Source organism: Somniosus microcephalus, unplaced genomic scaffold, assembly GCF_052327205.1.
Source record: "Somniosus microcephalus isolate GS21.2 unplaced genomic scaffold, FLI_Smic_1.0 unresolved_chr1, whole genome shotgun sequence".
NCBI lineage: Eukaryota > Metazoa > Chordata > Chondrichthyes > Squaliformes > Somniosidae > Somniosus > Somniosus microcephalus.
The window spans coordinates 106934524-107077371 of NW_028225179.1; the positions used below are offsets into that span (position 1 = coordinate 106934524).

At 52.6% G+C, this 142848-nt stretch overlaps 1 protein-coding gene across 1 annotated transcript; it reads right to left on the reverse strand.

The window, feature by feature from the left end:
• Positions 1-30145: 30145 nt before the first annotated feature.
• LOC147095693 (IgGFc-binding protein-like) lies at positions 30146-107675 on the reverse strand. The gene is made up of 6 exons (XM_085973693.1): positions 107498-107675; positions 48362-49591; positions 42733-42926; positions 38828-39195; positions 35262-35515; positions 30146-31303 (listed from the first exon to the last, which is right to left on the reverse strand). Exons 1-6 carry the CDS (start codon positions 107592-107594, stop codon positions 31137-31139), a joined length of 2310 nt encoding a protein of 769 aa, XP_085829819.1. The 5' UTR covers positions 107595-107675; the 3' UTR covers positions 30146-31136.
• Between the last annotated feature and the right edge of the window lie 35173 nt (positions 107676-142848).

Below are 142848 nucleotides of genomic sequence, written 5' to 3' on the forward strand. Positions count from 1 at the left end.
CTCGCAGACAGGCTGTCTTGGCTGACAAGTTAGGAATGAACTTTCCAATGAAGTTTATCATCCCCATGATGCGTAGCACTCCTTTTTTGTCAGTGGGTCGGGGCATTTTGAGTATGGCGTTTACTTTTTCCATATCTGGCTCTATTCCTTTACCAGATAGATTATCTCCTAGGAAAGTGACTTCCTGGACGCCAAACTGACACTTGGCTTTGTTGAGCTTCAGTCCATTCTGACATATGCTCTGTAGCACTTTAGTCAGTCTCTCATTGTGTTCTTTCAGTGTGGAGCCCCAGATGATGATGTCATCAACATAGACCCGAACTCCTTCCAGACCTTCAATTATGTGTTCCATCGCTCTATGAAAGATTTCAGATGCAGATATTATCCCGAAAGGCATTCTGAGGAAACAATACCTGCCAAATGGTGTGTTGAAGGTACAGTATTTGGTGCTCTCTTCATCCAGTTTTAGTTGCCAAAATCCTTGAGGCATCGAGCTTTGTAAAGTATCTGGCACCTGACATTTCACTGGTGATTTCTTCTCGCTTGGGAATCTGGTAGTGTTCACGTTTTATGTTTGCATTTAAGTCCTTTGGATCCATGCATATTCTTAGATCATTGTTCTTTTTCTTTACACATACCATGGAGTTAACCCAGTCTGTTGGCTCTTTGACTTTCCTGATGACTCCTAGTGTGGTCATTCTGTCCAGTTCATTCTTGAGCCGGTCACGCAGGGGTGCTGGAACTCTTCGTGGAGCATGTACCACTGGCTGAGCATCATCCTTTAGCTGGATCTTGTAAGTGAATGGTAGAACTCCAAATCCTTTGAACACATCCTGGAAATCATTCACTACAGAATCCACCGAGTCATCTGGTCTGCTTATGGCACAGTTTATACGGTAGACTCTCTTGACCAGCTCTAATTCCTCACAAGCTTTGTCACCCAGTAGTGAATCAAGTCCTTCAGCCACAACAGAAAACATGAGATGATGCACTTTGTCTTTGACTGTCACTTTAAGTCTGCATACACCTAATTTATCTATTTTCTGTCCATTATAGTCCTTCAGTAGTACTGACTTTTTCTGTATTTTGGGCTTTTCTTTCATTTTGTTAATGTCACTCATACTGATTAAGTTTGCTTTTGCCCCAATGTCTAGTTTCAAGGTAACTAATGCTCCATTTCCCTGCAGTGGGATCATCCATTTGTCCACTTTTACTGCATTAACTTTATGTTCAGCATTGTCCATTTCTGAGGAATGCACATTTTCTGTATCCTTTTTGATATCGTCACATGACACCATTCGTACAAAAATTGTCTCACTTAAATCAGTGTCCTCAATTACATTAACTCGTTGCCCTTTTAGTTTTTACTTTTGAAAAGCATTGTTTGGCAAAGTGAATCTTTCCATTACACTTTGTGCACATTTTTCCAAACGCTGGGCATTGCCTAAACTGGTGTTTGTAACCGCAGCGTTTACAATTAAAAATGTCATCCTCCGATTGCTTTTCATTTCTGTTCTGCCCACATTTCTTCCCCTTGTAGGACACAGCACCGACAGCAGCATTATCACTCATTACAATCGCATCATTATTGATTTCACTGAAAGTCTTCGCGTGCTTTCGAGCTAGCTCGCTGGCTTGGCATATTTTCACCGCATTTTCCAAATTTAGTTCGGTTTCTCTCAAGACGTTCCCTGACTTTATCATGAATACCAAACACAATCTGGTCACAAATCATGGATGCTTTCAGCTCAGAGAAATTACATGTCTGTGCTTTCATTTTCAGATCAGTTATAAAGCTATCAAAAGTCTCATTTTGCTGCTGTGTCTGAGAACGGAAGATGTATCTTTCATAGGTCTCATTCTTTTTGGGAGAGCAATGTGCATCAATTTTTTTAGCACATCTTCTAATTTTTCTCTGTTCTCCTCTGGATTAAATACAAATGTATTGAATACCTCTATCGCCTGTGGGCCTGCAACTGTAAGCAGCAACGCTATCTTCCTTGCGTCTGGCTTCGTACCGAATCCGATGGCTGCAATGTAGAGTTCGAATTGTTGTTTAAGAGTCTGCCAATTGTAGTCGAGATTTCCTGTGAGTTTCAAACGCTCTGGTGGCTTCAAATTCTCCATGTCGCTTTTCACAATTTTTAGCAGATCTTCACCATCCTGGTACCATCTTATGTTCATTAATAAATAGGTATTCTTATTATGAACACAGCTAGCTTTTGCTAGACACTTTTATTGAGCAAATGTGGACTAGTTACAGTATCTGTAGAGGCTTCCATCTTAACTGCTGCCTTGTGGGTAGCCTAGTGCCTCATGGGTAATGTAGTCTTAATATACATACAGCTGGGTAGTGTAGTCTTATACATAGCTATATACAGCTCTACACAGCTCTATGGCTCCACCTAGTGTGCACTATAGAATGACATGTTATTGATCATTACAATAGCCTTCTTGAATGTTTGAACGAACATCTCAGCCAATCCATTGGTGGCTGGATGATATGGGGCGGATGTGTAATGCTTAACACCATTGTTCTTTAAGAACCTCCGGAACTCTTCAGACACAAACTGTGGTCCATTGTCGGAGCAAATCTGTTCAGGCAGCCCATTTCTAGCGAATATGGTTCATAAGACTGTGATAGTTTTTTCTGTGGTGGTTGAGGACATTTTTATTACCTCTGGCCACTTTGAATGTGCATCCACCGTAATTAAAAACATCGAGTCCATAAATGGACCAGCAAAATCAATGTGCACCCTTTGCCATGGAGATGAGGGCCACTCCCATGGATGTAGAGGGGCTTGTGGTGGGGCGTTTTGGACCTTCTGGCATCCTGTACAGCTCTTGGTCATCTCTTTGATTTCTCTATCGATTCCCGGCCACCACACAAACGCTCTGGCTAAGTTCTTCATTTTTACCCCTCCCAGATGACCCTCATGAAGCTCATTGAGCACTCTATCCTTCAATTTGGTTGGAATTACTACTCTGGATCCACACATCAAGGTTCCTCTGCACACTGACAGCTGTTCTCTTCTCGGCGAGAATGCTGGCAGCAGTGGTTCGCCATGTGCTGGCCATCCCTTCACCGTTAAATCATAGACCCTGGAGTGTGTCGGGTCATTTCGTGTTTCCTTTTCTATGTTTGCATTCGTCACAGGTAGACATTCGACTATGGTCGAGTGGAATATCTCCACAGGATCCACTGCAGGTGCTTCTTCCACCGTTGGCAATGGTAGGCGTGACAATCCATCAGCAGTCCCATGCTTTTTAGTTCCTTTGTACTCGATGTCATATTGGTGTGCCCCTAGGAAAAGGGACCACCTCTGTAGCTGTTGTGCTGTCATTATCGGGACGCCCTTCTGAGGGTTGAAAATGGAGACAAGAGGTTGATGATCAGTTAGTAGAGTAAATTTCTGACCGTGCAGGTAGTGATTGAACTTCTTCACCCCCCACACCAGGCTGAGGGCCTCTCTGTCAATCTGGGCGTAGTTACGCTCGGCTGAAGTTAACGAGCATGACGCAAAAGCTATCGGCCTCTCTGAACCATCAAGGAGTTTGTGACAGTACCGCTCCAATGCCGTAGGGAGACGCATCACACGCCAGTGTTATCGGTAGTGATGGGTTGTAGTGAGCCAATACTTCTCTTGAAGCGATTAGGTCTTTACTCTTCTGAAAGGCCCGCTTACATTCATCGCTCCATTTCCAAGCTACTCCAGTTTGTAGTAGGGCGTTTAGTGGGTGCAGAATTGTGGACAAATTCGGCAAAAACTTATGGTAGTAATTCACCAATTCTAGGAATGACCTCAGTTGCGACACATTTTCAGGCGCTGGAGCCTTAACTACTGCTTCAATTTTGTCAGGGAACTTATGTAACCCATCTTCGTCAATCACGTGGCCACAATACGATATCTGTTTCTTAAAAAACTCGCACTTGGGGTGATTGGCTCGTAGCCCGTGTTCTCTTAGTCTAGTGAGCACCTGCTCTAGGTTGGCAAGGTGTTCACTGTCATTTTCACCTGTCACTAGGATGTCGTCCAAGTAACACTGAGTCCCCGGAATCCCTTGCAGGACTTGTTCCATCGCTCTTTGCCATATCGCCGGAGCTGATGCTACTCCGAATACCAGTCGATTATACTGGTAAAGACCTTTGTGAGTGTTTATCGTGAGATACTTCCTAGAGGATTCTTCAACCTCCATCTGCAAATATGCTTGTGCTAGGTCAATTTTTGTAAAACGCTTCCCTCCAGATAGTGAGGCGAAAATATCTTCTATCCTCGGAAGAGGATACTGTACTGTGTGAAGGAGTGGGTTCACTGTCACCTTGAAGTCCCCACAAATGCAAACCTTCCTTGGCTCCTCAGACTTATTGTTTAACGTTTTTTTCATGACAGGAACGATGGGTGTCGCCCACTCGCTCCAGTCTACCTTAGATAACACGCCTGCATTCTCCAGATTCTCCAGCTCTGCCTCGACAGCTGGGCGAATTGCATACGGTACCGGTCTTGCTTTGAAATACTTGGGGATTGCATTCTCTTCTATTTCTAGCGAGGCAGTTACGCCTTTAAGAGTTCCCAGTTCTTGATGAAATACCTCTTTAGCGTTAGCTAAGATTTCTGACAACCATCCAGGTGTGACGTCATCATCCTTTTTACCAGCCAGAGTCAGTGCCTGAATGGAGTGCCAGTCTAAACTTATCTTTCTGATCCATTCACATCCCCATAACGGTGGTCCACCATCTTGCAGTATGTACAGATACAATTTCTGTATTTCTTTGCCGTTGTATTCGACAGGCACCCTTATTTTCCCTCTGGGGTATACTTTCTGCCCCGTATACGTCTTCAAGCCAATGGATGTCTCTTTCAAGGGTATGTGTGAGAATAGCCGCTCTTAGTCTCATCGATTCATGATGGTCAGGGCTGATCCTGTATCCAATTCCATTTTGACTTGGGACCCTGCTATCATGAGGGTGACCCAAATGGTTCGATGATCCTCTTTCGCGATTACGTTGTGAAGTTTGAGACAGCTTAGTCTCTTGTTCCTGGATTCACTATCGCTCTTCTGGTCTTCGGAACTACTGTCCGTCATCTTTTGTACTTTCCTGTACTGTTCCTTAGTAGCCTTTTTGTTGTCGTTAGTCTTCTTTCCAGACCTGCAAACTCATGCAATGTGTCCCATCTTTCCGCATTGCCTGCATATTTTGTCCTTCGACCAGCAGTCCTTCTGGTCATGGGTTGTTCTGCCGCAGCGATAACATTTTTCAAATCCCCGTGTCATTTCATGGGTGCCGTATTCCTGTGGCTTTTGCTGTATTTCCGCAGCTCCCCTTGCTGCTGCTTCGTACGATACTGCCAAGCTGAAAGCCTTATCCAGCGTCAGCTCTTTCTCCGAGAGTAACCTATTCTGGGTTCCTTCACTCAGGAGTCCACAGACAAATTTGTCCCGTAGAGTGTCCGTCAGTCCTGCTCCGAACTGGCAGTGCTTTGATAGCTTGCGTATTTCCGTAAGGTAATCAGCATTGCTCTCATCTTTATGCTGATTTCTCCTGTGGAATTTAAATCTTTCTGCTATCAGCAGCGGTGTAGGATTTAGTTGTTCCTGTAGGATATCAACAATTTCGTTAAAACTCTTCGCCATCGGTTTGGCTGGAGTGATCAGGTTCCGCAATAGGCCGTACGTTCTTGCGCCCATTAAGTTTAGTAGTACCGATGCCTTTTTCTCATTGGCTACTTCGTTTGCCTTGCAATATACCTCGACTCTTTCCACATACGTGGTCCAGTCTTCTATTGCATTATCGAAGGCAGTGATATTGCCAGTCTTCGGCATCTTGGAAATCTAAGATGGCGCCTCCCGCGCTTTGCCTTCTTCCCCGATTTAACAAAATGGCACCTCCCACGCTTTGCCTTCTTCCCCGCTGGATTAAGATGGCGCCTCCCGCGCTTTCTGTCTTCCCCGCTACTGCTAGCGCTGTTGCTGGCATTTTTATGCCTTGATCGCGACGCCCTATGGTCTTCACGCACTTCCCCCCGCGCTGCTGCTAACGCCACTCTCCGCGGTCCCCGTGGCAAACTGCAGCTCCTCGCAGCTTTCTATGCTTCTAATTTCTTTTATTTTCCCGTCGTCAGAGCAAACCCTATAGGACACTTTCCTCCCTCTTCTCGGGTCTGTACGCTGCCCGGCTTCGTAGCACCGGCCGCGCCCTGTGTGCTCCACGCTCTCTCTCTCTCTCTCCTCTTGCCGACAACGCTGCTCGGCCCCGTTGAAAAGCCACCCGATCAAGCTCTAGCCCACCGCAGCCGAGGAAGGATCAGTGTACTACCTGTCACCAGCCCGATTAGCTGGAACACCATAGACAGGATAACCAAGCCCCGCTCTCGACAGCCTCTCCTGCAATCTTCAAATCCGATGAATCAGAGGCGGTTGCCCATGGTCGACGCTCGTTTCTTCTGTTTGTTTTTTTTTCTTTCTTTCGTTCCTTCTTCCTTCTGGCCTCGACCTCTGACAACTTCGCTTCAGGGATGGATCCCCATGAGGCGGTGCAGACTGTAGGTAAGTTCGGATCTGCTCGTCGCTAGTATTATGTCCGTGTGTAATTGAGACACGGACTGCAGGAGCTGGTTACAACAGGTGTTTACTGAGTGGAGACAAAACTGGAACTAGTATGCAAAGTTACTACACAGGCTTATATACAGGGGTGGTCACTACTGGTACTGCAGTATACAGGGGCTGCAGAATATAGTTCCTTCTGCAAAGTACATTCACTACAGCTGCAGTGCATCTTGTAGATGGTACACACTGCAGCCACGGTACGCCGGTGGTGGAGGGAGTGAATGTTTAAGATGGTGGATGGGGTGCCAATCAAGTGGGCTGCTTTGTCCTGGATGGTGTCGAGCTTCTTGAGTGTTGTTGGAGCTGCACTCATCCAGGCAAGTGGAGAGTGACATGAATCAGTCATTCATGAAAGAAAGACTTATGAAATAATACTGAGCAGCCTGCGGGTGGCGCTGTCTAGGGAGAGTATAAATACTCAGGCACGGGCCCAGATTGCGTAGGACATTCTTAACAGGAACTAGTGAAGGGCATAACTAGACCTCCATGTTGTAAAACAGTTGATTAAAGCTTTGTTTAATGATTAGACCAGGTGCCTAGTAGTTTTCTTACGTCAGAGTATTCCATCACACTCCTTACTTATGCCTTGTAGATGGTAGAAAGGCTTTGGGGAGTCAGGAGGTGAGACACTCGCCGCAGAATACCCAGCCTCTTAGACTACCTCGTTTCAGACCATAACCTCTGCCCCCTTTTTATCGGGCATAGAAACATAGAAGATAGGAGCAGGAGTAGGCCATTTGGCCCCTCGAGCCTGCTCCACCATTCAATGAGATCATGGCTGATCATCCAAATTCAGTACCCTGTCCCTGCTTTCTCCCCATATCCCTTGATCCCTTTAGCCTTAAGAAATATATCTAACTCCATCTTGAATATATTTAATGAATTGGCCTCCACTGCCCTGTGTGGTAGAGAATTCCACAGGTTCACCACTCTCTGGGTGAAGAAATTCCTCCTCATCTCTGTCCTAAATGGCTTACCCCTTATCCTTAGACTGTGACTCCTGGTTCTGGACTCCCCCGCCATCGGGAACATCCTTCCTGCATCTAGTCTGTCTAGTCCCGTTAGAATTTTATAAGTTTCAATGAGATCCCCTCATTCTTCTAAACTCCAGCGAATATATGCCCAATCGACCCAATCTCTCCTCCAGCCAGGTGCTGATTCTGCTATTCCCATTTACACCTCCTCTAGACCCATCTTTTTTTCTTAACTTGTCCCATTGCCATCTCCTTTTGCCTCGCACCATCATCCCTTTTGTCTCTTAATCGCTCCTCCCTTCCATCCTATCACAGACCTTCCCTTTTGTTCTTTCCTCCCCTCCCCCTTCCCCTGCCCCTGCATTTGCTTAAAAACCAGTTCCATCTCGAACATGTTCCAGTTCTGATGAAGGGTCACAGACCAGAAACGTTGACTCGGTTTCTCTCTCCGCAGATGCTGCCTGACCTGCTGAGTATTTCTGGGCAAAAAATATATCACTTTGCAACGGTGACTGTAGCGATTCTTTGCTTCAGAAATTCTCCGTGTTTATTACGGTTTCAGAGGTAAATATAAATGTGGAAGCAGGGCAAACGTGGTCAGTTTTATTATGGAATGAAAGGATTTTATGACGTGCAGGATCCGTTCCTCCCCACCAACAGTAAACATTGGACAATGAAATATAAAAACCCAGAACTACACAGCCCACAAAAAGAGCTGGGCAATAAAGGGTTAATTCAGACATTGCAGCCGAATTGCTATACGAAGGTTTTCAGTCTAGGGAAGATCCAAGAACATTCATATATTCATTTACCTTAAGGGGTTACATTGTTAAAGAAGCACACCTTGGACCATGGCTCCAGAAAAGCTGGTATCAGTGCAGGCCTAGACAATGGGCCAGGCCCTGAGCCATACGAATGCTAACAAAAACCAACAATTAGCATATGCAGTCACCTTGGGAAGGTTGCATTGTCATAAAGGACCTCAATACAGACAGTCGGTGCCCAAGTAATCAATGGACAATACGAGGGACAATTAGCCACCAAGAACTCTCTGCTAGAGACATTCACACATTTTGATATGGCCATCGTGTGCGCCGGAGGGGACAGGAAATGTGTTTCAGGATATTGCAAGTTGGTTTGGTTTTAAAGGAAAGGCACTTCGAAGAGGGACGGCGTCGGAAGCTAACACAAGAACAGCGAGCAGAAGGATTCGAGCCTACAATCAACTCCAGGAGACAGCCGATCAGGAGTGGTGATTGTACGCTTCAGTCAAATCATAGAGGGGGCTTTTGTGATTGAGTCTGAGCAAGTTGTAAGTTTCCGTCAGATCACAATAAGGGTTGTGTGATTGAGTCTGGGTAACTTTATATGGAACAGTCAAATCGCGGACGGATTTAACTGTGTCATATTGTGTCGGTGCAAATGACCCTTGCATAGGGGTTTGTATTTTGGGGTTGTTAGTCTAATATAAATCGTAGGGATTTATACTGGGGAGGTAATTGTGTGTGTGTTCAATAAACAAAGGAATCAAAGGTTGAGCCAAAACCCTGTGCCATGTGTATTTTGTTCTTATAAATCCTGAAGCCCAAGAAGTGTGTGTAACGGGGGACCAGTATTGGAGAAAACCCCTTACAGGAGTGAATTGAACTTTGTAAAGAAAAGGAGATATTTTTTTTTTTTTTAAACAGGCTGTCACATGATTGTTTATTTTCATAGATGTGAAATTTGAGCCTTTTCCAACCATCCGCTTCCTGTAGACAAGTGGACATGGGTCAGAGGGGAAAGTTCAAAGGATAGATATTGTTGCATTCGTTTTTTTCAAGGAACGGGAGCAAGCTTAAGTGTTTAATACAGTCTCTTCTGGTGATGCATTTCTGCTGTTTTATATGAATAATGAATAAGGAGAAGCGACACTTACCTGTAGTGAACTTTCTGTTGCCCATAGAGTATCCGTATGACTTATTAAGTTGAATCCCATAGATGTAGATTCCAAATTGAGCTAAATTATGGGAAATAACATGGCGGCCTCCAGTGTCTCCCAGGTAGATTCTTCTTGCAGTAAAGTCAGAGAAGGTCGAGTTTTCTGATGGGTACGCGGCCAAAGGTTCTCCGTCTAAAATAATCCCAGCAGCGCTTGCTCCCGATGAAACGACCAGGATATAATTGTAAAAATCGTCCATCGTCACAAAAGCAAAGTCATTGCTGAAATAGGCAGGTGGTATGACATTCACCAGGAAGGGGTCATAGGGTGAAACCAGAGACCAGTTGTCCCCTGTGTAATGTATGTACCTTTAAGGGGGAAACTACTTTCTACAGCTCATGTATACTGTAGTACCGGCAGTGACCATACCTGTATATAACGCTGAGTAGTAATCTGTTGTTTCAGTTGCAGTTTGAACCACGTTGAGTAAACACCTGTTGTACCATTCTCTGCAGTCCTTTTCTTATTATTACACGGACGGAGGTAAGGCCTCAGACCGCGGGTGTCGGCGGGAGGCGTGAGCAGGAAGCTTGAAAAGGCTTCAGAGACCCAGGTAAGGCCTCAGACCGCGGGTGTCGGCAGGAGGCGCGAGCGGGAAGCTTGAAAAAGCTTCAGAGACCCAGGTAAGGCCTCAGACCACGGGTGTCGGCGGGAGGCGCGAGCGGGAAGCTTGAAAAAGCTTCAGAGGCGCAGGTAAGGCCTCAGACCGTGGGTGTCGGCGGGAGGCGTGAGCGGGAAGCTTGAAAAAGCTTCAGAGACCCAGGTAAGGCTTCAGACTGCGGGTGTCGGCGGGAGGCGTGAGCGGGAAGCTTGAAAAAGCTTCAGAGACCCAGGTAAGGCTTCAGACCGCGGGTGTCGGCAGGAGGCGCGAGCGGGAAGCTTGAAAAAGCTTCAGAGACCCAGGTAAGGCTTCAGACTGCGGGTGTCGGCGGGAGGCGTGAGCGGGAAGCTTAAAAAAGCTTCAGAGACCCAGGTAAGGCCTCAGACAGCGGGTGTCGGCGGGAGGCGCGAGCGGGAAGCTTGAAAAAGCTTCAGAGACCCAGGTAGGTTTACCAATCTCCAGTCTCGGACCTCAGGGGGAAGGAGAGAGGTAAAAAGTAATCCAAGTGTGACGTCACTAGAAAGCGGGTAAGTGATTGGTTGGTGAGTATTTCGCTCTTTTGAAGCTTAAACTCTGGTTTACAGTTTCTAAGGTGCGATATTCATCATCTAGAATCGGGGCAGAGGGTATTTAAGAATAATATTAATAAATGTAATTAATTACATAGAATGGGAGATCAGGTGATGTGTTGCTGCTGCAATATGTGGGAGCTGGTGGACACCATTGATGCTCACAGTGATCACATTTGCAGTAAGTGTTGGCTGCTCGAGGAATTCCGGCTCCGTGTTGAAGAGCTGGAGTCCGAGCTTCAAATACTGAGACACATCAGGGAGGGGGAGAGTTACCTGGACTCTGTGTATCAGGAGGTAGTCACACCAATTAGATTAATTAATTCAGATGTAGTCCGTGGCCAGGGTCAGGATGGTGTGACTAGAAGTGAGGCAGGTACGGGGATCCAGGAGGTAGTGTTGGAGGAGCCGCAGCCCTTGCTCTTGTCCAACAGGTTTGAGGTTCTTACTCCCTGTGAGGATGGGAGCGGGGACTGCAGGGAGGATGAGCAACCCAGCCACAGCACTGTGGAGCGGGGGGCCATTCAAGTGGGGGGAGATAAAAGAAATGTTGTAGTGGTAGGGGATAGTATTGTTAGGGGGATAGATAGAGTTCTTTGCAGCCGAGAGCGAGAGTCCCGAAGGCTGTGTTGCCTGTCCGGTGCCAGGGTTAAGGACATCTCCTCTGGGCTGGAGAGAAACTTGGAGTGGGAGGGGGAGGATCCAGTTGTCGTGGTCCATGTTGGTACCAACGACATAGATAGGACAAGGAAGGAGGTTCTGCTGAGGGAGTTTGAGCAGCTAGGGGCCAAATTAAAAAGCAGAACCACAAGGGTAGTAATCTCTGGATTACTACCTGAGCTATGTGCAAATTTGACTAGGACAAATAAAATTAGAGTTAAATGCATGGCTCAAAGCCTGGTGTGGGAGAAATGGGTTTTGCTTCCTGGGACACTGGCATCAGTACTGGGACAGGAGAGAGCTGTTCCGTTGGGACGGACTTCACTTGGCCAGTGCTGGGACTAGAGTTCTGGCGAATCGAATAACTAGGGCTGTAGAGAGGGTTTAAACTAATTAGTGGGGGGGAGGTTTTAAGAGAGCCAAAAATAAAAATGACAGCAGAGAAGGCAATAGAGCAAGGTAGCAATGGGGGAAATTAAAAACCAGAGCGTGTCAGGAAGGGACAGAATGTATATAATGATAAAGGTAAAGTAGTAAAAGGGGTAAAAGCAGGAATAAATTGTCAGAAAACATATTTGAAAGTTCTTTATCTGAATGCACGCAGCATTCGTAACAAAATTGACGAGTTGACGGTACAAATAACTACACATGGGTATGATCTGGTGGCCATTGCGGAAACATGGCTGCAAGATAATCATGACTGGGAACTAAACATACAAGGGTATTTGACAATTAGGAAGGACAGACAGGAAGGAAAGGGAGGTGGGGTTGCTATGTTAATCAAGGATGGAATCACTGCAATAGTCAGAAATGATATTGGGTCAAAGGATCAGGATAGTGAAATAGTTTGGGTGGAGATAAGAAATAATAAGGGGAAAATGTCACTAGTGGGCGTAGTCTATAGGCCTCCTAACAGTTGCAACTCTGTTGGTCGGAGTATAAATCAGGAAATAGTTGGGGCTTGTAATAAGGGAACAGCTATAATCATGGGGGATTTTAACTTTCATATTGACTGGACTAATCAAATTGGGCATGGCAGCCTTGAGGAAGAGTTCATAGAGTGTATTAGGGACGGGTTCCTTGAGCAGTATGTAACTGAACCAACCAGGGGGCAGGCAATCTTAGACCTGGTCCTGTGTAATGAACCAGGATTAATAAAAAATGTCCTAGTAAAGGATCCCCTTTGAATGAGTGACCATAATATGGTTGAATTCCAAATTCAGTTTGAATGTGAGAGAGTTGGATCTCAAACCAGCATACTGAGCTTAAATAAAAGGAGACTATGAAGGTATGAGAGTAGAATTGACTAAAGTGGACTGGGAAAACAGATTAAAGTGTAAGACGGTACAAGAGCAGTGGTCTATATTCAAGGAGATATTTCACATCTTTCAAGATAAATATATTCCACTGAGGAAAAAGGGGAGTAAAAGAAAAGACAGCCATCCGTGGCTTAGTAAAGTAATAAAAGATAGTATCCGACTGAAAACAAGGGCATATAAATTAGCCAAATCTAGTGGGAGGATAGAAGATTGGGAAGCATTTAAAAGCCAGCAAACAATAACTAAAAGATTAATTAAGAAAGGGAAGATAGATTATGAAAGTAAAATAGCAAAAAATATAAAAACAGATAGCAAGAGTTTCTACAGCTATATAAAAAGAAAAAGGGTGGCTAAAGTGAACGTTGGTCCCTTAGATGATGGGACTGGGAAACTAATGGTGGGGAACATGGAGATGGCAAAGACGCTGAACAAATATTTTGTATCAGTCTTTACAGTAGAAGACACTAACAATATCCCAACACTGGACAAACAGGGGGCAATGGGGGGGGGGGGGGGAGGAGCTAAAGACGATTAAAATCACTAAGGAGATGGTACTCAGTAAAATAATGGGACTTAAGGTGAATAAGTCCCCCGGACCTGATGGCCTACATCCTAGGGTCTTGAGAGAAGTGGCGGTAGGGATTGTGGATGCATTGGTGATTATTTTCCAGAACTCCCTGGACTCAGGAAAGGTCCTGGCAGATTGGAAAACTGCTAATGTAACACCCTTATTTAAGAAGGGAAGTAGACAAAAAGCTGGAAACTATAGACCAGTTAGCCTAACATCTGTGGTTGGCAAAATGTTGGAGTCCATTATTAAGGAAACAGTAACAGAGCATTTGGATAAACATAATTTAATAGGACAGTGTCAGCATGGTTTTATGAAGGGGAAGTCATGTTTGACAAATTTGCTCGAATTCTTTGAGGATGTAACATACACGGTGGATAAAGGGGAACCAGTGGATGTAGTGTATTTGGACTTCCAAAAGGCATTTGACAAGGTTCCACACAAATGATTACTGATCAAGATAAGAAATCACTGGATTGGGGGTAATATACTGGCATGGGTGGAAGATTGGCTATCTAACAGAAAACAAAGAGTTGGGATAAATGGTTCATTCTCGGGCTGGCAATCAGTTACTAGTGGTGTTCCGCAGGGGTCAGTGCTGGGACTCCAACTCTTTACAATCTATATTAACGATTTGGAGGAAGGGACCGAGTGCAACATATCCAAGTTTGCCGACGATACAAAGATGGGAGGGAAAGCAATGAGTGAGGATGACATAAAAAACCTGCAAAAGGACATAGACAGGCTAAGTGAGTGGGCAGAGATTTGGCAGATGCAATATAATGTTGGAAAGTGTGAGGTGTAATGTATGTACCTTTAAGGGGAGAACTACTTTTTACAGCTCCTGTATACTGTAGTACCGGCAGTGACCACACCTGTATATAAACCCTGAGTAGTGATCTGTACAGTTAGTTCTAGAGTAACCCTCATTCAGTAAACATCTGTTGAATCGTTCCCTGCAGTCTTGTTGTCTAATTATTGAAGGACACAACATCAAGATACACGGATCTAACATTGGCGACGAGCAGATTCGAACTTACCTGCAACTCTGCATCACCTCCCAGGGATTCGCTCCTGGAGAACAGTGGAAGGAGGTCGAGTCCAGAAGCACGGGCATCGACCACGGGCAACCGCCCAGTCATCCAGCGGAGATTGGAGCATCGCAGGGGAGGCTGTCGAGGGCCAGGCTTGGCTTTCCAGTCACGGTGGTCCAGCGAAACCGGCTGGCAAAAGGTACTGCGCAGACCCTTCCCGGACAGCGGCGGCTAGAGCCGACCGAGCGGCACAGGAAAAGGCCGAGCAGCGTCGACGGGGGAGAGAGAGAGAGGGTAGAGCGCACAGGGCGCAGCTGGTGTTCAGGACCGAGCGGCGTCAACAGGGTAGAGGGGCGAGAGAGAGCAGAGCACAGCCGGTGTTCAAGGGCCGAGCAGCGTCAATGGGGGGAAGAGAGGCTCGCAGGAAAACGCGAGGCGCTGCCATTGCCACGAGGACCGCAGAGAGCGGCATTGGCAGCAGCGCAGGAGCAGCGCACGAAACCCACAGGGCGTCACCATTTGCCACGAGGACCGCCGAGAGCGGTGTTGGCAGCAGCATGGGAGACGCCATTTTAAGCCGCAGCGGGGAAGAAAGGAAAGCGCGGGAGACGCCATTTTAAGCTGCAGTGGGGAAGAAAGGAAAGTGTGGGAGACGCCATTTTAAGCCAGTCTAACCAGACCCAAAAATGCCGAAGAGTGGCAGTATCACAGCGTTCGACAATGAAGTCGAAGATTGGACGACATATGTCGAACGCATAGAAGTATAATGCAAGGCGAATGAAGTGCCAGATGACAAGAAAGCGCTGGTATTGTTGAATTCATTGGGTGCAAAAACGTATGACTTACTATAAAACCTAGTAACCCCAGAGAAGCCAGTAGAAAAGGATTTGGAAAACATAGTGTCAATCCTACAGGACCACGTAAACCCCACACCGCTGCTGATAGCAGAAAGATTTAAGTTTCACAAAAGGAACCAGCATAAAGATGAAGTAATGCTGAGTATTTAACGGAACTGCGCAAGCTATCGAAACACTGCCAGTTTGGAACGGGACTAGCAGATACTTTAAGGGACAAGTTTGTGTGTGGGCTTCAAAGTGAAGGAACCCAGAAACGGCTTCTATCAGAAAAGGATCTTACGCTGGACAAGGCTTTCAGCATTGCAGTATCACACAAAGCAGCAGCACGGGGCGCGGCAGAGATACAATGGAGACCGCAAGAATATGGCACAAATGAAATGTCATACGGAACAGTGAAGTGCTATCGCTGCGGCAGAACAACACATGATGATTGCTGGTTCAAGGACAAAGTGTGCAGACAGTGTGGAAAAGTAGGACACATAGCAAGAGTCTGCAGGTCGGGAAAGAAAACCAGCAGCAAGAAATCTCCACAGGAGAAGTACAAAAAGGTACATAAGGTGATGGAGAGTAGTTCAGACGAACAGAAAAGTGATACAGACTCCGGAAGCAAGGAGCTGGGTTGTCTGAAACTACATAATGTAATCAAAACAGAAGATCACCAAACTATCTGGGTCACGCTCAAGATAGCAGGAGTCCAAGTGAAAATGGAATTGGACACAGGATCAGCCCTAACAGTCATAAACCGAAGGGACTACAAGCGGCTATTCTCACATATACCCTTGAGAGATACAAAGATTGTCTTGAAGACGTACACGGGGCAAAAAGTCTACCCCAAAGGAAAAATAAGGGTGAACGTTATATATAACGTTAAGGAAACACCAAAAATGGACCTATATGTATTGCCAGATGGAGGACCACCACTACTAGGACGTGAATGGATCCGGAAGATACAGCTAGATTGGCATTCCATACAAGCACTGACTGTAGATGCCAAAAAGGATGACGACGTCACACCTGGACGACTGTCAAAAATGCTAACTGACACACAAGAAGTGTTCCAGCAGGGACTCGGAACACTTAAAGGCATAACAGCGATGATCAAAATAGAGGAAAATGCAAGCCCAAAGTTTTTAAGGCCAGACCGGTACCTTATGCGATCCGCCCAGCCTTCAAAGCAGAGCTGGAAGGTTTGGAACGTTCAGGAGTACTGTCCAAAGTGGACTGGAGCGAGTGGGCTACACCCATCATTCCTGTAATGAAGAGGTCGTTGAGTAATACGCCTGGGGAACCAAAGAACGTTCGCATCTGTGGGGACTTTAAGGTGACAGTGAACCCAGTCCTTCACACTGTACAATATCCGCTTCTGCAGATTGAAGATATTTTCGCCTCGCTATCGGGAGGGAAACGCTTCACTAAGATTGATCTGGCCCAGGCGTACCTGCAAATGGAGGGAGAAGAAGCCTCAAAACAATACCTCACGATCAACACTCAAAGGTCTCTACCAATACAACCGGCTGGTGTTCGGGGTAGCATCAGCTCCGGCTATTTGGCAAAGGGCAATGGAACAAGTCCTGCAAGGGATTCCAGGGACCCAGTGTTATTTGGATGACATCCTGGTCACGGGCGAAAATGACAGTGATCACGTCGCCAACCTGGAGCAGGTGCTCACTAGATAGAAGGAATATGGGCTCTGAGCTAATCGCCACAAATGCGAGTTTTTCCAGAAGCAGATCTTGTATTGTAGCCATGTTATTGATAAAGAGGGGTTACATAAGTCCCCTGAAAAGATTGAGGCAGTAGTCAAGGCTCCAGCACTGGAAAATGTGTCACAATTGAGGTCGTTCCTCGGGCTGGTGAACAACTACCATAAGTTCTTGCCGAATTTGTCTACCGTACTACACCCACTGAACACCCTACTGCAAACGGGGGTACCATGGAAGTGGAGTGACGAATGTAAACGAGCTTTCCAGAAGAGCAAAGCATTGATCACATCAAGAGGTGTTGGCTCATTTCAACCCAGCACTACCAATTCAGTTGGCGTGTGATGCATCACCCTATGGCATTGGAGCGGTGCTGTCGCATAAATTCCCAGACGGCTCGGAGAGGCCAGTAGCCTTTGCGTCTCGGTCACTAACCTCAGCCGAGCGTAACTACGCCCAGATTGAGGGGGAGGCCCGCAGCCTAATGTGTGGAGTGAAAAAGTTCCATCACTATCTGCACGGGCAGAAGTTCACCTTGCTGACTGACCACCAACCACTTCTCTCCATCTTTAATCCAAAGAAGGGCGTTCCGGTGATGACTGCGCAACGGCTACAAAGATGGTCCCTTTTTCTAGGGGCGCACCAATATGAAATCGAGTATAAGGGCACGAAACAGCATGGAAATGCTGATGGGCTATCACGCCTGCCACTGCCTACTGCAGAGGAAGCACCAGCAGTGGATCCTGTCGAAATATTTCATTCGATTATAATTGAATGCTTGCCAGTAACTAACGCTGGTATAGAGAAGGAGACCCGAAATGACCCGACACTGTCTCGGGTATATAATTTGACGGTGAAGGGATGGCCAGCACATGGCGACTCACTGTTGCCAGCATTCTCATCCAGAAGAGAACAGCTGTCAGTATGCCAGGGGACCTTGATGTGTGGATCCCGAGTGGTAATTCCACCCAAGTTAAGGGAGAGAGTGCTCAATGAGCTTCACGAAGGTCATCTGGGAGGGGTGAAAATGAAAAGCCTTGTGAGGGCTTGTGTGGTGGCCGGGGATCAATCAGCAAATCGAGGACCTGACAAAGAGCTGCTCAGGATGCCAGAAGGTCCAAAATGCTCCACCACATGCCCCTCTACACCCATGGGAGTGGCCCTCATCTCCATGGCAATGGGTGCATATTGATTTTGCTGGTCCATTCATGGACTCAATGTTTTTAATAGCCGTGGATGCGCACTTGAAAGGGCTGAGGTGATCAAAATGTCTTCCACCACTACGGAGAAAACTATTGCAGTCCTACGGATCATTTTTGCCAGGAACGGCTGGCCAGAGCAGATTTGCTCTGATAACGGACCACAGTTTGTGTCCGAAGAGTTTCGAAGATTTATGAAAAGGAATGTGGTAAGGCATTACACATCCGCCCCGTATCATCCAGCCACAAATGGATTGGCTGAGAGGTTTGTACAAACCTTTAAAAAAGCAGTAAAGGCCATGTGCGATGACGACATTCCACTGCAGCATAAGGTGGACAATTTCCTGTCAGCCTACAGAAATGTGACACATGCAGTCACCAACCAGGCCCTGGCCATGATGTTCTTTAACCGAAGGTTGAGATCTCGTCTGGATTTGCTCAGACCAAATGTACGAAGAGATGTTGAGTGTAAGCAATTCCAGCACATCAATGAGAAGCCGACAAGGAGCTTCAATGTAGGGCAACTGTCTTGGCCCGCGACTACCGAACAGAGAAATGGCAACCAGGAACGATACGCACACAGCAGGGGCCATTACTGTACACAGTGGACATTGGGGAGAGCATCGTGAGACGCCATGCTGACCAGATCCTAGAGTCACAGGAACGAGTCAACCCCATGCCTCGCCCATACGTACCTGGTGATGAACCCGACATACAGGTAGCATCTACCCCAGAAACAGTAGCATCGGAAGCTGATGAACCAACCGACGACAGGGGGCCAGAATCGCCTCCGCACCAAGAGCAAGACACTCGGGAAAGGCGCTATCCAGAAAGGATCAGGAAGCCTCCCCAAAGACTGAATTTATAAATAGACTATTTTCAGCTAATGTTGCATGTTAAAAGTGTTAATTGTAATTAGTTTGATATTTAATTGTTAAATGAGTGTTATGGTACTGTTAATCTTAAAGGGGAGGAATTGTAATGTATGTACCTTTAAGGGGGGAAACTACTTTCTACAGCTCACGTATACTGTAGTACCGGCAGTGACCACACCTGTATATAACGCTGAGTAGTAATCTGTTGTTTCAGTTGCAGTTTGAATCACGTTGCGTAAACACCTGTTGTACCGTTCTCTGCAGTCCTTTTCTTATTATTACACGGACGTAACACCCTGTAGACAGGTAGGTCACCATGACTGGTTTGGACGATTTCATGATCATCCCACCGTCCACAGTAAAGTTGATGTGAGATCCTTCCTGCAGCGTCTCACGTCTGCTCCCTTCATCTGTGTAAATATTCACGGTCGTGTCATTCTCAGCAGACACAATGGTGATGACGTCTCTCCCCTCTTTGTACATTAAGGAGAAAAGAGCAAACGAATTGGACCATTTATCCACCGGGTATAACTGTTCAGCGATATGGCCACACTCGCTGTGAGGAAAAGTAATGCATTGGGTTCCACTGAAGACAGCCACAGGGTTTGTGGATACAATCTTTGTTCCCGTCAAGTCCTTGTAACTCTGAAATTGAGCAGCCTCACTCAGCCCCAGCGTAAAAGAGAATGTCTCTGTCAGGGTACTGTAATGATATCAGCAAATAGTGATGTTATTTGCCTGTTTGATTATCATGTCTTACCAGCATAGTTGCCTGATTGATTACTTATGCCTGACCAGCAGAGGTCATGTGACAGAGACAAGCAAGGCAGTGGAGTTTAGTTTCGGTTTCGTTCTAAATGCATCACAGCATAATGTCTCCTGTAAAAGCTGTATAAAAGGTTTGAACATACTTTAGATAAAAACTCATTCTCTTTCATAAATGTCTCGTCATTGAACCCACAAAGAAATCAATACATGGTGTCAGAAGTGGCTGAAAGAGATGAAGAGAAAAACTCTGAAGTTAAATCAGCTCTCCACAGATTAGCAAGCCAAAAGAGAACATCGTTGCTTACCATTGGAGAATAGCTAACGAAGTGAAAGAATGGAAGGTTTACACCCACCGGCGACGCGTCAATTGACAGGTAATGTGGCTGAAAATTGGAGGAGATTCAAACAACGTGTGGGGTTGTATTTATCAGTAATCGGAGCTGACGAGAAAAGTAATAAACAGAAATCGTCACTGTTCTTACATGTCGTGGGTAATGAAGCGCTGGAGGTGTATAATAACTTCACATTCGCTGCTAATGGAGACAAAATGAAGCTAGATAAAATAATGGAACAATTTGAGGCCTACTGCATACCTAAACATAACATGACGTTTGAGAGGCACAGATTTTTCACATGTGTACAGAAAATGGGTGATACTATTGATCAGTATGTGACTGAACTGAGAAACAGAAGCAAATCATGTGAATTTGGGGGACTGACAGACTCGCTGATAAAAGACAGACTGGTGTGTGGTATTCCAGATAATGGTCTAAGGGAAAGACTGCTAAGAGAGCAAGATCTAGACCTGGGAAAAGCCATAGCACTGTGTAGGGCTACAGAGACTGTGAAGTTGCAGGCAAAGGAGCTGTTCAGTGACAATAGCTGCAACGTGGATGCAGTGAGTAAGAACGGACACAAACCGTTTAACAAAAAGAGCGCCAATGTGAAAGAGGCGTGGCCAGCGAACGAAAATGAAAGAGACAATCGAAAGTCATGTAGTCGATGCGGTACACAGCATACACCAAGAAAGTGTCCAGCATATGGTAAAACATGCAATAGATGCAACAAAAACAACCATTATGCCCGTTGCTGTAAGAACCAAGCGCAACAAAGCAAGGTCCATACAGTAGATCAAAGCGAGATAGAGGAGTTCAATGTAGATGTTGGGCTAGAAATTCAGTGGGCTTTGCCCCCAGTTACCACCCAAATAGGGTTTCTGCGCCAGTGTAAGAGGGTGCGCTGACATTCAGCGCTGCGGTAATGGCGGCGGTAGCCGTTAGCGCTGCGCCGACACCGATGATGTCATCGGTGTGCGCAGTGCCCCGCTTCCGCCCCGCTTCCGGCCCAAACCCCATATTTAGTTGCGGCCGCCTCTTCTGCAGCAGCCGCAAACAGCGATTGAAAAACGGGGCTGTACTGCTGCGCTACTGGGGCGCTTTAAGGTGGAGGTGCGGCCGGCCACTTTTTCGGCGGCTGCCTGCCCGCACCTCCTTCCCCGGCCTCCTCCACCACCCCCCCCGCAGCATTGCCGGCTGCTTTCCGCGAGCCCGGCACTTTTCCGTGGTGCCGGGCTCATTTGCCGGCACAATCCAGCGGTGATCTCCCCATTGCAGGCACCTCCACCTTAAGAGAAGGAGGAGGCCTGCAGTACCGCAGCCTGCCGCACCGCATCGGGTGGCGCAGCGGCACTTAGAGCGCTGATATTCAGTTTCAGCGCCCCAAGCGGTGGCGGGCACACCCTGGAATAGCACCCGGTTCCAACTTGGGGCGCGAAAAGTGAATATTTGACGGTCGCACATGGCTCCGCACCCAGCGCTAACTTTTGGCCGTTAGCCAGCTGGCGGGGCCATCGTGAATTTCTAGGCCGTTGTGTCTGAAAACAAAGAAAAAGAATGAGACTGGATGTTGACACTAAAAGTGAATGACATACACATTCCATTTAAATTGGATACTGGAGCACAAGTTAATGTGATATCAGAGACTGATTTTAAGAAAATTAGACCCAGACCAAAGATACATGGAATCAAAGTAAAAGTGACAGGATATTCAGGTACTGAAATACCAGTGAAAGGAAGATGCATTGTCAAAGTGACACACAAGGACAGAGAGCACACGTTAGCATTAATCGTGGTGCCAAAGGATGTGCAAGCCATACTAGGTTTAAAAGCCTGTGAGAGACTGAACCTGGTAAAGAGAGTCCTCGTTGTGGAAAGCGAAAGAGAGACAGTCTATGATGAACTGAATGTTGCGTACACACCGGGTAAGCTGATGTATACAGCAGACACGTTGTCCAGAGCTGTTGACCCAGGAGAGCCCACAAACACAGTGAAAAGGCTGAAGTACAAGGCAAAAGGCAGTGGAACTGACTTCTACCAGAGCATGATTGTATACCGCACAACGCCGCTCGAGTGTGGTATGTCACCAGCCCAACTCCTTATGGGACGTCGGCTAAGGTCAAACCTACCCATCCCGGAGAACCTCCTGAAAACAAAAGAGGGGGAGAAAGTGAGGAAGTTCAAAGAACAACAGAAAGAAAAGCAAAAGTACTACTATGACAGAGGAACACAAAACCTACCTGAACTCCACACTGGTGACCAAGTAAGGTTGAAAGACAAAACAAACATGGACTCAGAAGGGAACTGTCCTGGGTGAAGTTCAACCAAGATCATACACCATTCAGACAGATGAGGGTGCTGTTCTGAGAAGCAATCATCGAGATCTTCTCATGGGACCAGCCACAGCAGGTCAAGAGACTGATACTGTTGAACAACCTGATCACACAGCTGAGAACACATCATCTGAGGCAACAACTCAGAATCAAGGACAATCAATCAGAAAATCCTCAAGACACGTGAAGCCTCCTGAGAGACTCATTGAGCAAATTTAAGGACTATTGTTATAGAAGGAAGTAATGTTATCTTATTCTTTCTTCAAGTTCTAGTGCAGTTACATATTTCATGTGAACACACAAAGCAAGGTTAAAAAACCATGATAATGATAATGTAAGTTCATTAAGTGTTACAGTTAAAATGCAGATTAATACAAAGAAAACATGTTTAGTTAAAAGTAAAATACTTTTGTTTTAAGAAAAGGAGATGTAATGATATCAGCAAATAGAGATGGTATTTGCCTGTTCGATTATGATGCCTTAATAGCATGATTGCATGTATTGATTGCTTGTGCCTGACCAGCAGAGGGCATGTGACCGAGAGAAGCAAGGCAGTTAGTTTAGTTTCAGTTTCGTTCTAGATGCATCACTAGCATAATGGTGTCTCCTGAATGCTGTATAAAGAGTTGAACAGATTTTAGATTAAAACTCATTCTCTTTCATAAATGTCTCATCATTGAACCCACAAAGAAATCAATACAGACTGGACAGACTATATGCAGGGAGGATGGTTGGGGAATCCAGAACAAGGGGTCACAGTCTAAGGATAAGGGGTAAGCCTTTTAGGACAGAAATGGAGGAATTTCTTCACCCAGAGAGTGGTGAACCTGTGGAATTCTCTACCACAGAAGGCAGTAGAGGCCAATTCATTAAATATATTCAAGAAGGAGTTGGATATATTTCTTAAGCCTAAAGGGATCAAGGGATATGGGGAGAAAGCAGCGACTGCATAATGAACTTGGATGATCAGCCATGATCGCATTGAATGGCGGAGCAGGCTAGAGGGGCCAAATGGTCTACTCCTGCTCGTATCTTCTATGTTTCTATATCGTATCTGTTTACATCTATTTGCGCTGTTAATTCATCTAGCTTATTATGAATGCTTTGTGCATTCAGATACAATGCCTTTAGATTTGTCTTTAACATTTTTAGACATCTTAATATTTTTTCATACTATGGTCCTATTTGTCTTATTACCCGGACCCTATTTGTTAGTGCACTCCTTTGTTTGTATGCTCTGTCCCTTCCTGACACAATCTGGTTATCCTTACCCCAATTACTTTCCTGCACTGCTTCCTTGTCTTTTCTCTTTTGCATTCTAGATTTCTCTCCACTGGGACCCTCCCCCCTCCCATTTAGTTTAAAGCCCTATCTACCTCCCTAGCTATTCGATTCACTAGAACACTGGTCCCAGTGTAGTCTGTCCCAACGGAACAGCTCTATCTTTCCCCAGTACTGGTGCCAGTGCCCCACGAATCGAAACCCACTTCTCCCACACCAATCTTTGAGCCACACATTCATCTCACTGATCCTATTGACCCTATGCCAATTTGCTCGTGGCTCTGGTAATAATCCAGAGATTATGACCTTTGTGTTTCTGCTTTTTAGTTTAGTCCCTAGCTGCTCAAACTCTCTCAGCAGAACCTCTTTGCCCTACCTATGTCACTGGTATCCACATGGACAACGACAACTGGATCCTCCCCCTCCCACTCCAAGATCTTCTGCAGCCCGGAGGAGATGTCCTTTACCCTGGCACCGAGTAGGCAACATAGCCTTTGGGACTCACGCTCCTGGCTGCAGAGAACAGTGTCTATCCCCCTAACTATACTGTCACCTTCTACAACCACTTTCCTTTTTACTCCCCCCACTTGAATGGCTTCCTGTACCACGGTGCCGCAGTCAGTTTGCTCGTCCTCCCCGCAGTCCCCGCACTGGTCCACAAGGGTTGCAAGAACCTTGAATCTATCGGACAAGTGCAGGGACTGAGGCTCCTGCAATACTACCTCCTGGATCCCAGTACCTGCCTCACTGGCAGTCACACCCTCCTGTCCCTGAGCACATGTCAATTCTAAAGTATTTAATCTAAGGGGTGTTGCTGCCTCCTGGAGCAAAAGGTCCAGGTAACTTTCTCCCTCCCTGATGTCTCGCAATGTCTGCAGCTCGGACTCCAGCTCCTCAAATTGGAGTCGAAGTTCCTCGATCCGCAGACACTTACCGCAGATGTAGTCACCCTGGACAAAAATATCCACAAGCTCCCACATATTGCAGCAGCGACAAATCTCCTGTTCTCCCATTATTTTATTTGTTTATTTAATTAGTTTAGTATTAATCAAATTATTTACCTCACTTAGTTTATTAAATTAATTAAATTAAGTTTAGTTTTAAAAAATTAGTTATATGTTATATGTTAACTTAAAACTTAGCCCACAGTCACTATCTTAAAACTTAGCCCACCATCACTACCAATCACTTACCTGCCTTACCTGTAATGTCACACTGACGTTTTCTCTTGTTGATGCAGGTCTGTTGCTGCTTATCCCCGCTCTCGGGCCTCGGTCCGCCGCTGCTCTGCGGTAGAAGTTAAGAAAAGTAAGCACCTCCTTCCCCCACTTCACCAAACTCCCACACTTACCAAACTCGCAGTTGTTCACTCTGTACTACTTCACTCAGTGCTGGCTGCATACACAGGCCCCTGTATTTATACTGTTTGTGACTCAGATGAGTCACCACTGCTCTGCTACTGTTTCAGGAACCAGGTTAATCCTGTTAGCTAATTAACTAACTACAGCAGCTCTCCAGCTTGCTTGCCTCTGATTAAGCCTGAAGAAACGTAAAAATTTTAAAGTTTAAATTTTAACTTAAATAGTTGATCTTACTTAAGAGCTACTAGCAATCAATACTAAATTTTAAAAGAGATTAACCCTTAAAACTCCCACACTTACCAAACTTGCAATTGTTCACTCTGTGCAGCTGAAGATGGTTGGGCCTAGGACACTGCCATGGGGAACTCCTGGGGCTGTGATGATTGACCTTCAACCAACTGTCAGAGGAAACAGTTTCTACCTACTTGCTGTATCAAAACCCCTCATCATTTTGAATACCTCTATTAGGTTCCCTTAACCTTCTCTGCTCTAAGGAGAACAATCCCAACTTTTCCAACCTCTCCACTTCCTGCTCTTTGTTCAGCAAAAACTCAGTGGCCCGGAATTTGCGGTGGGTAATAACGATGAACTAACAGTGTTCGCCGTTATTACCCCATTGAAACTGACCGCAACTTCAGGATATAGCTTGTGCGCGCATCTAGATGTGGAAATCCTGAAGTTGCGGTCAGTCATTCACTGCTCCGACACAGGCTGTGCTGTGCGCCCTCCCCGCCCCCTCCCCCCACCAACCCCCCAGAGCCGGCAATCAGTCTAATCAGTGAAATCAATGAAACTGACGAAAACTTGGGCTTTTCTGCGGTAATATCGCCGTTAAATACTCCATTAAAAGTTAGACCTTGTTGGATTAGGTGGAACTGGGGTTTTTACAGCCTATTGACTGTTAAACAAACGTTATTGCCCTAAAAAACTAATTTTAATTTTGTGAAGTGTCAAATTTCTCCATTTCGGGTAACTCGCAGTCCGGATGGGAGGAGGGGAGCCGGGCATGGTGGCCAGAGCGGGAGAAGCAGGCCACCACACGTGGAGCCGGCGACAGTGAGGAGGAGGCCGCGGTGAAGAGGTGGACGGAGCAGCTGAGGGACATCGTGCTCCCACTGCCACGGGAAGCCATTGTATTGACTCTGAACGCGGCGCTGTATGTATAGCTGACGCGTCCCTACGGGGAACAAGCATTCCATTGTACTTGTTACATATGGCAAATAAATCTAATCTGAATCTGAATCTGAATCTGAAGTACAATTTTTAAGAAACTTAAGAAAATTTATCTTTTTTAAAAAGTGTGTTCCTATTTATTTCAGGTTTACCTTTCCCCCCCACGAGAGAGCCCCAATCTTTATTATGCTCTCTGTACCATAAAAAAAAAATCAGAATAAAAGCAACTTGTTTACTTCCTGTTTCCTGGTTTGTGAGAATTCGGCATTGTGATTGGCTGCTTAGGCAGCTTGTTGTCGTCACTGCAGCTCTCGGCTCGGATTTCCCCACAGCGCTGCACCGATCTCACGTACGCGTTGAAAAAGACAACATTCTCGCCACAGAGATCGAGAGATCATTCTGGGCAGCTTTCTTCCAGGCCAGCGGCAGTCACCGTCGCATCGCCGCTGACCGCAAATTCTGGGCCATCATGGCACTAGTTTGAAGGATTAGCCGCAACCTCATCCCCCAAAGGCAGATCAAACATCCAAGTCATGTCAACAAACTAAGGTGTATGGCCAATCAACAACAGAGCTCTGGACGACTCAAACCTGCCTCGCTGACGTACTGGATAAGTGATGGTAACAAAGAATGGCATTGGCTCGAATGTCTGATTATTTTTTTATTGTTTCATGGGATGTGGGCATCGCTGGGAAGGCCAGCATTTATTGCCCATGCCGAATTGCCCTGGAAAAGGTGCTGGTGAGCCGCCTTCTTGAAACGCTGCAGTCTGTGTGGTGAAGGTACGCCCACAGTGCTGTTAGGGAGGGAGTTCCAGGATTTTGACCCAGCGACGATGAAGGAATGGCGATATATTTCCTAGTCTGATGGTGTGTGGCTTGAAGGGGAACTTGGAGGAGGTGGTGTTCCCATGCGCCTGCTGTCCTTGTCTTTCTAGGTGGTAAAGGTCGCGGGTTTGGGAGGTGCTGCTGAAGAAACCTTGGCGAGTTGCTGCAGTGCATCTTGTTGATGGTACACACTGCAGACACGGTGTGCCAATGGTGGAGGAAGTGAATGTTTAAGGTGGTGGATGGGGTGCCAATCAAGCGGGATGCTTTGTTCTGGATGGTGTCGAGTTTCTTGAATGTTGTTGGAGCTGCACTCTTCCAGGCAAGTGGAGAGTCTCCCATCACACTCCTGACTTGTACATTGTAGATGGTGGAAAGGCTTTCGGGAGTCAGGAGGTGATACACTCGCCATAGAATACCTAGCCTCTGACCTACTTGATGTGCCTCAATAAATCCGAGACTCGATGTTAGCGGAACAAAACAAGGCTTTTATTGACTTAGAAGGTAACACACAGAGGAGAATGTATCTTCCATCCAGAGGTCTGCCGTACTGGATGTGCTGCAGGCTGGGCCAGCTTACATAGGAGCCAGGTATGGGCGGAGCCCTACACACAGTACAATACAATGGAAATGAAACTGAAACCAACCACAGTCACAGGCAGAGAAATACTGATGAGTGATGAATGGAATATTTCATCACACTACTCATGTACCAACAGTATTTATGTGGCTGCTCCAGTTAAGTTTCTGGTCAATGCTGATGCCCAGGATGTTGCTGGTGGAAGATTTGATGATGGTAATGCCGTTGAAGGTCAAGGGGAGGGGGTTAGACTCTCGCTTGTTGGAGATAGTCATTGCCTGGCAATTGTATGGTATGACTGTTACATTCCCCTTACCAGCTCAAGCCTGCTCAGGTCTTGGTGCATGCAGGCACGGACTGCTTCATTATCTGAGGAGTTGGGAATGGTTACAGGAATGTAGCAGGAACTCTTGGCAATGGAGACATGAAACTCCATAAAATGTGAGAGTGAATTACCGCCAACCATTTGAACACGAGATAGGCACACACTGTATTTCATCAAATGAGGCTTCCATTTTTGGAGGGGCAGAGCTTCAGAAACGATCTCTTGTCTTTTTGCAAATGAATCAAGGTAGACAATGAACCCTTGAGGTATCAGCTCGTCACCCCTCCCTCCCCCACCATACCAACTTTCAAGTAATGTTTCCAACATTGTTTGTTCGAAGCTCAACATTTCTTCATCAATTATATGACGAGTATGTGCCTTTTGTTTGGCGGAGCAGGCTCGAGGGGCCGATTGGCCTACTCCTGCTCCTATTTCTTATGTTCTCTTATGTTCTTATGTGTGGTCGAGAAATGTAATTAGAATGGTTTTCTACATGTCAGCCTCCTTAATACCCTTGACACCAATTTCAATACCATGCACCGGGCTAACTGGTCATGAAATGCTCAGTCAAGGGGATTAGTCAAAGAAAGGTATCCGCCCTCAATCTAACTCCACGTCCAGACTGTTAAGCGACAGGTTCCTGTCAGCCAGAGCATTCATACCCTCCCTGGAACTATTCCTCCTTCAGCCATGAGTCCTGCTCACATCCAACATTTGAACATAAGCTAGCTCTTCCATTTCCAGATAGGACCTAAAATTTGGGGAGAACTCTGCGTGCGGGCCTCCGATAAACAAAAAAGGCTTAAGCTGGACTGAAACTTTGCTGTCTTTGAAGCTAGCAGCGAACGAACAGAGTGCCCTTCACCTCGTCTCACTACGGACCTGAGAGTTCGCGTGCAGACTAAAGCTAACATCCACCTGAACCCTCCCCTGCAAATCTGGAAAAATAACTTGGACAGAATGTCATTGTATTGTAGGAATTGACGAATTCCTAACTAATAAAGGAGATCGACTCGAGAGCCATTAAACAGGTTTTTAATGCAGGAATCAACGAATTCCAACAACTAAGGAGATTGACACAAGAGAGCCATGAAACAGGTCTTTACTCAATGGAGGTGCCACGAGGACTGCCTGGGCAGCCCTGTGGATTGCGACGTGACGTCATCATGTGACGTGACGTCATCGTGTTTGCCCGCGTTTTCCCGCGCTCTTAAAGGGGCCACGCCCCGTACATGCAAACTCTATATACAAAATCCAGTAATGCCTAACACAATAGTACAGGTTTAGGCTGGCGTTAGAACATTGTTAAAGGGAATTATATACAATTAGACAGTCATTCAGTGGTTCTGCCACAGTATCCCATTTTTAAAAATTCATACACGGGATGTGGGCGTCGTTGGCAAGGCCTGCATTTATTGCCCATCCCTAATTTTCCCTCGAGACGGCAGTGCTGAGCCGCCTTCTTGAATAAGGGGCATGTCAGAGGGCAGAGTTAAGAGTCAATCACATTGCTGTGGGTCTGGAGTCACATAGAGGCCAGACCAGGTAAGGACGGCAGATTTCCATCCCTAAAGGACATTAATGAACCGGATGGGTTTTTACAACAATCCGATAGTTTCATGGTCACCATTACTGATACTAGCATTTCATTCCAGATTTATTTAATTGATTTTAAATTCCCCCAGCTGCCTATGATGGGATTTGAACACATGCCTCTGGATCATTAGTCCAGGCCACTGGATTACTAATATAAAATAAAAACAGAAAATGCTGCAGCTACTCAGCAGGTCAAGCAGCATCTGTGAAGAGACAAACAGAGTTAATGTTGCAGGTCAATAACCTTTCGTCAGAACTGGAAAAAAGCAGGAAATGGAACAGATTTTTAAGCAAGTGTAGGAGCTGGGAAAGGGGGGAGGGGATGAAAGAACAAAAGGGAAGGTCAGTGATAGGATAGAAAGCAGGAGAGGGTAAGAGACATTGAGAGACATTAAGAGATATTCAAGGCAAAAGGAGATGGTAATAGAACAGGTTAAGAAACAAAGGATGGCTCTAGATGAAGTGTAAATTGCGCTGGCAGAATGAAAGACAGCTGCCATGTGGGAGAGAAGAAAAGAAAACACAAACAAAAAAAAAAGCGTGGAAAAATATATATATGATAGGGGCCGAGGTTATGGTCTGAAATTGTTGAACTCTATGTTGAGTCCGGGAGGCTGTAAAGTGCCTAATCAAAAGATGAGGTGCTGTTCCTTGAGCTTACGTTGAGCTTCAGTGGAACAGTGTAACAGGCCGAGGACGGTGAGGTCTGAGTGCGAGTGGAGCGGAGAATTAAAGTGACAGGCGACAGGAAGCTCGGGGTCCCCCTTACGGACTGAACGGAGGTGTTCCGCAAAGTGGTCACCCAATCTGCGTTTGGTCTCCCCTCTGGATTACTAGTCCAGTTACATTACTGCTAATTATCACATTGCAGACCCCCCATCATGACCCACACAGGGCCACAATACAACAACAACTTGCATCCATATAGCGCCTTTAACATAGCGGCAAACGTCCCAAGGCGCTGCACAGGAGGGTAAATCGGCCAATAATTGACATTCAGCCACATAGAGCGCATTTAAGTATCCCCACCGCTGTACCTCACTGGTTAGCCTATTGCCCAAGATACCGAATAGATCGCACTCTACCCCCACCCAGGTGATTCCGCCAACAATACAATATCATCTACAAAAATGATCGCACGTTTTTCTGCAAATGGACAGGCCCAGCACGATCCTGACACTTTCTTAATGAATCAACCTCATGTGTTCATTTCCAGATGATTTGGATGGGAGAATCCATTCAATACAATTCTAATCCAGCCAGTGCGCAGGAATTCGCACAAAGGCTTTGGAACCCACAGAAGGAGACCAAGCGCTGGGTTGACATCAACATTTTATTTCAGTTCAGGAGAGCACTGGCAAGGGGAGGGTTGCAGAACAATAAAATAAAGACTACGGATATTTTGGTAATCATCGATTTCCTGATTTTCCACAAATCAAGCTGTTTCATTAGGAAAGCCAATTTATAAGATTTATACAATATCCACAGAATTTTATCAGCGTCAAAATAAAGGAAACTTTTGAACAGAAGCTGATTTATTATATTGGACTGTTGTGATTTTAATCAGAACTAAAAGAGGTGAAGCAACAGACAGCGCTCATCATCAGCTAGTCTTCAGCTGCTTGGAAGGAGCGGGAATCCCTCAGCTTCTCGTATGTAGTATTTTCTCTGGAGTATCAAGGCAAGGAGGGAAATCAGGCATCCTCCTGAAAGTACACCGAGAATAGGGACGTTATAGTCGCTTTCTCGCCTCTCCAAATTCCCCCGCAGACGAAGAAGACCTGGTTAGAATAAACAGATATTAAATACAACATAAGATCATTGACACTATATTCATATGGTCCTAAGATTCTTCCGTAAAAGATGAAACATGTTCTTCATTTAATTTTGGAGAACATTTTTCTTTTTGTTCGCGGGATGTGGGCGCCGCTGGCAAGGCCAGTATTTATTGCCCATCCCTAATTGTCCTTGAGAAGGTGGTGGTGAGCCACCTTCTTGAACCGCTGCAGTCCGTGTGGTGAAGGTACTCCCACAGTGCTGTTAGGGAGGGAGTTCCAAGATTTTGGCCCAGCGACGATGAAGGAACGCCGATACACTTCCAAGTCAGGATGGTGTGTGACTTGGAGGGGAACTTGGAGGTGGTGGTGTTCCCATGCGCCTGTTGCCCTTGTCCTTCTAGGTGGAAGAGGTCGCGAGTTTGGAAGGTGCTGCCGAAGGAGCCTTGGTGAGTTGCTGCAGTGTATCTTGTAGATGGTACACACTGCAGCCACGGTGCACCGGTGGTGGAGGGAGTGAATGTTTAAGGTGGTGGATCAGGTGCCAATCAAGTGGGCTGCTTTGTCCTGGATGGTGTCGAGCTTCTTGAGTGTTATTGAAGCTGCACTCATCCAGGCAAGTGGAGAGTATTCCATGAGTGCAGCTGCAACAATACTCAAGAAGCTCGACACCATCCAAGACAAAGCAGCCCGCTTGATTGGCACCCCATCCACCACCTTAAACGTTCACTCCCTCCACCACCAGCGTACCATGGCTGCAGTGTGTACCATCTACAAGATGCACTGTAGTAACTCGCCAAGGCTCCTTCGGCAGCACCTCCCAAACCCACGACCTCTTCCACCTAGAAGGACAAGGGCAGCAGACGTATGGGTACACCACCACCTCCAAGTTCCCCTCCAAGTCACACACCATCCTGACGTGGAAGTTTATCGCTGTTTCTTCATCGTCGCTGGGTCAAAATCCTGGAACTCCCTCCCTAACAGCACTGTGGGAGTACCTTCACCACACGGACTGCAGCGGTTCAAGAAGGCGGCTCACCACCACCTTCTCAAGGGCAACTAGGGATGGGCAATAAATGCCGGCCTTGCCAGCGACGCCCACATCCCAGGAACTAATAAAAAAAAACGTTCTCCAAAATTAAATGAAACAGTCGGAAATGGCTTATTGATGAAGACACTGAGCCGAAAATGGAATGAGCTAATGTACGCGTTGTGTCTTTCCTGTTATTCACTGGTGTATTCATCAGTAATAGAGAATTAGTTAGAATCGGACAGAAATTCATCTTGCACAGTCGTGCAATACCGGCTGTATCTCGTGGGCTGCTCGTTATAAGTCTTCTCTGATATTGAATTCCATTTACTGCAATGTAACCGGATATTGGGCGGAGTGTATAAGAGGTGGCCAGTGCGATGCTGTCCATTTTGTGTTACCACCCAAATTTTGACCTCTAGAATCATACAGCACAGAACATTCGGCCCATTGTGCCTGTGCCGGCTCTTTGAAAGAGTTATCCAATTAGGCCCACTACCCAGCTCTCTCACAATGTCTTGAAAATTATTCCTTTTCATATATTTATCCAATTCCATTTTTGAATGCAACTATTGAATCTGCCTTCCCTTTCTCTATCAGGCAATGCATAGCAGACCATGTGTCAGCCGTGGCTCAGTGGGTAGCACCCTTGCCGCTGAGAAACGAACGTGGTAGATTCAAGTCTCACTTCAGAGACTTGAGCACAAAAATCTAGGCTGACACTCCAGTGCAGTACTGAGGGAGAGCTGCACTGTCTGGGGGGCAGTACTGAGGGAGCGCTGCACTGTCTGGGGGGCAGTACTGAGAGAGAGCTGCACTGTCAGAGGGCAGTACTGAGAGAGAGCTGCACTGTCGGAGGGGCTGTACTGAGAGAGAGCTGCACTGTCGGAGGGCAGTACTGAGGGAGCGCTGCACTGTCGGAGGGGCAGTAGTGAGGGAGCGCTACACTGTCGGAGGGGCAGTACTGAGACAGAGCTGCACTGTCGGAGGGGCAGTACTGAGGGAGAGCTGCACTGTCAGGGGGCAGTACTGAGGGAGTGCTACACTGTCGGAGAGGCAGTACTGAGAGAGAGCTGCAGTGTCGGGGGGCAGTACTGAGAGAGCACTGCACTGTCGGAGGGGCAGTACTGAGGGAGAGCTGCACTGTCGGGGGGCAGTACTGAGAGAGCACTGCACTGTCGGAGGGGCAGTACTGAGAGAGAGCTGCAGTGTCGGGGGGCAGTACTGAGAGAGCACTGCACTGTCGGAGGGGCAGTACTGAGGGAGCGCTGCACTGTCGGAGGGGCAGTACTGAGGGAGAGCTGCACTGTCGGGGGGCAGTACTGAGAGAGCACTGCACTGTCAGAGGGGCAGTACTGAGGGAGCGCTGCACTGTCGGAGGGGCAGTACTGAGAGAGCACTGCACTGTCGGAGAGGCAGTACTGAGAGAGAGCTGCACTGTTGGAGGGGCAGTACTGAGGGAGCGCTGCATTGTCGGAGGGGCAGTACTGAGAGAGCACTGCACTGTCAGAGGGGCAGTACTGAGGGAGAGCTGCACTGTCGGAGGGGCAGTACTGAGGGAGAGCTGCACTGTCGGAGGGGCAGTACTGAGAGAGAGCTGCACTGTTGGAGGGGCAGTACTGAGGGAGCGCTGCACTGTCGGATGGGCAGTACTGAGGAAGCGCTGCACTGTCGGAGGGGTAGTACTGAGGAAGCGCTGCACTGTCGGAGGGGCAGTACTGAGAGAGAGCTGCACTGTCGGAGGGGCAGTACTGAGAGAGAGCTGCACTGTCGGAGGGGCAGTACTGAGAGAGAGCTGCACTGTCGGAGGGGCAGTACTGAGGGAGCGCTGCACTGTCGGAGAGGCAGTACAGAGGGAGAGCTGCACTGTCGGAGGGGCAGTACTGAGAGAGAGCTGCACTGTCGGAGGAGCAGTACTGAGGGAGCGCTGCACTGTCGGAGGGGCAGTACTGAGAGAGAGCTGCACTGTTGGAGGGGCAGTACTGAGGGAGCGCTGCACTGTCGGTGGGGCAGTACTGAGGGAGCACTGCACTGTCGGAGAGGCAGTACTGAGAGAGCACTGCACTGTCGGAGAGGCAGTACTGAGGGAGCGCTGCACTGTCGGAGGGGCAGTACTGACAGAGCACTGCACTGTCGGAGGGGCAGTACAGAGGGAGAGCTGCACTGTCGGAGGGGCAGTACTGACAGAGCACTGCACTGTCGGAGGGGCAGTACAGAGGGGGAGCTGCACTGTCGGAGGGGCAGTACTGAGGGAGTGCTGCACTGTTGGAGGGGCAGTACTGAAGGAGTGCTGCACTATCGGAGGAGCAGTACTGAGGGAGTGCTGCACTGTCGGAGGGGCAGTACTGAGGGAGTGCTGCACTGTCAGAGGGGCAGTACTGAGGGAGTGCTGCACTGTCGGAGGGGCAGTACTGAGGAAGCGCTGCACTGTTGGAGGTGCGATCTTTCAGCTGACACATTAAACCTGAGGCCCCGTCTGCTCCCTCAGGTGGATGTAGAAGATCCCACGACACTATTTCAAAGAAGAGCAGGGGAGTTATCCTGGCCAATATTTTTCCCTCAATCAACAAACAGTTTATCTGGTCATCACATTGCTGCTTGTGGGAGCTTGCTGTGTGCAAATTGGCTGCCGCATTTCCTACATTACAACAGTGACAACACTTCATAAAGCGCTTTGGGATGTCTGGTGGTCGAAATAGACGCTATATAAATGCAAGTCTTTCTACAAGGCGCTGCTTGAAAAAAAAGTTCACCTCTTCTCCCTGGTTCTTTTGCTGAAAATATGAGCCTTTATTATATTTCTACATGTACCAAATGCCACAGTAAATGATGTGGAGAATTGCACTGGGGGCATATTGTACGCTATACCTAACCAGATGTAATACACAGCTTGAAACTTCGAACTCCAATCTGACCCTCACAAATAAGACCCACCCTCTAAATCGTTGGGAAACACGATGGGTCCCTGTGAGAGACGAGCTGACTTGTCTTTACTGAGGTCACGCTTGTGTCTGGACCGGAGGCAGCCCTGAGAGCATCGGTTGGGAGTTGAGTCCATGCGGCAAATCACAACCTCACAGACTACATAGACTTCCTGGTAATTCTCAAACATAAACACGTGGATACTGAAGCGTTGTTTCTTCGGGTCGTTCGATTCAAAATCTTTAAACGTAGAATCTTTGGGACAACTGTAAGAAACGAGGAAATAAAAGAGTTATATCAGGTCTCACAGCAATCAATCTGTGTGGTCTGATTGTAATATAATCACTGGTGAAACTCACCAATGCAGAATTGTAAAGGTTTTGTTCGGTGTTAATTCCTGTATTTACTTGAGAATCAATGACACTGTTAGGGGCTCATTAACTGGACAGTCTCCAACTTCCTCATTACTCAGGCTCAGAGAGTGTCCAAAGGCTTTCCTCTCGGCCTGGAGTTCCCTCTGCCTTTGTGGCCAGATGCACAGGTAATCTGGGCGCAAACCGATTCGCTGTTTTTTAAAATCACGGAATTTTAGACATAAGTGAGTTGCCCGCATAACTATAATAAGCCTAAAAATCTAAACTGATAATTCAGTGCAGTGCTGAGGGAGTGCTGCACTTTTGGAGGTGCCGTCTTTCAGATGAGACATTAAACCGAGGCGCCGTCTGCTCTCTCAGGTGGATGTAAAAGATCCCACGGCCACTATTTCAAAGAAGAGCAGGGGAGATCTCCCCGGTGTCCCGGCCAATATATATCCCTCATTCAACATCATTAAAAACAGATTATCCAGTTATTATCACATTGCTGTTTGTGGGAGCTTGCTGTGCGCAAATTGGTTGCCGTGTTTCCCACATTACAACAGTGACTACACTCCAAAAGTATTTCATTGGCTGTAAAGCGCTTTGGGATGTCCTGAGGTCATGAAAGGTGCCACATAAATACAAGTCTTTCTTTCTTTCAAGTCCGCTCGATCTTTTGTCTCTGTCCATCAAACGTTCCCTCTGAACGAATCTCCACCCACAAGACGGGCAATGCCACCCCTCCACTCTCAACTGTAAGTATCCTTCCACTGCGACCAGCTATTCAGATACAGCAAGAAACAGAATCAGTTTCCTGGCCTTCTAAGTGCATTTTTTTGGAGTTTGTATTCAAAAAATTACTGAGGCCTGCCCTGTACTACCTTGGAGTGCATTTTTATTTCAAAGTATCATTCACATTAATTTCAAATCCCTCCATGGCCTTGCTCCTTCCTATCTAAAATATGAAAAATAATAAAGAGAGAAAAGATGAATTATGAGAGTAAACTGGCAAGAAATATTAAAACAGATAGTAAGAGCTTCTACAGGTATATAAAAAGGAAGAGCATAGCTAAAGTAAATGTTGGTCCCTTAGAGGTTGAGACTGGACAATTAATAATGGGGAATGGGGAAATGGCAGAGACTCTGAACAAATATTTTGTGTCTGTCTTCACGGTAGAAGACGCTAACAACATCCCAATAATGGATAATCAAGGGGCCACAGGGAGGGGGGAACTAAAGACAATCACTATCACTAAGGAAAAAGTACTTGGTAAAATAATGGGACTAAAAGACGACAAGTCCTCTGGACCAGATGGCTTGCATCCCAGGGTCTTAAAAGAAGTGGCTGCAGAGATAGTGGATCCATTGGTTGCAATATACCAAAATTCCTTGGACTCTGGAGAGGTCCCAGCGGATTGGAAAACCGCAAATGTAACACCCCTATTTAAGAAAGGAGGGAGACAGAAAGTAGGAAACTATAGACCAGTTAGCCTGACATCTGTCATTGGGAAAATGCTGGAGTCCTTCATTAAGGAAGCAGTAGCAGGGCATTTGGAAAATCATAATGCAGTCAAGCAGAGTCAGCATAGAAGGAAAATCAACAAATTTCCTGGAGTCCTTTGAGGATGTAATGAGCAGGGTGGATAAAGGTGAGCCAGTGGATGTGGTGTATTTGGATTTCCAGAAGGTATTCGATAAGGTGCCACATAAAAGGTTACTGCATAAGATAAGAGCTCACGGATTTGGGGGTAATATATTAGCATGGATAGAGAATTGGCTAACTAACAGAAAGCAGAGAGTCGGGTTAAATGGGTCATTTTCCAGTTGGCAAACGGTAACTAGTGGTGTGCCACAGGGATCGGTGCTGGGGCCTCAACTATTTACAATCTACATTAATGACTTGGATGAAGGGACCGAGTGTAATGTAGCCAAGTTTGTGGATGATACAAAGATGGGTGGGAAAGCAAGTTGTGCAGAGGACTCAAAGACTCTGCAAAGGGATATAGACAGGCTAAGTGAGTGGGCAAACATTTGGCAGATGGGAAAGTGCGAGGTTATCCACTTTGGCAGAAAAATAAAAAAGCAAATTATTACTTAAATGGAGAGAGATTGCAAAATGCTGAGATACTGAGGGGGCTCGACAAGGCAGATGCAGAGAGGATGTTTCCCCTCGTGGGGAAATCTAGAACTCGGGGCATAGTTTCAGAATAAAAGGTCACCCTTTTAGAACTGAGATGATGAGGAATTTCTTCTCTCAGAGGGTCGGAAATCTGTGGAATTCTCTGCTCCAGAGAGCCGTGGAGGCTGGGTCATTAAATACATTTAAGGTGGAGATAAACAGATTTTTGCAAGATAAGGGAGCGAAGGGTTATGGGGAGCGGGCAGTGAAGTGGCCTTGAGCCCAAGATCAGCCATGATCTTATTGAATGGCGGAGCAGGCTCGAGGGGCCAAGTGGCCTATTCCTGCTCGTATTTCTTATGTTCTTATGTTCTTATCTCTGTAATCTCCTTCAGCCCCACAACCCCCCGAGATATCGGCGCTCCTCTAATTCTGCCCTCTTGAGCATCCTTGATTATAATCGCTCAACCTTTGGTGGCCGTGCCTTCTGTTGCCTGGGCCCTAAGCTCTGGAATTCCCTCCGTCTCGCTACCTCTTTCCTCCTTTAAGACGCTCCTTAAAACCTACCTCTTTGGCCAAGCTTTTGGTCACCTGCCCTAATTTATCCTTATGTGGATTGGTGTCAAATTTGTTGTCTTAAAATACCCCTGTGCAGCGCCTTGGGACGTTTTACTACATTAAAGGCACTATATAAATACAAGTTGTTGTTGTTGTTAATTGAAACGCCTCCTGGAATACAGGTTTTTAAACTGTGGCCGCAGTGCTGTGCCTGATGGTGAAATGAACGACAGTGATATCAATTGAAACTTTTAACTTTCAAACCCGAAGAGGAAATATACTGGTGTGGGTTTGGCCTTTTCTTGGAGCCCGATTGTTTATGATGATTTGTGCCAATTTAGGCCGGTTTAAGTTCGGGCGTAATGAGGTTCAGAGGATACTTGGGCGTGACTTGACATTGGCAAAAATGGGCGCAACTTTGGACTCAAATTCGGGTGGAAACTCCGAGTGGGGACCCCCCCCCAAGGAGGAAACTCCAGGGTAACAAGCTCTCGATACCGGACAAGGAATGCCCACCCCTAAACAAGAATAGGTGCGGCGATTACCCATTTTCAATGATGCTGTACCCCAATTTGTATGAATTCAGCGACGGTGAAGACATACAGCTCTCAGTAAATATCTCCACTCCGCTGTCAGTGGTCTTTGCCTCCATCTCAATGTACAGAGTCCCGTTCAGTTCGGTTTCGTAAGGGAATTCCAAGACTGGGTCATCGAAGGCTGAGGAGTGATACATTGTAAAGGATATGTTATAGTGTCCCAAGCGGGATACCGAATGGGCGTGGGGCACAAACGCCATGGTGATGTTCTCGATTGTCGACATCTCGCAATTTAATTTGACCTTGAGACGGTGAATTGAGGTGTTTGGGGGCGTTCCGTAAACTGTATTTGAATAAACTATCTTCCCAGTCTCATTCTGTAACAAAATCAGAATGAATGAAACATTTAGCTTTCGTGATAGATATAGAGTGAATTTATGTTCAAAAGCATCTTGAGGTTTTGTCATAACAACAGAAAATGCTGGAAACACTCAGCAGGTCAGGCAGCATCCGTGGAGAGAGAAACAGAGTTAACATTTCAGGTCTGTGACCCTTCGTCAGAACTGGAAAAAGTTAGGGATGTAACAGGGTTTAAGCAGGTGCAGAGGCAGGGAAAGGGGAGGGGAGAGGGATGGAAGGAATAAAAGGGACGGTCTGTGTTAGGTTGGAAAGCAGGAGAGATTAAATGTTGCAAATGGGGATGGCAGAATCATGCTGGCTGGCCTGCTGAGTGTTTCCAGCATTTTCTGTTGTTATTTCAGATTTCCAGCATCCGCAGTATTTTGCTATTGGATTGAGCGGATTCAGTATGAAACTGTGTCACAGATAAAAGACACTTCAATAGCTAGAGGCTGAAGAAACATACTTGGAATCATCGATATATCATTGAAACCATCAAACGCAAGTTTCTAATATCTGGGGAGAAGTGGAGTGCTTGTTATTTTGTTATTACTTTGATGTTAATCGCTCCTCCCAGCCACACAGCTTCATTCATTTCTCTGTTCATTACTTATGTTATCAATAAGTGAGCTCAGATTTCAAACACAGAAATGGGCTGCCCTCCACCACATTCCAGATTGAAGCTTCTATTAAACCCTGTTGGTAGCACCGAGTTAAAATGCCTGATCTCCCTGTCCGACCATGTCTGTGTACAATATTGGGGACTTCCTGATGAAAAAGGTCTCTTTTTACCAATCTACTCGAGAAATCGCACAACCCATATTTTGCTCGTTTGGCGGCTCCTGCTTATTACACTCCTATAATGGCACAAAAGAGTGACAAATCCCCAGGACCAGATGGTTTCCATCCCAGGGTTTTAAAGGAAGTAGGTGAGAACATTGCAGATGCCCTAACTACGATCTTCTAAAGTTCTCTCGATTCGGGAACCGTTCCTTTAGATTGGAAATTGTGCATGTCACTCCACTATTTAAGAATGGTGAGGGAGGGAATCCAGGGAATTATAGACCAGTTAACCTAACATCTGTTGTTGGGAAATTACTGGAGTTTATAATTAAGGATAGGGTGACTGAACACCTTGAAAATTTTCAGTTGATCAGAGAGAGCCAGCATGGATTTGTGAAAGGTGAGTCATGCCTGATGAACCTGATTGAATTTTTTGAAGAGGTGTCTAAAGTATTGGACAGGGGAATGTCTATGGATGTTGATGTAAGAAAACTACTAGGCACTTGGTCTGAGTATTAAACAAGGCTTTAATCAACTGTTTTTCAACATGGAGATCTAGTTGTGTCCTTCACTGGTTCCTGTTAAAGAATGTCCTGAGCAAGCTGGGCCCATGCCCGAGTATTTATACTCTCCCTGGACAGCGCCACCAGCAAGCTGCCCAGTATCATTTCATAAGTCATTTCCACATGAATGACAAGATTCGTGTCAGATGTTACTTATATGGACTTCCAGGAGGCATTTGATAAAGTCCCTCATAAGAGACAGTTAGCTAAAGTTGAAGCCCATGGATTTGAAGGCAAATTATTGACCTGGTTAGGAAACGGGCTGAGCGGCAGTAGAGAGTAGGAATAATGAACAGGCACTCTAATTGGCAGGATGAGACTGGGATGATGGCATAGAAAGCCATATATCCAAATTTGATGATGACACAAAGATAGGCAACATTGTAAACAGTGTAGATGGGAGCATAAAATTACAAAAAGATATTAATAGATTAAGTGAATTGGCAATGTAAGCAGATGTGAGGTCATCCACTTTTGACCTATAAAGGATAGATCAGAGTACTTTCTAAATGGTGAAAGCTAGAAACAATGGAGGGCTAAAGAGACTTGGGCGTCCAGATACATAGATCATTAAAATGTCATGGACAGCTACAGAATATAATCAAAAAAGCAAATGGAATGCTGACCTTTATATCTAGAGGGGGTTGAAGTTATACTGCAGCTATATAAAAACCCTGGTTAGACCACACCTGGGGTACTGTGAGCAGTTCTGGGCACCGCACTTAAGAAGGATATACCTTGGAGGGAGTGCCGTGTAGGTTTACCAGAATGAAACCTGGACTTCAAGGGTTAAGTTACAAGGAGCAGTTACACAAATTAGGGTTGTATTCCCTGGAATTTAGAAGGTGAAGGGGTGATTTGATTGAATATTTCAAGATATTAAGGGGAACTGAAAGGCTAGATAGAGAGAAACTATTTCCACGGTTGGGGGAGTCTAGGATTAGGGGGCATTGTCTAAACATTAGAGCCTTTCGGGAGTGAAGTTAGGAAACATTTCTACACTCAAAGGGTGGTCGAAGTTTGGAGCTCTCTTCCACAATCGGTAATTGATGCTAGCTCAATTGTTGATTTTAAATCTGAGATTGATAGATTTTTGTTAACTAAAGGTATTAAAGGATATGGGCCAAAGGCGGGTCTATGGAGTTAGGTCACAGATCAGCCATGATCTCATTGAATGGTGGAACAGGCTCGAGGGGCTGAATGGCCTACTCCTGTTCCTATCTGTGTCGACAGCAACCTGTCAGGTAATCTGAAGAACAAAGGAACAGGAGGAGGCCATTCAGCCCCTCGAGCCTGTTCCGTCATTCAATGAGATCATGGCTGATCTGCGACCTAACTCCATAGACCCGCCTTGGTTCCATATCCCATGATACAATTGCCTAACAAAAAACGATCAATTTCAGTTTTAAAATTTTGAATGGACGTGCCCCCCTCCCAGCCTCAACAGCTTTTTGGGGGAAAGGGTTCCTGATTTCCACTACCCTTTGTGTGAAGAAGTGCTTCCTGACATCACCCCTGAATGGCCGAGTTCTCATTTTAAGGTTATGCCTTAACCTGGGCTTCCCCACCAGAGGAAATAGTTTCTCTCTATCTACCCAATCAACTCCTGTAATCACCTTAAGTACCTCAATTAGATCACCCCTTAATCCTCTATGCTCAAGGGAATACCAACCTAGTCTACAAGCCTAATCTTCCTTACTTTCCTCTACAGTGTTTACACAGGATTACATAGGATTTACAGCACAGAAACAGGCCATTGGGCCCAACCAGTCCAATGCCGGCATTTATGCGCCACTCGAGCCTCCTCCTGTCTTTCCTAATCTAACTGGATCAGCGTAACCCTCTATTCCCTACTCCCTCATATGCTTATCTCACCTCCACTAAAATGCATCTATGCTATTGGCTTCAACCACTCCCTGTGGTAGTGAGTTCCACATTCTCAAGAGGTTGCGTTGTTTTGAGTCACTATTAGTCACCTTGCTAGATTTATTACTGACACTCCAGATCAGAATCCAATAATTCCCCTTATTTGGACGTTTTGATTTAAGACCATTTCCGCCACTTCAGGCCCGTTTTCGCACCCACCCGACCCCCACTGAAGACTGATTTGCCAGAATGAGCCGAACCACCCAGTTCCCAGTCAATGCGAGAATATAAATACGCACGTACAACGCATTTAGTGCCACAGGAATTAAACGGAGCTCTGATAACGACCCAGTTCTCGTCTTGCTGATCAGCGTGGCAGCTGGGGTCAATGAGGTGAACATCAACAATCGATAACCCCGCACTGGCGAGTGCACTGGATGGTAAGGTGTACACAGCAGTCTGCGGCAGACAGGTCAATGAGCCCCATCTCCCTTCCTCTAAAAACAGGATTAAAATGATAGCGTTACGTTTATTGAAGAGGGAAAAAAAGACTGTTTTTACTTAAATGTTTTCCATCCAAGGAGGAATCAAATACAACCCTGATTGGTTGGGGTAAATACCTGAGGAGAGGGGGTTCTCTCACTCCTCTGCCTTGACTTAGTCTTGGATCGTTCATAATCCCCATTCTTTGATAAGAACATAAGAAATAGGAGCAGGAGTCGGCCATTTGACCCTTCGAGCCTGCTCTGCCATTCAATCAGATCATGGCTGATCTTCTACCTCAACTCCACTTTCCTGTACTATCCCCATATCCCTTGATTCCCTTAATATCCAAAAATCCATTGATCTCTGTCTTGAATATACTCAATGACTGAGCCTCCACAGCCCTCTGGGGTAGAGAATTCCAAAGGTTCACCACCCTCTGAGTGAAGAAATTTCTCTTCATCTCAGTCCTAAATGGCAGTCCCCTTATTCTGAGACTGTGATCCCTGGTTCTAGACTCCCCAGCCAGGTGAAACATCCTCCCTGCATCTACCCTGTCAAGCCCTGTAAGAATTATGTATGTTTCAATGAGATCACCTCTCATTTTTCCAAATTCTAGAGAATATAGGCCTAGTCTACTCAATCTCTCCTCACAGGACAATCCCCCATCCCAGGAATCAGTCTAGTGAATGTTCATTGCACTCCCTCTTAAGTAAGGAGCCCCAAACTGTACACAATACTCCAGGTGTGGTCTCACCAAGGCCCTTGATGTGGGTGATACCTGATTATATAACACAGTCAAATAATACTGTTCTATTCATTTTGTGTGTCAGGTGGGCCTCTAAGGGTTGGCTGAAGCCTCACCGTCCATTTTGCACTACCGTGCAAGCTGAAGTTCCAGCCCCTTGTTTTCGTTTTCTCTCAAAATGTATACTTCGCGCTTACGTCTGCCACCTGATTTCCCATTTGGCTAACCTGCCTTTCTCTTTCGCACTGCTGGTCAAGCCCCAAACCTTTTGGCATCGGGAAGTTTCGGCTGGCTGATGGGCGACGTCATTTTAACACCCGGGCGGCATGTTGAAGATTTACTCTTGTGTCCCTTATCCCTAAATCAGTGTCAGCTGTGATTCAGTGGGCAGCACTCTCGCCTCTGAGTCAGAAGGTTGTAAGTTCGAGTCTGGCTCCAGAGACTTGAGCACAAAATCCAGGCTGACACTCCCAGTGTAGTGCTGAGGGAGTGCTGCACTGCCAGAGGTGCCGACTTTCGGATGACATTAAACTGTCCGCTCTCTCAGGTGGATGTAAAAGATCCCGCGGCACTATTTCGAATGAAAGCAGTGGGGCTATGCTCGGTGCCCAATATTTATCCCTCAATTAACATTGTTAAAACAGATTATCTGGTTATTATCTCATTGCTATTTGTGGGAGTTTGCTGTGCGCAAATTGGCTGCTATGTTACAACAGTGACTACGCTTCAAAAATGTACTTCATTGGCTGTAAAGCGCTTTGGTACGTCCGGTGGTCGTGAAGGCGCTGTATAAATGTAAGGCCTAGAAATTCAGTCGCATTTGCGCCCACTTATTGGCTATAGAGTGGTTTGCGCCGGAAGTTTTTTAGCGCCCGAAATTCAGTTGGTCCCTAACATCAGCGTTAGCCGGTAGCGCTGCGCCGGCACCGATGACGTCATCGGTGTGCGCAGCGCCCCGGTTCCAATGCTATTCCGTGCCGATGGCCAAATTCAGTTGCGGCCGCCTCGCCCGTAGCGGCCGCATACAGCGTTTGAAAAACGGTGCCTTGCAGCTCCGAGAGGCCGGCGCATAAAGGTGGAGGGGCGGCGGCCGCCTGGCCACACCTCCCTCCCCGGACTCCTGCACCACCCCCCCGCGGCATTGGTGTCTGACTCCCGCGAGCCCGGCACTTCTCCGTGGTGCCGGGCTCATTTGCCGGGGGAATCCAGTGGCGATCTCACGGCTGCAGGCAGCTCCTCCTTAAGAGAAGGAGGAGGCCTGCAGTACCCCAGCCTGCCGCACCGCATCGGGTGCCGCAGCGGCAGCTGGACGCCTGAAACTGACTTTCATCGCCCCAAACGAGGCGGCCAAACCCTGCAATAGCGCCCGCCTCCGTCTTGGGGCGGCGCAACTGAATTTCAGGCGGGCGTTACGGGAATCCGGGCGAGCGCAAAATTTCGGGCACTAAAGACCTGGCGCGGCGATACCGAATTTTTAGCCTTAATTCTTTCTTTAAATCCAAAGCATCTATATATAACTGCACGTAAAAGTGTTTCCTGGCCTGACAATACTAATCAGAACAGCACTCAGTGGGGGCAATTTAAACTTTTAACTTAGCCATGCATTAGACGCCACGTCCAATGTTCCCTTCTATTGACTTCAATGGAAAGATAATCGGGCATGGTGTATAATGAGCAGTTAATTGGATATTCTACACCATCATACTAAGTTAACATGACCCCACCACTTACCTTAACTCTGTTTATCAACTAGCTCTCTGCACATGCTGTTACTTTCTCCTTATTCTCTAAGCCTGAACCAGACTGGTTCTTGTGATGGGGGGATTGTCCTATGAGGAGAGATTGAGTAGACTAGGCCTGTATTCTCTAGAGTTTAAAAGAATAAGAGGTGATCTCATTAAAACATACAAAATTCTTACAGGCCTTGACAGGGTAGAAGCAGGGAGGATGTTTCCCTTGGCTGAGGGGTCTAGAACCAGGGGTCACAGTCTCAGGATAAGGGGTCGGCCATTTAGGACTGAGATGAGGAGAAATTTCTTCACTCAGAGGGTGGTGAAACTTTGGAATTCTCTACCCCAGTGGGCTGTGGAGGCTCAGTCGTTGAGTATATTCAAGACAGAGATCGATAGATTTTTGGATATTAAGGGAATCAAGGGATATGGGGATAGTTCAGGAAAATGGAGATGAGGTAGAAGATCAGCCATGATCTTATTGAATGGCAGAGCAGGCTCGAGGGGCCGAATGGCCTACTCCTGCTCCTATTTCTTGTGTTCTTATGAATGTTTCTAGCAAGACTCCTCTGAGATACCTTACCAAAGGCCTCATGAAAATCCATATGCACTAGAATTGCCGCAAGCTCCTTATCTACACAGCACAGTTATAGGGATATGTGATATGGGAAACATCATTTTCTTTGTAGACTTTAGGGTTGGGGGTATCTTAAACTCTTTCTGCCTAGATTATTTGGGCTCTCTTATTTCAGGCCATTGCCACCAATGAATCCCTCTCCCTTTAGATACATAAACCCTTTAGGTTTGGTTATCCTTGCCTTGAAACCAGGGAAAAGTTTCAGTACTGGTTAATGACAAACAAACAATATATGGTAAGTGCTAGTCGAAAGTGAACTATCATTTGCCCTCAAAAAATTTCTCTTCAGCCTTCAAAAGCGAGAGCGTCATATATTTAAAACTACTTAAAATATAATTAGCAAACTATCGATGAATGTGAATAGACTAAACGCGATATATAGTGGAATCCTTTTCTTTAAGTCCTCCAAAATGATCAAATAACAATCAGATTACAGATCTAAATAACTTGCTGTTCATAAGTTTCTTCTTCTGAAATCTCTCACACTAACTGCCAAACCTGAGAGAAGGTCCTTTTCTGTCACTTTAACTGCTCTGAAGAGAACCCTGCTTTGTACCTGGAGCCGGAGATATTGGAGGGGACATCCCACGCCTTCTATGGATGACTTCTCAAATGCAAAGAGAGACCGTCAGTCAAATATAATCTGAACTAATCTGCAAATCTCCATTTGGTTTCAGGAATTGAGTTACACTGTCTGAACCCTGCAGCCACTGTGATCACAGCAACACACCTAGTTCCATTGTATCCAAAGGCTGGGGCAGTTAAAATCTCTGGGGGTAAGTTTGATTTTGTGCGATCGTGTAAAACAGGCGATAGTGAATCGACAGCCCATTTTACATTTCTCCTGAATGTTTTTGTTGTTCGTTCATGGGATGTGGGCGTCGCTGGCAAGGCCAGCATTTATTGCCCATCCCTAGTTGCCCTTGAGAAGGTGGTGGTGAGCCGCCTTCTTGAACTGCTGCAGTCCGTGTGGTGAAGGTACCCCCACGGTGCTGTTAGGGAGGGATTTCCAGGATTTTGACCCAGCAACGATGAAGGAATGGTGAAATACTTCCAAGTCAAGATGGTGTGTGACATGGAAGGGAAGTTGGAGGTGGTGGTGTTCCCATGCGCCTTCTGCCCTTGTCCTTCTAGGTGGAAGAGGTCGCGGGTTTGGGAGGTGCTGCCGAAGAAGCCTTGGCGAGTTGCTGCAGTGCGTCTTGTAGATGGTACACACTGCAGCCACGGTACGCCGGTGGTGGAGGGAGTGAATGTTTAAGGCAGTGGATGGGGTGCCAATCAAGCGGGCTGCTTTATCCTGGATGGTGTTGAGCTTCTTGAGTGTTGTTGGAGCTGCACTCATCCAGGCAAGTGGAGAGTATTCTATGAGTGCAGCTCCAACAACACTCCTTGCCTTGAAACCAGGGAAAAGTTTCAATACTGTGAATGTTTAAGGTGGTGGATGGGGTGCCGACCTGGAGCGGTGTGAAACTGGTTGCTAATTCACCATTTTACACTATCGCAAAAAGTCAAAATCACGTGCATTCCCACAGGGTCATTTTATCTCTGGGCCATGGTACAAAGTAGACGATATCGAATTACCCGCCTGTCATACACCACGCTTGAATTTTCTTTGCATTGAAGTCAATGGAAGGGGAAAATCGGCTGGGATGGATAATGGGAAGCTAATTTGTTAGCGCCCACATTACACTATCTCCCAATGTCATAAGTAACCGCACTGATTTTCAAAGTGACAACTAGCATAACATGGGACGAAAATATATCATGTGCTAACAGTAACTGCGTGTTTCTTCTTTCGCAATTGTTTAGTTTTCCCTGCTTATTATGTCACAATTATTCAGCGGTGTAAGGAGGATTGATGAGCAACCGACATGGCTAGTCAAAGCATGTTGTTTAACATTTTAAGAAATGGCCATTTTTAACAGATAGTCATTTCCTTACATGATTGATTATTTTCATGGTTCTGAAACAAAATTAGACATGGGAAGGGATGCACAACAGGCGGTATCGTACCGATCGCCCATTGTGCACCCCGCCCGATATCCAGTACCATTGACTTCAGTCGAAAATGAATGTCGGGCGGTGTGCAAAACGGGCAGCCACACAGATTTTGCCTGTTTTGTGTCACCGGCCAAGTCCAATTTCACCCCCATGATCCTTTCGGTAGGATCCGCTAGCTGCAAGCAGGTGAACGTGGGTCGGATGGAAAACTCCGAACTATTACTATTTGTGGAGAATGGGTGCATGTTTTTTTTGATCGCTTGACACCGTCTCGTCTAATTATTCACTTCTGCTGTTTTATATGAATAATGAATGAGAAGAAGCGGCACTTACTGGTGGTGAAGACGTTGTTGCCCATCGGGTACCCGTATGACTCAGCTCGTCCAATCCCATAGATGTAGATTGCAAAGCGAGTTGAATCATGGGAAATAACATGGCGGCCTCCAGTGTCTCCCAGGTAGATTCTTCTTGCCGTAAAGTCAGAGAAGGTCGAGTTTTCTGATGGGTACGCGGCCAAAGGTTTTCCGTCTAAAATAATCCCAGCAGCGCTTGCTCCTGATGAAATGACCACGACATAATTGTATAAATTTTCCATCGTCACAAAAACAAAGTAATTGCTGAAATATGCAGATGACACTACAGTCACCAGGAAGGGGTCAAAGGTCGAAACCTTTGGTGTGCTGCCCCCTGTAAACAGGTAGATCACCATGACTGGTTTGGATGAGTTCACGATCGTCCCGCCTTCCACAGTAAAGTTGATGTGAGATCCTTCCTGCAGCGTCTCACGTCTGCTCCCTTCTTCTGTGTCAATGTTCACGGTCGTGTCATTCTCAGCAGACACAATGGTGATGATGTCCTTCTTCTGTTTCACCATTAAGGGGAAAATGATAAATGAATTGGACCATTTATCCACGGGGTATAACTGTTCAGCGATATGGTCACAATTACTGGGGGGAACAGAAATGCATTGGTCTCCACTAAAGACAGCCACAGGGTTTGTGGATACAATCTTTGTTCCTGTCAAATCCTTGTCACTCTGAAATTGAACAGCCTCACTCGGCCCCAGCGCAAAAGAGAATGTCTCTTTGTCAGGGTACTGGGTACCATTGAATGTCAGCGAACCAGACACGGTTATGGTGACCTGGGCAGGTTGGTTACTGTTAGCAATAGCGAATTGCTTAATGTTGTACAGACTGTCTACACAATAGGTGATAATATAGTACTTCGTACCCAAATTCACGAAGGGTAAATTTAAAAATGAATCATAGGTCTTGGATCTCCCATTTAACATAATGAGAGAAATGTCTTCACTTGATGTAACCGTTATCACTTTTTTTGAAATTTCGTTACCGAACAACATGTAGGAGGAATCTAGGGTCAGGACAGCGATGCTGTTTGCATTAACGTGTATGGAACGATAGTAAGCTGGGACAGAAACAGAAACACTCACAGTAGTTGGTCTGTCATAAGAGACAATATGCAAGCTGAGAATGGCAGAACTATCGTAATTTTGTACAAAAACGGAGATGAATCTTTTTCCTGAAGTAAATGAATGAGAGGAACCTGCTAAATAATGTTAAAACTGGTTAGAAAATGAATGATGACAATCAATTTGAAACTGTTTTGCAAAATACATTTGTATTTCTTTTAACTGAGAAATTGTAGCACACACAGCAACGTCGATACAGTAGGAGGAAAGAACAAGGCACTCAGCATGCAGTAACTGATGTAGCAAAGTGATTTGATATGGGCAGTGGTGAGGTATGGGCAGTGGTGAGGTAAGGTCAGTGGTGTGGTATGGGCAGTGGTGAGGTATGGGCAGTGGTGTGGTATGGGCAGTGGTGAGGTAAGGTCAGTGGTGTGGTATGGGCAGTGGTGAGGTAAGGTCAGTGGTGAGGTAAGGTCAGTGGTGAGGTATGGGCAGTGGTGAGGTATGGGCAGTGGTGAGGTAAGGTCAGTGGTGAGGTATGGGCAGTGGTGAGGTAAGGTCAGTGGTGAGGTATGGGCAGTGGTGAGGTATGGGCAGTGGTGTGGTATGGGCAGTGGTGAGGTAAGGTCAGTGGTGTGGTATGGGCAGTGGTGAGGTAAGGTCAGTGGTGAGGTAAGGTCAGTGGTGAGGTAAGGTCAGTGGTGAGGTATGGGCAGTGGTGAGGTAAGGGCAGTGGTGAGGTAAGGGCAGTGGTGAGGTAAGGTCAGTGGTGAGGTAAGGTCAGTGGTGAGGTATGGGCAGTGGTGAGGTATGGGCAGTGGTGAGGTAAGGTCAGTGGTGAGGTATGGGCAGTGGTGAGGTAAGGTCAGTGGTGAGGTATGGGCAGTGGTGAGGTAGGGTCAGTGGTGAGGCAGGGTCAGTGGTGAGGTATGGACAGTGGTGAGGTAAGGTCAGTGGTGAGGTAAGGTCAGTGGTGAGGTAAGGTCAGTGGTGAGGTAAGGTCAGTGGTGAGGTAGGGTCAGTGGTGAGGTAGGGTCAGTGGTGAGGTATGGGCAGTGGTGTGGTAAGGTCAGTGGTGAGGTATGGGCAGTAGTGAGGTAAGGGCAGTGGTGAGGTAAGGGCAGTGGTGAGGTAAGGTCAGTGGTGAGGTAAGGTCAGTGGTGAGGTATGGGCAGTGGTGAGGTATGGGCAGTGGTGAGGTATGGGCAGTGGTGAGGTAAGGTCAGTGGTGAGGTATGGGCAGTGGTGAGGTAAGGTCAGTGGTGTGGTATGGGCAGTGGTGAGGTATGGACAGTGGTGAGGTAAGGTCAGTGGTGAGGTAAGGTCAGTGGTGAGGTAAGGTCAGTGGTGAGGTAGGGTCAGTGGTGAGGTAGGGTCAGTGGTGAGGTAAGGGCAGTGGTGAGGTATGGGCAGTGGTGAGGTATGGGCAGTGGTGAGGTAAGGTCAGTGGTGAGGTAAGGTCAGTGGTGAGGTAAGGTCAGTGGTGAGGTAAGGTCAGTGGTGAGGTAAGGTCAGTGGTGAGGTAGGGTCAGTGGTGAGGTAAGGTCAGTGGTGAGGTATGGGCAGTGGTGAGGTATGGGCAGTGGTGAGGTAAGGTCAGTGGTGTGGTAAGGTCAGTGGTGAGGTAAGGTCAGTGGTGAGGTAGGGTCAGTGGTGAGGTAGGGTCAGTGGTGAGGTAAGGGCAGTGGTGAGGTATGGGCAGTGGTGAGGTATGGGCAGTGGTGAGGTAAGGTCAGTGGTGTGGTAAGGTCAGTGGTGAGGTAAGGTCAGTGGTGAGGTAAGGTCAGTGGTGAGGTAAGGTCAGTGGTGAGGTATGGGCAGTGGTGAGGTAAGGTCAGTGGTGAGGTAAGGTCAGTGGTGAGGTAAGGTCAGTGGTGAGGTAAGGTCAGTGGTGAGGTAAGGTCAGTGGTGAGGTAAGGTCAGTGGTGAGGTATGGTCAGTGGTGAGGTAAGGTCAGTGGTGAGGTAAGGTCAGTGGTGAGGTAAGGTCAGTGGTGAGGTAAGGTCAGTGGTGAGGTAAGGTCAGTGGTGAGGTATGGGCAGTGGTGAGGTAAGGTCAGTGGTGAGGTAAGGTCAGTGGTGAGGTAAGGTCAGTGGTGAGATATGGGCAGTGGTGAGGTATGGTCAGTGGTGAGGTAAGGTCAGTGGTGAGGTAAGGTCAGTGGTGAGGTAAGGTCAGTGGTGAGGTAAGGTCAGTGGTGAGGTATGGGCAGTGGTGAGGTAAGGTCAGTGGTGAGGTAAGGTCAGTGGTGAGATATGGGCAGTGGTGAGGTATGGGCAGTGGTGAGGTAAGGTCAGTGGTGAGGTAAGGTCAGTGGTGAGGTAAGGTCAGTGGTGAGGTAAGGTCAGTGGTGTGGTAAGGTCAGTGGTGAGGTAAGGTCAGTGGTGAGGTATGGGCAGTGGTGAGGTATGGGCAGTGGTGAGGTATGGACAGTGGTGAGGTATGGACAGTGGTGAGGTATGGTCAGTGGTGAGGTAAGGTCAGTGGTGAGGTATGGACAGTGGTGAGGTATGGGCAGTGGTGAGGTAAGGTCAGTGGTGAGGTATGGACAGTGGTGAGGTATGGACAGTGGTGAGGTATGGGCAGTGGTGAGGTAAGGTCAGTGGTGAGGTATGGACAGTGGTGAGGTATGGACAGTGGTGAGGTAAGGTCAGTGGTGAGGTAAGGGCAGTGGTGAGGTATGGGCAGTGGTGAGGTATGGGCAGTGGTGAGGTATGGGCAGTGGTGAGGTATGGGCAGTGGTGAGGTATGGACAGTGGTGAGGTATGGACAGTGGTGACGTATGGACAGTGGTGAGGTATGGGCAGTGGTGAGGTATGGACAGTGGTGAGGTATGGACAGTGGTGAGGTATGGGCAGTGGTGAGGTATGGGCAGTGGTGAGGTATGGGCAGTGGTGAGGTATGGACAGTGGTGAGGTATGGACAGTGGTGAGGTATGGACAGTGGTGAGGTATGGACAGTGGTGAGGTATGGACAGTGGTGAGGTATGGGCAGTGGTGAGGTATGGGCAGTGGTGAGGTAAGGACAGTGGTGAGGTCAGGTCAGTGGTGAGGTAAGGTCAGTGGTGAGGTAAGGACAGTGGTGAGGTATGGACAGTGGTGAGGTAAGGTCAGTGGTGAGGTAAGGTAAGTGGTGAGGTATGGGCAGTGGTGAGGTATGGGCAGTGGTGAGGTATGGGCAGTGGTGAGGTAAGGTCAGTGGTGAGCTAAGGTCAGTGGTGAGGTAAGGTCAGTGGTGAGGTAAGGTCAGTGGTGAGGTAAGGTCAGTGGTGAGGTATGGTCAGTGGTGAGGTAAGGTCAGTGGTGAGGTAAGGTCAGTGGTGAGGTATGGGCAGTGGTGAGGTAAGGTCAGTGGTGAGGTAAGGTCAGTGGTGAGGTAAGGTCAGTGGTGAGGTAAGGTCAGTGGTGAGGTAAGGTCAGTGGTGAGGTAAGGTCAGTGGTGAGGTAAGGTCAGTGGTGAGGTAAGGACAGTGGTGAGGTAAGGTCAGTGGTGAGGTAAGGTCAGTGGTGAGGTAAGGTCAGTGGTGAGGTAAGGTCAGTGGTGAGGTATGGGCAGTGGTGAGGTAAGGTCAGTGGTGAGGTATGGGCAGTGGTGAGGTAAGGTCAGTGGTGAGGTAAGGTCAGTGGTGAGGTAAGGACAGTGGTGAGGTATGGGCAGTGGTGAGGTAAGGTCAGCGGTGAGCTAAGGTCAGTGGTGTGGTATGGACAGTGGTGAGGTAAGGTCAGTGGTGAGGTAAGGTCAGTGGTGAGGTAAGGTCAGTGGTGAGGTATGGGCAGTGGTGAGGTAAGGTCAGTGGTGAGGTATGGGCAGTGGTGAGGTAAGGTCAGTTTTGAAGTGTCGGGAGTGCTGAGATAAGGGCAACAGTAATACTGTGGAGGGTGAGTTCATGGAATATATTCGAGACAGTTTTCTAGATCATTATGCTGAGGAACCAACTAGGGAATAGGTTATTTCAGATCTAGTATTGTGCAATGAGTAAGGGTTAATTAATAACCTCATAGTAAAGGAGCCTCTGGGGAAGAGTGATCATAATATGAAACAATTTTATATTGAGTTTGAGACTGATTTATTTAAGCACGAAACTAGGGTCTTAAATCTGAACAAAGCAAACTATGAAGGTATGAGGGGTGAGTTGGCTAAGGTAGATTGGGAAACTAGATTAAATGATATGACAGAAGACAAGCAACGGCAAGCATTTAAAGAATTAATTCATAATTTGCAATGGATATACGTTCCCTTGAGGAATAAAAACTCCACGTGATTAGTAGTCAAATCTTGTTTAACAAGAGAAGTTAAAAATAGTACTAGATTAAAGGAAGATGCTTAAAATGTTGCCAAAAAGAGTAATAAGCCTGCAGATTGGGAGGATTTTAGAATTAAGTAAAGGATAACCAAGAAATTGATAAAGAGAAAAGAGAATATGAGAGTAAACTAGCAAGAGACATAAAAATAGATTGTAAAAGCTTCTATAGGTATGTAAAAAGGAAGAGATTAGCAAAAGTAAACGTGGGTTCCTTAGTCACCCCACTAGTCACCGCCTGCCACCCCAAAATAGACCCATTTATTCCTACTATTTCCTGTCTGTTAACCAATTTTCAATCCATGCCAGTATATTACCCCCACTCCCATGTGCTTTAATTTTGCACACTAACCTCTTATGTGGGACTTTTTCAACGGCCTTCTGAAAATCCAAATACACCACATCCACTGGTTCTCCCTTATCTATTCTACCAGTTACATCCTCAAAAAACTCCAGTAGGTTTGTCAAACATGATTTCCCTTTCATAAATCCATGTTGACTTTGTCTAATCCCATTGATATTTTCTAAGTGTCCTGTTATCACATCCTTTATAATAGACTAGCATTTTCCCTACTACTGATGTTAGGCTAACCGGTCTGTAGTTCCCTATTTTCTCTCTCCCTCCTTTTTTAAATAGTGGGGTTACATTTGCCACCCTCCAATCTGCAGGAACTGTTCCATAATCTATAGAATTTTGGAAGATGACACCCAATGCATCCACTATTTCCATGGCTACCTCTTTAAGTACTCTGGGATGCAGATTATCAGGCCCTGGGGATTTATCGGCTTTCAGTCCCATTAATTTCTCCAGCACCATTTTTTTACTAATACTAATTTCCTTTAATTCCTCCTTCTCACTAGACCCTTGGTCCCCCAGCATTTCTGGGAAGTTATTTGTGTCCCCTTCCGTAAAGACAGAACCAAAATATTTGTTTAATTGCTCTGCCATTTCCTTGTTCCACATTATAAATTCTCCCGTTTCTGACTGTAAGGGACCTATATTTGTCGTCACTAATCTTTTTCTTTTTACATACTTGTCGAAGCTTTTACAGTCTGCTTTTATGTTCCTTGCAAGTTTACTCTCATACTCTATTTTACCCTTCTTAATCAATCTCTTGGTCCTTTTTTGCTGAATTCTAAACTGCACCCAATCCTCAGGTTTGCTACTTTTTCTGGCAACTTTATATGACTCCTCTTTGGATCTAATACTACCCTTAATTTCTTTTGTTAGCCATGGTTGGGCAGCTTTTCCTTTTGTGATTTTGTGCCAGAAAGGAATGTATGACTATTGCAATTCATGCATTCATTCCTTAAATGTTAGCCATTGCCTATCCACTGTCATGCCTTTTAATAAAGCTCCCCAATCTATCATAGCCAACTCACTCCTCATACCTTCGTAGTTTCCTTTGTTTAGATTTAGGACCCTAGTTTCGGATTGGACTTCTTCATTTTCCATCTTAATGATGAATTCGATCATATTATGGTCATGCTTCCCTAAAGGACCCCGCACAACAAGATTATTAATTAACCCCTTCTCATTGCACAATACCCAAGCTAGGATAACCTGTTCCCTAGTTGGCTCCTCAACGAAATGGTCTAAAAATCCATCTCGTACACACTCCAGGAATTCATCCTCCACAGTATTATTGCTAATTTGGTTTGGTCAGTCTATATGTAGATTAAAGTCACCCATGATTACTGTAGTACCTGTTATGTTCATTAATGAATAGACATTCTTATTATAAACACAGCTAGCTTTTGCTAGTTACTTTATTGGCACATGTGGACTGGTACAGTATCTGTAGAGGCTTCCATCTTGACTGTTGCCTTGTGGGTCGCCTAGTGCCTCATGGGTAATGTAGTCTTAATATATATACAGCTATATACAGCTCTATGGCTCCACCTAGTGTCCACTATAGAATGACATGTTATTGATTGTTACATCCCCCTTTCTTTGAGGTTTAACAAAATCAATATCAATCAACTTTCAAGAAAACAATAAAGATAATATCAGTAACTCTTTTGTTAGTGCTCTATAAACATAAACATTTTCAAAACAGTCAACACATTTTCAAAGCTTTACATTGTACTCAAAGATTAAGTCTATCAGGCTCTTTTACTTCATGTGTGGATCTTCTCAACACGAGTAAGTCTGATGTGTCTTCATGAGATTGTTCTGGCGGTGAATGACAAGATGCAGTTGCGGCATTGTCATCAATCTGCTCTTGTATAGATCGAGGTCACCTTGCGATCTTTGCTTGGAGAGGGTTTCAGTGTTTCCTTCACTCTTCATGCCATAACTCTCAATGTAGTCAATGCACTCTCGAAAAACTGCTGGCAGCTGGATCCCATCACACAGCATAGTCCTCTCAGCAGCCTTGGCTAATGGAACACCAAAGATTGGCCTGAGGGAAGAAGGAGTATCCACCGGAACTGCTTCCTGCTCTGGTGCAGGCTTCTTCTTTTTCTTTTTCTCTTTCCACTGCTTAACAACATCTGCTGCGGTTATATCTTTGGACTTTTTCTCCTTGTGTTTTTCCTCTTTGTGCTTTTCTTCCTTTGGCTTCTCTTTGACCTTAAAGTCTTTTTCTTTCTTCTTGGAGAAACTAGGCTTTTTGAAGACATGGATACCCTTTGGCCTTTTCATCCTTGATGGGCTCTCTGCTTCATCACCTGAGTCATCTGGTCTGCTTATGGCACAGTTTATACGGTAGACTCTTTTGACCAGTTCTAAGTCCTCACAAGCTTTGTCACCTAGTATCGAATCAAGTCTTTCAGCCACAACAGAAAACATGAGATGATGCACTTTGTCTTTGACTGTCACTTTAAGTCTGCATACACCTAAGCTATCTATTTTCTGTCCATTATAGTCTTTCAGTAGTACTGACTTTTTCTGTATTTTGGGCTTTTCTTTCATATTGTTAATGTCACTCATACTGATTAAGTTTGCTTTTGCCCCAGTGTCTAGTTTCAAGGTAACTAATGCTCCATTTACCTGAAGTGGGATCATCCATTTGTCCTCTTTTACTGCATTAACTTTATGTTCAGCATTGTCCATTTCTGAGGGCTGCACATTTTCTGTATCCTTTTTGATATTGTCACATGACACCATTCCTACAAAAAATGTCTCACTTAAATCAGTGTCCTCAATCACATTAACTTGTTGCCCTTTCGTTGTTTTTACTTTTGAAAAGCATTGTTTGGCAAAGTGATTCTTTCCATTACACTTTGTGCACATTTTTCCAAACGCTGGGCATTGTCTTAACTGGTGTTTGTAACCACAGCGTTTACAATTAAAAATTTCATTTTCCGATTGCTTTTCATTTCTGTTCTGCCCACGTTTCTTCCCCTTGTAGGACACAGAACCGACAGCAGCATTTTCACTCATTACAATCGCATCATTATTGATTTCACTGAAAGTCTTCGCATGCTTTCGAGCTAGCTCGCTGGCTTGGCATATTTTCACCGCATTTTCCAAATTTAGTTCGGTTTCTCTCAACAGACGTTCCCTGACTTTTTTATCATGAATACCAAACACAATCTGGTCACGAATCATGGATGATTTCAGCTCAGAGAAATTACATGTCTGTGCTTTCAGTTTCAGATCGGTTATAAAGCTATCAAAAGTTTCATTTTGTTGCTGTGTCCGAGAACGGAAGATGTATCTTTCATACATCTCATTCTTTTTGGGAGAGCAATGTGCATCAAATTTTTTTAGCACATCTTCTAATTTTTCTCTGTTCTCCACTGGATTAAATACAAATGTATTAAATACCTCTATCACCTGTGGGCCTGCAACCGTAAGCAGCAACGCTATCTTCCTTGCGTCTGGCTTTGTACCGAATCCGATGGCTGCAATGTAGAGTTCGAATTGCTGTTTAAAAGTCTGCCAATTGTAGTCGATTTTTTCTGTGAGATTCAAATGCTCTGGTAGCTTCAAATTCTCCATGTCGCTTTTCACAATTTTCAGCAGATCTCCACCACCCTGGTACCATGTTATGTTCATTAATAAATAGACATTCTTATTATGAACACAGCTAGCTTTTGCTAGTTACTTTATTGAGCACATGTGGACTGGCACAGTATCTGTAGAGGCTTCCATCTTGACTGTTGCCTTGTGGGTAGCCTAGTGCCTCATGGGTAATGTAGTCTTAATATATATACAGCTGGGTAGTGTAGTCTTATACATACAGCTATATACAGCTCTATGGCTCCACCTAGTGTCCACTATAGAATGACATGTTATTGATTGTTACAGTACCCTTGTTACATGCATCTCTAATTTCCTGTTTGATGCCATCCCCTACATTACCACTAATGTTTGGAGGCCTATAGACAACTCCCACCAATGTTTTCTGCCCCTTGGTGATTCTTAGCTCCACCCAGACTGATTCTACCTCTTGATTTTCTGAGCCAATATCCTTTCTCACTATTGCTCTGATTTCATCCTTTACTAACAAAGGGGCAGTGTCGGATCAGCCTCCCGTTATACGCAGCATCTGATATTCAGTTCTGTTGCAGTCAATGCAACTGAATATCAGATGCTGCGTGTACTGGGCAGCCGATCCGATACTGACGAATTTAATTGTACTGGTGAAATGAATGGAACTTAAAGTCAACAAATCCGCTGGACCTGATGGCCTACAACCTCGGGTTTAACAAAAAGGTGGCTGCAGAGCCAGTGGATGCATTGGTTTTAATCTTACAGAATTCCCTAGATTCTAGAATGGATCCTGCAGATTGGAAGGTAGAAAATGTAACCCCGCTATTCAAGAAAGGAGGGAGAGAGAAAACTGGGAACTACAGGCCAGTTAGCCCGACATCAGAAGTAGGGAAAATGCTAGAATTTATTATAATGGATGTGGTTGCAGGGCACTTAGAAAATCATATGATTGGGCAGAGTCAACACGGATTTGTGAAAGGGAAATCGTGTCTGACAAATCTGTTAGAGTTTTTTGAGGTTGTAACTAGCAGGGTAGATAAGGGAAGCAGTGGATGTAGTGGACTAGGCCTATATTATCTGGAGTTTAGAAGAACGAGAGGTGATCTCACTGCAACATATAAAATTCTTAAAGGTTTGACAGGCTAGATGTTGGGAGCATGTTTCCTCTGGCTGGGGAGTCTAGAACTAGAGGTCACAGTCTCAGAATAAAGGGTCGGCCATTTAGGACTGAGATGAGGAGAAATTTCTTTACTCAAATCATCGTGAATCTTTGGAATTCTATACCCCAGAGGGCTGTGAATGCTCACTCATTGAGTATATTCAAGACAAGGATCAATCGAATTTTGGATACTAAGGGAATCAAGGGATAAGGGGATAATGCGGGAAGGTGGAGCAGAGATAGAAGATCAACCATGGTCTTATTGAATGGGGGAGCAGACTTGAAGGGCCAAGTGGCCTACTCCTGCTTCTTTTTTCTTATGTTCCTATGTTCTTATGAGCAGTGGTGAGATATGGGCCGTGGCAGGTTATGGGCAGTGGTGAGGTATGGGCAGTGGAGAGTTATGGGTAGTGGTGAGATATGGACTGTGGTGAGGTACGGACTGTGGTGAGGTATGGACTGTGGTGAGGTATGGGCCGTGATCAGGTATGGGCAGCGTGAGGTATGGGCAGTGGTGAGGTAGGGGCAGTGGTGAGGTAGATGCAGTGGTGAGGTATGGGCAGTGGTGAGGTATGCGCAGTGGTGAGTTAGGGGTAGTGGTGAGATATGGACTGTGGTGAGGTATGGACTGTGGTGAGGTATGGACTGTGGTGAGATATGGACTGTGGTGAGATATGGGCAGTGATCAGGTATGGGCAGCGTGAGGTATGGGCAGTGGTGAGGTATGGGCAGTGGTGAGGTATGGGCAGTGGTGAGATATGGGCAGTGGTCAAGTATGGGCAGTGGTGAGTTACGGGCAGTGGTGAGGTATGGGCGGCAGTGAGGGATGGGCAGTGCTGAGGTATCGAGAATGGTGAGGTATGAACAGTGGTGAGGTATGCAGAGTGGAGAGTTAAGGGCGGCGGTGAGGAATGGGCAGTGGTGAGGCATGGGCATTGGTGAGGCATGGGCAGTGCTGAGGTATGGACAGTGGAGAGTTGAGGGCGGCAGTGAGGAAGTGAGGAATGGGCAGTGGTGAGGTATGGGCAGTGGTGAGGAATGGACAGTGGTGAGATATGGACAGTGGAGAGGTATGGACAGTGCAGAGGTATGGACTGTGGAGAGGTATAGACAGTGGTGAGGTATGGCCAGTGGAGAGGTATGGACAGTGGAGAGGTATGGACTGTGGAGAGGTATAGACAGTGGTGAGGTATGGTCAGTGGAGAGGTATGGACAGTGGAGAGATATGGACAATGGAGAATTAAAGGCGGTGGTGAGGGATGGACAGTGGTGAGGGATGGACAGTGGAGAGTTAAGGGCGGTGGTGAGGAATCGGCAGTGGTGCAGATGGACAGTGAAGAGGTATGTTCAACGGAAAGGTATGGGCAGTGGTGCGGTATGGACAGTGGTGAGATATGGACAGTGGAGAGGTAGCGACAATTGTGAGGTATGGACTGTGGTGAGGTATGGACAGTGGTGAGGTATGGGCAGTAGTGAGGTATGGGCAGTGGTGAGGTATGGACAGTAGTGAGGTATCGACATCTGTGAGGTATGGGCAGTGGAGAGGTATGGACAGTGGAGAGTTATGGGCAATGGAAAGGTATGGGCAGTGGTGCGGTATGGACAGTGGTGGGGTATGGGCAGTAGTGAGGTATGGACAGTGGTGAGGTATGGGCAGTGATGAGGTATGGGCAGTGCTGAGGTAAGGACAGTGGTGAGGTATGGACAGTGGTGAGGGATGGACAGTGTCGAGGTATGGGCAGTGGTGAGGTATGGACTGTGGAGAGGTATGGGCAGTGGTGAGGGATGGACAGTGGTGAGGTATGGACAGTGGAGAGGTATGGTCAGTGGAGAGGTAAGGGCGGTCGTGAGGTATGGACAGTGGTGAGGGATGGACAGTGGAGAGTTAAGGGCAGTGGTGAGGAATCGGTAGTGGTGCAGATGGACAGTGAAGAGGTATGTTCAACGGAAAGGTATGGGCAGTGGTGCGGTATGGACAGTGGTGAGATATGGACAGTGGAGAGGTAGCGACAATTGTGAGGTATGGACTGTGGTGAGGTATGGACAGTGGTGAGGTATGGGCAGTAGTGAGGTATGGGCAGTGGTGAGGTATGGACAGTAGTGAGGTATCGACATCTGTGAGGTATGGGCAGTGGTGCGGTATGGACAGTGGTGAGATATGGACAGTGGAGAGGTAGCGACAATTGTGAGGAATGGACAGTGGTGAGGTATGGGCAGTGGTGAGGAATGGACAGTGGTGAGATATGGACAGTGGAGAGGTATGGACAGTGCAGAGGTATGGACTGTGGAGAGGTATGGACAGTGGAGAGGTATGGACTGTGGAGAGGTATAGACAGTGGTGAGGTATGGTCAGTGGAGAGGTATGGACAGTGGAGAGATATGGAGAATTAAAGGCGGTGGTGAGGGATGGACAGTGGTGAGGGATGGACAGTGGAGAGTTAAGGGCAGTGGTGAGGAATCGGTAGTGGTGCAGATGGACAGTGAAGAGGTATGTTCAACGGAAAGGTATGGGCAGTGGTGCGGTATGGACAGTGGTGAGATATGGACAGTGGAGAGGTAGCGACAATTGTGAGGTATGGACTGTGGTGAGGTATGGACAGTGGTGAGGTATGGGCAGTAGTGAGGTATGGGCAGTGGTGAGGTATGGACAGTAGTGAGGTATCGACATCTGTGAGGTATGGGCAGTGGAGAGGTATGGACAGTGGAGAGTTATGGGCAATGGAAAGGTATGGGCAGTGGTGCGGTATGGACAGTGGTGGGGTATGGGCAGTAGTGAGGTATGGACAGTGGTGAGGTATGGGCAGTGATGAGGTATGGGCAGTGCTGAGGTATGGACAGTGGTGAGGTATGGACAGTGGTGAGGGATGGACAGTGTCGAGGGATGGGCAGTGGTGAGGTATGGACTGTGGAGAGGTATGGGCAGTGGTGAGGGATGGACAGTGGTGAGGTATGGACAGTGGAGAGGTATGGTCAGTGGAGAGGTAAGGGCGGTCGTGAGGTATGGACAGTGGTGAGGGATGGACAGTGGAGAGTTAAGGGCAGTGGTGAGGAATCGGTAGTGGTGCAGATGGACAGTGAAGAGGTATGGTCAATGGTGAGGTATTGGCAATAGTGAAGTATGGACAGGGGTGAGGGATGGATAGGGTGAGGTATGGGCAGTGGAGCGGCATGGACAGGGGTGAGGGATGGACAGTGGAGAGGTATGGTCAGTGGAGAGGTATGGACAGTGGAGAGGTATGGACAGTGGAGAGGTATAGACAGTGGAGAGGTATAGACAGTGGAGAGTTAAGGGCGGTGGTGAGGAATGGGCAGTGGTGAGGTATGGGCAGTAGTGAGGTATGGACAGTGGTGAGGTATGGGCAGTGGTGAGGGATGGACAGTGAAGAGCTATGGACAGTGGTGAGGTATGGACAGTGGTGAGGTATGGGCAGTTGTGAGGTATGGACAGTGGTGAGGTATGGACAGTGGTGAGGTATGGACTGTGGAGAGGTATGGACTGTGGAGAGGTATGGACTGTGGAGAGGTATGGACAGTGGTGAGGTATGGACAGTGGAGAGGTATGGACAGTGGAGAGGTATGGACAGTGGAGAGGTATGGACAGTGGTGAGTTATGGACAGTGGTGACGTATGGACAGTGGTGAGGTATGGACAGTGGAGAGGTATGGACAGTGGAGAGGTATGGACAGTGGTGACGTATGGACAGTGGTGAGGTATGGACAGTGGAGAGGTATGGACATTGGATAGGGATGGACAGTGGTGAGGTATGGACAGTGGTGAGGTATGGACAGTGGTGAGGTATGTACATTGGATAGGTATAGACAGTGGTGAGGTATGGACAGTAGTGAGGTATGGACATTGGATAGCTATGGACTGTGGAGAGGTATGGGCTGAGGCGAGATATGTACCGTGGTGCGGTCTGGACAGTGGAGTGATCTGGACAGAGGTTAGGTATGGACAGTGGTGTGGTATGGGCAGTGGTGAGGTATGGACATTGGAGAGGTATCGACAATTGTGAGGTATGGACTGTGGTGAGGTATGGACAGTGGTGAGGTATGGACAGTGGTGGGGTATGGGCAGTAGTGAGTTATGGGCAGTGGTGAGGTAAGGGAAGTGGTGAGGTATGGACATTGGAGAGATATCGACAATTGTGATCTATGGACTGTGGTGAGGTATGGGCAGTGGTGAGGTATGGGCAGTGGAGAGGTATGGACTGTGGAGAGGAATGGATAATGATGAGGGGTGGACAGTTGTAAGGTATGGGCTGTGGTGAGGTATGGGTAGTGCTGAGTTATGGGCAGTGGTGCGGTACGGGCAGTAGTGAGATATGGGCAGTGATCAGATATGGGCAGTGGTGAGTTACGGGCAGTGGTGAGGTATGGGTGTTGGTGAGGTATGGGCAGTGCTGAGGTATGGACAGTGGTGAGGTATGGACAGTGGTGAGGTATGGGCAGTGGTGAGGTATGGACAGTGGTGAGGTATGGGCAGTGATGAGGTATGGGCACTGCTGAGGTATGGACAGTGGTGAGGTATGCACAGTGGTGGGGTATGGAAAGTGGTGAGGGATGGACAATGGTGAGGGATGGACATTGGTGAGGGATGGACAGTGTCGAGGTATGGGCAGTGGCGAGGTATGGACCGTTGAGAGGTATGGGCAGTGGTGAGGGATGGACAGCGAAGAGGTATGGTCAGTGGAGAGTTAAGGGCGGTGGTGAGGTATGGACAGTGGTGAGGGATGGACAGTGGAGCATTAAGGGCTGTGGTGAGGAATCGGCAGTGGTGCAGATGGACAGTGAAGAGGTATGGTTAATGGTGAGGTATTGGCAATAGTGAAGTATGGACAGGGGTGAGGGATGGACAGTGGAGAGGTATGGTCAGTGGAGAGGTATGGACAGTGGAGAGGTATGGACAGTGGAGAGTTAAGGGTGGTGGTGAGGAATGGGCAGTGGTGAGGTATGGGCAGTAGTGAGGAATGGACAGTGGTGAGGTATGGGCAGTGGTGAGGGATGGACAGTGAAGAGCTATGGACAGTGGTGAGGTATGGACAGTGGTGAGGTATGGACAGTGATGAGGTATCAACAGTGGTGAGGTATGGACAGTGGTGTGGTATGGACAGTGGTGAGGTATGGACAATAGAGAAATATGGACAGTGGTGAGGTGTGGACTGTGGAGAGGTATGGACTGTGGAGAGGTATGGACAGTGGTGAGGTATGGACAGTGGTGACGTATGGACAGTGGTGAGGTATGGACAGTGGTGAGGTATGGACAGTGGTGAGGTATGGACAGTGGAGAGGTATGGACAGTGCTGAGGTATGGACAGTGGTGACGTATGGACAGTGGTGACGTATGGACAGGGGTGAGGTATGGACAGTGGTGAGGTATGGACAGTGGTGACGTATGGACAGGGGTGAGGTATGGACAGTGGTGAGGTATGGACAGTGATGAGGTATGGACAGTGGTGAGGTATGGACAGTGGTGAGGTATGGACAGTGGTGAGTTATGGACAGTGGTGACGTATGGACAGTGGTGAGGTATGGACAGTGGAGAGGTATGGACATTGGATAGCGATGGACTGTGGAGCGGTATGGGCTGAGGTGAGATATGTACCATGGTGCGGTCTGGACAGTGGAGTGATCTGGACAGTGTTTATGTATGGACAGTGGTGAGGTATGACCAGTGGTGAGGTATGGGCAGTGGTGTGGTATGGGCAGTGGTGAGGTATGGACATTGGAGAGGTTGCGACAATTGTGAGGTATGGACAGTGGTGAGGTATGGACAGTGGTGGGGTATGGGCAGTAATGAGGTATGGGCAGTTGTGAGGTATGGGCAGTGGAGAGGTATGGACAGTAGAGAGGTATGGACAGTGGTGAGGTATGGGCAGTGGTGAGGTATGGGCAGTGGAGAGGTATGGACAGTGGAGAGGTACTGACAGTGGTGAGGGATGGGCAGTGAAGAGCTATGGACAGTGGTGAGGTATGGACAGTGGTGAGGTATGGACAGTGGTGAGATATGGACTGTGGTGAGGTATGGGCAGTGGTGAGGTATGGGCAGTGGAGAGGTATGGACTGTGGAGAGGAATGGATAATGATGAGGGGTGGACAGTGGTAAGGTATGGACAGTGGTGAGCTGTGGAATATGGAGAGCTATGGACTGTGGAGTGGTATGGACTGTGGAGAGGTATGGACAGTGGTGAGGTATGGACTGTGGAGAGGTATGGACATTGGTGACGAATGGACAGGGGTGAGGTATGGACAGTGGTGAGGTATGGACATTGGATAGGCATGGACACTGGTGAGGTATGGACAGCAGTGAGGTATGGACATTGGATAGCTATGGACTGTGGAGAGGTATGGGCTGAGGTGAGATATGTACCGTGGTGCGGTCTGGACAGTGGAGTGATCTGGACAGTGGTTAGGTATGGACAGTGGTGAGGTATGGGCAGTGGTGTGGTATGGGCAGTGGTGAGGTATGGACATTGGTGAGGTATCGACAGTGGTGAGGTATGGACTGTGGTGAGGTTTGGACAGTGGTGAGGTATGGACAGTGGTGAGGTATGGGCAGTAGTGAGGTATGGGCAGTGGTGAGGTATGGACATTGGAGAGGTATCGACAATTGTGAGGTATGGACTGTGGTGAGGAACAGAAATAGACAGTTTCCTAGAAGTAAAGGAAATTAAGGGTTACGGGGAGCGGGCAGGAATTTGGACATGAGTCTAGGTTCGGATCGGTCATGGCCCTGTGGGTAGCGGAGCGGGCCCAGGGGCCGTGTAGCCTGATCCTTCTCCTATTTCGTGTGTCTAATTCTGTTAGATTCAGGAGATGGTTCTGTGATAGTAGATTGGCGGTTAGGATCAGATCAGACATGATCTTATTGAATGGTGGAGCAGGCTCGAGGGGCCGATTGGCCTACTCCTGCTCCTATTTCTTATGTTCTTATGTTCTTATGTGAGGTATGGGCAGTGGTGAGGTATGGGCAGTGGAGAGGTATGGACTGTGGAGAGGAATGGATAATGATGAGGGGTGGACAGTGGTAAGCTATGGGCAGTGGAGAGGTATGGACAGCGGTGAGGTATGGGCAGTGGAGAGGTATGGACAGTGGTGAGGTATGGGCAGTCGAGAGGTATGGACAGTGGTGAGGTATGTACTATGGTGTGTTGTGGACACTGGTGAGGTATGGACAGTGGACAAGTATGGACAGTGGTGAGGTATCGACAATGGTGAGCTATGGACAGTGGTGAGGTATAGGCAGTGTTGCGTTATGGACAGTGGTGAGCTATCTACAGTGATGAGGAATGGACAGTGGTGAGGTATCGACAATGGTGAGCTATGGACAGTGGTGAGGTATAGGCAGTGTTGCGTTATGGACAGTGGTGAGCTATCTACAGTGATGAGGAATGGACAGTGGTGAGGTATCGACAATGGTGCGCTATGGACAGTGGTGAGGTATAGGCAGTGTTGCGTTATGGACAGTGGTGGGCTATCTACAGTGATGAGGAATGGACAGTGGTGAGGTATCGACAGTGGTGAGGTATGGACAGTGGAGAGGTATGGTCATTGGAAAGGTATGGGCAGTGGTGCGGTATGGACAGTGCTGAGATATGGACAGTGGAGAGGTATCGACAGTGGTGACGTATTGACAGTGGTGAGGTTTGGACAGTGGTGAGGTGTGGAGAGTTATGGAGAGTGGAGAGGTATGGAGAATGGAGAGGTATGGAGAGTGCAGAGGGATGGAGAGTGCAGAGGGATGGAGAGTGGAGAGGGGTGGAGAGTGGAGAGGGGTGGAGAGTGGAGAGGGGTGGAGAGGGGTGGAGAGTGGAGAGGGCTGGAGAGTGGAGAGGTATGGGCAATGGAGAGGTATGGATAGTGGTGAGGTATGGACAGAGGTGAGTTTGAGTAAGTTATAAGTTATGGGCAGTGGTGAATTATGGATAGTGGAGTGGTATGGGAAGCGGAGAGATATGCGCAGTTGTGAGGTGTGGGCAGCGGAGAGTTTGAGGAAGCTGTGAGATATGGACAGTGGCGTGATATGGGCAGTGGTTTTGTAGGGACAGTGGCGAGGTATGGCCAGTGGAGAGGTATGGACATAGGTGAGTGTGAAGACATTGTGAGATATGGACAGTGGTGAGATATGTTCAGTGGTGAGGTATGGGCAGTGGTGAGGTATGGGCAGTGGTGAGGTATGGGCAGTGGTGAGGTATGGACTGTGGTGAGATATGTTCAGTGGTGAGGTATGTTCAGTGATGAAGTATGGGCAGTGGTGAGGTATGGACAATGGTGAGATATGGACTGTGGTGAGGTATGGACAGTGGTGAGATATGGAAAGTGGAGACGTATGGACAGTGGTGAGGTATAGGCACTGGTGAGGTAGGGGCAGTGGTGAGGTATGGACTGTAGTGAGGTATGGGCAGTGGTGAAGTATGAACTCTGGTGAGGAATGGACAGTGGTGAGGTAGGGACAGTGGTGAAGTAATAACAGTGGTGAGATATGGAAACTGGAGACATATATACAGTGGTGAGGTATGTTCAGTGGTGAGGTATGGGCCGTGTTGAGGTATTGACAGTAGTTAGGTATGGGCAGTGGTGAAGTATGAACACTGGTGAGGTATGGACTGTGGTGAGGTATGGGCAGTGGTGAGGTATGGACAGTAGTGAGGTATGGACAGTGGTGAGGTATGGACAGTGGTGAGGTATGGACATTGGATAGGTATGGGCAGTGGTGAGGTATGGACAGTGGTGAGATATGGACAGTGGATAGGTATGGACTGTGGAGAGGTATGGGCTGATGTGAGATATGGACCGTGGTGCGGTCTGGACAGTGGTGAGGTATGGACAGTGGTGAGGTATGGGCAGTGGTGAGGTATGGGCAGTGGTGAGGTATGGGCAGTGGTGAGGTATGGGCAGTGGTGAGGTATGGGCAGCGGTGAGATATGGACATTGGAGAGGTATCGACAATTGTGAGGTATGGACTGTGGTGTGATATGTTCAGTGGTGAGGTATATACAGTGGAGAGCTATGGGCAGTGGTGAGGTATGGACAGTGGAGAGGTATGGACTGTGGAGAGGAATGGATAATGATGAGGGGTGGACAGTGGTGAGGTATGGGCAGTGGTGAGGTATGGACAGTGGTGAGGTATGGACAGTGGTGAGGTATGGACATTGGAGAGGTATCGACAATTGTGAGGTATGGACTGTGGTGTGATATGTTCAGTGGTGAGGTATATACAGTGGAGAGCTATGGGCAGTGGTGAGGTATGGACAGTGGAGAGGTATGGACTGTGGAGAGGAATGGATAATGATGAGGGGTGGACAGTGGTGAGGTATGGGCAGTGGTGAGGTATGGACAGTGGTGAGGTATGGACAGTGGTGAGGTATGGACAGTGGTGAGGTATGGAGAGTGGTGAGGTATGGACTATGGTGAGGTGTGGACAGTGGTGAGGTATGGGCAGTGGTGAGGTATGGGCAGTGGTGAGGTATCGACAATGGTGAGGTATGGACTATGGTGAGGTGTGGACAGTGGTGAGGTATGGGCAGTGGTGAGGTATGGACAGTGGTGAGGTATGGACTATGGTGAGGTGTGGACAGTGGTGGGGTATGGGCAGTGGTGAGGTATGGGCAGTGTTGCATTATGGACAGTGGTGAGCTAGCTACAATGATGAGGAATGGACAGTGGTGAGGTATCGACATCTGTGAGGTATGGGCAGTGGAGAGGTATGGGCAAAGGAAAGGTATGGGCAGTGGTGCGGTATGGACAGTGGTGAGATATGGACAGTGGAGAGGGATCGACAGTGGTGATGTATTGACAGTGGTGAGGTGTGGAGAGGTATGGAGAGTGGAGAGGGACGGAGAGTGGAGAGGGACGGAGAGTGGAGAGGGGTGGAGAGTGGAGAGGGGCGGAGAGTGGAGAGGGGCGGAGAGTGGAGGGGGGCGGAGAGTGGAGAGGGGCGGAGAGTGGAGAGGGGCGGAGAGTGGAGAGGGACGGAGAGTGGAGAGGGACGGAGAGTGGAGAGGGACGGAGAGTGGAGAGGGACGGAGTGTGGAGAGGGGTGGAGAGTGGAGAGGGACGGAGAGTGGAGAGGGGTGGAGAGTGGAGAGGGACGGAGAGTGGAGAGGGACGGAGAGTGGAGAGGGACGGAGAGTGGAGAGGGAGGGAGAGTGGAGAGGGACGGAGAGTGGAGATGGACGGAGAGTGGACGGAGATGGACGGAGAGCCCATATACAAAAGTGGGGACAAAATCGACCCAAACAACTATTGAGGCATCTGTGTAAGCAGTAACCTGGGGAAGGTATTCTGTAGCATCATAAACAAAAGACTTATAAACTTCCTTGAGGAGCACAATGTCTTGAGTAAAAGCCAAATTGGATTCCTGCCAAACTATAGAACATCCGATCATATCTTCACCCTACAGACCCTAATTGACAAACACGTTCACCATAACAAAAGCAAAATCTACGCATGCTTTGTAGATTTCCAGAAGGCTTTCGACTCCATCTGGCATGACGGTTTATTCCTGAAACTTATCGAAAGCGGGGTAGGAGGGAAAACATATGATGTCATTAAATCAATGTATACAAACAACAAATGTGCAGTTAAAATTGGAGACAAACAAACAAAATACTTCCCACAGGGGCGGGGGGTGACGCAGGGCTCGCCAATCTCACCGACACACTTTAATATTTACATAAATGGATTGGCAAAACTACTTGAACAATCTACAGCACCCGGCCTCACCCTATATGAATCCAAGGTTAAATTCCTCCTCTATGCAGACGACCTGGTTCTGCTGTCACCAACTATGGAGGGTCTACAGCAGAACCTGGACCTGCTGGAGTCGTACTGCCAGACTTGGGCCCTGACAATAAATCCCCAAAAAACAAAAGTCCTTGTGTTCCAGCAAAGATCCAAACATCAGGGACCCAAAATAAATTTCACAGTAGGAACAACCAAAATTGAACAAACCACTAACTACACATACTTGGGCTTAAAAATCAGTTCTACGGGAAACTTCAAACTGGCTGTGAATGAACTGAAAGAGAAAGCAAGAAGGGCTTTCTATGCCATCAAAAAATCAATCCAAATAGAAATCCCAATTAGCATTTGGCTCAAAATTTTCAAATCAGTAATTGAACCAATTGCGCTCTATGGCAGTGAGGTATGGGGACCGCAAACACAACAAGAATTTGCAAAATGGGACAAACACCCAATTGAGATCCTACATGCAGAATTCTGTAAAAGTATCCTCCGGACTCAAAGGAAAACAGTAAACAATGCATGCAGGGCGGAACTAGGCCAATATCCATTAATAATCACTATCCAAAAAAGAGCCACCAAATTTTGGAATCACCTACAAATGAGCAACCCCCAATGCTATCACTACGACGCCCTGAAATGCCAAGAGCTGACCATAAAGAAGAATACCCTCAGTCAACTAGTCCTGGGACTCAGTGAAGTAACTACTAACAATACTAACAATAACCAGCCCCAGGACAGTGACAGGGTAACACAAAGAATTCGACCCAACACAATCGTCGCTAAGCAAAAGGAAAAATATCTGACATATTGGGCAGAAACAACAAAAACCCAAAGCAAACTCAATTGCTACTTGGCCCTAAACAGACAATACAACATAGCTGATTACCTGACCATGGTAAAGGATAACAAACTGAGAAGAACCTTGACAAGGTACACACTAAGCGAACATAGCCTAGCGATCGAAAAAGGCAGACACAGGCAGACCAGGCTGCCAAGAGAAGACAGGATATGCTCTCACTGCAGTCAGGGAGTACTGGAGACAGAGATGCACTTCCTCACAGCCTGTGGAAAATATCAGGGCATCAAGGGAGAATTTCTACCAAAAATTCTCACAAATATGCCCTGAATTCAGAAATCTGAATGACAACCAAAAACTCCCATTCCTACTGGGGGAGGAGAGAAGCTGTGTAACACTGGCGGCACACTATGTTACAGCTTGCCATGAACAGAGGGACAACCAGTAAACTAAGAAAAGAGTATATATAAACAATGCGAATGTATATTTATACACTCAGGGATATACCTGTTTATACACTGTATGAATAGAACTGCGTTTATGTGTTCAACCATAAATGTATTTTGATGCTTTGGCAACATAAGATGTACCTTACCATGCCAATAAAGCGATTTGAATTTGAATTTGAATTTGAGTGGAGAGGGGCAGAGAGTGGAGAGGGACGGAGAGTGGAGAGGGACGGAGAGTGGAGAGGGACGGAGAGTGGAGAGGGGTGGAGAGGGACGGAGAGTGGAGAGGGACGGAGAGTGGAGAGGGACGGAGAGTGGAGAGGGACGGAGAGTGGAGAGGGACGGAGAGTGGAGAGGGGCGGAGAGTGGAGAGGGGCGGAGAGTGGAGAGGGGCGGAGAGTGGAGAGGGACGGAGAGTGGAGAGGGGCGGAGAGTGGAGAGGGTCGGAGAGTGGAGAGGGACGGAGAGTGGAGAGGGACGGAGAGTGGAGAGGGGCGGAGAGTGGAGAGGGGCGGAGAGTGGAGAGGGGCGGAGAGTGGAGAGTGGAGAGGGACGGAGAGTGAAGAGGGACGGAGAGTGGAGAGGGGTGGAGAGTGGAGAGGGGTGGAGAGTGGAGAGGGGTGGAGAGTGGAGAGGGGTGGAGAGTGGAGAGAGGCGGAGAGTGGAGAGGGGCGGAGAGTGGAGAGGGGCGGAGAGTGGAGAGGGACGGAGAGTGGAGAGGGACGGAGAGTGGAGAGGGACGGAGAGTGGAGAGGGACGGAGAGTGGAGAGGGACGGAGAGTGGAGAGGGACGGAGAGTGGAGAGGGGCGGAGAGTGGAGAGGGGCGGAGAGTGGAGAGGGGCGGAGAGTGGAGAGGGGCGGAGAGTGGAGAGGGACGGAGAGTGGAGAGGGACGGAGAGTGGAGAGGGGCGGAGAGTGGAGAGGGACGGAGAGTGGAGAGGGACGGAGAGTGGAGAGGGACGGAGAGTGGAGGGGGACGGAGAGTGGAGGGGGACGGAGAGTGGAGGGGGACGGAGAGTGGAGAGGGACGGAGAGTGGAGAGGGACGGAGAGTGGAGAGGGACGGAGAGTGGAGAGGGACGGAGAGTGGAGAGGGACGGAGATTGGAGAGGGACGGAGAGTGGAGGGGGACGGAGAGTGGAGGGGGACGGAGAGTGGAGGGGGACGGAGAGTGGAGGGGGACGGAGAGTGGAGGGGGACGGAGAGTGGAGGGGGACGGAGAGTGGAGGGGGACGGAGAGTGGAGGGGGACGGAGAGTGGAGGGGGACGGAGAGTGGAGGGGGACGGTGAGTGGAGGGGGACGGAGAGTGGAGAGGGACGGAGAGTGGAGAGGGACGGAGAGTGGAGAGGGACGGAGAGTGGAGAGGGACGGAGAGTGGAGAGGGACGGAGAGTGGATAGGGACGGAGAGTGGAGAGGGGCGGAGAGTGGAGAGGGACGGAGAGTGGAGAGGGGCGGAGAGTGGAGAGGGGCGGAGAGTGGAGGGGGACGGAGAGTGGAGGGGGACGGAGAGTGGAGAGGGGTGGAGAGTGGAGAGGGACGGAGAGCGGAGAGGGACGGAGAGTGGAGAGGGACGGAGAGTGGAGAGGGGCGGAGAGTGGAGAGGGACGGAGAGTGGAGAGGGACGGAGAGTGGAGAGGGGCGGAGAGTGGAGGGGGACGGAGAGTGGAGCCGGACGGAGAGTGGAGAGGGACGGAGAGTGGAGAGGGACGGAGAGTGGAGAGGGGTGGAGAGTGGAGCGGGGTGGAGAGTGGAGAGGGGTGGAGAGTGGAGAGGGGTGGAGAGTGGAGAGGGACGGAGAGTGGAGAGGGACGGAGAGTGGAGAGTGGAGAGGGACGGAGAGTGGAGAGGGGACAAGAGTGGAGAGTGGAGAGTGGAGAGGGACGGAGAGTGGAGAAGGACGGAGAGTGGAGAGGGGCGGAGAGTGGAGAGGGGCGGAGAGTGGAGAGGGGCGGAGAGTGGAGAGGGGCGGAGAGTGGAGAGGGGCGGAGAGTGGAGAGGGACGGAGAGTGGAGAGGGACGGAGAGTGGAGAGGGGCGGAGAGTGGAGAGGGGCGGAGAGTGGAGAGGGACGGAGAGTGGAGAGGGACGGAGAGTGGAGGGGGACGGAGAGTGGAGGGGGACGGAGAGAGGAGAGGGGCGGAGAGTGGAGAGGGACGGAGAGTGGAGAGGGACGGAGAGTGGAGAGGGGCGGAGAGTGGAGAGGGGCGGAGAGTGGAGAGGGACGGAGAGTGGAGAGGGACGGAGAGTGGAGAGGGACGGAGAGTGGAGAGGGACGGAGAGTGGAGAGGGGCGGAGAGTGGAGGGCGACGGAGAGTGGAGGGGGACGGAGAGTGGAGCCGGACGGAGAGTGGAGAGGGGTGGAGAGTGGAGTGGGGTGGAGAGTGGAGAGGGACGGAGAGTGGAGAGGGGCGGAGAGTGGAGAGGGGCGGAGAGTGGAGAGTGGAGAGGGACGGAGAGTGAAGAGGGACGGAGAGTGAAGAGGGACGGAGAGTGGAGAGGGGTGGAGAGTGGAGAGGGGTGGAGAGTGGAGAGGGGTGGAGAGTGGAGAGGGGTGGAGAGTGGAGAGGGACGGAGAGTGGAGGGGGACGGAGAGTGGAGAGGGACGGAGAGTGGAGAGGGACGGAGAGTGGAGAGGGACGGAGAGTGGAGAGGGGCGGAGAGTGGAGAGGGGCGCAGAGTGGAGAGGGACGGAGAGTGGAGAGGGACGGAGAGTGGAGAGGGACGGAGAGTGGAGAGGGACGGAGAGTGGAGAGGGGCGGAGAGTGGAGAGGGACGGAGAGTGGAGGGGGACGGAGAGTGGAGAGGGACGGAGAGTGGAGAGGGACGGAGAGTGGAGAGGGACGGAGAGTGGAGAGGGGCGGAGAGTGGAGAGGGGCGGAGAGTGGAGAGGGGCGGAGAGGGGTGGAGAGTGGAGAGGTGTGGAGAGTGGAGGGGGTGGAGAGTGGAGAGGGACGGAGAGTGGAGAGGGACGGAGAGTGGAGAGGGGCGGAGAGTGGAGAGGGGCGGAGAGTGGAGAGTGACGGAGAGTGGCGAGGGGCGGAGAGTGGAGAGGGACGGAGAGTGGAGAGGGACGGAGAGTGGAGAGGGACGGAGAGTGGAGAGGGGCGGAGAGTGGAGGGGGACGGAGAGGGGAGGGGGACGGAGAGTGGAGCCGGACGGAGAGTGGAGCCGGACGGAGAGTGGAGAGGGTCGGAGAGTGGAGAGGGGCGGAGAGTGGAGAGGGGCGGAGAGTGGAGAGGGGCGGAGAGTGGAGAGGGACGGAGAGTGGAGAGGGACGGAGAGTGGAGAGGGACGGAGAGTGGAGAGGGGCGGAGAGTGGAGAGGGACGGAGAGTGGAGAGGGACGGAGAGTGGAGAGGGGCGGAGAGTGGAGGGGGACGGAGAGTGGAGCCGGACGGAGAGTGGAGAGGGACGGAGAGTGGAGAGGGACGGAGAGTGGAGAGGGGTGGAGAGTGGAGCGGGGTGGAGAGTGGAGAGGGGTGGAGAGTGGAGAGGGGTGGAGAGTGGAGAGGGACGGAGAGTGGAGAGGGACGGAGAGTGGAGAGTGGAGAGGGACGGAGAGTGGAGAGGGGACAAGAGTGGAGAGTGGAGAGTGGAGAGGGACGGAGAGTGGAGAAGGACGGAGAGTGGAGAGGGGCGGAGAGTGGAGAGGGGCGGAGAGTGGAGAGGGGCGGAGAGTGGAGAGGGGCGGAGAGTGGAGAGGGGCGGAGAGTGGAGAGGGACGGAGAGTGGAGAGGGACGGAGAGTGGAGAGGGGCGGAGAGTGGAGAGGGGCGGAGAGTGGAGAGGGACGGAGAGTGGAGAGGGACGGAGAGTGGAGGGGGACGGAGAGTGGAGGGGGACGGAGAGAGGAGAGGGGCGGAGAGTGGAGAGGGACGGAGAGTGGAGAGGGACGGAGAGTGGAGAGGGGCGGAGAGTGGAGAGGGGCGGAGAGTGGAGAGGGACGGAGAGTGGAGAGGGACGGAGAGTGGAGAGGGACGGAGAGTGGAGAGGGACGGAGAGTGGAGAGGGGCGGAGAGTGGAGGGCGACGGAGAGTGGAGGGGGACGGAGAGTGGAGCCGGACGGAGAGTGGAGAGGGGTGGAGAGTGGAGTGGGGTGGAGAGTGGAGAGGGACGGAGAGTGGAGAGGGGCGGAGAGTGGAGAGGGGCGGAGAGTGGAGAGTGGAGAGGGACGGAGAGTGAAGAGGGACGGAGAGTGGAGAGGGGTGGAGAGTGGAGAGGGGTGGAGAGTGGAGAGGGGTGGAGAGTGGAGAGGGGTGGAGAGTGGAGAGGGACGGAGAGTGGAGGGGGACGGAGAGTGGAGAGGGACGGAGAGTGGAGAGGGACGGAGAGTGGAGAGGGACGGAGAGTGGAGAGGGGCGGAGAGTGGAGAGGGGCGCAGAGTGGAGAGGGACGGAGAGTGGAGAGGGACGGAGAGTGGAGAGGGACGGAGAGTGGAGAGGGACGGAGAGTGGAGAGGGGCGGAGAGTGGAGAGGGACGGAGAGTGGAGGGGGACGGAGAGTGGAGAGGGACGGAGAGTGGAGAGGGACGGAGAGTGGAGAGGGACGGAGAGTGGAGAGGGGCGGAGAGTGGAGAGGGGCGGAGAGTGGAGAGGGGCGGAGAGGGGTGGAGAGTGGAGAGGTGTGGAGAGTGGAGGGGGTGGAGAGTGGAGAGGGACGGAGAGTGGAGAGGGACGGAGAGTGGAGAGGGGCGGAGAGTGGAGAGGGGCGGAGAGTGGAGAGTGACGGAGAGTGGCGAGGGGCGGAGAGTGGAGAGGGACGGAGAGTGGAGAGGGACGGAGAGTGGAGAGGGACGGAGAGTGGAGAGGGGCGGAGAGTGGAGGGGGACGGAGAGGGGAGGGGGACGGAGAGTGGAGCCGGACGGAGAGTGGAGCCGGACGGAGAGTGGAGAGGGTCGGAGAGTGGAGAGGGGCGGAGAGTGGAGAGGGGCGGAGAGTGGAGAGGGGCGGAGAGTGGAGAGGGACGGAGAGTGGAGAGGGACGGAGAGTGGAGAGGGACGGAGAGTGGAGAGGGGTGGAGAGTGGAGAGGGGTGGAGAGTGGAGAGGGACGGAGAGTGGCGAGGGTCGGAGAGTGGAGAGGGGCGGAGAGTGGAGAGTGGAGGGGGACGGAGAGTGGAGGGGGACGGAGAGTGGAGCCGGACGGAGAGTGGAGAGGGACGGAGAGTGGAGAGGGACGGAGAGTGGAGAGGGGTGGAGAGTGGAGAGGGGTGGAGAGTGGAGAGGGACGGAGAGTGGAGAGGGTCGGAGAGTGGAGAGGGGCGGAGAGTGGAGAGGGGCGGAGAGTGGAGAGGGGCGGAGAGTGGAGAGTGGAGAGGGACGGAGAGTGAAGAGGGACGGAGAGTGGAGAGGGGCGGAGAGTGGAGAGGGGCGGAGAGTGGAGAGGGGCGGAGAGTGGAGAGGGGCGGAGAGTGGAGAGGGGCGGAGAGTGGAGAGGGTCGGAGAGTGGAGAGGGGCGGAGAGTGGAGAGGGGCGGAGAGTGGAGAGGGGCGGAGAGTGGAGAGGGACGGAGAGTGGAGAGGGACGGAGAGTGGAGGGGACGGAGAGTGGAGAGGGACGGAGAGTGGAGAGGGACGGAGAGTGGAGAGGGACGGAGAGTGGAGGGGGACGGAGAGTGGAGGGGGACGGAGAGTGGAGAGGGACGGAGAGTGGAGAGGGACGGAGAGTGGAGAGGGACGGAGAGTGGAGAGGGACGGAGAGTGGAGAGGGACGGAGAGTGGAGAGGGACGGAGATTGGAGAGGGACGGAGATTGGAGAGGGACGGAGATTGGAGAGGGACGGAGAGTGGAGGGGGACGGAGAGTGGAGGGGGACGGAGAGTGGAGGGGGACGGAGAGTGGAGGGGGACGGAGAGTGGAGGGGGACGGAGAGTGGAGGGGGACGGAGAGTGGAGGGGGACGGAGAGTGGAGGGGGACGGAGAGTGGAGAGGGACGGAGAGTGGAGGGGGACGGTGAGTGGAGGGGGACGGAGAGTGGAGAGGGACGGAGAGTGGAGAGGGACGGAGAGTGGAGAGGGACGGAGAGTGGAGAGGGACGGAGAGTGGAGAGGGACGGAGAGTGGAGAGGGGCGGAGAGTGGAGAGGGGCGGAGAGTGGAGAGGGGCGGAGAGTGGAGGGGGACGGAGAGTGGAGGGGGACGGAGAGTGGAGGGGGACGGAGAGTGGAGGGGGACGGAGAGTGGAGGGGGACGGAGAGTGGAGAGGGGTGGAGAGTGGAGAGGGACGGAGAGTGGAGAGGGACGGAGAGTGGAGAGGGACGGAGAGTGGAGAGGGACGGAGAGTGGAGAGGGACGGAGAGTGGAGAGGGACGGAGAGTGGAGAGGGGCGGAGAGTGGAGAGGGACGGAGAGTGGAGAGGGACGGAGAGTGGAGAGGGACGGAGAGTGGAGAGGGGCGGAGAGTGGAGGGGGACGGAGAGTGGAGCCGGACGGAGAGTGGAGAGGGACGGAGAGTGGAGAGGGACGGAGAGTGGAGAGTGGAGAGGGGTGGAGAGTGGAGAGGGGTGGAGAGTGGAGAGGGGTGGAGAGTGGAGAGGGACGGAGAGTGGAGAGGGACGGAGAGTGGAGAGTGGAGAGGGACGGAGAGTGGAGAGGGGCGGAGAGTGGAGAGTGGAGAGGGACGGAGAGTGGAGAGGGGTGGAGAGTGGAGAGGCTTGGAGAGTGGAGAGGGACGGAGAGTGGAGAGGGACGGAGAGTGGAGAGGGGCAGAGAGTGGAGAGGGGCGGAGAGTGGAGGGGGACGGAGAGTGGAGGGGGACGGAGAGTGGAGAGGGGTGGAGAGTGGAGAGGGACGGAGAGTGGAGAGGGACGGAGAGTGGAGAGGGACGGAGAGTGGAGAGGGACGGAGAGTGGAGAGGGGCGGAGAGTGGAGAGGGACGGAGAGTGGAGAGGGACGGAGAGTGGAGAGGGACGGAGAGTGGAGAGGGGCGGAGAGTGGAGGGGGACGGAGAGTGGAGGGGGACGGAGAGTGGAGCCGGACGGAAAGTGGAGCCGGACGGAGAGTGGAGAGGGACGGAGAGTGGAGAGGGGTGGAGAGTGGAGAGGGACGGAGAGTGGAGAAGGACGGAGAGTGGAGAGGGGCGGAGAGTGGAGAGGGGCGGAGAGTGGAGAGGGGCGGAGAGTGGAGAGGGGCGGAGAGTGGAGAGGGGCGGAGAGTGGAGAGGGACGGAGAGTGGAGAGGGACGGAGAGTGGAGAGGGGCGGAGAGTGGAGAGGGACGGAGAGTGGAGAGGGGCGGAGAGTGGAGAGGGACGGAGAGTGGAGAGGGATGGAGAGTGGAGAGGGGCGGAGAGTGGAGAGGGACGGAGAGTGGAGAGGGGCGGAGAGTGGAGAGGGGCGGAGAGTGGAGGGGGACGGAGAGTGGAGAGGGGCTGAGAGTGGAGAGGGGCGGAGAGTGGAGAGGGACGGAGAGTGGAGAGGGGCGGAGAGTGGAGAGGGGCGGAGAGTGGAGAGGGGCGGAGAGTGGAGAGGACGGAGAGTGGAGAGGGACGGAGAGTGGAGAGGGACGGAGAGTGGAGGGGGACGGAGAGTGGAGAGGGACGGAGAGTGGAGAGGGACGGAGAGTGGAGAGGGACGGAGAGTGGAGAGGGACGGAGAGTGGAGAGGGACGGAGAGTGGAGAGGGACGGAGAGTGGAGAGGGACGGAGAGTGGAGAGGGACGGAGATTGGAGAGGGACGGAGATTGGAGGGGGACGGAGAGTGGAGGGGGACGGAGAGTGGAGGGGGACGGAGAGTGGAGGGGGACGGAGAGTGGAGGGGGACGGAGAGTGGAGGGGGACGGAGAGTGGAGGGGGACGGAGAGTGGAGGGGGACGGAGAATGGAGGGGGACGGAGAGTGGAGGGGGACGGAGAGTGGAGGGGGACGGAGAGTGGAGGGGGACGGAGAGTGGAGGGGGACGGAGAGTGGAGAGGGACGGAGAGTGGAGAGGGACGGAGAGTGGAGAGGGGCGGAGAGTGGAGGGGGACGGAGAGTGGAGGGGGACGGAGAGTGGAGCCGGACGGAAAGTGGAGCCGGACGGAGAGTGGAGAGGGACGGAGAGTGGAGAGGGGTGGAGAGTGGAGAGGGACGGAGAGTGGAGATGGACGGAGAGTGGAGAGGGGCGGAGAGTGGAGAGGGGCGGAGAGTGGAGAGGGGCGGAGAGTGGAGAGGGGCGGAGAGTGGAGAGGGGCGGAGAGTGGAGAGGGGCGGAGAGTGGAGAGGGGCGGAGAGTGGAGAGGGACGGAGAGTGGAGAGGGACGGAGAGTGGAGAGGGGCGGAGAGTGGAGAGGGGCGGAGAGTGGAGAGGGACGGAGAGTGGAGAGGGGCGGAGAGTGGAGAGGGACGGAGAGTGGAGAGGGACGGAGAGTGGAGGGGGGCGGAGAGTGGAGGGGGACGGAGAGTGGAGAGGGGCTGAGAGTGGAGAGGGGCGGAGAGTGGAGAGGGACGGAGAGTGGAGAGGGGCGGAGAGTGGAGAGGGGCGGAGAGTGGAGAGGGGCGGAGAGTGGAGAGGGACGGAGAGTGGAGGGGACGGAGAGTGGAGAGGGACGGAGAGTGGAGAGGGACGGAGAGTGGAGGGGGACGGAGAGTGGAGGGGGACGGAGAGTGGAGAGGGACGGAGAGTGGAGAGGGACGGAGAGTGGAGAGGGACGGAGAGTGGAGAGGGACGGAGAGTGGAGAGGGACGGAGAGTGGAGAGGGACGGAGATTGGAGGGGGACGGAGATTGGAGGGGGACGGAGATTGGAGGGGGACGGAGAGTGGAGGGGGACGGAGAGTGGAGGGGGACGGAGAGTGGAGGGGGACGGAGAGTGGAGGGGGACGGAGAGTGGAGGGGGACGGAGAGTGGAGGGGGACGGAGAGTGGAGGGGGACGGAGAGTGGAGGGGGACGGAGAATGGAGGGGGACGGAGAATGGAGGGGGACGGAGAGTGGAGGGGGACGGAGAGTGGAGGGGGACGGTGAGTGGAGGGGGACGGAGAGTGGAGAGGGACGGAGAGTGGAGAGGGACGGAGAGTGGAGAGGGACGGAGAGTGGAGAGGGACGGAGAGTGGAGAGGGACGGAGAGTGGAGAGGGACGGAGAGTGGAGAGGGACGGAGAGTGGATAGGGACGGAGAGTGGAGAGGGGCGGAGAGTGGAGAGGGGCGGAGAGTGGAGAGGGACGGAGAGTGGAGAGGGGCGGAGAGTGGAGAGGGGCGGAGAGTGGAGGGGGACGGAGAGTGGAGGGGGACGGAGAGTGGAGGGGGACGGAGAGTGGAGGGGGACGGAGAGTGGAGAGGGGTGGAGAGTGGAGAGGGACGGAGAGTGGAGAGGGACGGAGAGTGGAGAGGGACGGAGAGTGGAGAGGGACGGAGAGTGGAGAGGGGCGGAGAGTGGAGAGGGACGGAGAGTGGAGAGGGACGGAGAGTGGAGAGGGACGGAGAGTGGAGAGGGGCGGAGAGTGGAGGGGGACGGAGAGTGGAGCCGGACGGAGAGTGGAGAGGGACGGAGAGTGGAGAGGGACGGAGAGTGGAGCCGGACGGAGAGTGGAGCCGGACGGAGAGTGGAGAGGGACGGAGAGTGGAGAGGGACGGAGAGTGGAGAGGGGTGGAGAGTGGAGAGGGGTGGAGAGTGGAGAGGGACGGAGAGTGGAGAAGGACGGAGAGTGGAGAGGGGCGGAGAGTGGAGAGGGGCGGAGAGTGGAGAGGGGCGGAGAGTGGAGAGGGGCGGAGAGTGGAGAGGGACGGAGAGTGGAGAGGGACGGAGAGTGGAGAGGGGCGGAGAGTGGAGAGGGACGGAGAGTGGAGAGGGACGGAGAGTGGAGAGGGGCGGAGAGTGGAGGGGGACGGAGAGTGGAGGGGGACGGAGAGTGGAGAGGGGCGGAGAGTGGAGAGGGACGGAGAGTGGAGAGGGACGGAGAGTGGAGAGGGGTGGAGAGTGGAAGGCGACGGAGAGTGGAGGGGGACGGAGAGTGGAGAGGGGTGGAGAGTGGAGTGGGGTGGAGAGTGGAGAGGGACGGAGAGTGGAGAGGGGCGGAGAGTGGAGAGGGGCGGAGAGTGGAGAGGGGCGGAGAGTGGAGAGGGGCGGAGAGTGGAGAGGGGCGGAGAGTGGAGAGGGGTGGAGAGTGGAGAGGGGCGGAGAGTGGAGGGGGGCGGAGAGTGGAGAGGGACGGAGAGTGGAGAGGGACGGAGAGTGGAGAGGGGCGGAGAGTGGAGAGGGGCGGAGAGTGGAGAGGGGTGGAGAGTGGAGAGGGGCGGAGAGTGGAGAGGGGCGGAGAGTGGAGGAGAGTGGAGAGGGACGGAGAGTGGAGAGGGACGGAGAGTGGAGAGGGACGGAGAGTGGAGAGGGGTGGAGAGTGGAGAGGGGTGGAGAGTGGAGAGGGGTGGAGAGGGACGGAGAGTGGAGAGGGGCGGAGAGCGGAGAGGGGCGGAGAGCGAAGAGGGACGGAGAGTGGAGAGGGGCGGAGAGTGGAGAGGGGCGGAGAGCGGAGAGGGGCGGAGAGCGAAGAGGGACGGAGAGTGGAGAGGGGCGGAGAGTGGAGAGGGGCGGAGAGTGGAGAGGGGCGGAGAGTGGAGAGGGACGGAGAGTGGAGAGGGGTGGAGAGTGGAGAGGGGTGGAGAGTGGAGAGGGGCGGAGAGTGGAGAGTGACGGAGAGTGGAGAGGGGCGGAGAGTGGAGAGGGACGGAGAGTGGAGAGGGGCGGAGAGTGGAGAGGGACGGAGAGTGGAGAGGGACGGAGAGTGGAGAGGGACGGAGAGTGGAGAGGGACGGAGAGTGGAGAGGGGCGGAGAGTGGAGGGGGACGGAGAGGGGAGGGGGACGGAGAGTGGAGCCGGACGGAGAGTGGAGCCGGACGGAGAGTGGAGAGGGACGGAGAGTGGAGAGGGACGGAGAGTGGAGAGTGGCGGAGAGTGGAGAGGGACTAAGAGTGGAGAGGGGCGGAGAGTGGAGAGGGGCGGAGAGTGGAGAGGGGCGGAGAGTGGAGAGGGGCGGAGAGTGGAGAGTGGCGGAGAGTGGAGAGTGGAGAGGGACGGAGAGTGAAGAGGGACGGAGAGTGGAGAGGGGTGGAGAGTGGAGAGGGGGGGAGAGTGAAGAGGGACGGAGAGTGGAGAGGGGAGGAGAGTGGAGAGGGACGGAGAGTGAAGAGGGACGGAGAGTGGAGAGGGGCGGAGAGGGGTGGAGAGTGGAGAGGTGTGGAGAGTGGAGGGGGTGGAGAGTGGAGAGGGACGGAGAGTGGAGAGGGGCGGGGAGTGGAGATGGGCGGAGAGTGGAGAGGGACGGAGAGTGGAGAGGGGCGGGGAGTGGAGAGGGGCGGAGAGTGGAGAGTGACGGAGAGTGGAGAGGGGCGGAGAGTGGAGAGGGACGGAGAGTGGAGAGGGACGGAGAGTGGAGAGGGAAGGAGAGTGGAGAGGGACGGAGAGTGGAGAGGGGCGGAGAGTGGAGGGGGACGGAGAGGGGAGGGGGACGGAGAGGGGAGGGGGACGGAGAGTGGAGCCGGACGGAGAGTGGAGCCGGACGGAGAGTGGAGAGGGACGGAGAGTGGAGAGGGACGGAGAGTGGAGGGGGACGGAGAGTGGAGAGGGGCGGAGAGTGGAGAGGGGCGGAGAGTGGAGAGGGACGGAGAGTGGAGAGGGACGGAGAGTGGAGAGGGACGGAGAGTGGAGAGGGACGGAGATTGGAGAGGGACGGAGATTGGAGAGGGACGGAGATTGGAGAGGGACGGAGAGTGGAGGGGGACGGAGAGTGGAGGGGGACGGAGAGTGGAGGGGGACGGAGAGTGGAGGGGGACGGAGAGTGGAGGGGGACGGAGAGTGGAGGGGGACGGAGAGTGGAGGGGGACGGAGAGTGGAGGGGGACGGAGAGTGGAGAGGGACGGAGAGTGGAGGGGGACGGTGAGTGGAGGGGGACGGAGAGTGGAGAGGGACGGAGAGTGGAGAGGGACGGAGAGTGGAGAGGGACGGAGAGTGGAGAGGGACGGAGAGTGGAGAGGGACGGAGAGTGGAGAGGGACGGAGAGTGGAGAGGGGCGGAGAGTGGAGAGGGGCGGAGAGTGGAGGGGGACGGAGAGTGGAGGGGGACGGAGAGTGGAGGGGGACGGAGAGTGGAGGGGGACGGAGAGTGGAGAGGGGCGGAGAGTGGAGAGGGACGGAGAGTGGAGAGGGACGGAGAGTGGAGAGGGACGGAGAGTGGAGAGGGACGGAGAGTGGAGAGGGACGGAGAGTGGAGAGGGACGGAGAGTGGAGAGGGGCGGAGAGTGGAGAGGGACGGAGAGTGGAGAGGGACGGAGAGTGGAGAGGGACGGAGAGTGGAGAGGGGCGGAGAGTGGAGGGGGACGGAGAGTGGAGCCGGACGGAGAGTGGAGAGGGACGGAGAGTGGAGAGGGACGGAGAGTGGAGAGTGGAGAGGGGTGGAGAGTGGAGAGGGGTGGAGAGTGGAGAGGGGTGGAGAGTGGAGAGGGACGGAGAGTGGAGAGGGACGGAGAGTGGAGAGTGGAGAGGGACGGAGAGTGGAGAGGGGCGGAGAGTGGAGAGTGGAGAGGGACGGAGAGTGGAGAGGGACGGAGAGTGGAGAGGGGTGGAGAGTGGAGAGGCTTGGAGAGTGGAGAGGGACGGAGAGTGGAGAGGGACGGAGAGTGGAGAGGGGCGGAGAGTGGAGAGGGGCGGAGAGTGGAGGGGGACGGAGAGTGGAGGGGGACGGAGAGTGGAGAGGGGTGGAGAGTGGAGAGGGACGGAGAGTGGAGAGGGACGGAGAGTGGAGAGGGACGGAGAGTGGAGAGGGGCGGAGAGTGGAGAGGGACGGAGAGTGGAGAGGGACGGAGAGTGGAGAGGGACGGAGAGTGGAGAGGGGCGGAGAGTGGAGGGGGACGGAGAGTGGAGGGGGACGGAGAGTGGAGCCGGACGGAAAGTGGAGCCGGACGGAGAGTGGAGAGGGACGGAGAGTGGAGAGGGGTGGAGAGTGGAGAGGGACGGAGAGTGGAGAAGGACGGAGAGTGGAGAGGGGCGGAGAGTGGAGAGGGGCGGAGAGTGGAGAGGGGCGGAGAGTGGAGAGGGGCGGAGAGTGGAGAGGGGCGGAGAGTGGAGAGGGACGGAGAGTGGAGAGGGACGGAGAGTGGAGAGGGGCGGAGAGTGGAGAGGGACGGAGAGTGGAGAGGGGCGGAGAGTGGAGAGGGACGGAGAGTGGAGAGGGACGGAGAGTGGAGAGGGGCGGAGAGTGGAGAGGGACGGAGAGTGGAGAGGGGCGGAGAGTGGAGAGGGGCGGAGAGTGGAGGGGGACGGAGAGTGGAGAGGGGCTGAGAGTGGAGAGGGGCGGAGAGTGGAGAGGGACGGAGAGTGGAGAGGGGCGGAGAGTGGAGAGGGGCGGAGAGTGGAGAGGGGCGGAGAGTGGAGAGGACGGAGAGTGGAGAGGGACGGAGAGTGGAGAGGGACGGAGAGTGGAGGGGGACGGAGAGTGGAGAGGGACGGAGAGTGGAGAGGGACGGAGAGTGGAGAGGGACGGAGAGTGGAGAGGGACGGAGAGTGGAGAGGGACGGAGAGTGGAGAGGGACGGAGAGTGGAGAGGGACGGAGATTGGAGAGGGACGGAGATTGGAGGGGGACGGAGAGTGGAGGGGGACGGAGAGTGGAGGGGGACGGAGAGTGGAGGGGGACGGAGAGTGGAGGGGGACGGAGAGTGGAGGGGGACGGAGAGTGGAGGGGGACGGAGAATGGAGGGGGACGGAGAGTGGAGGGGGACGGAGAGTGGAGGGGGACGGAGAGTGGAGGGGGACGGAGAGTGGAGGGGGACGGAGAGTGGAGAGGGACGGAGAGTGGAGAGGGACGGAGAGTGGAGAGGGGCGGAGAGTGGAGGGGGACGGAGAGTGGAGGGGGACGGAGAGTGGAGCCGGACGGAAAGTGGAGCCGGACGGAGAGTGGAGAGGGACGGAGAGTGGAGAGGGGCGGAGAGTGGAGAGGGACGGAGAGTGGAGATGGACGGAGAGTGGAGAGGGGCGGAGAGTGGAGAGGGGCGGAGAGTGGAGAGGGGCGGAGAGTGGAGAGGGGCGGAGAGTGGAGAGGGGCGGAGAGTGGAGAGGGGCGGAGAGTGGAGAGGGGCGGAGAGTGGAGAGGGACGGAGAGTGGAGAGGGACGGAGAGTGGAGAGGGGCGGAGAGTGGAGAGGGGCGGAGAGTGGAGAGGGACGGAGAGTGGAGAGGGGCGGAGAGTGGAGAGGGACGGAGAGTGGAGAGGGACGGAGAGTGGAGAGGGGCGGAGAGTGGAGAGGGACGGAGAGTGGAGAGGGACGGAGAGTGGAGGGGGGCGGAGAGTGGAGGGGGACGGAGAGTGGAGAGGGGCTGAGAGTGGAGAGGGGCGGAGAGTGGAGAGGGGCGGAGAGTGGAGAGGGGCGGAGAGTGGAGAGGGGCGGAGAGTGGAGAGGGGCGGAGAGTGGAGAGGGACGGAGAGTGGAGGGGACGGAGAGTGGAGAGGGACGGAGAGTGGAGAGGGACGGAGAGTGGAGGGGGACGGAGAGTGGAGGGGGACGGAGAGTGGAGAGGGACGGAGAGTGGAGAGGGACGGAGAGTGGAGAGGGACGGAGAGTGGAGAGGGACGGAGAGTGGAGAGGGACGGAGAGTGGAGAGGGACGGAGATTGGAGGGGGACGGAGATTGGAGGGGGACGGAGATTGGAGGGGGACGGAGAGTGGAGGGGGACGGAGAGTGGAGGGGGACGGAGAGTGGAGGGGGACGGAGAGTGGAGGGGGACGGAGAGTGGAGGGGGACGGAGAGTGGAGGGGGACGGAGAGTGGAGGGGGACGGAGAGTGGAGGGGGACGGAGAGTGGAGGGGGACGGAGAATGGAGGGGGACGGAGAATGGAGGGGGACGGAGAGTGGAGGGGGACGGAGAGTGGAGGGGGACGGTGAGTGGAGGGGGACGGAGAGTGGAGAGGGACGGAGAGTGGAGAGGGACGGAGAGTGGAGAGGGACGGAGAGTGGAGAGGGACGGAGAGTGGAGAGGGACGGAGAGTGGAGAGGGACGGAGAGTGGAGAGGGACGGAGAGTGGATAGGGACGGAGAGTGGAGAGGGGCGGAGAGTGGAGAGGGGCGGAGAGTGGAGAGGGACGGAGAGTGGAGAGGGGCGGAGAGTGGAGAGGGGCGGAGAGTGGAGGGGGACGGAGAGTGGAGGGGGACGGAGAGTGGAGGGGGACGGAGAGTGGAGGGGGACGGAGAGTGGAGAGGGGTGGAGAGTGGAGAGGGACGGAGAGTGGAGAGGGACGGAGAGTGGAGAGGGACGGAGAGTGGAGAGGGACGGAGAGTGGAGAGGGGCGGAGAGTGGAGAGGGACGGAGAGTGGAGAGGGACGGAGAGTGGAGAGGGACGGAGAGTGGAGAGGGGCGGAGAGTGGAGGGGGACGGAGAGTGGAGCCGGACGGAGAGTGGAGAGGGACGGAGAGTGGAGAGGGACGGAGAGTGGAGCCGGACGGAGAGTGGAGCCGGACGGAGAGTGGAGAGGGACGGAGAGTGGAGAGGGACGGAGAGTGGAGAGGGGTGGAGAGTGGAGAGGGGTGGAGAGTGAAGAGGGACGGAGAGTGGAGAAGGACGGAGAGTGGAGAGGGGCGGAGAGTGGAGAGGGGCGGAGAGTGGAGAGGGGCGGAGAGTGGAGAGGGGCGGAGAGTGGAGAGGGACGGAGAGTGGAGAGGGACGGAGAGTGGAGAGGGGCGGAGAGTGGAGAGGGACGGAGAGTGGAGAGGGACGGAGAGTGGAGAGGGGCGGAGAGTGGAGGGGGACGGAGAGTGGAGGGGGACGGAGAGTGGAGAGGGGCGGAGAGTGGAGAGGGACGGAGAGTGGAGAGGGACGGAGAGTGGAGAGGGGTGGAGAGTGGAAGGCGACGGAGAGTGGAGGGGGACGGAGAGTGGAGAGGGGTGGAGAGTGGAGTGGGGTGGAGAGTGGAGAGGGACGGAGAGTGGAGAGGGGCGGAGAGTGGAGAGGGGCGGAGAGTGGAGAGGGGCGGAGAGTGGAGAGGGGCGGAGAGTGGAGAGGGGTGGAGAGTGGAGAGGGGCGGAGAGTGGAGGGGGGCGGAGAGTGGAGAGGGACGGAGAGTGGAGAGGGACGGAGAGTGGAGAGGGGCGGAGAGTGGAGAGGGGCGGAGAGTGGAGAGGGGTGGAGAGTGGAGAGGGGCGGAGAGTGGAGAGGGGCGGAGAGTGGAGGAGAGTGGAGAGGGACGGAGAGTGGAGAGGGACGGAGAGTGGAGAGGGACGGAGAGTGGAGAGGGGTGGAGAGTGGAGAGGGGTGGAGAGTGGAGAGGGGTGGAGAGGGACGGAGAGTGGAGAGGGGCGGAGAGCGGAGAGGGGCGGAGAGCGAAGAGGGACGGAGAGTGGAGAGGGGCGGAGAGTGGAGAGGGGCGGAGAGCGGAGAGGGGCGGAGAGCGGAGAGGGACGGAGAGTGGAGAGGGGCGGAGAGTGGAGAGGGGCGGAGAGTGGAGAGGGGCGGAGAGTGGAGAGGGACGGAGAGTGGAGAGGGGTGGAGAGTGGAGAGGGGTGGAGAGTGGAGAGGGGCGGAGAGTGGAGAGTGACGGAGAGTGGAGAGGGGCGGAGAGTGGAGAGGGACGGAGAGTGGAGAGGGGCGGAGAGTGGAGAGGGACGGAGAGTGGAGAGGGACGGAGAGTGGAGAGGGACGGAGAGTGGAGAGGGACGGAGAGTGGAGAGGGGCGGAGAGTGGAGGGGGACGGAGAGGGGAGGGGGACGGAGAGTGGAGCCGGACGGAGAGTGGAGCCGGACGGAGAGTGGAGAGGGACGGAGAGTGGAGAGGGACGGAGAGTGGAGAGTGGCGGAGAGTGGAGAGGGACTGAGAGTGGAGAGGGGCGGAGAGTGGAGAGGGGCGGAGAGTGGAGAGGGGCGGAGAGTGGAGAGGGGCGGAGAGTGGAGAGTGGCGGAGAGTGGAGAGTGGAGAGGGACGGAGAGTGAAGAGGGACGGAGAGTGGAGAGGGGTGGAGAGTGGAGAGGGGGGGAGAGTGAAGAGGGACGGAGAGTGGAGAGGGGAGGAGAGTGGAGAGGGACGGAGAGTGAAGAGGGACGGAGAGTGGAGAGGGGCGGAGAGGGGTGGAGAGTGGAGAGGTGTGGAGAGTGGAGGGGGTGGAGAGTGGAGAGGGACGGAGAGTGGAGAGGGGCGGGGAGTGGAGATGGGCGGAGAGTGGAGAGGGACGGAGAGTGGAGAGGGGCGGGGAGTGGAGAGGGGCGGAGAGTGGAGAGTGACGGAGAGTGGAGAGGGGCGGAGAGTGGAGAGGGACGGAGAGTGGAGAGGGACGGAGAGTGGAGAGGGAAGGAGAGTGGAGAGGGACGGAGAGTGGAGAGGGGCGGAGAGTGGAGGGGGACGGAGAGGGGAGGGGGACGGAGAGTGGAGCCGGACGGAGAGTGGAGCCGGACGGAGAGTGGAGAGGGACGGAGAGTGGAGAGGGACGGAGAGTGGAGGGGGACGGAGAGTGGAGAGGGGCGGAGAGTGGAGAGGGGCGGAGAGTGGAGAGGGACGGAGAGTGGAGAGGGGCGGAGAGTGGAGAGGGGCGGAGAGTGGAGAGGGACGGAGAGTGGAGAGGGACGGAGAGTGGATAGGGGCGGAGAGTGGAGAGGGACGGAGAGTGGAGAGGGACGGAGAGTGGAGGGGGACGGAGAGTGGAGCCAGACGGAGAGTGGAGCCGGACGAAGAGTGGAGAGGGACGGAGAGTGGAGAGGGACGGAGAGTGGAAGGGGTGGAGAGTGGAGAGGGGTGGAGAGTGGAGAGGGACGGAGACTGGAGAGGGTCGGAGAGTGGAGAGGGGCGGAGAGTGGAGAGGGGCGGAGAGTGGAGAGGGGCGGAGAGAGGAGAGTGGAGAGGGACGGAGAGTGAAGAGGGACGGAGAGTGGAGAGGGGCGGAGAGTGGAGAGGGGTGGAGAGTGGAGAGGGGTGGAGAGTGGAGAGGGGCGGAGAGTGGAGAGGGGCGGAGAGTGGAGAGGGACGGAGAGTGGAGAGGGACGGAGAGTGGAGAGGGGCGGAGAGTGGAGAGGGACGGAGAGTGGAGGGGACGGAGAGTGGAGAGGGACGGAGAGTGGAGAGGGACGGAGAGTGTAGAGGGACGGAGAGTGGAGAGGGGTGGAGAGTGGAGAGGGGTGGAGAGTGGAGAGGGACGGAGAGTGGAGAGGGACGGAGAGTGGAGAGTGGAGAGGGACGGAGAGTGGAGAGGGGCGGAGAGTGGAGAGTGGAGAGGGACGGAGAGTGAAGAGGGACGGAGAGTGGAGAGGGGTGGAGAGTGGAGAGGGACGGAGAGTGGAGAGGGACGGAGAGTGGAGAGGGGCGGAGAGTGGAGAGGGGCGGAGAGTGGAGAGGGGCGGAGAGTGGAGGGGGACGGAGAGTGGAGGGGGACGGAGAGTGGAGGGGGACGGAGAGTGGAGAGGGGTGGAGAGTGGAGAGGGACGGAGAGTGGAGAGGGACGGAGAGTGGAGAGGGACGGAGAGTGGAGAGGGGCGGAGAGTGGAGAGGGACGGAGAGTGGAGAGGGACGGAGAGTGGAGAGGGGCGGAGAGTGGAGGGGGACGGAGAGTGGAGCCGGACGGAGAGTGGAGCCGGACGGAAAGTGGAGCCGGACGGAGAGTGGAGAGGGACGGAGAGTGGAGAGGGGTGGAGAGTGGAGAGGGACGGAGAGTGGAGAAGGACGGAGAGTGGAGAGGGGCGGAGAGTGGAGGGCGACGGAGAGTGGAGGGCGACGGAGAGTGGAGCCGGACGGAGAGTGGAGAGGGGTGGAGAGTGGAGTGGGGTGGAGAGTGGAGAGGGACGGAGAGTGGAGAGGGGCGGAGAGTGGAGAGGGGCGGAGAGTGGAGAGTGGAGAGGGACGGAGAGTGAAGAGGGACGGAGAGTGGAGAGGGGTGGAGAGTGGAGAGGGGTGGAGAGTGGAGAGGGGTGGAGAGTGGAGAGGGGTGGAGAGTGGAGAGGGACGGAGAGTGGAGGGGGACGGAGAGTGGAGAGGGACGGAGAGTGGAGAGGGACGGAGAGTGGAGAGGGACGGAGAGTGGAGAGGGGCGGAGAGTGGAGAGGGGCGGAGAGTGGAGAGGGGCGGAGAGTGGAGAGGGGCGGAGAGTGGAGAGGGGCGGAGAGTGGAGAGGGGCGGAGAGTGGAGAGGGGCGGAGAGTGGAGAGGGACGGAGAGTGGAGAGGGACGGAGAGTGGAGAGGGGCGGAGAGTGGAGAGGGACGGAGAGTGGAGAGGGACGGAGAGTGGAGAGGGGCGGAGAGTGGAGGGGGACGGAGAGTGGAGGGGGACGGAGAGTGGAGAGGGGCGGAGAGTGGAGAGGGACGGAGAGTGGAGAGGGACGGAGAGTGGAGAGGGGTGGAGAGGGGCGGAGAGTGGAGGGCGACGGAGAGTGGAGGGGGACGGAGAGTGGAGAGGGGTGGAGAGTGGAGTGGGGTGGAGAGTGGAGAGGGACGGAGAGTGGAGAGGGACGGAGAGTGGAGAGGGGCGGAGAGTGGAGAGGGGCGGAGAGTGGAGAGGGGCGGAGAGTGGAGAGGGGCGGAGAGTGGAGAGGGGCGGAGAGTGGAGAGGGGTGGAGAGTGGAGAGGGGCGGAGAGTGGAGAGGGGCGGAGAGTGGAGAGGGAGGGAGAGTGGAGAGGGACGGAGAGTGGAGAGGGACGGAGAGTGGAGAGGGGTGGAGAGTGGAGAGGGGCGGAGAGTGGAGAGGGGCGGAGAGTGGAGAGGGGCGGAGAGTGGAGAGGGACGGAGAGTGGAGAGGGACGGAGAGTGGAGAGGGACGGAGAGTGGAGAGGGGTGGAGAGTGGAGAGGGGTGGAGAGTGGAGAGGGACGGAGAGTGGAGAGGGGCGGAGAGCGGAGAGGGGCGGAGAGCGGAGAGGGACGGAGAGTGGAGAGGGGCGGAGAGTGGAGAGGGGCGGAGAGTGGAGAGGGGCGGAGAGTGGAGAGGGACGGAGAGTGGAGAGGGGTGGAGAGTGGAGAGGGGTGGAGAGTGGAGAGGGGTGGAGAGTGGAGAGGGGCGGAGAGTGGAGAGGGTCGGAGAGTGGAGAGGGACGGAGAGTGGAGAGGGACGGAGAGTGGAGAGGGGCGGAGAGTGGAGAGGGGCGGAGAGTGGAGAGGGACGGAGAGTGGAGAGGGACGGAGAGTGGAGAGGGACGGAGAGTGGAGAGGGGCGGAGAGTGGAGGGGGACGGAGAGTGGAGAGGGACGGAGAGTGGAGAGGGACGGAGAGTGGAGATGGACGGAGAGTGGAGAGGGTTGGAGAGTGGAGAGGGGCGGAGAGTGGAGAGGGACGGAGAGTGGAGGGGGACGGAGAGTGGAGAGGGGAGGAGAGTGGAGAGGGACGGAGAGTGGAGAGGGACGGAGAGTGGAGAGGGACGGAGAGTGGAGAGGGGTGGAGAGTGGAGAGGGGTGGAGAGTGGAGAGGGGTGGAGAGTGGAGAGTGGTGGAGAGTGGAGAGGGGCGGAGAGTGGAGAGGGACGGAGAGTGGAGAGGGGCGGAGAGTGGAGAGGGGCGGAGAGTGGAGAGGGGCGGAGAGTGGAGAGGGGCGGAGAGTGGAGAGGGACGGAGAGTGGAGAGGGACGGAGAGTGGAGAGGGACGGAGAGTGGAGAGGGGTGGAGAGTGGAGAGGGGTGGAGAGTGGAGAGGGGTGGAGAGTGGAGAGGGACGGAGAGTGGAGAGGGGCGGAGAGTGGAGAGGGGCGGAGAGTGGAGAGGGGCGGAGAGTGGAGAGGGTCGGAGAGTGGAGAGGGACGGAGAGTGGAGAGGGGTGGAGAGTGGAGAGGGGTGGAGAGTGGAGAGGGGCGGAGAGTGGAGAGGGACGGAGAGCGGAGAGGGGCGGAGAGCGGAGAGGGACGGAGAGCGAAGAGGGACGGAGAGTGGAGAGGGGCGGAGAGTGGAGAGGGGCGGAGAGTGGAGAGGGGCGGAGAGTGGAGAGGGACGGAGAGTGGAGAGGGACGGAGAGTGGAGAGGGACGGAGAGGGGTGGAGAGTGGAGAGGTGTGGAGAGTGGAGAGGGACGGAGAGTGGAGAGGGGCGGAGAGTGGAGAGGGGCGGAGAGTGGAGAGGGACGGAGAGTGGAGAGGGACGGAGAGTGGAGAGGGGTGGAGAGTGGAGAGGGGTGGAGAGTGGAGAGGGGCGGAGAGTGGAGAGGGGCGGAGAGCGGAGAGGGGCGGAGAGCGGAGAGGGACGGAGAGTGAAGAGGGACGGAGAGTGGAGAGGGGTGGAGAGTGGAGAGGGGTGGAGAGTGGAGAGGGACGGAGAGTGGAGGGGGACGGAGAGTGGAGAGGGGAGGAGAGTGGAGAGGGACGGAGAGTGGAGAGGGACGGAGAGTGGAGAGGGACGGAGAGTGGAGAGGGGCGGAGAGTGGAGAGGGGCGGAGAGTGGAGAGGGACGGAGAGTGGAGAGGGACGGAGAGTGGAGAGGGACGGAGAGTGGAGAGGGACGGAGAGTGGAGAGGGACGGAGAGTGGAGAGGGGCGGAGAGTGGAGATGGACGGAGAGTGGAGGGGGACGGAGAGTGGAGAGGGACGGGAGAGTGGAGCGGGGCGGAGAGTGGAGAGGGACGGAGAGTGGAGAGGGGCGGAGAGTGGGAGAGGGAGGAGAGTGGAGAGGGGCGGAGAGTGGAGAGGGGCGGAGAGGGGTGGAGAGCGGAGAGGTTGTGGAGAGTGGAGGGGGTGGAGAGTCGGAGAGGGACGGAGAGTGGAGAGGGGCGGGAGAGGTGGAGAGTGACGGAGAGTGGAGAGGGGCGGAGAGTGGAGAGGGGACGGAGAGTGGAGAGGGACGGAGAGTGGAGAGGGACGGAGAGAGAGGGACGGAGAGTGGAGGGGGCGGAGAGTGGAGGGGACGGAGAGTGGAGAGGGGCGGGGAGTGGAGAGGGGCGGAGAGTGGAGAGTGACGGAGAGTGGAGAGGGGGCGGAGAGTGGAGAGGGACGGAGAGTGGAGAGGGACGGAGAGTGGAGAGGGACGGAGAGTGGAGAGGGACGGAGAGTGGAGAGGGGCGGAGGAGTGGAGAGGGGTGGAGAGTGGAGAGGGACGGAGAGTGGAGAGGGACGGAGAGTGGAGAGGGACGGAGAGTGGAGAGGGGCGGAGAGTGGAGGGGGACGGAGAGTGGAGAGGGACGGAGAGTGGAGAGGGGACGGAGAGTGGAGTGGACGGAGAGTGGAGAGGGTTGGAGAGTGGAGAGGGGCGGAGAGTGGAGAGGGACGGAGAGTGGAGGGGGACGGAGAGTGGAGAGGGGAAGGAGAGTGGAGAGGGACGGAGAGTGGAGAGGGACGGAGAGTGGAGAGGGACGGAGAGTGGAGAGGGGTGAGAGTGGAGAGGGGTGGAGAGTGGAGAGGGGTGGAGAGTGGAGAGTGGTGGAGAGTGGAGAGGGGTGGAGAGTGGAGAGGGACGGAGAGTGGAGAGGGGCGGAGAGTGGAGAGGGGCGGAGAGTGGAGAGGGGCGGAGAGTGGAGAGGGGCGGAGAGTGGAGAGGGACGGAGAGTGGAGAGGGACGGAGAGTGGAGAGGGACGGAGAGTGGAGAGGGGTGGAGAGTGGAGAGGGGTGGAGAGTGGAGAGGGGTGGAGAGTGGAGAGGGACGGAGAGTGGAGAGGGGCGGAGAGTGGAGAGGGGCGGAGAGTGGAGAGGGGCGGAGAGTGGAGAGGGACGGAGAGTGGAGAGGGGTGGAGAGTGGAGAGGGGTGGAGAGTGGAGAGGGGCGGAGAGTGGAGAGGGGCGGAGAGCGGAGAGGGACGGAGAGCGGAGAGGGGCGGAGAGCGGAGAGGGACGGAGAGCGAAGAGGGACGGAGAGTGGAGAGGGGCGGAGAGTGGAGAGGGGCGGAGAGTGGAGAGGGGCGGAGAGTGGAGAGGGACGGAGAGTGGAGAGGGACGGAGAGTGGAGAGGGACGGAGAGGGGTGGAGAGTGGAGAGGTGTGGAGAGTGGAGAGGGACGGAGAGTGGAGAGGGGCGGAGAGTGGAGAGGGGCGGAGAGTGGAGAGGGACGGAGAGTGGAGAGGGACGGAGAGTGGAGAGGGGCGGAGAGTGGAGAGGGACGGAGAGTGAAGAGGGACGGAGAGTGGAGAGGGGTGGAGAGTGGAGAGGGGTGGAGAGTGGAGAGGGGTGGAGAGTGGAGAGGGACGGAGAGTGGAGGGGGACGGAGAGTGGAGAGGGGAGGAGAGTGGAGAGGGACGGAGAGTGGAGAGGGACGGAGAGTGGAGAGGGACGGAGAGTGGAGAGGGGCGGAGAGTGGAGAGGGGCGGAGAGTGGAGAGGGACGGAGAGTGGAGAGGGACGGAGAGTGGAGAGGGACGGAGAGTGGAGAGGGACGGAGAGTGGAGAGGGGCGGAGTGTGGAGAGGGGCGGAGAGTGGAGATGGACGGAGAGTGGAGGGGGACGGAGAGTGGAGAGGGACGGAGAGTGGAGAGGGGCGGAGAGTGGAGAGGGACGGAGAGTGGAGAGGGGCGGAGAGTGGAGAGGGGCGGAGAGTGGAGAGGGGCGGAGAGTGGAGAGGGGCGGAGAGGGGTGGAGAGCGGAGAGGTGTGGAGAGTGGAGGGGGTGGAGAGTGGAGAGGGACGGAGAGTGGAGAGGGGCGGAGAGTGGAGAGTGACGGAGAGTGGAGAGGGGCGGAGAGTGGAGAGGGACGGAGAGTGGAGAGGGACGGAGAGTGGAGAGGGACGGAGAGTGGAGAGGGACGGAGAGTGGAGAGGGGCGGAGAGTGGAGGGGGACGGAGAGTGGAGAGGGGCGGGGAGTGGAGAGGGGCGGAGAGTGGAGAGTGACGGAGAGTGGAGAGGGGCGGAGAGTGGAGAGGGACGGAGAGTGGAGAGGGACGGAGAGTGGAGAGGGACGGAGAGTGGAGAGGGACGGAGAGTGGAGAGGGGCGGAGAGTGGAGGGGGACGGAGAGGGGAGATGGGCGGAGAGTGGAGAGGGGCGGGGAGTGGAGAGGGGCGGGGAGTGGAGAGGGGCGGAGAGTGGAGAGTGACGGAGAGTGGAGAGGGGCGGAGAGTGGAGAGGGACGGAGAGTGGAGAGGGACGGAGAGTGGAGAGGGACGGAGAGTGGAGAGGGACGGAGAGTGGAGAGGGGCGGAGAGTGGAGGGGGACGGAGAGGGGAGGGGGACGGAGAGTGGAGCCGGACGGAGAGTGGAGCCGGACGGAGAGTGGAGAGGGACGGAGAGTGGAGAGGGACGGAGAGTGGAGAGGGGCGGAGAGTGGAGAGGGGCGGAGAGTGGAGAGGGACGGAGAGTGGAGAGGGGTGGAGAGTGGAGAGTGGTGGAGAGTGGAGAGGGGTGGAGAGTGGAGAGGGACGGAGAGTGGAGAGGGGCGGAGAGTGGAGAGGGGCGGAGAGTGGAGAGGGGCGGAGAGTGGAGAGGGACGGAGAGTGGAGAGGGACGGAGAGTGGAGAGGGACGGAGAGTGGAGAGGGACGGAGAGTGGAGAGGGGTGGAGAGTGGAGAGGGGTGGAGAGTGGAGAGGGGTGGAGAGTGGAGAGGGACGGAGAGTGGAGAGGGGCGGAGAGTGGAGAGGGGCGGAGAGTGGAGAGGGGCGGAGAGTGGAGAGGGACGGAGAGTGGAGAGGGACGGAGAGTGGAGAGGGGTGGAGAGTGGAGAGGGGTGGAGAGTGGAGAGGGGCGGAGAGTGGAGAGGGACGGAGAGCGGAGAGGGGCGGAGAGCGGAGAGGGACGGAGAGCGAAGAGGGACGGAGAGTGGAGAGGGGCGGAGAGTGGAGAGGGGCGGAGAGTGGAGAGGGGCGGAGAGTGGAGAGGGGCGGAGAGTGGAGAGGGACGGAGAGTGGAGAGGGACGGAGAGTGGAGAGGGACGGAGAGGGGTGGAGAGTGGAGAGGTGTGGAGAGTGGAGAGGGACGGAGAGTGGAGAGGGGCGGAGAGTGGAGAGGGGCGGAGAGTGGAGAGGGGCGGAGAGTGGAGAGGGACGGAGAGTGGAGAGGGACGGAGAGTGGAGAGGGGTGGAGAGTGGAGAGGGGTGGAGAGTGGAGAGGGGCGGAGAGTGGAGAGGGGCGGAGAGCGGAGAGGGGCGGAGAGTGGAGAGGGACGGAGAGTGCAGAGGGACGGAGAGTGGAGAGGGGTGGAGAGTGGAGAGGGGTGGAGAGTGGAGAGGGACGGAGAGTGGAGGGGGACGGAGAGTGGAGAGGGGAGGAGAGTGGAGAGGGACGGAGAGTGGAGAGGGACGGAGAGTGGAGAGGGACGGAGAGTGGAGAGGGGCGGAGAGTGGAGAGGGGCGGAGAGTGGAGAGGGACGGAGAGTGGAGAGGGACGGAGAGTGGAGAGGGACGGAGAGTGGAGAGGGACGGAGAGTGGAGAGGGGCGGAGAGTGGAGAGGGGCGGAGAGTGGAGATGGACGGAGAGTGGAGGGGGACGGAGAGTGGAGAGGGACGGAGAGTGGAGAGGGGCGGAGAGTGGAGAGGGACGGAGAGTGGAGAGGGGCGGAGAGTGGAGAGGGGCGGAGAGTGGAGAGGGGCGGAGAGTGGAGAGGGGCGGAGAGGGGTGGAGAGTGGAGAGGTGTGGAGAGTGGAGGGGGTGGAGAGTGGAGAGGGACGGAGAGTGGAGAGGGGCGGAGAGTGGAGAGTGACGGAGAGTGGAGAGGGGCGGAGAGTGGAGAGGGACGGAGAGTGGAGAGGGACGGAGAGTGGAGAGGGACGGAGAGTGGAGAGGGACGGATAGTGGAGAGGGGCGGAGAGTGGAGGGGGACGGAGAGTGGAGAGGGGCGGGGAGTGGAGAGGGGCGGAGAGTGGAGAGTGACGGAGAGTGGAGAGTGACGGAGAGTGGAGAGGGGCGGAGAGTGGAGAGGGACGGAGAGTGGAGAGGGACGGAGAGTGGAGAGGGACGGAGAGTGGAGAGGGGCGGAGAGTGGAGGGGGACGGAGAGGGGAGATGGGCGGAGAGTGGAGAGGGGCGGGGAGTGGAGAGGGGCGGAGAGTGGAGAGTGACGGAGAGTGGAGAGGGGCGGAGAGTGGAGAGGGACGGAGAGTGGAGAGGGACGGAGAGTGGAGAGGGACGGAGAGTGGAGAGGGACGGAGAGTGGAGAGGGGCGGAGAGTGGAGGGGGACGGAGAGGGGAGGGGGACGGAGAGTGGAGCCGGACGGAGAGTGGAGCCGGACGGAGAGTGGAGAGGGACGGAGAGTGGAGAGGGACGGAGAGTGGAGAGGGGCGGAGAGTGGAGAGGGGCGGAGAGTGGAGAGGGACGGAGAGTGGAGAGGGGCGGAGAGTGGAGAGGGGCGGAGAGTGGAGAGGGACGGAGAGTGGAGAGGGACGGAGAGTGGAGAGGGGCGGAGAGTGGAGAGGGACGGAGAGTGGAGAGGGACGGAGAGTGGAGAGGGACGGAGAGTGGAGGGGGACGGAGAGTGGAGCCGGACGGAGAGTGGAGCCGGACGGAGAGTGGAGAGGGACGGAGAGTGGAGAGGGACGGAGAGTGGAAGGGGTGGAGAGTGGAGAGGGGTGGAGAGTGGAGAGGGACGGAGACTGGAGAGGGTCGGAGAGTGGAGAGGGGCGGAGAGTGGAGAGGGGCGGAGAGTGGAGAGGGGCGGAGAGAGGAGAGTGGAGAGGGACGGAGAGTGAAGAGGGACGGAGAGTGGAGAGGGGCGGAGAGTGGAGAGGGGTGGAGAGTGGAGAGGGGTGGAGAGTGGAGAGGGGCGGAGAGTGGAGAGGGGCGGAGAGTGGAGAGGGACGGAGAGTGGAGAGGGGCGGAGAGTGGAGAGGGACGGAGAGTGGAGGGGACGGAGAGTGGAGAGGGACGGAGAGTGGAGAGGGACGGAGAGTGTAGAGGGACGGAGAGTGGAGAGGGGTGGAGAGTGGAGAGGTGTGGAGAGTGGAGAGGGACGGAGAGTGGAGAGGGACGGAGAGTGGAGAGTGGAGAGGGACGGAGAGTGGAGAGGGGCGGAGAGTGGAGAGTGGAGAGGGACGGAGAGTGAAGAGGGACGGAGAGTGGAGAGGGGTGGAGAGTGGAGAGGGGTGGAGAGTGGAGAGGGGTGGAGAGTGGAGAGGGACGGAGAGTGGAGAGGGACGGAGAGTGGAGAGGGGCGGAGAGTGGAGAGGGACGGAGAGTGGAGAGGGACGGAGAGTGGAGAGGGGCGGAGAGTGGAGGGGGACGGAGAGTGGAGGGGGACGGAGAGTGGAGCCGGACGGAAAGTGGAGCCGGACGGAGAGTGGAGAGGGACGGAGAGTGGAGAGGGGTGGAGAGTGGAGAGGGACGGAGAGTGGAGAAGGACGGAGAGTGGAGAGGGGCGGAGAGTGGAGAGGGGCGGAGAGTGGAGAGGGGCGGAGAGTGGTGAGGTATGGACAGTGGTGAGGTATGGACAGTGGTGAGGTATGGGCAGTGGTGAGGTATGGACAGTGGTGAGGCATCGACAGTGGTGAGGCATGGACAGTGGTGAGGTATGGACAGTGGTGAGGTATGGACAGTGGTGAGGTATGGACAGTGGTGAGGTATGGACAGTGGTGAGGTATGGACAGTGGTGAGGAATGGACAGTGGTGAGGTATGGACAGTGGTGAGGTATGGGCAGTGGTGAGGTATGGACAGTGGTGAGGTATGTTCAGTGGTGAGGTATGGGCAGGGGTGAGGTATGGACAGTGGAGATGTATGGACAGTGGTGAGGTATGTTCAGTGGTGAGGAATGGACAGTGGAGAGGTATGGACAGTGGTGAGGTATCGACAGTGGTGAGGATTGACAGTGGTGAGGTATGGACAGTGGTGAGGTATGGACAGTGGTGAGTGATGGACAGTGGTGAGGTCTGGACAGTGGTGAGTGATGGACAGTGGTGAGGTATGGACAGTGGTGAGGTATCGACAGTGGTGAGGTATCGACAGTGGTGAGGTATCGACAGTGGTGAGGTATCGACAGTGGTGAGGTGTGGAGAGGTATGGACAGTGGTGAGGTATCGACAGTGGTGAGGTGTGGAGAGGTATGGACAGTGGTGAGGTATCGACAGTGGTGAGGTATCGACAGTGGTGAGGTGTGGAGAGGTATGGACAGTGGTGAGGTATCGACAGTGGGGAGGATTGACAGTGGTGAGGTATGGACAGTGGTGAGGTATGGACAGTGGTGAGTGATGGACAGTGGTGAGGTCTGGACAGTGGTGAGTGATGGACAGTGGTGAGGTATGGACAGTGGTGAGGTATGGACAGTGGTGAGGTATGGACAGTGGTGAGGTATCGACAGTGGTGAGGTATCGACAGTGGTGAGGTATCGACAGTGGTGAGGTATCGACAGTGGTGAGGTATGGGCAGTGGTGAGGTGTGGAGAGGTATGGACAGTGGTGAGGTATGGACAGTGGGGAGGATTGACAGCGGTGAGGGATGGACAGTGGTGAGGTATCGACAGTGGTGAGGTGTGGAGAGGTATGGACAGTGGTGAGGTATGGACAGTGGGGAGGATTGACAGCGGTGAGGGATGGACAGTGGTGAGTGATGGACAGTGGTGAGGGATGGACAGTGGTGAGGTATGGACAGTGGTGAGTGATGGACAGTGGTGAGGGATGGACAGTGGTGAGGGATGGACAGTGGTGAGGTATGGACAGTGGTGAGGTATGGACAGTGGTGAGTGGACAGTGGGGAGGAATGGACAGTGGTGAGTGATGGACAGTAGTGAGTGATGGACTGTGGTGGGGTATGGACAGTGGTGAGGTATGGACAGTGGAGAGGCATAGACAGTGGTGAGGAATGGAAAGTGGTGAGGAATGGAAAGTGGAGATGTGTGGACAGTGGTGAGGTGTGTTCAGTGGTGAGGTATGGGCAGTGGTGAGGTATGGGCAGTGGTGAGGTATGGGCAGTGGTGAGGTATGGACAGTGGAGAGGTATGGACAGTGGAGAGGTATGGACAGTGGAGAGGTATGGACAGTGGAGAGGTATGGACAGTGGAGAGGTATGGACAGTGGAGAGGTATGGACAGTGGAGAGGTATGGACAGTGGAGAGGTATGGACAGTGGAGAGGTATGGACAGTGGAGAGGTATGGACAGTGGAGAGGTATCGACAGTGGGGAGGATTGACAGTGGTGAGGTATGGACAGTGGTGAGGGATGGACAGTGGTGAGGGATGGACAGTGGTGAGGTATGGACAGTGGTGAGGGATGGACAGTGGTGAGGGATGGACAGTGGTGAGGGATGGACAGTGGTGAGGTATGGACAGTGGTGAGGTATGGACAGTGGTGAGGTATGGACAGTGGTGAGTGGACAGTGGGGAGGAATGGACAGTGGTGAGTGATGGACTGTGGTGAGGTATGGACAGTGGTGAGGTATGGACAGTGGGGAGGAATGGACAGTGGTGAGGAATGGAAAGTGGAGATGTGTGGACAGTGGTGAGGTATGTTCAGTGGTGAGGTATGGGCAGTGGTGAGGTATGGACAGTGGAGAGGTATGGACAGTGGTGAGGTATGGACAGTGGTGAGGTATGGACAGTGGTGAGGTATCGACAGTGGTGAGGTATCGACAGTGGGGAGGATTGACAGTGGTGAGGTATGGACAGTGGTGAGTGATGGACAGTGGTGAGTGATGGACAGTGGTGAGGTATGGACAGTGGTGAGGTATGGACAGTGGTGAGGTATGGACTGTGGTGAGGTATGGACAGTGGTGAGGTATGGACAGTGGTGAGGTATGGACAGTGGTGAGTGGACAGTGGGGAGGAATGGACAGTGGTGAGTGATGGACAGTGGTGAGTGATGGACAGTAGTGAGTGATGGACAGTGGTGAGGGATGGACAGTGGTGAGGGATGGACAGTGGTGAGGTATGGACAGTGGTGAGTGGACAGTGGGGAGGAATGGACAGTGGTGAGTGATGGACAGTAGTGAGTGATGGACAGTGGTGAGGGATGGACAGTGGTGAGGTATGGACAGTGGTGAGGTATGGACAGTGGTGAGTGGACAGTGGGGAGGAATGGACAGTGGTGAGTGATGGACAGTAGTGAGTGATGGACTGTGGTGAGGTATGGACAGTGGAGAGGTATGGGCAGTGGTGAGTGGACAGTGGGGAGGAATGGACAGTGGTGAGTGATGGACAGTAGTGAGTGATGGACTGTAGTGAGTGATGGACTGTGGTGAGGTATGGACAGTGGTGAGGTATGGACAGTGGAGAGGTATGGGCAGTTTTGAAATCTTTTCTTCATTCATGGGATGTGGGCATTGCTGGCAAGGCCAGCATTTATTGCCCATCCCTAGTTGCCCTTGAGAAGGTGGCGGTGAGCCGCCTTCTTGAACTGTTGCAGTCCGTGTTGTGTAGTTACTCCCACAGTGCTGTTAGGGAGGGAGCTCCAGGGTTTTGACCTAGCGAAGATGAAGGAATGGCCGATATGGTTCCAAATCAGGATGGTGTGTGACTTGGACGGAAATTTGGAAGTGATGGTCTTCCCATGCGCTTGCTGCCCTTGTCCTTCTAGGTGGTGAAGGTCGCGGGTTTGGGGGGTGCTGTCGAAGACAAGTATCAGCAGTGCTGAGATAAGAGCTCTGTTGAGATGCGGGCAGTGGTGATGTATAGACCGTGCTGAGTTTGAGGAAGTTGTGAGGTATGGGCAGAGCTGTGGTATGGACAGTGGTGAGGTATGGGCAGTGGTGAGGTATGGACAATGGTGAGGTATGGGTAGTGCTGTGGTATGGGCATTGGTGAAGTATGGACAGTGGTGAGGTATGGACTGTGGTGAGGAATGAGCAGTGGTGAGGTATGGGCAGTGGTGAGGTATGGACAATGGTGAGGTATGGGTAGTGCTGTGGTATGGGCATTGGTGAAGTATGGACAGTGGTGAGGTATGGACTGTGGTGAGGTATGAACAGTGGTGAGGGATGGACAGTGGTGAGGGATGGATCGTGTTGAGGTATGGGCTGTGGGAAGGTATGGGCTGTGGGAAGGTATGGGCTGTGGTGAGGTGTGGACAATGGGGATGGATGGACAGTGGTGAGGGATGGACAGTGATGAAGTATGGACTGTGGTGAGGTATGGACAGTGGTGAGGTATGGGCAGTGGGGATGGATGGACAGTGGTGAGGTATGGGCAGTGGGGATGGATGGACAGTGGTGAGGGATGGACAGTGGTGAGGGATGGACAGTGGTGAGGAATGGGCAGCGGTGAGGAATGGGCAGTGGTGGGGAATGGGCAGTGGTGAGAGATTGACAGTGGTGAGGAATGGGCTGTGGTGAGGTATGGACAGTGGTGAGGTATGGACAGTGGTGAGGTATGGGCAGTGGGGATGGATGGACAGTGGTGAGGTATGGGCAGTGGGGATGGATGGACAGTGGTGAGGGATGGACAGTGGTGAGGGATGGACAGTGGTGAGGAATGGGCAGCGGTGAGGAATGGGCAGTGGTGGGGAATGGGCAGTGGTGAAGTATGGACAGTGGTGAGAGATTGACAGTGGTGAGGAATGGGCTGTGGTGAGGTATGGACAGTGGTGAGGTATGGACAGTGGTGAGGTATGGGCAGTGCTGTGGAATTGACAGCAGTGAGGTATGGGCAGTGGTGATGTATGGACTGTATTGAGGTATGGGCAGTGGTGAAGTATGGACAGTGGTGAGTTATGGACAGTGGTGAGTTATGGACAGTGGTGAGGTATGGGCAGTGCTGTGGAATTGACAGTAGTGAGGTATGGGCAGTGGTGATGTATGGACTGTAGTGAGGTATGGGCAGTGGTGAGTTATTGACAGTGGTGAGGTATGGACAGTGGTGAGTTATGGATAGTGGTGAGGTATGGATAGTGGTGAGGTACGGACAGTGGTGAGTTATGGATAGTGGTGAGGTATGGATAGTGGTGAGGTATGGACAGTGGTGAGGTATGGGCAGTTTTGAAATCTTTTCTTCATTCATGGGATGTGGACATCGCTGGCAATGCCAGCATTTATTGCCCATCCCTAGTTGCCCTTGAGAAGGTGGTGGTGAGCTGCCTTCTTGAACGGCTGCAGTCCGTGTGGTGAAGGTACTCCCACAGTGCTGTTAGGGAGGGAGTTCCAGGGTTTTGACCCAGCGACGATGAAGGATCGGCGATATGCTTTCAAATAAGGATGGTGTGTGCCTTGGAGGGGTATTTGGAGGTGATGGTGTTATCATGCGCTTGCTGCCCTTGTCCTTCTAGATGGCGAATGTTACAGGTTCGTGGGGTTCTGTCGAAGACAAGTATCTGCAGTGCTGAGATAAGAGCTCTGTTGAGATGCGGGCAGTGGTGATGTATAGACCGTGGTGAACTTGAGGAAGTTGTGAGGTATGGGCAGTGCTGTGGTATGGGTAGTGTAGAGTTCCAAGCAGTGATGAGTTACGGGCAGTGGTGATGTGTGGACAGAGGTGAGTTTGAGGAAGTTGTAAGGTATGGGCAGTGGTGGGGTATGGATAGTGGTGAGGTATGGGCAGCGGAGAGATATGCGAAGTTGTGAGGTATGGGCAGCGGTGAGTTTGAGGAGGCTGTGAGATATTGGCAGCGGTGAGATGTTGGCAGTGTTGAGGTAAGGACAGTGGGGATGTATGGACAGTGGTGAGATATTGGCAGTGGTGAGGTATGGACAGTGGTGAGGTATGGACAGTGTTGAGGGATGGACAGTGGAGAGCTATGGACAGTGGTGAGGTATGGACAGTGGTGAGATATTGGCAGTGGTGAGGTAGGGACAGTGGTGAGGTAGGGACAGTGGCGAGGTCTGGACAGTGCAGAGCTATGGACAGTGGTGAGGTATGGACAGTGGTGAGGTAGGGACAGTGGCGAGGTCTGGACAGTGCAGAGCTATGGACAGTGGTGAGGTATGGACAGTGGTGAGGTAGGGACAGTGGCGAGGTCTGGACAGTGCAGAGCTATGGACAGTGGTGCGGTATGGACAGTGGTGAGGTATGGACAGTGTTGAGGGATGGACAGTGGAGAGCTATGGACAGTGGTGAGGTATGGACAGTGGTGAGGTATGGGCAGTGGTGAGGTATGGGCAGTGGTGAGGTATGGGCAGTGGTGAGGAAATGACAGTGGTGAGGTATGGACTGTGGAAAGGTATGGACTATGGTGAGGTATGGACTATGGTGAGGTATGGACAGTGGTGAGGGATGGACAGTGGTGAGGGATGGACTGTGGTGAGGTATGGAGAGTGGGGATGTATGGACAGTGGTGTGGTACGGACTGTGGAGAGGTACGGACAGTGGTGATGTATGGGCGGTGGGGAGATATAGACTGTGGTGAGGTATGGACAGTGGGGATGTATGGACAGTGGTGAGGGCTAGACAGTGGTGAGGTACGGATTGTGGAGAGGTACGGGCGGTGGGGAGGTATGGGCGGTGGGGAGGTATGGGCGGTGGGGAGGTATGGGCGGTGGGGAGGTATGGGCGGTGGGGAGGTATGGGCGGTGGGGAGGTATGGGCGGTGGGGAGGTATGGGCTGTGGGGAGGTATGGACAGTGGGGATGGATGGACAGTGGTGAGGGATGGACTGTGGTGAGGGGTGGACAGTGGTGAGTTATGGACAGTGGAGAGGTATGGGCAGTTTTAAAATCTTTTCTTCATTCAAGGGATGTGGGCATCGCTGGCAAGGCCAGCATTTATTGCCCATCCCTAGTTGCCCTTGAGAAGGTGGTGGTGAGACACCTTCTTGAACCACTGTAGTCCGTGTTGTGAAGGTACTCCCACAGTGCTGTTAGTGAGGGAGTTCCAGGGTTTTGACCCAGCGACAATGAAGGAATGGCCGATATGCCTCCATATCAAAATGATGTGAGGCTTGGAGGGGAATTTGGAGGTGATGGTGTTCCCATGCACTTGCTGCCCTTGTCCTTCTAGGTGGTGAAGGTCGCGGGTTTGGGGGGCGCTGTCGAAGAAAAGTATCTGCAGTGCTGAGATAAGAGCTCTGTTGAGATGCGGGCAGTGGTGATGTATAGACCGTGCTGAGTTTGAGGAAGTTGTGAGGTGTGGGCAGAGCTGTGGTATGGGCAGTGAAGAGTTACGGGCAATGGTGAGGCAGGGGCAGTGGTGAGGTATGGACAGAGGTGAGTTTGAAGAGGTTGTGAGGTATGGGCAGTGGTGAGGTATGGACATTGATGAGTTATGGGCAGTGGTGAGGTATGGACAGAGGTGAGTTTGAAGAAGTTATAAGGTATGGGCAGTGGTGGGGTATGGATAGTGGAGTGGTATGGGCAGCGGAGAGATATGCGCCGTGGTGATGAATGGGCAGTGGAGAGTTTTAGGATGCTGTGAGATATGGACAGTGGTGAGATATGGACAGTGGTGAGTTACGGACAGTGGTGAGGTATGGGCAGTGGTGAGGTATGGGCAGTGGTGAGGTATGGACAGTGTAGAGATATGGGCAGTGGAGAGTTTGAGGATGTTGTGTGATATGGACAGTGGTGAGGTATGGGCAGTGGTGAGGTATGGGCAGTGGTGAGGTATGGGCAGTGGTGAGGTATGGGCAGTGGTTAGGTATGGGCAGTGGTGAGGTATGGGCAGTGGTGAGGTACGGGCAGTGGTGAGGTACGGGCAGTGGTGAGGTATGGGCAGTGGTGAGGTATGGGCAGTGGTGAGGTATGGGCAGTGGTTAGGTATGGGCAGTGGTGAGATATGGACAATGGTGAGATATGGGCTGTGGTGAGGTATGGGCATTGGTGAGGGATGTACAGTGGAGCGGTATGGACATTGGTGAGGTATGGATAGTGGTGAGTTTGAAGACATTGTGAGATATGGACAGTGGTGAGATACGGGCAGTGGTGAGGTTGAAGAAGTTGTGAGGTATGAGCAGTTGTGAGATAGAGGTATTGGTGAAATATGGACATTAGTGAGGTATGGGCAATGGTGAGGTATGGACAATGTTGAGGTATGGACAGTGGAGACTTATGGAAAGTGGTGAGGTATGGACAGTGGTGCGCTGTGGACAGTGGTGAGGTATGGACAGTGGAGACTTATGGGCAATGGTGAGGTATGGACAGTGGTGCGGTATGGGTGGTGGCGAGGTATCAATTTCAGCAAAATTTAAAACCGTAAATCAGTAGATATGTGAAGAGAAAAATATTGGTGAAGTCAAGCGTAGGTCCCTTGCAGTGAGAATCAGGAGAATTTATAATGGGGAACAAAGAAATGCCAGACCAATTAAATACATACTTTGGTTCTGTCTTCACAGAGATGTCGGGGAACATAGGGTCTAATGAGAGGCAGGAACTGAATGAAATCAGTATTTGTAGGGAAATGGTGTTCGGGGAAATGACAGGATTGAAGGCCGATAAATCCACAGGGCTTGATAATCTACATCCGAGGGTACTTAAGGAAGTGGCCCAAGAAATAGTAGATGCATTGCTGGTCATCTTCCAAAATTCTATAGGCTCTGGAAATGTCCCCATGGATTGGAGGGTAGCTAATGTAACCCCACTATTTAAAAAGGTGGTAGAGAGAAAACGGGGAATTATAGACCGGTAATCCTGACATCAGTAGTGGGGAAGATGCTAGAGTCCATTATAAAAGATGTAATAGCAGAGCACTTGGAAAACAGTGACAGGATCGGAGAAAGTCACCATAGATTTACATGTATATAATAGCAAAATACTGCGGATGCTGGAAATCTGAAATAACAACAGAAAATGCTGGAAATACTCAGCAGGTCAGGCAGCAACTCTGTTTCTCTCTCCACAGATGCTGCCTGGCCTGCTGAGTATTTCCGGCATTTTCTGTTGTTATAGATTTACATGTATTTGGTCGCCTTATCTGAGGAAAGATGTTCTTGCCAGGAGGGAGTGCAGCGAAGATTCACCAGACTGATACCTGGGATGGGAGGAATGACGTATGAAGAGAGATTGGGTCGATTAGGCTTGTATTCGCTGGAGTTCAGAAGAATGAGAGGGGATCTCATCGAAACTTATAAAATTCTAACAGGGCTAGACAGACTAGATGCAGGAAGGATGTTTCTGATGGCCGGGGAGTCCAGAACCAGGGGTCATAGTCTAAAGATAAGGGGTAAGCCATTTAGGACAGAGATGAAGAGGAATTTCTTCACCCAGAGAGTGGTGAACCTGTGGAATTCTCTACCACAGAAGGCAGTTGAGGCCAATTCATTAAATATATTCAAGAAGGAGTTAGATATATTTCTTAAGGCTAAAGGGATCAAGGGATATGGGGAGAAAGCAGGGCTAGGGTGCTGAATTTGGATGATCAGCCATGATCTCATTAAATGGAGGAACAGGCTCGAGGGGCCGAATGGCCTACTCCTGCTCCTATCTTCTATGTTTCTATGTTTCTATGTAGTGCAATTTAATATTTGGTGTTCCAATGTTAAAACACTTCTACCTGTATCAAACCCAGTGACAGGCGAGGATCAGACCCCGACGATGTGAGTTCTAAGGCCTATTTAACCCGTTCATCTTTAAAGGGTTCTGGCCTCGGTTGAATTACTGCTTTTTCATACATCCCCATTAATGGGGTTGATGCCTGATAATGCAAAGAGTAAATTGCAGGGTTATATTACCATACGTGTCCTAACTCGCACCAAGTCACATTCGCCCATCTCCCCTGACTCCCGTTTATGCAGAGCCTCGATTTTAAAATTCTCATCCTTGTTTTCAAATCCCTCCATGGCCTCGCTCCTTCAGCCCCACAGCCCCCCGAGATATCTGCGCTCCTCTAATTCTGCCCTCTTGAGCCTCCCTGATTATAATTGCTCAACCTTTGGCGGCCGTGTCTTCTGTTGCCTAGGCCCAAGCTCTTGAATTCCCTGCCTAAACCTCTCCGCCTCTCTACCTCTCTATCCTCCTTTTAAGACGCTCCTTAAAACCTATCTCTTTGACCAAACTTTATTAACGTTATTAACACTGAACAGAGAAGATATTTAAAGTAAATTGAGTTGAGATCTGTCCTCACCGTTGTGGCCGATCACCGAGTAAAAGAGCAAGATGTACAAACACTTCACGGGCCCAGGAACATCCATTTCCACCAGTGCCTCTGATCCTCTGAACATCCAGCCCAATTAAACCCTTATTTATAATGCGTGCTATCAGAAATAGTCAGCAATACACTGTAAGGAACATCTGTTTCTGCCAGGCTGGAAGAAAAGGGACATTAGTATTATGATCTATCCAGTTATATCGAACGGAGGCGAAATGGCACATGGGCGGGGGAAGCAAAACAGGCAGAATCGTATTAGCCGCTCATTATACCGCACGCCCCATATTCGGTTCTCTGGAGTCGATGGGACTGAACGTCGGGCTGAGCCTGTTTTGCGTCCCGCTCATGTCCAATTTCACCTGCCTGAATTCTAAATGTTCACCTGTGCTATTCAGGATCTAAACGGCTTTTGGAACTCGAAACAGCGTGAAACTGACACAAAATGCAAGTTGATTGTGACTTGGCGATTTCGGGTTAGTTCATCTTAAGTATTTCTGTGAAGATTTAAAGGCACGGAGGCCAATAGATCAAGCAGAGGTCACAGTATTCGAATTGTCGACCCTTCTTTCCAATTTCCCATTCGAAAACAGCGACCCGTGCAAGAACATGGGCACCGATACTAGTGTAGTGGAGTAAGATTGCTGAATTGGTGAAACATCTATTCTAAGCTGCTGGCCTCATATTCAATTCTAATCTCATCACATTCTCAGTTAACATCACATCGTTTTTACAGCACAGTAACAGGCCATTCGGCCCAACTGGTCTATGCCGGTGTTTATGCTCCACTCCAGCCTCCTCCCACCCCTCCTCATCTCGCCCCATTAGTATACCTTTCTGTTCCTTTCTCCCTCATGTGTTTATCCAGCTCCCCCTTAAATGCATCTATGCTCCTTGCCTCAGCCATTCCCTGTGGCAGCTAGTTCCACATTCCCACCACTCTTATGGTTAAAGAGATTTCTCCTGAATTCCCTATTGGACTTGTCAATGACTATCTTATATTTCTGGCGCCTAGTTCTGATCTCCCCCACAAGTGGAAACATCTGCTCTAAGTCTACCCTATCAAACCCTTTCATAATTTTAAAGGCCTCTATCAGGTCACCCCTCAGCCTTCTCTTTTCTAGAGAAAAGAGCCCCAGCCTGCTCGATCTTTCTTGACAATTATAAGCTCTCAGTTCTGATATAATTCTTGTAAATCTTTTTTGCACCTTCAATCAGTGCCTCTATATCCTTTTTATAATATGGAGACCAGAACTGTTCACAGTGCTTCAAGTGCGGTCTAACCAAGGTATATGGGGACCTGAACTGTGCACAGTGCTCCAAGTATGGTCTAACCAAGGTATATGGAGACCAGAACTGTGCACAGTGCTCCAAGTGTGGTCTAACCAAGGTATATGGAGACCAGAACTGTACACAGTGCTCCAAGTGCAGTCTAACCAAGGTATATGGAGACCAGAACTGTGCACAGTGCTCCAAGTGTGGTCTAACCAAGGTATATGGAGACCAGAACTGTGCACAGTGCTCCAAGTGCGGTCTAACCAGGGTATATGGAGACCAGAACTGTGCACAGTGCTCCAAGTGTGGTCTAACCAAGGTATATGGAGACCAGAACTGTGCACAATACTCCAAGTGCAGTCTAACCAAGGTATATGGAGACCAGAACTGTGCACAGTACTCCAAGTGTGGTCTAACCAAGGTATATGGAGACCAATACTGTGCACAGTGCTCCAAGTGCGGTCTAACCAGGGTATATGGAGACCAGAACTGTGCACAGTGCTCCAAGTGTGGTCTAACCAGGGTATATGGAGACCAGAACTGTGCACAGTGCTCCAAGTGCGGTCTAACCAAGGTATATGGAGACCAGAACTGTGCACAGTGCTCCAAGTGTGGACTAACCAAGGTTCGATACAAGTTTAACATAACTTCTCTGCTTTTCAATTCTCTCTAGAAATGAACCCCAGTGCTTTGTTTGCTTTGTGTATGGCCTTATTAACCTGTGTCGCTACTTTTAATGATTTGTGTATCAGTACCCCCGAGCCCTCTGCTCCTCTACCCCATTTAGACATTTATTTTCCAAGAGGTATGTGGCCTCCTTACTCCTACCAACATGAACCACCTTACACTTACCTATATTAAAGTTTATTTGACAATTACACGCCCATTCTGCAAGTTTATTACTGTCTTACACATCCCCCTATAATATATATTTATAGACTTGGAAATATGTGCGTGTGTGTAAAGGTTGAAATTGTGTTCCAAGTTGAATTACTTACCTGTTCTAATTTTAACAAATGAAAGGATGTACAAAAACGGCACTCATCTGCACAGCTCTTCACAAACTCACAAACGTTTGATGCATTCTGCTCCTCCAGCAGTGAGTGCGATATGGTCGTTATTTTGAATCAGAAATTCTGTCTCGCGCTCCAACACAAACGTCAGTGCATCTCCCAGAGACAGGACATCCTCCTTCCTCCGTGTCTCACAAGCCGGCGGTTTATATATCCTATTTTCTCTTTGATCTGCCCCGGAGATTACCAATGCGGCCATTTAGGGAAAGAAATGCTCATTTATTAACGACGTCTCGCTCGCTCATCCGTGTCTCTGATAATGTCTGTTCCAAAGTTAATTGAGTGTGACTCGCAGAGAATAAGTGTTCTTCACACCTGACGAACGCGACCTCTGGCTCCGCGGGGACAATATACCAGGCCAAGGATCCAGAACAAGGAGCGTTTATACAGCATTGACAGGATGCTGGTGCCTGCCTCTCACCTTAAAGTGGCCAGACACAAAGCAAAACGTGCCTTCGATTTACATTTGTGAGATATCTCACATTTTAGATCTCCACTCTCAGATAAGGAAGGGGTTGAGTTTCCATGGGAGAGGTTGGGTTATCCCAATCGAGCAGCGTAAATTCAGCAGAGTAGCCCCAGAAGGGTGGCGTCAATTACCTTTACGCCATTTGTCCAGGGTTTCCACGGAGGTAGAAGTGACATTTCACCCCAAGAAATGGTACAAGTCAGCACCCAGTGTGGTGGCCAGTTAACATTGGCTGACATTGGTTCCTCTGGAAAAAACAACTGGCCCTTGTAAAGTGCCTTCACAAGCAAGGATCGCCCGCCAAGCAGGAGTGAGGAGGGGAGTTAACTGCACTGACGGAAGGCAGGATCAAGGAGTTCGGCTTTTTAAGGGGCTTTTGAAAATTGAGGGAATATTTTGGTTTGGGCCCTGCACTGCATGAGCAGTGAGGCTCAAGGATTGATGGAAATTGGGCCTCCTGAACTGATGGTGCTGGTTGAGCCTCCACATGTACTTAAACTTCATCCATTCCACTCTGTCCCACTCACCGTCTCTCCTCTCCACTCTGTGTTCCTCACCGTCTCTCCTCTCCACTCTGTGTCGCTCACTCTCTCTCCTCTCCACACTGTCCCACTCACTCTCTCTCCTCTCCACTCTGTCCCACTCACTCTCTCTCCTCTCCACTCTGTCCCACTCACTCTCTCTCCTCTCCACTCTGTCCCACTCACTCTCTCTCCTCTCCACACTGTCCCACTCACACTCTCTCCTCTCCACTCTGTCCCACTCACTCTCTCTCCTCTCCACTCTGTCCCACTCACTCTCTCTCCTCTCCACTCTGTGTCACTCACTCTCTCTCCTCTCCACTCTGTCCCACTCACACTCTCTCCTCTCCACACTGTCCCACTCAATCTCTCTCCTCTCCACGCTGTCCCACTCACTCTCTCTCCTCTCCACACTGTCCCACTCACTCTCTCTCCTCTCCACACTGTCCCACTCACTCTCTCTCCTCTCCACACTGTCCCACTCACTCTCTCTCCTCTCCACACTGTCCCACTCACTCTCTCTCTTCTCCACCCCACTCACTCTCTCTCCTCTCCACTCTGTCCCACTCACTCTCTCTCCTCTCCACTCTGTCCCACTCACTCTCTCTCCTCTCCACTCTGTCCCACTCACTCTCTCTCCTCTCCACACTGTCCCACTCACTCTCTCTCCTCTCCACTCTGTCCCACTCACTCTCTCTCCTCTCCACTCTGTCCCACTCACTCTCTCTCCTCTCCAAACTGTCCCACTCACTCTCTCTCCTCTCCACTCTGTTCCACTCACTCTCTCTCCACTCCACTCTGTCCCACTCACTCTCTCTCCTCTCCACACTGTCCCACTCACTCTCTCTCCTCTCCACTCTGTCCCACTCACTCTCTCTCCTCTCCACACTGTCCCACTCACTCTCTCTCCTCTCCACACTGTCCCACTCACTCTCTCTCCTCTCCACTCTGTCCCACTCACTCTCTCTCCTCTCCACACTGTCCCACTCACTCTCTCTCCTCTCCACACTGTCCCACTCACTCTCTCTCCTCTCCACTCTGTGTCACTCACTCTCTCCTCTCCACACTGTCCCACTCACTCTCTCTCCTCTCCACTCTGTCCCACTCACTCTCTCTCCTCTCCACTCTGTCCCACTCACTCACTCTCCTCTCCACTCTGTCCCACTCACTCTCTCTCCTCTCCACACTGTCCCACTCACTCTCTCTCCTCTCCACTCTGTCCCACTCACTCTCTCTCCTCTCCACACTGTCCCACTCACTCTCTCTCCTCTCCACACTGTCCCACTCACTCTCTCTCCTCTCCACTCTGTCCCACTCACTCTCTCTCCTCTCCACACTGTCCCACTCACTCTCTCTCCTCTCCACTCTGTCCCACTCACTCTCTCTCCTCTCCACACTGTCCCACTCACTCTCTCTCCTCTCCACACTGTCCCACTCACTCTCTCTCCTCTCCAATCTGTCCCACTCACTCTCTCTCCTCTCCACACTGTCCCACTCACTCTCTCTCCTCTCCACCCTGTCCCACTCACTCTCTCTCCTCTCCACTCTACCCCACTCACTCTCTCTCCTCTCCACACTGTCCCACTCAATCTCTCTCCTCTCCACTCTGTCCCACTCACTCTCTCTGCTCTCCACTCTGTCCCACTCACTCTCTCTCCTCTCCACACTGTCCCACTCACTCTCTCTCTTCTCCACTCTGTCCCACTCACTCTCTCTCCTCTCCACACTGTCCCACTCACTCTCTCTCCTCTCCACACTGTCCCACTCACTCTCTCTCCTCTCCACACTGTCCCACTCACTCTCTCTCCTCTCCACACTGTGTCACTCACTCTCTCTCCTCTCCACTCTGTCCCACTCACTCTCTCTCCTCTCCACTCTGTCCCACTCACTCTCTCTCCTCTCCACACTGTCCCGCTCACTCTCACTCCTCTCCACACTGTCCCACTCACTCTCTCTCCTCTCCACACTGTCCCACTCACTCTCTCTCCTCTCCACACTGTCCCACTCACTCTCTCTCCTCTCCACACTGTCCCACTCACTCTCTCTCCTCTCCACACTGTCCCACTCACTCTCTCTCCTCTCCACACTGTCCCACTCACTCTCTCTCCTCTCAACTCTGTCCCACTCACTCTCTCTCCTCTCCACACTGTCCCACTCACTCTCTCTCCTCTCCACTCTGTCCCACTCACTCTCTCTCCTCTCCACTCTGTCCCACTCACTCTCTCTCCTCTCCACACTGTCCCACTCACTCTCTCTCCTCTCCACTCTGTCCCACTCACTCTCTCTCCTCTCCACTCTGTCCCACTCACTCTCTCTCCTCTCCACTCTGTCCCACTCACTCTCTCTCCTCTCCACTCTGTCCCACTCACTCTCTCTCCTCTCCACTCTGTCCCACTCACTCTCTCTCCTCTCCACTCTGTCCCACTCACTCTCTCTCCTCTCCACTCTGTCCCACTCACTCTCTCTCCTCTCCACACTGTCCCACTCACTCTCTCTCCTCTCCACTCTGTGCCACTCACTCTCTCTCCTCTCCACACTGTCCCACTCACTCTCTCTCCTCTCCACACTGTCCCACTCACTCTCTCTCCTCTGCACTCTGTCCCACTCACTCTCTCTCCTCTCCAATCTGTCCCACTCACTCTCTCTCCTCTCCACTCTGTCCCACTCACTCTCTCTCCTCTCCACTCTGTCTCACTCACTCTCTCTCCTCTCCACTCTGTGTCACTCACTCTCTCTCCTCTCCACTCTGTCCCACTCACTCTCTCTCCTCTCCACTCTCTCACTCACTCTCTCTCCTCTCCACTCTGTCCCACTCACTCTCTCTCCTCTCCACACTGTCCCACTCACTCTCTCTCCTCTCCACTCTGTCCCACTCACTCTCTCTCCTCTCCACACTGTCCCACTCACTCTCTCTCCTCTCCACACTGTCCCACTCACTCTCTCTGCTCTCCACTCTGTCCCACTCACTCTCTCTCCTCTCCACACTGTCCCACTCACTCTCTCACCTCTCCACACTGTCCCACTCACTCTCCCTCCTCTCCACTCTGTCCCACTCACTCTCTATCCTCTCCACTCTGTCCCACTCACTCTCTCTCCACTCCACACTGTCCCACTCCCTCTCTCTCCTCTCCACTCTGTCCCACTCACACTCTCTCCATTCTGTCCCACTCTCTCTCCTCTCCACACTGTCCCACTCACTCTCTCTCCTCTCCACACTGTCCCACTCACTCTCTCTCCTCTCCACACTGTCCCACTCACTCTCTCTCCTCTCCACACTGTCCCACTCACTCTCTCTCCTCTCCACGCTGTCCCACTCACTCTCTCCTCTCCACACTGTCCCACTCACTCTCTCTCCTCTCCACACTGTCCCACTCACTCTCTCTCCTCTCCACACTGTCCCACTCACTCTCTCTCCTCACCACTCTGTCCCACTCACTCTCTCTCCTCTCCACTCTGTCCCACTCACTCTCTCTCCCCTCTACACTGTCCCACTCACTCTCTCTCCTCTCCACTCTGTCCCACTCACTCTCTCTACTCTCCACACTGTCCCACTCACTCTCTCTGCTCTCCACATTGTCCCACTCACTCTCTCTCCTCTCCACACTGTCCCACTAACTCTCTCTCCTCTCTGTTCCACTCACTCTCTCTCCTCTCCACTCTGTCCCACTAACTCTCTCTCCTCTCCACTCTGTCCCACTCACTCACTCTCCTTTCCACACTGTGTCAGTCACTCTCTCTCCTCTCCACTCTGTCCCACTCACTCTCTCTCCTCTCCACACTGTCCCACTCACTCTCACTCCTCTCCAGACTGTCCCACTCACTCTCTCTCCTCTCCACACTGTCCCACTCAGTCTCTCTCCTCTCCACACTGTTCCACTCACTCTCTCTCCTCTCCACACTGTCCCACTCACTCTCTCTACTCTCCACACTGTCCCACTCACTCTCTCTCCTCTCCACACTGTCCCACTCACTCTCTCTCCTCTCCACTCTGTCCCACACACTCTCTCTCCTCTCCACACTGTCCCACTCACTCACTCTCCTCTCCACTCTGTCCTACTCACTCTCTCTCCTCTCCACTCTGTCCCACTCACTCTCTCTCCTCTCCACACTGTCCCACTCTCTCTCCTCTCCACTCTGTCCCACTCACTCTCTCTCCTCTCCACTCTGTCCCACTCACTCTCTCTCCTCTCCACTCAGTCCCACTCACTCTCTCTCCTCTCCACTCTGTCCCACTCACTCTCTCTCCTCTCCACTCTGTCCCACTCACTCTCTCTCCTCTCCAATCTGTCCCACTCACTCTCTCTCCTCTCCACTCTGTCCCACTCACTCTCTCTCCTCTCCACACTGTCGCACTCACTCTCCCTCCTCTCCACTCTGTGCCACTCACTCTCTCTCCTCTCCACACTGTCCCACTCACTCTCTCTCCTCTCGACTCTGTCCCACTCACTCTCTCTCCTCTCCACTCTGTCCCACTCACTCTCTCTCCTCTCCACTCTGTCCCACTCACTCTCTCTCCTCTCCACACTGTCCCACTCACTCTCTCTCCTCTCCACAATGTCCCACTCACTCTCTCTCCTCTCCACTCTTTCCCAGTCACTCTCTCTCCTCTCCACTCTGTCCCACTCACTCTCTCTCCTCTCCACTCTGTCCCACTCACTCTCTCTCCTCTCCACACTGTCCCACTCACTCTCTCTCCTCCACACTGTCCCACTCACTCTCTCTCCTCTCCACTCTGTCCCACTCACTCTCTCTCCTCTCCACACTGTCCCACTCACTCTCTCTCCTCTCCACAATGTCCCACTCACTCTCTCTCCTCTCCACTCTTTCCCAGTCACTCTCTCTCCTCTCCACTCTGTCCCACTCACTCTCTCTCCTCTCCACTCTGTCCCACTCACTCTCTCTCCTCTCCACACTGTCCCACTCACTCTCTCTCCTCCACACTGTCCCACTCACTCTCTCTCCTCTCCACTCTGTCCCACTCACTCTCTCTCCTCTCCACACTGTCCCACTCACTCTCTCTCCTCTCCTCTCCACTCTGTCCCACTCTCTCTCTCTCCTCTCCACACTGTCCCACTCTCTCTCTCTCCTCTCCACTCTGTCCCACCCACTCTCTCTCCTCTCCACACTGTCCCACTCACTCTCTCTCCTCTCCACTCTGTCCCACTCACTCTCTCTCCTCTCCACTCTGTCCCACTCACTCTCTCCCCTCTCCACTCTGTCCCACTCACTCTCTCTCCTCTCCACACTGTCCCACTCACTCTCTCTCCTCTCCACTCTGTCCCACTCACTCTCCCTCCTCTCCACTCTGTCCCACTCACTCTCTCTCCTCTCCACTCCGTCCCACTCACTCTCTCTCCTCTCCACACTGTCCCACTCACTCTCTCTCCTCTCCACTCTGTCCCACTCACTCTCTCTCCTCTCCACACTGTCCCACTCACTCTCTCTCCTCTCCACACTGTCCCACTCACTCGCTCTCCTCTCCACACTGTCCCACTCACTCTCTCTCTTATCCACTCTGTGTCTCTCACTCTCTCACCTCTCCACACTGTCCCACTCACTCTCTCTCGTCTCCACTCTGTGCCACTCACTCTCTGTCCTCTCCACACTGTCCCACTCACTCTCTCTCCTCTCCACTCTGTCCCACTCACTCTCTCTCCTCTCCACTCTCTCCCACTCACTCTCTCTCCTCTCCACACTGTCCCACTCACTCTCTCTCCTCTCCAATCTGTCCCACTCACTCTCTCTCCTCTCCACACTGTCCCACTCACTCTCTCCTCTCCACTCTGTCCCACTCACTCTCTCTCCTCTCCACACTGTCCCACTCACTCTCTCTCCTCTCCACTCTGTCCCACTCACTCTCTCTCCTCTCCACACTGTCCCACTCACTCTCTCTCCTCTCCACTCTGTCCCACACACTCTCTCTCCTCTCACTCTGTCCCACTCACTCTCTCTCCTCTCCACACTGTCCCACTCACTCTCTCTCCTCTCCACTCTGTCCCACTCACTCTCTCTCCTCTCCACTCTGTCCCACTCACTCTCTCTCCTCTCCACACTGTCCCACTCACTCTCTCTCCTCTCCACTCTGTGTCACTCACTCTCTCTCTTCTCCACACTGTCCCACTCACTCTCTCTCCTCTCCACACTGTCCCACTCACTCTCTCTCCTCTCCACACTGTCCCACTCACTCTCTCTCCTCTCCACTCTGTCCCACTCACTCTCTCTCCTCTCCACTCTGTCCCACTCACTCTCTCTCCTCTCCACTCTGACCCACTCACTCTCTCTCCTCTCCACACTGTCCCACTCACTCTCTCTCCTCTCTACTCTGTCCCACTCACTCTCTCTCCTCTCCACACTGTCCCACTCACTCTCTCTCCTCCCCACACTGTCCCACTCACTGTCTCCTCTCCACACTGTCCCACTCACTCTCTCTCCTCTCCACTCTGTCCCACTCACTCTCTCTCCTCTCCACACTGTCCCACTCACTCTCTCTCCTCTCCACTCTGTCCCACGCACTCTCTCTCCTCTCCACTCTGTCCCACTCACTCTCTCTCCTCTCCACACTGTCCCACTCACTCTCTCTCCTCTCCACACTGTCCCACTCACTCTCTCTCCTCTCCACTCTGTCCCACTCACTCTCTCTCCTCTCCACTCTGTCCCACTCTCTCTCTCTCCTCTCCACACTGTCCCACTCTCTCTCTCTTCTCTCCACTCTGTCCCACCCTCTCTCTCTCCTCTCCACATTGCCCCACTCACTCTCTCTCCTCTCCAATCTGTCCCACTCACTCTCTCTCCTCTCCACTCTGTCCCACTCACTCTCTCCCCTCTCCACTCTGTCCCACTCACTCTCTCTCCTCTCCACTCTATCCGACTCACTCTCCCTCCTCTCCACTCTGTCCCACTCACTCTCTCTCCTATACACGCTGTCCCACTCACTCGCTCTCCTCTCCACACTGTCCCACTCACTCTCTCTCCTCTCCACTCTGTGCCACTCACTCTCTCTCCTCTCCACACTGTCCCACTCACTCTCTCTCCCCTCCACACTGTCCCACTCACTCTCTCTCCTCTCCACACTGTCCCACTCACTCTCTCTCCGCTCCACTCTGTCCCACTCACTCTCTCTCCTCTCCACTCTGTCCCACTCACTCGCTCTCCTCTCCACACTGTCCCACTCACTCTCTCTCCTCTCCACTCTGTCCCACTCACTCTCTCTCCTCTCCACACTGTCCCACTCACTCTCTCTCCTCTCCACTCTGTCCCACTCACTCTCTCTCCTCTCCAAACTGTCCCACTCACTCTCTCTCCTCTCCACTCTGTCCCACTCACACTCTCTCCTCTCCACTCTGCCCCACTCACTCTCTCTCCTCACTGTCCCACTCACTCTCTCTCCTCTCCACACTGTCCCACTCACTCTCTCTCCTCTCCACTCTGTCCCACTCACTCTCTCTCCTCTCCACTCTGTCCCACTCACTCTCTCTCCTCTCCACTCTGTCCCACTCACTCTCTCTCCTCTCCACTCTGTCCCACTCACTCTCTCTCCTCTCCACTCTGTCCCACTCACTCTCTCTCCTCTCCACACTGTCCCACTCACTCTCTCTCCTCTCCACTCTGTGCCACTCACTCTCTCTCCTCTCCACACTGTCCCACTCACTCTCTCTCCTCTCCACACTGTCCCACTCACTCTCTCTCCTCTCCACACTGTCCCACTCACTCTCTCTCCTCTCCACTCTGTGCCACTCACTCTCTCTCCTCTCCACACTGTCCCACTCACTCTCTCTCCTCTCCACTCTGTCCCACTCACTCTCTCTCCTCTCCACACTGTCCCACTCACTCTCTCTCCTCTCCACTCTGTCCCACTCACTCTCTCTCCACTCCACACTGTCCCACTCACTCTCTCTCCTCTCCACTCTGTCCCACTCACTCTCTCTCCTCTCCACACTGTCCCACTTACTCTCTCTCCTCTCCACTCTGTCCCACTCACTCTCTCTCCTCTCCACACTGTCCCACTCACTCTCTCTCCTCTCCACTCTGTCCCACTCACTCTCTCTACTCTCCACTCTGTCCCACTCACTCTCTCTCCTCTCCACTCTGTCCCACTCACTCTCTCTCCTCTCCAATCTGTCCCACTCACTCTCTCTCCTCTCCACACTGTCCCATCACTCTCTCTCCTCTCCACTCTGTCCCACTCACTCTCTCTCCTCTCCACACTGTCCCACTCTCTCTCTCCTCTCCACACTGTCCCACTCACTCTCTCTCCTCTCCACTCTGTCTCACTCACTCTCTCTCCTCTCCACACTGTCCCACTCACTCTCTCTCCTCTCCACACTGTCCCATCACTCTCTCTCCTCTCCACTCTGTCCCACTCACTCTCTCTCCTCTCCACACTGTCCCACTCACTCTCTCTCCTCTCCACACTGTCCCACTCACTCTCTCTCCTCTCCACACTGTCCCATCACTCTCTCTCCTCTCCACTCTGTCCCACTCACTCTCTCTCCTCTCCACACTGTCCCACTCACTCTCTCTCCTCTCCACACTGTCCCACTCACTCTCTCTCCTCTCCACACTGTCCCATCACTCTCTCTCCTCTCCACTCTGTCCCACTCACTCTCTCTCCTCTCCACTCTGTCCCACTCACTCTCTCTCCTCTCCACACTGTCCCACTCACTCTATCTCCTCTCCACTCTGTCTCACTCACTCTCTCTCCTCTCCACTCTGTCCCAATCACTCTCTCTCCTCTCCACTCTGTCCCACTCTCTCTCTCTCCTCTCCACACTGTCCCACTCACTCTCTCTCCTCTCTCCTCTCCACACTGTCCCACTCACTCTCTCTCCTCTCCACACTGTCCCACTCACTCTCTCTCCTCTCCACTCTGTCCCACTCACTCTCTCTCCTCTCCACTCTGTCCCACTCACTCTCTCCCCTCTCCACTCTGTCACTCACTCTCTCTCCTCTCCACTCTGTCCCACTCACTCTCTCTCCTCTCCACTCTGTCCCACTCACTCTCTCTCCTCTCCACTCTGTCCCACTCTCTCTCTCTCCTCTCCACACTGTCCCACTCACTCTCTCTCCTCTCCACTCTGTGCGACTGACTCTCTCTCCTCTGCACACTTTCCCACTCACTCTCTCTCCTCTCCACACTGTCCCACTCACTCTCTCTCCACTCCACACTGTCCCACTCACTCTCTCTCCTCTCCACACTGTCCCACTCACTCTCTCTCCTCTCCACTCTGTCCCACTCACTCTCTCTCCTCTCCACTCTGTGCCACTCACTCTCTCTCCTCTCCACACTGTCCCACTCACTCTCTCTCCTCTCCACACTGTCCCACTCACTCTCTCTCCTCTCCACACTGTCCCACTCACTCTCTCTCCTCTCCACTCTGTGTCACTCACTCTCTCTCCTCTCCACACTGTCCCACTCACTCTCTCTCCTCTCCACTCTGTGCCACTCACTTTCTCTCCTCTCCACACTGTCCCACTCACTCTCTCTCCTCTCCACACTGTCCCACTCACTCTCTCTCCTCTCCACACTGTCCCACTCACTCTCTCTCCTCTCCACTCTGTCCCACTCACTCTCTCTCCTCTCCACTCTGTCCCACTCACTCTCTCTCCTCTCCACACTGTCCCACTCACTCTCTCTCCTCTCCACTCTGTCCCACTCACTCTCTCTCCTCTCCACGCTGTCCCACTCACTCTCTCTCCTCTCCACTCTGTCCCACTCACTCTCTCTCCTCTCCACACTGTCGCACTCACTCTCTCTCCTCTCCACTCTGTCCCACTCACTCTCTCTCCTCTCCACTCTGTCCCACTCACTCTCTCTCCTCTCCACTCTGTCCCACTCACTCTCTCTCCTCTCCACACTGTCCCACTCACTCTCTCTCCTCTCCACTCTGTGTCACTCACTTTCTCTCCTCTCCACACTGTCCCACTCACTCTCTCTCCTCTCCACTCTGTCCCACTCACTCTCTCTCCTCTCCACACTCTCCCACTCACTCTCTCTCCTCTCCACTCTGTGTCACTCACTCTCTCTCTTCTCCACACTGTCCCATTCACTCTCTCTCCTCTCCACTCTGTCCCACTCACTCTCTCTCCTCTCCACACTGTCCCACTCACTCTCTCCTCTCCACTCTGTCCCATTCACTCTCTCTCCTCTCCACTCTGTCCCACTCACTCTCTCTCCTCTCCACTCTGACCCACTCACTCTCTCTCCTCTCCACACTGTCCCACTCACTCTCTCTCCTCTCCACTCTGTCCCACTCACTCTCTCTCCTCTCCACACTGTCCCAGTCACTCTCTCTCCACTCCACACTGTCCCACTCACTCTGTCTCCTCTCCACACTGTCCCACTCACTCTCTCTCCTCTCCACTCTGTCCCACTCACTCTCTCTCCTCTCCACTCTGTCCCAATCACTCTCTCTCCTCTCCACACTGTCCCACTCACTCTCTCTCCTGTCCACACTGTCCCACTCACTCTCTCTCCTCTCCACTCTGTCCCACTCAGTCTCTCTCCTCTCCACTCTGTCCCACTCTCTCTCTCTCCTCTCCACTCTGTCCCACTCACTCTCTCTCCTCTCCACTCTGTCCCACTCACTCTCTCTCCTCTCCACTCTGTCCCACTCACTCTCTCTCCTCTCCACACTGTCCCACTCACTCTCTCTCCTCCCCACTCTGTCCCACTCACTCTCTCTCCTCTCCTCTCTGTCCCACTCTCTCTCTCCACACTGTCCCACTCACTCTCTCTCCTCTCCACTCTGTCCCACTCACTCTCTCTCCTCTCCACAATGTCCCACTCACTCTCTCTCCTCTCCTCTCCACTCTGTCCCACTCTCTCTCTCTCCTCTCCACACTGTCCCACTCTCTCTCTCTCCTCTCCACTCTGTCCCACTCACTCTCTCCCCTCTCCACTCTGTCCCACTCACTCTCTCTCCTCTCCACACTGTCCCACTCACTCTCTCTCCTCTCCACTCTGTCCCACTCACTCTCCCTCCTCTCCACTCTGTCCCACTCACTCTCTCTCCTCTCCACTCTGTCCCACTCACTCTCTCTCCTCTCCACACTGTCCCACTCACTCTCTCTCCTCTCCACTCTGTCCCACTCACTCTCTCTCCTCTCCACACTGTCCCACTCACTCTCTCTCCTCTCCACACTGTCCCACTCACTCTCTCTCCTCTCCACACTGTCCCACTCACTCTCTCTCCTATCCACACTGTCCCACTCACTCTCTCTCCCCTCCACACTGTCCCACTTACTCTCTCTCCTCTCCACTCTGTCCCACTCACTCTCTCTCCTCTCCACTCTGTCCCACTCACTCTCTCTCCTCTCCACTCTGTCCCACTCACTCTCTCTCCTCTCCACACTGTCCCACTCACTCTCTCTCCTCTCCACTCTGTCCCACTCACTCTCTCTCCTCTCCACACTGTCCCACTCACTCTCTCTCCTCTCCACTCTGTCCCACTCACTCTTTCTCCTCTCCACACTGTCCCACTCACTCTCTCTCCTCTCCACTCTGTCCCACTCACTCTCTCTCCTCTCCACACTGTCCCACTCACTCTCTCTCCTCTCCACTCTGTCCCACTCACTCTCTCTCCTCTCCACTCTGTGTCACTCACTCTCTCTCTTCTCCACACTGTCCCACTCACTCTCTCTCCTCTCCACACTGTCCCACTCACTCTCTCTCCTCTCCACACTGTCCCACTCACTCTCTCTCCTCTCCACTCTGTCCCACTCACTCTCTCTCCTCTCCACTCTGTCCCACTCACTCTCTCTCCTCTCCACTCTGACCCACTCACTCTCTCTCCTCTCCACACTGTCCCACTCCCTCTCTCTCCTCTCTACTCTGTCCCACTCACTCTCTCTCCTCTCCACACTGTCCCACTCACTCTCTCTCCTCCCCACACTGTCCCACTCACTGTCTCCTCTCCACACTGTCCCACTCACTCTCTCTCCTCTCCACTCTGTCCCACTCACTCTCTCTCCTCTCCACACTGTCCCACTCACTCTCTCTCCTCTCCACTCTGTCCCACGCACTCTCTCTCCTCTCCACTCTGTCCCACTCACTCTCTCCCCTCTCCACTCTGTCCCACTCACTCTCTCTCCTCTCCACACTGTCCCACTCATTCTCTCTCCTCTCTACTCTATCCGACTCACTCTCCCTCCTCTCCACTCTGTCCCACTCACTCTCTCTCCTATACACTCTGTCCCACTCACTCGCTCTCCTCTCCACACTGTCCCACTCACTCTCTCTCCTCTCCACTCTGTCCCACTCACTCTCTCTCCCCTCCACACTGTCCCACTCACTCTCTCTCCTCTCCACACTGTCCCACTCACTCTCTCTCCTCTCCACACTGTCCCACTCACTCTCTCTCCTCTCCACTCTGTGCCACTCACTCTCTCTCCTCTCCACACTGTCCCACTCACTCTCTCTCCTCTCCATTCTGTCCCACTCACTCTCTCTCCTCTCCACACTGTCCCACTCACTCTCTCTCCTCTCCACTCTGTCCCACTCAATCTCTCTCCTCTCCACACTGTCCCACTCACTCTCTCTCCTCTCCACTCTGTCCCACTCACTCTCTCTCCTCTCCACACTGTCCCACTCACTCTCTCTCTCCACTCTGTCCCACTCACTCTCTCTCCTCTCCACACTGTCCCACTCACTCTCTCTCCTCTCCACACTGTCCCACTCACTCTCTCTCCTCTCCACTCTGTCCCACTCACTCTCTCTCCCCTCCACACTGTCCCACTCACTCTCTCTCCTCTCCACACTGTCCCACTCACTCTCTCTCCTCTCCACTCTGTCCCACTCACTCTCTCTCCTCTCCACACTGTCCCACTCACTCTCTCTCCTCTCCACTCTGTCCCACTCACTGTCTCTCCTCTCGACACTGTCCCACTCACTCTCTCTCCTCTCCACTCTGTCCCACTCACTCTCTCTCCTCTCCATACTGTCCCACTCACTCTCTCTCCTCTCCACTCTGTGTCACTCACTCTCTCTCTTCTCCACACTGTCCCACTCACTCTCTCTCCTCTCCACTCTGTCCCAATCACTCTCTCTCCTCTCCACACTGTCCCACTCACTCTCTCTCCTCTCCACTCTGTCCCACTCACTCTCTCTCCTCTCCACTCTGTCCCACTCACTCTCTCTCCTCTCCACTCTGTCCCACTCACTCTCTCTCCTCTCCACACTGTCCCATCACTCTCTCTCCTCTCCACTCTGTCCCACTCACTCTCTCTCCTCTCCACACTGTCCCACTCACTCTCTCTCCTCTCCACACTGTCCCACTCACTCTCTCTCCTCTCTCCTCTCCACACTGTCCCACTCACTCTCTCTCCTCTCCACTCTGTCCCACTCACTCTCTCTCCTCTGCACACTTTCCCACTCACTCTCTCTCCTCTCCACACTGTCCCACTCACTCTCTCTCCACTCCACACTGTCCCACTCACTCTCTCTCCTCTCCACACTGTCCCACTCACTCTCTCTCCTCTCCACTCTGTCCCACTCACTCTCTCTCCTCTGCACACTTTCCCACTCACTCTCTCTCCTCTCCACACTGTCCCACTCACTCTCTCTCCACTCCACACTGTCCCACTCAATTCCAATTCCAATTTCCAATTAAAATGCTTTATTGGCATGAAAGTTTACAGAGAACCATATTGCCAAAGCTTACATAGCAAAAAGGTACAGTTTTCCAACATTCTGTAGGTGTCAATCGATTTGACATTTGTTGGGTACATACAATATTACTTTTAAACAATATTAATTTTAAACAGTCTTTGTACTTCATTTGGTACGTTCAATATTAATTTTAAACAGTCTTAATTTTAAACAGTCCTCAGGTTGTGACATGTTGTTACATATTTGGCCCCAAGGTATGGTCTGTCTCCTTCTCCTAGGACTAATCTCAATTTTGACAGATCATCCAATTCCGTGAAATCTGGGGTTGTTTGGCTTAGCTTGTTGAATAATATGTTTCTTGATGTGTTGAATTTTTCGCATTTTAGGAGGAAATGCATTTCTGTTTCAACCTCGCCAGCCAGACATTGATCGCATATTCTATTCTCTCTAGGCTGCCAGGATTTCTTGTATCTGCCTTTTTCAATTTCCAGTTGGTGGTCGCTTAGTCTGTACCTGGTGAGGGTCTGTCTCTGTTTTGTGTCTCTGATGGTCGTGAGGTAGTCTGCCAGTTTATATTCTCTTTTTAGGGCCCGGTAACATTCTAATCTGCTTTGGCTTTCGGTTATTTTGTTCCAATGTTCCAGGTAGGTTTCTTTGCATTTTTTAATGATTTGGTTCACTCGGATTGGTGTTTGGGCGGCTGTGTTGGTCTGGGGCTGGTCAGGGTCCGGCTGAGTACTTAGTTTCCGTAGCAGCTGACTCAGGGGACTCTTTTCTGGGTTTAGCTCTTGGGTCTGAAAGGCTTTGAAATGAAGGGTGTCTGGGGAGCTAGATTTGAGGTGATTTAGGAAGTTTAGTGCTCGTTTTTGGATGTTTATTATCAGTGGGTATCTGCCTAGTTCGGCTCTGCATGCATTTGTTGGCGTTTTCCTTTGGGTGCGAAGGATGCTTCGGCAGAATTCTGCATGTAGGGCTTCTATTGTATGTTTTTCCCATTTAGTGTAGCTTTGGTGATTTAGCGGGCCCCATACTTCACTACCGTACAGTGCAATGGGCAGGATTATGCTGTCAAATATTTTGAGCCAGATTTTGATTGGGATTTGGATGTTGTAGAATTTTCTTTTTATTGCATATAGGGCTCTTCGGGCTTTTTCTTTTAGTGCATTCACTGCTATGCTGAAGCTCCCTGATGCTGTAATAGTTAGACCAAGGTAGGTGTAGCTCATAGTGTGTCCTATAGTGATATCACTGAGGGTAAACTGGTATTTGTTTTCCTGACATCTGGGCCTTTTTTGAAAAATCATGATGTTGGTTTTCTTTAGATTTACTGTTAGAGCCCAATTTTGGCAGTATTTGTCGAGTAGGTCTAGTTGTTGCTGTAATCCCTGTTCTGTGGGAGACAGCAGAACCAGGTCGTCCGCATAGAACAGGGATTTCACTTCTCCATCTAGGAGACGGAGACCTGGTGACTCGCTTTGCTCCAGCATGTCTGCTAATTCATTTATGTATATGTTGAACAGGGTCGGGCTCAAATTGCAGCCCTGCCGGACGCCTCTTCTCTGGGTGAAGAAATCGGTGCGTTTGTCTCCAATTTTGACCCCGCATTTGTTTTTCAGATACATTGATTTAATAAGGTCATAGACTTTGCCCCCTATTCCACATTGAAGAAGTTTATAATAGAGCCCTTCGTGCCATATAGAGTCAAAGGCTTTCTTGAAGTCGATGAAACAGGCGAATATTTTCCCATTTTTTGTTTGGTGTATATGTTTTTCAATGAGGGTGTGAAGGGTATAGATATGGTCGGCGGTGCGGTGTTTTGGAAGAAAGCCTATTTGGTTTTTTCTGAGGATATTATGTTTGTTAAGAAAATCAAGTAATCTACTATTTAGAATACTGCAGAATAACTTCCCTAGACAACTGTTGACACAGATGCCGCGGTAGTTATTTGGGTCTGATTTGTTTCCGCTTTTATATATGGGGGAGATTAGTCCTTGGCACCAGATATCGGGAAAACACTCACTCTCTCTCCTCTCCACACTGTCCCACTCACTCTCTCTCCTCTCCACTCTGTCCCACTCACTCTCTCTCCTCTCCACTGTCCCATTCACTCTCTCTCCTCTCCACACTGTCCCACTCACTCTCTCTCCTCTCCACTCTGTGCCACTCACTCTCTCTCCTCTCCACAATGTCCCACTCACTCTCTCTCCTCTCCACACTGTCCCACTCACTCTCTCTCCTCTCCACACTGTCCCACTCACTCTCTCTCCTCTCCACTCTGTGTCACTCACTCTCTCTCCTCTCCACACTGTCCCACTCACTCTCTCTCCACTCCACACTGTCCCACTCACTCTCTCTCCTCTCCACACTGTCCCACTCACTCTCTCTCCTCTCCACTCTGTCCCACTCACTCTCTCTCCTCTCCACTCTGTCCCATTCACTCTCTCTCCTCTCCACACTGTCCCACTCACTCTCTCTCCTCTCCACTCTGTGCCACTCACTCTCTCTCCTCTCCACACTGTCCCACTCACTCTCTCTCCTCTCCACACTGTCCCACTCACTCTCTCTCCTCTCCACTCTGTCCCACTCACACTCTCTCCTCTCCACTCTGTCCCACTCTCTCTCTCTCCTCTCCACACTGTCCCACTCACTCTCTCTCCTCTCCACTCTGTGCGACTGACTCTCTCTCCTCTGCACACTTTCCCACTCACTCTCTCTCCTCTCCACACTGTCCCACTCACTCTCTCTCCACTCCACACTGTCCCACTCACTCTCTCTCCTCTCCACACTGTCCCACTCACTCTCTCTCCTCTCCACTCTGTCCCACTCACTCTCTCTCCTCTCCACTGTCCCATTCACTCTCTCTCCTCTCCACACTGTCCCACTCACTCTCTCTCCTCTCCACTCTGTGCCACTCACTCTCTCTCCTCTCCACACTGTCCCACTCACTCTCTCTCCTCTCCACACTGTCCCACTCACTCTCTCTCCTCTCCACACTGTCCCACTCACTCTCTCTCCTCTCCACTCTGTGTCACTCACTCTCTCTCCTCTCCACACTGTCCCACTCACTCTCTCTCCACTCCACACTGTCCCACTCACTCTCTCTCCTCTCCACACTGTCCCACTCACTCTCTCTCCTCTCCACACTGTCCCACTCACTCTCTCTCCTCTCCACTCTGTGTCACTCACTCTCTCTCCTCTCCACACTGTCCCACTCACTCTCTCTCCTCTCCACTCTGTGCCACTCACTTTCTCTCCTCTCCACACTGTCCCACTCACTCTCTCTCCTCTCCACACTGTCCCACTCACTCTCTCTCCTCTCCACACTGTCCCACTCACTCTCTCTCCTCTCCACTCTGTCCCACTCACTCTCTCTCCTCTCCACTCTGTCCCACTCACTCTCTCTCCTCTCCACACTGTCCCACTCACTCTCTCTCCTCTCCACTCTGCCCCCCCTCACTCTCTCTCCTCTCCACGCTGTCCCACTCACTCTCTCTCCTCTCCACTCTGTCCCACTCACTCTCTCTTCTCTCCACACTGTCGCACTCACTCTCTCTCCTCTCCACTCTGTCCCATTCACTCTCTCTCCTCTCCACTCTGTCCCACTCACTCTCTCCTCTCCACACTGTCCCACTCACTCTCTCTCCTCTCCACACTGTCCCACTCACTCTCTCTCCTCTCCACTCTGTCCCACTCACTCTCTCTCCTCTCCACACTGTTCCACTCACTCTCTCTCCTCTCCACTCTGTGTCACTCACTCTCTCTCTTCTCCACACTGTCCCACTCACTCTCTCTCCTCTCCACTCTGTCCCACTCACTCTCTCTCCTCTCCACACTGTCCCACTCACTCTCTCCTCTCCACTCTGTCCCACTCACTCTCTCTCCTCTCCACTCTGTCCCACTCACTCTCTCTCCTCTCCACTCTGACCCACTCACTCTCTCTCCTCTCCACACTTCCCACTCACTCTCTCTCCTCTCCACTCTGTCCCACTCACTCTCTCTCCTCTCCACACTGTCCCAGTCACTCTCTCTCCTCTCCACACTGTCCCACTCACACTGTCTCCTCTCCACACTGTCCCACTCACTCTCTCTCCTCTCCACTCTGTCCCACTAACTCTCTCTCCTCTCCACTCTGTCCCACCCACTCTCTCTCCTCTCCACACTGTCCCACTCACTCTCTCTCCTCTCCACTCTGTCCCACTCACTCTCTCTCCTCTCCACTCTGTCCCACTCACTCTCTCCCCTCTCCACTCTGTCCCACGCACTCTCTCTCCTCTCCACACTGTCCCACTCACTCTCTCTCCTCTCCACTCTGTCCCACTCACTCTCTCTCCTCTCCACTCTGTCCCACTCACTCTCTCCCTTCTCCACTCTGTCCCACTCACTCTCTCTCCTCTCCACACTGTCCCACTCACTCTCTCTCCTCTCCACTCTGTGCGACTCACTCTCTCTCCTCTCCACACTGTCCCACTCACTCTCTCTCCTCTCCACACTGTCCCACTCACTCTCTCTCCTCTCCACACTGTCCCACTCACTCTCTCTCCTCTCCACTGTCCCACTCACTCTCTCTCCTCTCCACTCTGTCCCACTCACTCTCTCTCCTCTCCACACTGTCCCACTCACTCTCTCTCCTCTCCACACTGTCCCACTCACTCACTCTGCTCTCCACTCTGTGTCACTCACTCTCTCTCCTCTCCACACTGTCCCACTCACTCTCTCTCCTCTCCACACTGTCCCACTCACTCTCTCTCCTCTCCACACTGTCCCACTCACTCTCTCTCCTCTCCACACTGTCCCACTCACTCTCTCTCCTCTCCACACTGTCCCACTCACTCTCTCTCCTCTCCACTCTGTCCCACCCACTCTCTCTCCTCTCCACACTGTCCCACTCACTCTCTCTCCTCTCCACTCTGTCCCACTCACTCTCTCTCCTCTCCACTCTGTCCCACTCACTCTCTCCCCTCTCCACTCTGTCCCACTCACTCTCTCTCCTCTCCACACTGTCCCACTCACTCTCTCTCCTCTCCACACTGTCCCACTCACTCTCTCTCCTCTCCACGCTGTCCCACTCACTCTCTCTCCTCTCCACTCTGTCCCACTCTCTCTCTCTCCTCTCCACACTGTCTCACTCACTCTCTCTCCTCTCCACTCTGTCCCACTCACTCTCTCTCCTCTCCACTCTGTCCCACTCACTCTCTCCCCTTTCCACTCTTTCCCACTCACTCTCTCCTCTCCACTCTGTGCCACTCACTCTCTCTCCTCTCCACACTGTCCCACTCACTCTCTCTCCTGTCCACACTGTCCCACTCACTCTCTCTCCTCTCCACACTGTCCCACTCACTCTCTCTCATCTCCACACTGTCCCACTCACTCTCTCTCCTCTCCACACTGTCCCACTCACTCTCTCTCCTCTCCACTCTGTCCCACTCACTCTCTCTCCTCTCCACTCTGTCCCACTCACTCTCTCTCCTCTCCACACTGTCCCACTCACTCGCTCTCCTCTCCACTCTGTCCCACTCACTCTCTCTCCTCTCCACTCTGTCCCACTCACTCTCTCTCCTCTCCACACTGTCCCACTCACTCTCTCTCCTCTCCACACTGTCCCACTCACGCTCTCTCCTCTCCACACTGTCCCACTCACTCTCTCTCCTCTCCACTCTGTCCCACTCACTCACTCTCCTCTCCACTCTGTGTCACTCACTCTCTCTACTCTCCACTCTGTCCCACTCACTCTCCTCTCCACTCTGTCCCACTCACTCTCTCTCCTCTCCACACTGTCCCACTCACTCTCTCTTCTCTCCACTCTGTCCCACTCACTCTCTCTCCTCACTGTCCCACTCACTCTCTCTCCTCTCCACTCTGTCCCACTCACTCTCTCTCCTCTCCACTCTGTCCCACTCACTCTCTCTCCTCTCCACTCTGTCCCACTCACTCTCTCTCTTCTCCACTCTGTGTCACTCACTCTCTCTCCTCTCCACACTGTCCCACTCACTCTCTCTCCTCTCCACACTGTCCCACTCACTCTCTCTCCTCTCCACACTGTCCCACTCACTCTCTCTCCTCTCCACTCTGTCCCACTCACTCTCTCTCCTCTCCACACTGTCCCACTCACTCTCTCTCTTCTCCACACTGTCCCACTCACTCTCTCTCCTCTCCTCACTGTCCCACTCACTCTCTCTCCTCTCCACACTGTCCCACTCACTCTCTCTCCTCTCCACTCTGTCCCACTCACTCTCTGTCCTCTCCACACTGTCCCACTCACTCTCTCTCCTCTCCAGTCTGTCCCACTCACTCTCTCTCCTCTCCACACTGTCCCACTCACTCTCTCTCCTCTCCACTCTGTCCCACTATCTCTCTCTGCTCTCCACACTGTCCCACTCACTCTCTCTCCTCTCCACTCTGTCCCACTCACTCTCTCTCCTCTCCACACTGTCCCAGTCACTCTCTCTCCTCTCCACTCTGTTCCACTCACTCTCTCTGCTCTCCACACTGTCCCACTCACTCTCTCTCCACTCCACTCTGTCCCACTCACTCTCTCTCCTATACACTCTGTCCTACTCACTCTCTCTCCTCTCCAATCTGTCCCACTCACTCTCTCTCCTCTCCACTCTGTCCCACTCACTCTCTCTCCTCTCCACACTGTCCCACTCACTCGCTCTCCTCTCCACACTGTCCCACTCACGCTCTCTCCTCTCCACACTGTCCCACTCATTCTCTCTCCTCTCCACTCTGTCCCACTCACTCACTCTCCTCTCCACTCTGTGTCACTCACTCTCTCTACTCTCCACTCTGTCCCACTCACTCTCTCTCCTCTCCACACTGTCCCACTCACTCTCTCTCCTCTCCACACTGTCCCACTCACGCTCTCTCCTCTCCACAGTGTCCCACTCACTCTCTCTCCTCTCCACTCTGTCCCACTCACTCACTCTCCTCTCCACTCTGTCCCACTCACTCGCTCTACTCTCCACTCTGTCCCACTCACTCTCCTCTCCACTCTGTCGCACTCACTCTCTCTCCTCTCCACACTGTCCCACTCACTCTCTCTTCTCTCCACTCTGTCCCACTCACTCTCTCTCCTCACTGTCCCACTCACTCTCTCTCCTCTCCACTCTGTCCCACTCACTCTCTCTCCTCTCCACTCTGTCCCACTCACTCTCTCTCCTCTCCACTCTGTCCCACTCACTCTCTCTCCTCTCCACTCTGTGTCACTCACTCTCTCTCCTCTCCACACTGTCCCACTCACTCTCTCTCCTCTCCACACTGTCCCACTCACTCTCTCTCCTCTCCACTCTGTCCCACTCACTCTCTCTCCTCTCCACACTGTCCCACTCACTCTCTCTCTTCTCCACACTGTCCCACTCACTCTCTCTCCTCTCCTCACTGTCCCACTCACTCTCTCTCCTCTCCACACTGTCCCACTCACTCTCTCTCCTCTCCACTCTGTCCCACTCACTCTCTGTCCTCTCCACACTGTCCCACTCACTCTCTCTCCTCTCCAGTCTGTCCCACTCACTCTCTCTCCTCTCCACACTGTCCCACTCACTCTCTCTCCTCTCCACTCTGTCCCACTCTCTCTCTCTGCTCTCCACACTGTCCCACTCACTCTCTCTCCTCTCCACTCTGTCCCACTCACTCTCTCTCCTCTCCACACTGTCCCAGTCACTCTCTCTCCTCTCCACTCTGTGCCACTCACTGTCTCTGCTCTCCACACTGTCCCACTCACTCTCTCTCCTCTCCACTCTGTCCCACTCACTCTCTCTCCTCTCCACACTGTCCTACTCACTCTCTCTCCTCTCCAATCTGTCCCACTCACTCTCTCTCCTCTCCACTGTCCCACTCACTCTCTCTCCTCTCCACTCTGTCCCACTCACTCTCTCTCCTCTCCACACTGTCCCACTCACTCTCTCTCCTCTCCACACTGTCCCACTCACTCACTCTCCTCTCCACTCTGTGTCACTCACTCTCTCTCCTCTCCACACTGTCCCACTCACTCTCTCTCCTCTCCACACTGTCCCACTCACTCTCTCTCCTCTCCACACTGTCCCACTCACTCTCTCTCCTCTCCACACTGTCCCACTCACTCTCTCTCCTCTCCACACTGTCCCACTCACTCTCTCTCCTCTCCACTCTGTCCCACCCACTCTCTCTCCTCTCCACACTGTCCCACTCACTCTCTCTCCTCTCCACTCTGTCCCACTCACTCTCTCTCCTCTCCACTCTGTCCCACTCACTCTCTCCCCTCTCCACTCTGTCCCACTCACTCTCTCTCCTCTCCACACTGTCCCACTCACTCTCTCTCCTCTCCACACTGTCCCACTCACTCTCTCTCCTCTCCACGCTGTCCCACTCACTCTCTCTCCTCTCCACTCTGTCCCACTCTCTCTCTCTCCTCTCCACACTGTCTCACTCACTCTCTCTCCTCTCCACTCTGTCCCACTCACTCTCTCTCCTCTCCACTCTGTCCCACTCACTCTCTCCCCTTTCCACTCTTTCCCACTCACTCTCTCCTCTCCACTCTGTGCCACTCACTCTCTCTCCTCTCCACACTGTCCCACTCACTCTCTCTCCTGTCCACACTGTCCCACTCACTCTCTCTCCTCTCCACACTGTCCCACTCACTCTCTCTCATCTCCACACTGTCCCACTCACTCTCTCTCCTCTCCACACTGTCCCACTCACTCTCTCTCCTCTCCACTCTGTCCCACTCACTCTCTCTCCTCTCCACTCTGTCCCACTCACTCTCTCTCCTCTCCACACTGTCCCACTCACTCGCTCTCCTCTCCACTCTGTCCCACTCACTCTCTCTCCTCTCCACTCTGTCCCACTCACTCTCTCTCCTCTCCACACTGTCCCACTCACTCTCTCTCCTCTCCACACTGTCCCACTCACGCTCTCTCCTCTCCACACTGTCCCACTCACTCTCTCTCCTCTCCACTCTGTCCCACTCACTCACTCTCCTCTCCACTCTGTGTCACTCACTCTCTCTACTCTCCACTCTGTCCCACTCACTCTCCTCTCCACTCTGTCCCACTCACTCTCTCTCCTCTCCACACTGTCCCACTCACTCTCTCTTCTCTCCACTCTGTCCCACTCACTCTCTCTCCTCACTGTCCCACTCACTCTCTCTCCTCTCCACTCTGTCCCACTCACTCTCTCTCCTCTCCACTCTGTCCCACTCACTCTCTCTCCTCTCCACTCTGTCCCACTCACTCTCTCTCTTCTCCACTCTGTGTCACTCACTCTCTCTCCTCTCCACACTGTCCCACTCACTCTCTCTCCTCTCCACACTGTCCCACTCACTCTCTCTCCTCTCCACACTGTCCCACTCACTCTCTCTCCTCTCCACTCTGTCCCACTCACTCTCTCTCCTCTCCACACTGTCCCACTCACTCTCTCTCTTCTCCACACTGTCCCACTCACTCTCTCTCCTCTCCTCACTGTCCCACTCACTCTCTCTCCTCTCCGCACTGTCCCACTCACTCTCTCTCCTCTCCACTCTGTCCCACTCACTCTCTGTCCTCTCCACACTGTCCCACTCACTCTCTCTCCTCTCCAGTCTGTCCCACTCACTCTCTCTCCTCTCCACACTGTCCCACTCACTCTCTCTCCTCTCCACTCTGTCCCACTATCTCTCTCTGCTCTCCACACTGTCCCACTCACTCTCTCTCCTCTCCACTCTGTCCCACTCACTCTCTCTCCTCTCCACACTGTCCCAGTCACTCTCTCTCCTCTCCACTCTGTTCCACTCACTCTCTCTGCTCTCCACACTGTCCCACTCACTCTCTCTCCACTCCACTCTGTCCCACTCACTCTCTCTCCTATACACTCTGTCCTACTCACTCTCTCTCCTCTCCAATCTGTCCCACTCACTCTCTCTCCTCTCCACTCTGTCCCACTCACTCTCTCTCCTCTCCACACTGTCCCACTCACTCGCTCTCCTCTCCACACTGTCCCACTCACGCTCTCTCCTCTCCACACTGTCCCACTCATTCTCTCTCCTCTCCACTCTGTCCCACTCACTCACTCTCCTCTCCACTCTGTGTCACTCACTCTCTCTACTCTCCACTCTGTCCCACTCACTCTCTCTCCTCTCCACACTGTCCCACTCACTCTCTCTCCTCTCCACACTGTCCCACTCACGCTCTCTCCTCTCCACAGTGTCCCACTCACTCTCTCTCCTCTCCACTCTGTCCCACTCACTCACTCTCCTCTCCACTCTGTGTCACTCACTCGCTCTACTCTCCACTCTGTCCCACTCACTCTCCTCTCCACTCTGTCGCACTCACTCTCTCTCCTCTCCACACTGTCCCACTCACTCTCTCTTCTCTCCACTCTGTCCCACTCACTCTCTCTCCTCACTGTCCCACTCACTCTCTCTCCTCTCCACTCTGTCCCACTCACTCTCTCTCCTCTCCACTCTGTCCCACTCACTCTCTCTCCTCTCCACTCTGTCCCACTCACTCTCTCTCCTCTCCACTCTGTGTCACTCACTCTCTCTCCTCTCCACACTGTCCCACTCACTCTCTCTCCTCTCCACACTGTCCCACTCACTCTCTCTCCTCTCCACTCTGTCCCACTCACTCTCTCTCCTCTCCACACTGTCCCACTCACTCTCTCTCTTCTCCACACTGTCCCACTCACTCTCTCTCCTCTCCTCACTGTCCCACTCACTCTCTCTCCTCTCCACACTGTCCCACTCACTCTCTCTCCTCTCCACTCTGTCCCACTCACTCTCTGTCCTCTCCACACTGTCCCACTCACTCTCTCTCCTCTCCAGTCTGTCCCACTCACTCTCTCTCCTCTCCACACTGTCCCACTCACTCTCTCTCCTCTCCACTCTGTCCCACTCTCTCTCTCTGCTCTCCACACTGTCCCACTCACTCTCTCTCCTCTCCACTCTGTCCCACTCACTCTCTCTCCTCTCCACACTGTCCCAGTCACTCTCTCTCCTCTCCACTCTGTGCCACTCACTGTCTCTGCTCTCCACACTGTCCCACTCACTCTCTCTCCTCTCCACTCTGTCCCACTCACTCTCTCTCCTCTCCACACTGTCCTACTCACTCTCTCTCCTCTCCAATCTGTCCCACTCACTCTCTCTCCTCTGCACTCTGTCCCACTCACTCTCTCTCCTCTCCACACTGTCCCACTCACTCGCTCTCCTCTCCACACTGTCCCACTCACTCACTCTCCTCTCCACTCTGTGTCACTCACTCTCTCTACTCTCCACTCTGTCCCACTCACTCTCTCTCCTCTCCACTCTGTCCCACTCACTCTCTCTCCTCCCCACACTGTCCCACTCACTCTCTCTCCTCTCCACGCTGTCCCACTCACTCTCTCTCCTCTCCACACTGTCCCACTCATTCTCTCTCCTCTCCACTCTGTCCCACTCACTCTCTGTCCTCTCCACACTGTCCCACTCACTCTCTCTCCTCTCCAGTCTGTCCCACTCACTCTCTCTCCTCTCCACACTGTCCCACTCACTCTCTCTCCTCTCCACTCTGTCCCGCTCTCTCTCTCTCCTCTCCACTCTGTCCCACTCACTCTCTCTGCCCTCCACACTGTCCCACTCACTCTCTCTCCTCTCCACACTGTCCCACTCACTCTCTCTCCTCTCCACTCTGTCCCACTCACTCTCTCTCCTCTCCACACTGTCCCAGTCACTCTCTCTCCTCTCCACTCTGTCCCACTCACTCTCTCTCCTCTCCACACTGTCCCACTCACTCTCTCTCCTCTCCACACTATCCCACTCACTCTCTCTCATCTCCACACTGTCCCACTCACTCTCTCTCCTCTCCACACTGTCCCACTCACTCCCTCTCCTCTCCACTCTGTCCCACTCACTCTCTCTCCTCTCCACTCTGTCCCACTCACTCTCTCTCCTCTCCACACTGTCCCACTCACTCGCTCTCCTCTCCACTCTGTCCTACTCACTCTCTCTCCTCTCCACTCTGTCCCACTCACTCTCTCTCCTCTCCACACTGTCCCACTCTCTCTCTCTCCTCTCCACACTGTCCCACTCACGCTCTCTCCTCTCCACAGTGTCCCACTCACTCTCTCTCCTCTCCACTCTGTCCCACTCACTCACTCTCCTCTCCACTCTGTGTCACTCACTCTCTCTACTCTCCACTCTGTCCCACTCACTCTCTCTCCTCTCCACTCTGTCCCACTCACTCTCTCTCCTCTCCACACTGTCCCACTCACTCTCTCTCCTCTCCACTCTGTCCCACTCACTCTCTCTCCTCACTGTCCCACTCACTCTCTCTCCTCTCCACTCTGTCCCACTCACTCTCTCTCCTCACTGTCCCACTCACTCTCTCTCCTCTCCACTCTGTCCCACTCACTCTCTCTCCTCTCCACTCTGTCCCACTCACTCTCTCTCCTCTCCACTCTGTCCCACTCACTCTCTCTCCTCTCCACTCTGTCCCACTCACTCTCTCTCCTCTCCACTCTGTCCCACTCACTCTCTCTCCTCTCCACACTGTCCCACTCACTCTCTCTCCTCTCCACACTGTCCCACTCACTCTCTCTCCTCTCCACACTGTCCCACTCACTCTCTCTCCTCTCCACACTGTCCCACTCACTCTCTCTCCTCTCCACACTGTCCCACTCCCTCTCTCTCCTCTCCACTCTGTCCCACTGACTCTCTGTCCTCTCCACACTGTCCCACTCACTCTCTCTCCTCTCCACACTGTCCCACTCACTCCCTCTCCTCTCCACTCTGTCCCACTCACTCTCTCTCCTCTCCACACTGTCCCAGTCACTCTCTCTCCTCTCCACTCTGTGCCACTCACTCTCTCTCCTCTCCACACTGTCCCACTCACTCTCTCTCCTCTCCACACTGTCCCACTCACTCTCTCTCCTCTCCACACTGTCCCACTCACTCTCTCTCATCTCCACACTGTCCCACTCACTCTCTCTCCTCTCCACTGTCCCACTCACTCTCTCTCCTCTCCACACTGTCCCACTCACTCTCTCTCCTCTCCATACTGTCCCACTCACTCTCTCTCCTCTTCACTCTGTCCCACTCACACTCTCTCCTCTCCACTCTGTCCCACTCACTCTCTCTCCTCTCCACACTGTCCCACTCACTCGCTCTCCTCTCCACTCTGTCCCACTCACTCTCTCTCCTCTCCACTCTGTCCCACTCACTCTCTGTCCTCTCCACACTGTCCTACTCACTCTCTCTCCTCTCCACTCTGTCCCACTCACTCTCTCTCCACTCTGTCCCACTCACTCTCTCTCCTCTCCACACTGTCCCACTCACTCGCTCTCCTCTCCACACTGTCCCACTCACTCTCTCTCCTTTCCACACTGTCCCACTCACTCTCTCTCCTCTCCACACTGTCCCACTCACTCTCTCTCCTCGCCACTCTGTCCCACTCACTCTCTCTCCTCTCCACACTGTCCCACTCACTCTCTCTCCTCTCCACTCTATGCTCCTCCCCCTCTCTCCATTCCATTGTGTGCCTCTTACTCTCTCCCCACTTCACTATGTCCCTCGTCCTCTCGCCTCCGTTCCACTAACTGGTGTAAATGTGAAAGTTGTTTTTTTAAATGGATGAGTGACTTCCTAACACATTCTTAGAAATGTCAGTTGGTGCCTCCAAATGCATGTTTTTGTTCAACTGGCAGTCCAACAATAACACCTAGCTCTTTGAACTGAAGGAGCTCTGGGGTAGAAAGTCATGCTGAGCGTTAGCGCAAATCAGGCGGTATTGCATCGATCGATCACCCTTGACCCGCTCCGCCCGTCATTCCATTCCACTGCTTCCCATATTTCCCCACCGGCCGAGACAATACCCTGGGTCTCAGGGGTGGAATTTCACTGTTACCTTCGATTGTCTTCAACGGAAGGAACGAACTGGCGAGGTGTATAACAGGCACGCCATCCACCACCACCAGTTTTGTGCCTCCAAGGAACTTGAATTTCACCCACCGCAGTGTGTAAAGCAGCTGGAGGATTCGCTCCTCCCGTGTACTGCCAGGGGCCGGGTGGGGTCAAAGTGAAAATTCTCTCCTTGGGGGTAATTTTAACTTACTTGGCGATAGTGTAAAACGGGTGCTATCAGATTGGCCGACCATTTACATCCCGCCCGATTGTCCCTACGAAGAGGTAAAATCAGGAGAGGTGTGTGTAATGGGCAGTCAATCAGACATCGCCCGTTTTACACTATCTTCCAAAGTCACAATTACCCCGGGGGGAAGGAGTGAGATTCAGCTTCGGAAAGCGGGGCACAAAACGAGCCAATTGACGCCAATGGAAATGAGCATTGGGAGATGTCTAACAGGTGGCTGGTCCGATATCACCCATTTTACGCTCTCGCCCAAAGTCAAGATTACCCCCTCTTAACTCCTATAAATGTCACTGACGTTCGACGGTGACCAGAAACCTACAGTGGGGCCTGTCCCATGTTATTGAATCGATCATTAGACTCACCAGCTGGGCAATGGCTTGGCCATGTCATTGGGAAGTACATATTCAGAAGCCACTTCGACCGTGTGCATAATCCGGCTTCGCACCGATGATCAGTGATTCAAGGACTCATCCAGGTGGTAGATACCAGAACAGTTAAAGGGGTGAAATTGGTCTTCGCGGTGGTGGCGAGAAAACGGACGAGAGCTCGTTGGGTGCCCAATTTTCTTCTTCGTTATACTCAGTGGGAGAACAAGCTGGCGATGCGCTGTCTCCCAATTTTGCACCAAAAGCCAATTTTGGGGCCTCAGAACCCTTCCTCTGATCATGCACAACGTCTGCCGGCCCTAGAGCTGCTTGTATCGCTGTCCCCTGTTGGGTGGGAGAACCGCCTATGCAGGCGGGTAGCATCCTAGAACACTGCTGTGCCTTTCTGCTGCAGTGTCTCAGGATGGAGAGGGGTGGGGTAGATCGTATTGCCCCCATAGGAGGTGACAAGTTTGCGAGCGGGCAACGTTTCAGCCACAGCTCCCGTTATCCGACCTGGATATATATTGATAATTCTATACATTTCAGATCTTCAGGTGCCTGAAAGAGGTCAACCCAGCATGGCAGGTGGAGTGGGGGGCGGGGGTAAATGATTGGAAGTAAGGGGCCTGTAGGGGAGCTGTGTCCAATGCATATAAAAAATAATACAGATCCTTACCACACTAAAGGCTGAAAACCAAGCCAGAACTGGGAGGCTAACAATTTTTTAAAAAAATTTGCAACGTTTGACATACAATTTCTTCCCGTAATGAGGTAGCAGGTGAAAAGTGAGGGCGTGCATAGTGAGGGACTGTATTGTGAATTCTTGTTTCCACTGGTCACCACACTTTAGGAAGGATGTGAAGGCCCTTGAGAGGGTGCAGGGGAGATTTACCAGAATGGTTCCGGGGATGGGGGATCTTAGCTACAAGGACAGGTTGGAGAAGCTGGATTTATTTTCATTAGAACAAAGGAGGTTGAGGGATTTAATAGAGATGTACAAGATTATAACGGGTTTGGATAGATTAGACAGGGAAAGGCTGTTCCCACTAGTTGATGGTACAAGGACCAGGGGACACAGATTTAAGGTTTTAGGCAAGAGATACAGGGGGGATGTGAGGAAAAACCTTTTTATGCAGCGAGTGGTGAGGACGTGGAATTTGCTGCCGACGGAAGTGGTGGAAGTGGAGACACTCGATGTTTTTAATGGGAGACTGGATAGGCACTTGAGGGAAATAAACTTGCAGGGCCACGGGGATAGAGCGGGGGAATGGGACTGACTGGATTGCTCTACAGAGAGCTGGCATGGACTCGATGGGCCGAATGGCCTCCTTCTGTGCCGTTATGACTCTATGACTCTTATCAATACGATCATAGAGCATCTCCTTCTCTTCGTGCTCCCACACCATTACCTTTGGTGTTAGCTATGGCTCAGTGGGTAGCACACTTGCCTTTGAGTCAGAAGGTTGTGGGTTCATAGTTCCCACTCCAAGAAGCTTGAGCACAAAAATCTAGGCTGACACTCCCAGTGCAGTACTTAGAGAGTGCTGCACTGTCGGAGGTGCCGTCTTTCACATGAGACATTAAACCGAGGCACCATCTGCTCTCTCAGGTGGATGTCCAATGGCACTTCTCCCGGTACAACCTCTCAATTCTGGTAGCATTCTAGTAAATCTTTTTTGCACCTTCTCCAGTGCTCTATATTTATTTATTTATAATATGGAGACCAGAACTGTGCACAGCGCTCCAAGTGTGGTCTAACCAAGGTATATGGAGACCAGAACTGTGCACAGTACTCCAAGTTTGGTCTAACCAAAGTATATGGAGACCAGAACTGTTCACAGTACTCCAAGTGTGGTCTAACCAAGGTATATGGAGACCAGAACTGTTCACAGTACTACAAGTGTGGTCTAACCAAGGTATATGGAGACCAGAACTGTGCACAGTGCTACAAGTGTGGTCTAACCAAGGTATATGGAGACCAGAACTGTGCACAGTGCTCCAAGTGTGGTCTAACCAAGGTATATGGAGACGAGAACTGTGCTCAGTACTCCAAGTGTGGCCTAACCAAGGTATATGGGAACCAGAACTGTGCACAGTACTCCAAGTGAGGTCTAACCAAGGTATATGGAGACCAGAACTGTGCACAGTGCTCCAAGTGTGGTCTAACCAAGGTATATGGAGACCAGAACTGTGCACAGTGCTCCAAGTGTGGTCTAACCAAGGTATATGGAGACCAGAACTGTGCACAGTACTCCAAGTGAGGTCTAACCAAGGTATATGGAGACCAGAACTGTGCACAGTACTCCAAGTGTGGTCTAACCAAGGTATATGGAGACCAGAACTGTGCACAGTGCTCCAAGTGTGGTCTAACCAAGGTATATGGAGACCAGAACTGTGCACAGTACTCCAAGTGAGGTCTAACCAAGGTATATGGAGACCAGAACTGTGCACAGTGCTCTAAGTGTGGTCGAACCAAGGTTCGATACAATCATTGAATTGATGTGCTATGTTATTGCTGTCGCAGGAGAGAATTCAGCTGCTTTTTTGGTGAACGGTGATAGGTACAAATGGAAAACGATTATTCTACAAGAGTCGCGAGGTTACAGCTGGTGATATCACTGACCTACTTTCACCTCACGTTCGTAGTTGATTATATCGCCGTAATTTCCTCAATCTCTCTCTGCCTTGCATGCGTATCAATTATCGTGGGACTTAATTTGAAACACGAGTCACGTGGTACAAGAGGTTTGTTGTAGTATAATTTTATGATTCTGCCCCCTTGTTCTGGATTCCCCCACCAGAGGAAATAGTTTCTCTCTGTCTAACCAATCAAATCTTTCAATCATCTTAAACACCTCAATCAGATCACCCCTTAATCCTCTATACTCGAGGGAACACAAGCCTCGTCTATGCAACCTATCCTCATACATTAACCCTTTTAGCCCCGGTATTGTTCTGGTGAATCTGCGCTGCACCCCCTCCAAGGTCATTATATCCTTCCTGAGGTGCGGGGCCCAGAACTGAATGCAGTGCTCCAGATGGGGTCTAACCAGAGCTTTATATAACGGGAGCATAACATCCTCCCTTTTGTGTTCCAGCCCCCACGAGATAAAGGACAACATTCCTTTCCGCCTTTTCCATTATTTTTTTTGCAGATGTCCACCAGCTTTTAGTGATTTCTGAACTTGGATCCCTAAATCCCTCCGCTCCTCCACAATCCCCAGCTTCTTGCTATCCCCTGGCATTCTGGCCAATGTTTATCCCTCAATCAACATAACGAAAACAGATTATCTGGTCGGTCATTGTCACATTGCTGTGTGTGGGAGCTTGCTGTGCGCAAATTGGCTGCCGCGTTTCCCGCATTACAACAGCGACTACACTTCAAAAAGTACTTCATTGCCAAATTGGCTGTAAAGCCCTTTGAGATGTGTGGTGGTCGTGAAAGGCGCTATAGAAATGCAAGTCTTCCTTTCTTTCTTTAGAAAATATTCTGAACTATCTCTCTTAGGTCCAAAGTGGATGACCTCACGTTTGCCCACATTGAACTCTATCTGCCGCAGTTCTGCCCACCACTGTGCTACATCCACTGGGGGCAATTGTAACATCGGGCACTCGTGTAACAGGGGCGATAGTGACTGAGTCGCCCATTATACACCTTGCTCTATTTTGCTTTCCGTTGATGTCAATGGATCGGAAAATCAGGCGGAGTGTAAATTGGGCAGCCAATTCCAATTCGCCCCAAAGTTAAAATAACCCCCAGTGGATGGAACGATTTCTGGGTTGTCACACCCCATTTTACTGAGGCACTCCGAGCACCCTGAGAATTGGTGCAGTATCCAGGGACAGCGCTAAGGTCGAAGGATTGGGAGATGGGGGGGGGGCGGCGGGGGGTGGGGGCAGGTGGCAAAGTCCAAATTTGGCCGATTTGGCACAGCACAGCTATGAT

What these genes read in the sequence shown, in the direction of transcription:
- LOC147095693 (XM_085973693.1), bottom strand. Translation starts at nt 107,594, where the DNA reads ATGTTCAGAGGATCAGAGGCACTGGTGGAAATGGATGTTCCTGGGCCC. An exon ending in CTCGGTGATCGGCCACAACG is followed by an intron (nt 49,592 to 107,497) that starts GTGAGGACAGAT and finishes ATTATTTAGCAG; the next exon opens with GTTCCTCTCATTCATTTACT. An exon ending in GTTTCCCAACGATTTAGAGG is followed by an intron (nt 31,304 to 35,261) that starts GTGGGTCTTATT and finishes TATTCTAACCAG; the next exon opens with GTCTTCTTCGTCTGCGGGGG.